The 133,281-nt window shown below is 35.4% G+C and overlaps 3 protein-coding genes across 4 annotated transcripts; 1 reads left to right on the top strand and 2 right to left on the bottom strand.

Annotated features, from left to right (window-relative positions):
• Nucleotides 1-16,817: 16,817 nt before the first annotated feature.
• Nucleotides 16,818-95,804, top strand: LOC123865688 (protein wingless-like). Of its 2 annotated transcripts, none has more exons than XM_045906891.1 (8): nt 16,818-17,237; nt 86,613-86,760; nt 88,042-88,162; nt 90,061-90,218; nt 90,739-90,846; nt 91,864-92,010; nt 92,547-92,674; nt 93,323-95,804. In XM_045906891.1, exons 1-8 carry the CDS (start codon nt 17,170-17,172, stop codon nt 93,522-93,524), a joined length of 1,080 nt encoding a protein of 359 aa, XP_045762847.1. In that variant the 5' UTR covers nt 16,818-17,169; the 3' UTR covers nt 93,525-95,804. The 2 variants fall into 2 exon arrangements, with proteins under 2 accessions (XP_045762847.1, XP_045762848.1); XM_045906892.1 differs by lacking the exon at nt 16,818-17,237 and adding an exon at nt 86,088-86,371.
• Nucleotides 95,805-96,228: 424 nt separating this feature from the next.
• On the bottom strand, nt 96,229-101,629 carry LOC123865319 (chitin deacetylase 8-like). Its single transcript, XM_045906276.1, has 6 exons — nt 101,350-101,629; nt 100,139-100,451; nt 99,275-99,542; nt 98,411-98,591; nt 97,540-97,677; nt 96,229-96,863 (listed from the first exon to the last, which is right to left on the bottom strand). Exons 1-6 carry the CDS (start codon nt 101,518-101,520, stop codon nt 96,789-96,791), a joined length of 1,146 nt encoding a protein of 381 aa, XP_045762232.1. The 5' UTR covers nt 101,521-101,629; the 3' UTR covers nt 96,229-96,788.
• Nucleotides 101,630-104,152: 2,523 nt separating this feature from the next.
• Nucleotides 104,153-107,799, bottom strand: LOC123865318 (chitin deacetylase 8-like). The gene is made up of 6 exons (XM_045906274.1): nt 107,579-107,799; nt 106,589-106,901; nt 105,811-106,078; nt 105,135-105,321; nt 104,545-104,682; nt 104,153-104,261 (listed from the first exon to the last, which is right to left on the bottom strand). The coding sequence occupies exons 1-6, from the start codon at nt 107,744-107,746 to the stop codon at nt 104,187-104,189; spliced, it is 1,149 nt and encodes a 382-aa protein (XP_045762230.1). The 5' UTR covers nt 107,747-107,799; the 3' UTR covers nt 104,153-104,186.
• Between the last annotated feature and the right edge of the window lie 25,482 nt (nt 107,800-133,281).

Consider the following 133,281-nt stretch of genomic DNA (forward strand, 5'->3'; position numbering starts at 1 on the left):
AAGAGCTAATAACTTTCAAACGGCTGAACCGATTTTCTTGGATTATAGCTAAGAACACTCTCGATCAAGCCACTTTTCAAATAAAAAAATCTAAATTAAAATCAGTTCATTAGTTTAGGAGCTACGATGCCACAGACTGATACACAGATACACACGTCAAACTTATTATTACCCCCTTTTTGGGTTAAAAAGGTGTGTGAAGTCTGCTAACCCGCACTTGGCCAGCGTGGTAGACTATGGCCATAAACCTTCTCATCCTGAAGATTGACCCGGGGTCAGTATGGGCCGGTGATGAGTTGATAATAGTGGTGTAGAAGCAATTTGGCTGCGACAGTTGTTTAGGTAGGTAGGTACAAATAAATAGAACTTAAACAGTTTTAGACAATCTTTAAACTTTATTCATAATCATAGTAGCATCGACTCTGACAGACATACTAAACTCTGCTCTGTATTAGGATCACTGGACGCTATCTGATTTTACTGTATTATCCATTGTCTACACGTGCTCTTATTGGATCTTCTTACAAACTATGTAATGTTAAAAATTTCACATCCATTGCTCGTTCGCTTCGAAAGGTTGTAGGCAGTTTGTAACAATAGCACGTAATGTATTTCGTTCATTTAAATATTGTTGTAGAAGACGGTTATCCTGTGTGTGGTGGTAGTGAAACTTGTTGTGATGCGGCGGCCACGATCGCGCGGTTACCGGTAATAAGAAGTCAATATTAGTGCTGGGCGGGCGGGGTTGACTGCGATGCTTTACCATAGAGAGGGATTATTTTTTGTATCACGTGTAGGTACCTATCTACATAGGTCATCATCAACGCATCTCTGGCCAACTACTGAGCACGGTTTTCCTCTCAGAATGACAAAGGCATAAGTCGTACTCCATCGCCCTGGCTAAATGCGGATTGACAGACTTCATACACCTTTGAGATCATTATAGAGAACTTCAGGCATGCAGGTTTCCTCACGATGCTTTCCTACGCTGTTAACGGGGCAGTCTCCATCTTGAAAAATTTGAAATTAAGATAGGTACCTAAGTATAATATTTTGCATTATATTTCCTAGAGAAGGATCCGATGAAAACATGTTTGGACAAACTTTTGTCGATAGAAAAAAACTCAGAAATTGGTCTAAAACCTTGGACTTTTGAATTTTTCTCTTAAATGACAAATGCCTGGGATCGAATCCCTGATCCCCCGAATAGGAGACCGGTGTTTTTATAGCACCGAAAATAGGTACGGTATGGGTAAAGGTCGTAGCTCACTTACACGATACACCTTCCGCACGGTAAAAGAATGAACATTCAAATATCGACTTAAAGTCATATTCTGTACATGCGTTTTACAGTGACAACATTCAATTGTAAAGAACGCGCAGCAAGCTCGCTTGCTGCAATCTAGCCACTCGGTGGTTGACGTCTCGCTCACCACGCGCTTTAAGCGAGCGGTCCACGGACTCCATGCGTCTAAGCGTGCGGGCCATTCGAGCCAGATGTAATGTGCGCAGTAGGGAGACGGTCTGGATGGAGACGGACCATACTGCTGGCTATCATCACATGGACAGCGAGCTTTCTGCTATAGCTGTCGGCTCGTTTTCAACTAGCGGTCACTTCGATTTGAGGCGGTGCCGTGATTGTGTGGGAAGTTGGGAACGGTGTCGTGTATATGAGCTATGACCTTATCTCGTAATTAGCTACGGGATGGACCGGAAGATCTCGTTCATGTAATTTCCCCATGCAAGCCCTCTCTACGTTTCGCAGCCCAGCGCTCGGGGCGTCCCGATAACAGGGTGAGTTTACACAGCGCCAATTAGACGACGCCCGCGGCAGCGGCGGCGGGACAGCGCAGTGTTTTCACATGCTAATTGTATCAAAACCAACGCTGTAACGCTGCGGAGCTGATATTTGGAATCCAGGCTTTGGTGTTGCTCGGTATTGTAAACATTTTTTTCAACTCGTTAGCTCGGAAAAGCTTTCTTTATTCTTCAAAATTCTCAAAAGTCTGTTTTACCCCCTAGCGGCTAGAGTGAACATTAAATACAGTGTAACTACTAACTTAGCAATACTTATTATGGCTATTAATATTATTAATATTAAGCAGGGAGATAAGGTATACTTGTGTGAGCATCTTAGTTCTACCTGAGCTTTATGTTGGGTAACGAAAATATATAAATTCCTATTATTATGTGCGTGTATTGTAAATTGTAATATATGTAATTGTGTTTATATTTACACAAATACTTAGGTATTTTAAATTTTACGTGGTTATCGTACCTAATTATATTATAAATCGTTACAAAAATCGTTATTATCATTGACCTGTCAATACTTAATAATGATATAGATGTAGACAAGTAATTTGAGGCACATCGTAGGCATCGAACAGCAAATTAGCATACTGTACCCGATATCCATTTCCCCGCCATTCAATCCAATGGCTCCTTTGTTCTCTCGATGGGTTTCAGAACGCAACCCGACGCAAAATGGCGTCTTATAAACGTCACAGAAGCAACATGGCGGGCGACGGTTATTGTTTGAAACACGGGTTTGAAACGACCCGCAGGGCGAATAGTTTGAATGGCTTTCTACAGAAAATATCAGCTATCTACGTAAATGCACATAATATACCTCGATATTATCTGCTAGCTGTATGTAATTATTTTAGAAAGGCGCATTACTAGCCTTTATTATTATAAATAATGTTGGTAAGTACAGTAATCTACGTATTTTTTAACATAATTAAATCCACGAAAACTTCGTATTAATATTAAGATAAGTAGGTACATACTGGTTATTTATAAATACTTATATAGTAGGTAGGTATTATATTATGTGGAACTACCTACTCTACAAACTCCAATGAACAGTTCTAAATAAAGCGCTTTATGTACTTACCTATTGCTAAATTAGAAGTGTCTGTCAAGCTTACTATCTGTTGACCTTTAGATACATTAGGTAGTCTATTCAAAAATTATGAATTAATAAGGAAGCACTGTTAAGGGTGTTAGTCGGTCTTTAAGGGCTTCCGAGACGGTCAAGCGGCTTGATGGCAAGCACGTAGTCAAGCAGCTTGAGCCAGCAAAAAGAACTTTTCTAATTTCTCGAACACTATCTAACGTCGCGTCAAGCAGTCAAGCAAAAATTTAAAATCGCATCAATCATCGTCAAGCACGTAAATGCTTGACTCTCAAGCAAACATTGAAAACGTTCAACATGCTTGGTTCAAGCAAAAATTGCTTGCCATCAAGCCGCTTGACCGTCTCGGAAGCCCTATAGTCTGATCAAAAAAAAATTACCTACTGATCTAGAAAAAGTTTGTATCGAATTAAAAACTCCAGTTCAAACTTCTAATACTTACACCAGAATTTTTCCTCCACCGCTTTATTACAGCCGTAAATTATCCGGCTAATAGAGCCGAACAGATTAATATGCAGTTAAAATGTACAATTTAGACGGACAAGTTTATGCTGGCTTTTATAAAGACGGATGGTTCTGGTTTTTTGCTGATGAGTGATTTGAAAATACACCGATGATTGAACGCTGATACAAGCCAGTATTTCGATAAATAAACAAATGTTTAGGGTTGGGATGCCTTGCTTAATATGAGCCAATGTCGATATTAAGTGCACACAGTTTTAGAATTCTTTGAAAACAAAAAAAATCTTAATGACAATCGATAAAAATAAACAACTTTTTCGAAAACTATATTATGCAACTAACTTATTTCCTCAAAAACATAAAAGCTAAAAAGCAGCGTATGTAACATATTTTTTTGTAATTTTATAATTTTATTGTAATAATAAGTAGTTGTTATAATATTGACAAGGGTATTTTTGGTCTTTTGGACCTCATCAGATTGAAGACTTTCGGCTTACCTAATGCGCCATGCTTTTTATAAACGTCACTCAGAAAAATTAACGAATTGTTGGAATGTCCTACGAAAAGAACACAGGTTCAACGCACAGAGGTTAACCGAGAGTTTTAATCTAAAAAAACGAATGGCAAAATGAATTAATTATTCAATCAGAGCTCGATTGCTACTGCAGTATCTAATTACCTATCCTGCTCCATGATCTAAACACCGCAAGTATTCAATGATCGACCCGAAGTTCGGAAGGGGACAACTTCGTACTTCGTAACACCTGTATTTGTACAAATTCACTCGAGGTAGCCTTCTAGCAACATAGATTGTATGACATCGAATGAGCCAAAATCAATTTTATTAAACTAAGCCCCTTCATTACAAAGCGATACAAATCTGTAACTTCTTTGCCCGTAGACAAATAAGCTAGCCACTAAATCAACGACTCACTTAGAATAGGCATACTCGGTGGAGTGTCGATATTATAGCTTCACTTCACTAAAATCAGAACGTGTAAACGGTGCACGTTTACCCGAACGCAATGTTTTTATTCGGCCAGGCTCGACGGGCGATGACGTTCGCGCCAGGCCACCGAACAATTTAAAAAGTATAAAACTTTTGATGGCGGCGTTTCCGCCGACCGCGTTCCTTTTTCAAAAGTTTGACGTCTATGACATTTATTGATAGTATATTAGTTAAGCTCTATATTTAAAATTTTATATTATAAACCGTGGTTCACAGGTGTTTATAAAAGTAGCCACTTGCATTTTGTTCTTCGAAACCTAATCAAAGAATTCTACGTAAAATTTTGTCTTGCGTAACTGATAACTATTTAGAAGTTATTTTGTTTGATACTCACATATTATAAGCTAACGCCACGCACACACTTACTCACTCATTCACTAACTCACACACACACACACACACACACACCACACACAACACATACACACACACGTCATGATAATACTGATATTGTGATGGAAGAGCGTTGTCTTCTGACACAGGTAGTTCTCCTACGAAAAACATAGATTTTTTTATACTTACTTTAAAAAAAAAAGTTAATATTCCGATTAGATTAAAATGGAAAGATCAAAATTTACCGCATCACCAATGGGTATTACAGTATATTTCATCTTTCATCATGTTAACGTCCAAGACGTTATGTATGAGCAACAATACAACAATAAATTTCGTATGAGCTAATTTATGTTCATGTAATGCGCTGATATTGCCCGCGAAAGTAATTCCCATACAAAATATTGTATCGATATTTATTGCCCACGTTTTAGTTGTTTATTGTACTATTGTTATTGTTTAATGCATGAGAAATAATTAAAATCAATACCTACTTAATGTAATAACATAACATTATATTATGGTAATTTGCATGTTTTTGAAAGATCCCTAAAATTTTCACCAATCGGTGCACGGCGCAATACTATTAGCATCGACAGGCTTGTAGAGCCCCATTAGGAAAATTAAGTAATAAGAATATATTTTTTACCTCCGATCTAAAAAGAGGGGTGTTATAAGTTAGATGTGTGTAATTGTGTATATGTGTGTCTGCTGCATCCTACCTTCAAACGAATGAACCGACTTTGATTTAACTTTTTTGTTTGAAAGGTGACTAGATCGAGAATGTTCTTAGCCACGATGTGGGAAAATGAAATATACTTTTTAGAGGGTTTTTGGGTCGGGGGGTTTTAAATTTTTTATGTTATTTTGTAGTAAACTATTGTAAAATCCATACTAATCCTTACTAATATTATAAATGCGAAAGTGTGTCTGTCTGTCTGCTACCTTTTCACGGCCCAATAGTTTAACCGATTCTGACCAAATTTGGTACAGGATTAGCTTATATCCTGGGGACGGACATATGCTACTTTTTATCCCGGAAAACCAAAGAGTTCCCATGGGATTCCTAAAAACCCATCCGCTGAAATGAAACGAAATTTGATACCGAGGTAGCTTGCGTCCCTGTAATTGACATGGGCAACTTTTTATCCCGGAAAATCAAACAATTCCCACGGGATCTTTAAAAACCTAAATCCACGCGGACGGAGTCGCGGGCATCCTCTTGTACCTATAGTTGTATGCACTAGTTCTATAGACCGTACTTGTATTGTTTTACCTACCACAGCTGCTGGACTAAAATAAATGTCAATAAATCTTTATATAAGCACTTTGAAATCTGTATATTATGCAATTTATATCGATTTTGCACAGCCTTAACCTTACACTGTGCCTAAGAAGCCATCCAACCTACTTTGTCATCGATTGTAGAAAAATATATAAAGGTTCCGTACGCGGAAATTGATGCAAATAGCATAAGGATACAAAAAACATACAACTTTATCAACTTTATTCTCAACCAGGACATCATATTACCTTTCTCGGATATAATTTCTAGTTTTAGGCATAATTATAGCCTGTTGCTATTTTGTGGATTCATCTTTTACTCACAACTATTTCTCCTGAAAATCCAGTTCAGTTTTCATTTCTGATGTACGTAACTATAACACATGACGTATTATATTTTTGAGTAGAACAATTCGTTGCTCTGACTATGCTTCAATTGTTCTGTATTCTGGTTTCTGAGGCGGCAATTAAGCTTATCTAGCTAATAAAATATGTAATACCTAATTGAGGGTTTTTTTTCTTTATTTTTTTGGCGGGGGTTTAGTCCAAGATGACTACGTCACCCCCGTAGGTTCAACAATTACAATACAATTCAACGATTACAATAAAAACAGAAGACGCCAATCAATGACTTTCTAAGCAAGGACATCGCACTGGCGCGCATAACACGGGACCAAGTAAGTGTGCTTATACTCGGTGTAAGCACACTTTCTTCATTAGTCGCATGTTGACTGCAAAGCTGTCAAGACGCCTAAATGCGCGATCAAAAAGTGCCAAAATAATACGTTAACGACGCAGAAAAGAGATGGTGTGACTTACCACCGGTAAGTTAATTTTATTTACGTAAGATAACATGCGAAAAAGTGTAAAATACTTAGTAAAACCATTGAAAACACTAGAAATATCTAAAATTATTTGCAATGTTCCCATTCCTTTCTCTCACGCACATCGGAAAGAGACAGATGGAAGGGCGCGTCACGAATGTCGGAAAAACAAAACTGTGGAGTAGCTTTTTTTTGTTCAATGTAAAATCTATTGGCCATTATTGTATCACATTTATTTTATTACTAGGTGTGCCCGCGACTTCGTTCGCGTGGAATAGCTCTCAGCGCGCTTTATATAGCCACGGACGCTCAGGCGCGAGGCGTGTATCTGTACGTTAAAAATGTTCGCCGTGATTCTTTAAATTGACATAACTTTTTTATTTATGAACCGATTGACATGAAATAAACACTAAATGTTAAGTGAAGCTTACTACAATATATTAGTGACAACCGTATCTAAATCGAATAAGCCGTTTCTGATATTAGCGTGCACAAACACACAGACAAACAGACAAAAAAAAATTAATTACAATTTCGGGTTCGGCATTGATAAAAAAAAAGTAGCAGGGGTTGTTATTATTAACAACCCCTGCAACTTTTTTTATATATTTCCATTGTACAGACACCACTTTTCTACAATTTTATTATATGTATAGATAGATCTTTTGACGACCTCCAGTGCGCAGTGGTAACGCGGTGGATTTGTATGACGAGGGTCCCGGGTTCGATTCCCGGCTGGGCCGATTGAGATTTTCTTAATTGGTTTAGGTCGGCTGGTGGGAGGCCTTTGGCCATCTTGATTCAAGGCCCATCTTGAATCCGCCATTTTGGTTTTATTTTTCAGCTCCCTGTCAATTGGATGAAGTTCTGAGTGACATTTGTTCGAGCACCCCCCACCTATCTTCAATACCCTGGCCGTGCTCCTCACCGAAATCCTCAATCATCAGCTCTATCCATATTTTTCCTCCGAATCATTTTTTGTCCTCTATACGAAACCATCGGTAAAAAAAAACATACAAAATTTTACAGAAGAGGTGATCAAACGAGTCAGTCAGTCAGTCAGTCAGTCAGTCAGTCAGTCAGTGAATCAGCACGAGCAATAGTATAATAGTTATATAGTATAGATATAGTATAATAGTTTCATATTTACAAAAACGAAAAATCTCTCAAAGAAATAACAAAAATTAATAGTGCTACACTACTCCATTCCATTTTTTGTTCAAGTTTGCTTCTAAAATCACCTTATTCAGCTTCGAGTGCTTATTATGATTTACATTGCGGCTTAATCACTGAGGTTAGTTTACAGGACTTGAATGTTAGCGGGAATGTATAAATGGAGCAGTTGAAGCTACATAAGGTGAATTTAGAAACGTGTGCCATGTTTGGGCTCTTGTGTTGTATGCCGTGATGTGTCCATGCTTAGAAAGTCATTGACGCCAATTAATTAAAAAAATAATTGACGGTTTCACAAATTATCTACGGAATTCTAAAAGGTTCAATCTAGAGGCGACCTCTCGCCGGTGTTCCCAGTAAACAAAAGAATAAAGATGGCTATGAATAAAATAAAAATAGCATGAGATGATATCGACGGAATGAGCCGAGTATGCAATATGCCGACTTATTATACCTACTCTAATAACATGACCGTATTAGCTCCGGGCATAGAGCTTACGACGGACAGACATGGCTCAATGTTTATATTATTACTAGCGACCCGCCCCGGCTTTGCACGGGTGGACATTTCTATTTTCCGGGATAAAATATAGCCTATACGGATTCGGAAGAATCCCTCTAAGTAATGGTAAAAGAAATTTTGAAATCGGTCCAGTAGTTTTTGAGCCTATTCAATACAAACATACAAAAATACAAAAGTACAAAGGTTTCCTCTTTATAATATTAGTATAGATGACCACCACTACTCTGGTTCGGAATGTCTTTCCTACCGAGTAGTACCAGGAAGAAACTTGCCGCAATTACGATGTTGTTTTGGGCAAAATGTACTTTCCTAGATATTCTCAAAATCGAAGACTACTTAGTAATTATTTTATACTAGAGGATGCCCGCGGCTTCGCCGGCGTGGATTTCGGTTTCCGAAAAATCCCATAGGAACTCTTTGATGTTCCGGGATAAAAAGTAGCCTACGTCCTTCCCTGGGATGTATCCCATGTCTGTACCAAATATTATTAAAATCGGTTCAGCGGTTGGTCCGTGAAAAAGTAGCAGACAGACAGACACACTTTCGCATTTATAATATTAATAGGGATGGTACCAACAATTTTTTTTAATAATAAAAAGGCGTTATGAATCTAGAGCAAGGTAATTACTGTTTTGTAAATAGCTGGGCTATATAAGTAGCTGTTGTCAGCATGATTTACTAATTGATGCAATATTTATAGCTCGTGTAGGACACCACTGCTGCAGTATGAACGATTTGAGTGAATATTTATTTTATTAGGTACTATAGGTGAATATAAAGTACAAATTATTCTAATTAAACTAAGTCATCGTAATGTTAATGCAATTAAGGCATAATCAGAAACGGATATTGCATAGTTTAAAATGTTCATATGCATAAAATTATTGAAATATGGAACAGGTTATCGCTCGATCTTTTCAAGTTGTAGATAAGTTAGATTATTTATTTAATTATTATCGAGATATTCGATCTCTATAATTAAATAAACAGTATTCCTAATTTATTACCTACTAGCTGATGCCCGCGACTTCGTTCGCGTGGATGTAGTTTTCTAGAAATCCTGTGGGAACTCTTTGATTTTCCGGGATAAAAAGTAGCCTATGTGTTAATCCAGGATATAATCTATCTCCATTCTAAATTTCAGCCCAATCCGTACAGTAGTTTTTGCGTGAAGGAGTAACAAACATACACGCACACACACACACACACATACAAACTTTCGCCTTTATAATATTAGTGTGATTTATAGTCTTCAAATAAAAAGCTTTCAAAATTGGAAAGAAATGTTCAAATGGGCCCTTAATTTACAGTGGTAGAAATATGTGGTAGATATAACTGGTAAATAAATATAATGTGGCGAGTAGGTTCTATAGGGAAGGCCTATGTCCAACAGTGGAAGTCCACAAGCTAATAATGATGATGATGATGATAAGAGTATATTTTATTATATTGCAATGGAATGGTACCAATTTCAGCTTCAGTTTGCCACCTCTACTCTCTTCCAACGCACCTACTACTATGACCGTCTTTAAGGCATTCATAGATTATTCATTTGTATCTCGCAGTATCGATTCTTTTATGTTATTGTTTGGCTGTCGTCGTGTCTGCTCCTCGGATATGAAACGTAATTGCACGCCAAATGTTACCAACTATCCTATTCACTTTCATTTATCCTTATTTGTTCGCGTCCTCGGTTGATTTTTGTTCGTTCCCTCTGAAAATCATTTTATGTGCATTAAAAGTTTTTATCGGACTTCATTTCACTTACCTATTTTTTATGGTTTTATACCTAATTCAACTAAACCTCTACTTAGTAAGGACCTACTATGCACGCATCATTACTGAACAATATTTTTGCGGGTTGCAGCACTTGTTTTTGCTTATAACTCGATGTCCAGTGAACAGCTTCATACTATAACCACCTAATAATACTCATTATAGCACGATTTTATCAGAATACTGCCATGGTCTATGATGACTGATTGGTTTATTAAACATGTCTTCGCTCCGCTCCAGTTCAGTGGAAACGAGCCATTATTGTGAGGTTGATATAGGTACGAGGAAGATACCTACCGGCTATGTATTCAAAATTTTCTGTCCATGTAACTTTTTATCCTCGCATTATGATTTATGATGCAATATGCGCTTCCATTTTAATGATAAGAATTGCATTGAAAATAATAGTTCAATTATTTCGACTCCAGCAATTAACAAGCTTTCAACTTGGGGAGCCTGGTAAATCACATTTATGTATGTATAAAAGATACTGTGGGCTGCCACAGTATAAAGAAAGATACAGTAGTCCAACGCCTTTGGTCTCCTTGTAAATGACAATCCCGACGAACGACCCTTCAAACGACCCTTCAACATTGGGCCCTAACTACTACTCTCTATCATCATCGTCATCAGCCTGTGAACATCCACTGTTGGACATAGGCTTTCCCTAAAGAGCGCCACCACACCCGGTCCTCAACCTTCCTCATCCAACCACTTCCCGCCAGCCGCTTTATATCCCACACTACGCTTGCTTGTACACGGTCTCCACTTAAGGGTTTTCCGGCTCCAACAGTCATCGCCTCTACGTCAGGCATGGCCTGCCCCTGCTACTTCAGCTTGCTAATAGTTTACGCTATGTCAGTGACCTCAGTTCTCCTCCTCATTTCGGATCTTATCCCTCAGGGACACTCCTAAAATAGCCCTCTCCATAGCTCGTTGAACAACTTTGAATTTGTGAACAAGGCCGTTTGTCAGTGTCCATGCTGAAAACACCATAGATGAGGACGGGAAGGATCCACTGGTTAAAAACTTCTCTCTATAGCAGACTACTAATTTTCAAAATTCCACCTTTGCTAAAATAATATAGCTAGGTCTAGGGGCTCTGGGATGTCCACATAATTTGAATTGAGTTCCTTTCAAGAGATTCTTTCGACACGGAATGACGCAATATTTAATTCTTGTAGCCTACGCAAATCCTTCACTAGGTAACCTTAATGAAATAATGTGCAAAACAATTTAAAATTTTCATCTCAGCGCACTCTTGAATTGGAGACAATCGCTGCAATTGAGCAAACTATTCGATGTAGTACGCAATACCACATCATATAATATTATGTTATTTTATATTTCATAAAATATCTACCCACGTTGTTTGAAATTTTTGTTTTTGAAAAATTTGCAATGTTGTTTGAAACTTTTTTAATACTTAGGTAAAATGCAGATAAATCATTAATAGTGAGATTAACAGACCTTCTTAAAGAAGCTTTAAAAAATTTAATTTTTCTTTGAGAACATCCGTTCATTTAAGTAATTAAAAAAAGATTAAAATACCAACCTAACATTGAAAAATCGTTCGAAAGTAAAAAGCGAAAATTCACCATCGTATCATTTCTTGCGCCTACCTACTTCAAATAACCAAATAGCGGTACACCGCGACTTTGTAAACTAGACTCTATTGCATTTATTTTAAAATTCAAACTCCGATAGCGAGCTTAAAGGATGCGCAAAAAGTGCATTAGGCCGGTACAGTTAACAGTTTAGGTTGCGGGCCCACTAAGCTTAACCAGCTCAATAATATTTATGCATCAATAAAATAATTGTGTCCAATTGTATTGTTAAAATCCATAAACTAAGTCGAAATACCACGACAGGGTAGAAATAAAATACTTGACATTGATTTTTAATTTAATTTCAAAATAAATTAAGTTTTTTTTAAAAATATAATTTACGCGTACAAGCTAAATACACATCGCTATTATAATAAATAAATGCTATTACATAAGTTACTATTGCAATGGAAATTGCTGGAGAGTTTCATACTGATGACGAGGTTCTTTGAATATAGTTAGGTTGTTTTAGGTAGGTATACGGTTTTATGAATATTCATGACTTATTGCTTACCTACTACAATTTTTTTTACAAGACTACGAATATTTGTTTTTATTTTATTTTGATTAAAACTTGAAAGTATTATTGTGTCTCTTCATCCAAGTTATGTCTCTATTATTTCTAATAGAGACAATAATATTTTCAACAAATGCAAACTATTCTATTCCCCGAATTTGCATAAATTAATGCAAACGAGCGACCTATGCAAACAACTTTCAATTGCATATGTATTACATATATTCAATTGAACTTTTGAAATAAAAATGTTACACTCCAAAATCCTGTGTTTTATTATACGGATAACGATTTAGTTTAGGCAATACCTGAATAAATTGCCAATTAAACCAATAATCTTAGTAAATTACAACATTTGGTTATTTATTAAAAATAATTAAGTAAATTCATTTAATGTCTTTCTTGGTACGTAAGAGACCTAGAATTAATGAATGTGAATAGATGCCAAAAAGGGGTATAAAAGGGGTAATATAATCAGCCACAATCCATAAATTGGAATCAAGTTTTACAAAGATGTAAGTACGTATGGACAAAAAAGCAGATCTATTTCAAACCTATTAAAAATTAATATAGTCTACAAGTAAGGTTTGATGGCCTGATATTGTAAGCTAGTCGCTTAACGGGCGGGGCTATACTTACATATTGGGCCCAATGGTAATTAGCTGTACAAATACGTAAAGAGTTATTATTTATTAATTATTATCCCGCACATTAAGAGATCTTTCATATCAAGTCAGCCAGACCACCTGCTATTTAATAGTTGGCAAGACGACATTGTTGCAATGTCGAGTATGCTGACGCGAAGTGTGAAATACCTGTGAAAATGGCGTGGGAAAGACTCCTATAACCAACATCGAGTAAAAGAAGACAAATAGTTATGGATATTATGATTCTAAAAACTGTCATTTTTATCAAATAAAAGAATTTACGAGTTTAAAAAGTGTAGTATATACTTACAACAACAATTCCTGAAAGGCCGGCAACGCATTGGCGGTTCCTCTGGTACCGCAAATATTCATGGGTGGCGGTAATCACTTAACATCAGGTGACCCGCCTGCTCGTTTACACGCTATTTTTGTTAAAAAAATACAAATGCAAAATGGAATATACATACATATAATATATGGTACCTATACTTACTCGTAGTTAATTAGTTGAACTTGATTTCAACGGTTGTTGCTGTTGGGCGTATTTTTTAATTACTTTAGCAATTTTAATTACTTAAGCATGAGTAAACATTAAAATAATATTTTCCTGAAGCACTATAAAAAGTAGAATTTGCAAAAATAAATATGTACTTATAAAAAACATTAACATAACAATTTTTTTATGATCATTTCGAAATCTCAGTGTGCAACGATCTCAATAATCGGTCGGTCCGTTTGATCTGTTGCAATTACAGTTTTACAGCGACCATAAACACGGGAACAGAATGCCAGGTAAGCCCTATTGTTGCCTTTTATCCCGCGCCCTTTGCTAAATCCCTGACTCTTATTTACATCAGCTAAATGCTGAATTTTCAACTAATCTACCTACCAACACGATATTGTAGAGCCAAAGTATCTACTTATATGAAACTTTAACAGGGCTCTCTCCGTCACTCGTTTCATACAATCGTAGTTCCAATTTCATTTGAATATTAAGCAACCAAGTCCATGAAATTTTGCAAACATATTCTAGAAACTAATATCTGTGTCTGTGGTGTTTTAGATTTTTCTAAAAATATGTAGTTTTAAAATTACAGGGGTTCAAAGATTTGTATGAAAATTTTTTAAGACCGCGTAACTTTGAAACCGAATATTTTAACAGAAATCTGGAAAACCAGACATAGATATTAGTTTCTAGAATATGCCTGCAAAATTTCATGGACTTTGGTTGCTTAATATTCAAATGAAATTGGAACTACGATTGTATGAAACGAGTGACGGAGAGAGCCGTCTTAAGCATTCAGCGTTTTAGCGACTTTACTAAAGATCGATTGTGGTACATCGATCGATGTTTATTAATGCTGCTTCGCGTTTGATTTGAACGTGGTATCGAAATGAATGATGCCAGAGTAGCAAAGCTGGTGGTTAATGTTAGGTAAGGGTTAAATAACAATTACTTACTTTGATCACAAGATGCGACTGCCGTATGCCGGTAAAGGTCGATTCAAACCAATTGCGTATGCAGCACGTACACGTGACACGTGCGTAGTGACGCGCATGAATCCATAGACGTAACTGCACACATTACGTCTACGTGAACGTCCACGCCACGCAAGCGGTGTGCTATGTTTCATACAGTTCCATACATTACAACGCAATGGTACGCGCTACGTCTACGCTTACGCAGCCTGTGTGAACGAGCTCTAAGGACTGGTCTCTACCGGAGACAATCCTTAACCGAAAATAATATGCGGGGCCGAGTCAAAAGCTTCCCAAAAGCGATGATACTGAAAATATAATATATCGTGTACGATGAGCTTTAGTACTACTGCAAAATGCAATTATACTTTTTATTTCAATAAAAGATAATATAAGATTCACAATTGTTCGTTGTGATAGGATACGATTTGAAATTAGTTTTTTCTCCATTTTGTATCGGAATTAAAGCGAGACGCGTAAAGAATTTTGTAATTTTACCTGTAAACCGTCGTTGTTGGGAACTTGGGCTTTCGCTTGCGCATGGGGAGGTAAAAAGCACAATGTTTTGCCTATCAGTACAAAATTATAAATAGCAGACTGGTACTGCACACAAGTAAATAAGCCGGATCTTTGACGCATCTAGCTTGTCGATTTCACCAACTTTGCTTATAGAAAGACTGATAAAATATTTCATGCTAACTTTAACAGCTTCATAGAATACAATTTTTGTTCGCAATGACCCTACTGTCAACTTAGTACATATTATGATAAGTCGTTGTACCTATTAGCTAAATTCGCGTTAGAAAGGTTACACTGGTGCCTCAGGTAGTTAACGTTAACGTATTTGTGTGACTGTAATGACTAACGACTCTTAAAATAGGTTATCAATGTGCTTTTATTGCGATTCTCAATGGACATCGCAGACAGGTCCGGTTAAACAAGTAAATATATCAACGTTTACCATATCTTCAACTTAATGCAAATCTATAGTTACCACTTTAACAAAAGTAACACACAAAACGCTTGCAATCTCGTCTCTACCACTTTGTAATACGGACTATCTAGTCCAGAGATATGTTAACTAAGATTAAATTATTATTTATGAGATCGCTTGACCACTTAAGTATCGTATTTTGCTGATTTCCTTAATAAATAAAATTATTTAAACTCCACGCTCACTGTTCCCTTTAATCTTCTTTCGATCAAGTAATCGACTTCAATGTGATAGTCATATTTTCGCATAAACCCTCTTTTTGTAGGCTTAAGCTTACAATTGATAGCCTGTGGATATATTCATACTACTTTAAAAGTAAGTAAGTTAGTGCCATATGAGAAGAAAAAAAAAAGAAAAAAAAGTACTTAAGTTAAATTAGGTAGGTTCTTATTCTTTTTTTTATTATTATCTGTTTTTCTATACTTCGTTGCTAAGACTACGAGTGTAGTAAGTAATTTAGGAAAATTATTTACAAAAGGCTTTAAACGGCCAGCATCCACAGCCGTAAATAAATTTAAAAAAAAAACATAAGTAGGTTTGCAGCTATAGTGCGTTTCATCGAATAGTACCTATGGCGTTATGTTGGCTCCCCTGTCAGTCCAAGTCATTGGCACAAAATATATCGTGCCAATATCAAAGACACAGATTTTGTTTATTTTCATTTGATTTTCCTGAATGAATGAAATGAAAATAAACAAAATCTGCGTCTTCTCATGCCAATATGGTGCCAACGACCACCCAACAGACAGGGGAGCCAACACAACGCCATAGGTACTATCCGATGAAACGCACTATACGTTACGTTTGATATTGCATATTTCATATATCCAGATGCGTAAAATAATTAAAAAAAAATGATATTGCATCTGGTTGAGCTCGAAAGAGCTAGAGCCCTAGAGAGTTGAAAAAAAAATGCATCTTGTTCCTTCGGTCAATCTTTCATACAGTGTGGAAATAATAATAATTATTGAATAGGTAACTAGGTAGGCAATTAAATTGTGCTGAAATTTTGAATTTGGCTGAACAAATGAAAATAGCCGTGGTATTCAGTTTGAGTAAAGCTGTTTGCATAACGTCAACTTTTGTTTAGGCTGTTCAACGGACATGTCCTTTTTCAAAAAAAGCTTAGCTCGAGGTAAGGGCATTGAAGGATGAACTAGTGCAGTGTATTGCATTTACACGCCCTCCAGTTCGACCCTTCCCCTTACGGCAAATCCTATGGAATACTTACAAACGACTTAGAACAAGCCAGTCTGGTTTTGTATTTCAAACCGCGCGGGCCGCAGGCGCGTTGATAATACACGTTAGGCTAAAAGTCTTTCGAATTTCAAAAAAAGAATAGGTACCCTTCTTTAAAAAAAATCCCGCTTTTCAATTACGTCACGCATCTTTAATTTTTTTTAACCCGAAAAACTTTTGGAAAAGTTTGTTTTGAAGTTTGATTTTTATTTTTCAAAGAATTATTATTTGTGTTTTGTTTTTGTTCAGTTATGTGGTAACTTGATTCTTTTTTCAAAATGGTTTTCATATTTTGGTTGTTGTTTTACTCGGTGTTGTGAAGTGTTTCTTTTGGGGTGAATTTGGAGTTTTTTTAATGCTTTTTTGGACCTTTTAAAGCAAAATGAAGCTTTTTTGGAAAGTTTTGTGCACTCTACTGGTCCTGGTGGACGCCGTCATGGGTAACTGGTGGTAAGTAAACAACTTATACTCGAAGGTACCTACTTAAATATGTATTAGTATGTATTGAAGTAAGTATTTACTTTATTTCCAAAGCGAACATCTTTAAATAACTATCCTCCGTTATAATTTACAGTTAGGTAATATACCTATTTCCAATAGTTAGGTAAGATTTTATTACTAATTATCTAGATGTTATCTAGCTACTTAGATACAATAATTAAACCAAATGAAACTTTAAGATAAAAAAATTTTATAAAATATATGCCTACCTACTTTTGGACGAAAATATGGTCTTTTTATTATCTGCTTACCTAGGTAGGTAGCTTCATACGTAAAAACTTCCGCTCTACATTTTATAAAAGTTCAACGCATGAAGTGAGAGCTTCTTGAAGTAAAAAACTACAAGAGATCTCTAGACAAAAATAGCTACAAACTTTTTGGGTTACCTATAAATATCTTAGTTGCTTTAATGTAAATAGTAAATTGTTTACATTGACCATGTTTGGTTTGCATTTGGTGAAAAACAAAAATATACAATTTATCGCACTTGCACAATTAGGTAGGTACTTAATGCAACTTTTAAGAAAATCAAATTATTATAATCTCACCATATGTTAGGGTTCCGTTCCTGAAGGGTACCAACGTGACCCTATATACAGCCTCCGCTGTCCGTCCGTCCGTCCGACTGTCTGTCAGCGAGTTGTATCTCGTTAACCGTAATAGGTACAGAGTTGAAATTTTCAAAGAATGTGTGGGTATTTGCCGCTACCTATATTTTATACAATATATGTATAGTACAACAGTTAAAAAAAATGTTTTTATTCATTTTTATTTATTATTTATTAATAAATGGCCGTATTTTTTTATTGCATTGCTTAGAAGTTTGATTTTTTTACAGCTCCAAGGGACCATAGACTTAAATACATATTTAATACTAGCTGTGCCCGCGACTTCGTTCGCGTGGAATAGTGACTTTTCGCGCTTTATATAGCCACGGACGCTCAGGCGCGAGGCGCCGTGATTCTTTAAATTGACATAACTTTTTTATTTATGAACCGATTGACATGAAATAAACACTAAATCCTAAGTGAAGCTTACTACAATATATTAGTGAAAACCGTATCTAAATCGAATAAGCCGTTTCTGAGATTAGCGTGCACAAACACACAGACAAACAGACAAACAGACAAACAGACAAACAGACAAACAGACAAACAGACAAAAAAAAATTAATTACAATTTCGGGTTCGGCATCGATATAATAACAACCCCTGCTACTTTTTTTTTAGATATTTCCATTGTACAGACACCACTTTTCTACAATTTTATTATTATTTAATATTAATATCAGTTAATTTCAACTTGATATATTGATACGCGTTTATGAGAAAGAAGGGTCTTGAAAAACGGACGGACAAAGAAGGAATCCTTTAGGGCTTTCTTTCTAACCAACTTCCACTAAATGTGGAGGTTCTCAATTCGGTACGTTTTTAACAATTTTGAGGTACGGATCCCTAAAAATATAAACGGTAGCTGTCATGTCGGCTATGATGACATAGATTTGTTTAATCTAGCATCAGCTAATCTCAGCGATGTAATGCTTATGAAAGCGAAAGCAGATAAGACATAAAGTAGGTACGAGTAGGTAAGTGCACAGTGCACACCTAGTTTGCGTAAACTGAACACGACAAGTAAACTAAGACACAAGTGTAAATTAAAAATTTATAACACCCCCGACAAGTGAAGGTTACAGTAACTAGAAAATAGCTGATAACTTTCAAACGGCTGAACCGATTTTCTTGGATTATAGCTAAGAACACTCACGATCAAGCCACCTTTTAAACAAAAAAAAAACTAAATTAAAATCGGTTCATTCGTTTAGGCGCTACGATGCCACAGACAGATACACAGATACACACGTCAAACTTATAACACCCCTCTTTTTGGGTCGGGGGTTAAAAATATGAAAAGTGTTGATAATTTCAAATTACTTCAACAACCAAACAGATCAAGTTCGGGCATCAGTTAGAGGACAGAGTAAAATTCCGTCTAGGAAGTTATGTAGGTACCTACCTACTTATAAGTTTGAGATTCACCACTGGTCTATACCTAGATTATAGTCGTAACCACTTCGAGAATAATTAAGTACACCTAGTTTAATAAGGCTAAGAATAGGCATCCAATTGAAATTGTTTTTAGGGTTCCGTACCTCAAAAGGAAAAACGGAACCCTTAAAGGATCACTTTGTTGTCTATCTGTCTGTCTGACTGTCTGTCAAGAAACTTCCCATTGACCTAGAATCATGAAATTTGTTAGGTAGGTCTTATAGCACAAGTACAGGAATGAATCTGAAAACCGCGAATTTCTGGTTACATACATCATTTAAAAAAAAAAAAATTAAAATTTCTTAATTTTCAAAATAAGATAACTATAGCAAGTGGGGTATCATATTATGAAAGGGCTTTACCTGTACATCTTAAAACAGATTTTTATTTATATTTTTGTATAATAGTTTTTGATTTATCGAGCAAAATGTTGGAAAAATTACCCGAGTACGGAACCCTCAGTGCGCGAGTCTGACTCGCACTTGGTCGGTTTATTTTTTATTTTTTGTAAATGCATTAAAACAAATCTGATTTGGCTGCATAGCTTATATCACATGAGCAAAATCTGTCTGTACAATGCACATGTCCCAGAAAGAGCCTCGATAGCTCTACCGTTGAGGAGTGGATTGAATTCCCAAAGGTCGGGGCTCAAACCCCACCCCTTGCACTATTGTCGTACCCACTCCTGGCACAAGCTTTACGCTTAATTGGCGGGGAAAGGGAAAAGTATTAGTCATGTTTACCATGGCTAATATTCTTTAAAAAAAAAAACAATGATTTCGATTTCACATTTCTACGGACAGTTTCGGGTCGCCTAAGCTAGTGGAGTTAGGTACATTCTCCGTAGCATGTCCGAGGCGCACGCTCAAAGGGATGTCATTCCTGTTCGGTTTACACAAGCTTGCATTGTTTAAAACAATTCTTGTCTAAACACTAAGGTTAACTTTCAACTTCTCCAAATGGTCACGTCCTGTTGATTTACACTAACACATATTTTCATAATGCGCAGTTTCTCTTGATTTTCTTGGCGTAGCCTCAGGAGAAATACTCTATCATACAACGAGCTTTTTTGAATAAAATTTGTAGTTAGTGATACTAGTATCTACACTAGGTCCTTACAAAATAGGTATATCATAATATCTAATACGTACTTATTTAATGTAAAAAATCGGTCAAGTGCAAGTCGGAATCGATTTTTTTTTTTTTTAATTTTAATGGCGACCATTTTGAAATTATAGCTAGAATAGCGGCAACAAACACATCCTATGAATGAAACTTAGTCGCTTTTTAAAGATTCTGTTGGATTTTCTGAAAATCCTTTCTTAGCCTCACCTACGCTCTAGAGGGAAACTAGGTACTATATGGAAAATCTCAAGTTTATAGAGCCTGTTATTTGAGCTTTACGTTGTCTGTCAGTCAGTAGATTAAAATATGTAGAGGTAATAGAATCAATAGATTAAAATTGTTGTACATCGAGAGCAAGGTTCAAGGTTCACCAACCCTCTTAAAATATTTTAACGCAATTTTCGGTATTCACTCATAGATGTACTACTATGTCAACCTTTGATGTCCAACGATTTCCGCGCGCTGTAAAATTATTTATACACGCCAGCACAGCACTAGCACAAAATAGCTTTCCCCTTTTGTTACTATTTTGTAAACAACGCAACTTGAAAGTAAGTTTAAATATAAGGCGCAACATGTGGGCGGTGAAACGATTAAAATCGCAGGTGGTTTCTTGTTAGGTTTAACTTTCTGCCATCTTTTAACTAAAAAGATGTTAAGTGAAAAAAGTATATTTTGGAGTTATCGCCAGAAAATGTGAGATTTTTCAAAAAACTACTTAGTGTTTCTAAATTCAAATTTAATTTTTTTTTAAAGAATATCAGCCATGTTAAATGACTAATATTCCCCTTTCCTCTCCAACTAAGCGTCAGGCTTGTGCTAGGAGTAGGTACGACAATAGTGCAACGGGCGGGATTTGAACCGTCGACCTTTCGCTTTTCAGTCCACTCCTTTACCGGTTGAGCTATTGAGGCTCTAAATTCAAATTCAAAATCAAAATATTATTATTCAATTAGACTTTTACAAGTACCTACTTTTGAATCGTCAAAAGCATCTACCACTGGTTCGGAATAAGAATGCTATGCTACGTGGTAACTAAAAACCTTCATCCTACATACACTCTGTTTTAGACACATTTAGTTTTGAAACCCCTAAATTTTTTTTTGCACTTAAAGGATTTTTTAATTAGAGGGCGGCAGCTTTACGCATAGGACCTTGTAATTAGATTGTTCAAACAATGATATTTTAATGAGTTAAAGTAGTCATGATGAAAAACTCATGTCTTCTCAACTGAAACTTCTCATGATGGTCGAGGTTTGTTGACTGGTCGCAACCGTAGCCTGCCAAAAGTAACAACGAAATTAGCTCCAACTGGATCTTGTACCTTGCTCAGCGTATATATCAATTTACGTTGACTGACGTTTTGCGCATTTCCGTCTAATTAGATTAATTTAAGTATATTTTTAGATGTAAATAATTTCGGTAAACCGCACGTTAGAAGCGTACCTAATATGAGCTAGGTCTAGATAAAAGTGAATCGTCTCTATGAGCTAGGTCTTTATAAGAGTGAGACATATTTGCAGAAGCCCTTGGAGCTTTAGTTTTAGTTGGCACCCTTTGCTAACACCTGACCATGCCGTTCTAGCAGTCATAGCTTTTAAAATAAGCTTACGCCTGTACGACATGCAGTTAGTTATAAAATGCTCAATCGATTCCATTCGGTCGCCCGAGCCAATCTCTGAGGATGGAATTGTAACTTGTTAAAGTTACAATCTAAAAAGTCTGTTGTCTGCTAAAAAAACAATTGCTGGGCTGATAGGAGAAATGGATGTCCAGCCTGATGTGATCGTATAAAATAAATTAAGTGTCAAATAAAGCGCGTCGTGTCATGCACACTTTGATCTCGGTTTAGCTACTCTTGAGTGGTTTTTAAATTATGTCGTTGTGTCCTAAAATATGGTCTAATTAGTGTGCAAGGTGCGCGAAACGACGTTGTCATGTCCTGAATGTGTACTTAGGGGCATCGCACACATAACCAAAATGCAGCAGCAATGCGAGGCGCGCGCGGTTTTTCACGAGGAACACCTATTTTCCACTCTACCGGTTGTTTTTGTTTTTGACTTGGTTTGCCGTATGATAGGCCAGAAAGCTGAAGTCTGGTAGCAGCTAAGTCTAGCCGGCTAAAACTACTTAGATACCCGTAAAAAAAGAGACTGCACCTAAGTTTAACCAACTGATACCGGCCGTAACTAGTCGTAGCTAGTTAAAACTAGGCGTAACCTTGTAGCAGCCATGCAGCGTATGATAACTGATAAATGAAATGCCGCTACAATTATTACGTTGTATTACATGAACAATTATTATTTACTAGCCGATGCCCGCGACTTCGCCCGCGTGGATTTAGGTTTTTTGAAATCCCGTAGGAACTCTTTGATTTTCCGGGATAAAAAGTAGCGTATGTGCTAATCCAGGATATTATCTATCTCCATTATAAATTTCAGCCAAATCCGTCCAGTAGTTTTTGCGTGAAGGAGTAACAAACATACACACACACACACACACACACACATACAAACTTTCGCCTTTATAATATTAGTGTGACAATATATGCCTTGGTTATAATTAAAACTGTGGTAGGAAAACGAGGGCCGGAGCTTGATGCTAGACCGAGGTGTTGCGGTCTTGATGATCTGAAGTGAAATGGTTGAATGCGCTGCCCGGGGTTATTTTGAATCGTTCCGAATTCAAATTGTGTTCTCTAAGTGACAGCTGCAAAGTGTGTTGCTTTCTTCGCAGCTGCCGGTCTTAAAAGAGGCTGCATGCCTCTACAACCTCACTTCGGGTTTTAGTCGTAAATATTATGTGGAATGAGTGTGACAAAGCTATAACATTCTCCTTCGCTTTAGCTTAGACTTTTGATAAGACTAAGCTGGCTTGCATCACGAGCGTGCCTCGACCAGCCTTGGAGCAGCCTTGACTTTATAGTGAGCGATGCACTTTACAAATGTTACGGAGGTATTAATTTTTTTTTCTAAAGTGATTTCAAATCTGTTTTTAACCGACTTCCAAAAAAGGAGGAGGTTCTCAATTCGTCGGAAATGATTGATGAATTTTTTTAAAATGATAAAATGACTTATTTGTTTTATTCAGTTACACAATAATATGATTGATATACCTAAATGTGTACTTACTGAATTAAACAGTATTGAAATATTCCTGCATAGGCAATAATACCTCTTCAGTTGTATCTGTTGCATTCCATAATGTAATTTTGATTGTAAATTAAGCTACTTGTCAGGGCTGGCATGTCCATGTGGGACAAAAGTCCCATAAAATTAAGATTTAAAAAAATGATTCATAAAACAAGTCTCTTTATGGAAAGATAATCACATTATTTATAATAATCTGAATTAATCTGAGAACAAATTTGAGCTAAAATATATTAAAGGATAATGAATGATGTGTCAAGTGGAGTGCGATATGCGTCCGCGCAGCGCCCTTTGATCTCCACGGAGCTACTTATTCTTCGAGCAGTGTATTCTAATTACGGGAAATTGTGTCGTTGTTTCCTAAAATATTGTTCTAATTAACGCACAAGTTGTGCGAAACGCCGCTGTTTGAGGATTGAATGACTGGTTTCACGAAATTGTTACGAAAATATTAGCTGTTTTCCATTGATGTTGGAAGAGCCGTGGTATTTTCTTATCATAAAATTCAATACCAGAACTATCATTTTGGGTATAAATGTTACTATTTCAGGGAAACAAGATTTGGTGAGCATTAATCCATTTTGGGAGGCAAAAAGAATATAAATACAACACGTACAATTATTCTGATGAGTGTATACCTAATTATTTTGGAACTTAAAACGTTGTTCTTTAGGCACCCGGTACAGAGTGGGTTTATTTTATTTGAACATACTTATATCATATTTTACTTGGTGCTTAGTCTTAGGGTCTAAAAGTTATTTTGGTGAGCATTTAAATTGTACCCTTTTCTAATCTGCAAACCGAAGGAGTTAAATACGAATTAGATTTTGAAATTAACCAATTCCTGTATATAGTTAATTAGGTATTTAATATGTAATAATATTATGTCGTTAGATATTATACAAAATGTGCTAGTAAATAATAAAAAATTACATTTCATTTAATATGCTATGACTGTAGTAATGTGGTAATAGGTAGGTAGGTAATATACTCGTAGTAATAACGTAAAGGTAATTTTTTGTAATTTCGCACCTGTTTGAGAGAGGTGTGTGCTTTGGTACCAACATATCAATAAACAAAAAAGAATATTACGCACTATGTTTTTCATATTAAAGTTAACGCCCACTGTGCCGCCTCTTGGCCAAAATTCGATTTTAATTAACCGGTTGCAATGCCCTTTGCGAATAATGAACAAGAGCTTAACGACGGGTTTATAAATTGAGGTTTTGCAATGATCTCGTAAAATTCAAAACGTATAGCAACGGTTTTATTGTGTTGTTGCGTATTTAGTCGAAAAGAAGGCTACATTATTTTAGCTGGGTTCAAATTAAAAGCGGCAAATAAGGAACAGTCAGAACAGTCTTTTTGCGTGGTAGCGCAGTCGTTGTAAACGCGCCTCAACCGAGGCAAATGCGCAAAGATCATCCATCGATCAAGGCAGCGCCACCGCCGTGGGGTTTTCAGACACCACACTGACTGCACCTGAGCTCCGGCCTAAGAAAAGCTTCACGAGGCTGCTGTGTTACGCGACAGGTCGAGATGGCAATCGGGGTATGAGGCAGGGGGGACGCCCCGCACGTCACCCGCGCTATCCCGCACCATATTATCGCAAGGGCTGTGCGGGGGTGCGGGGCGTCCCTACCCTGATTGCCTTCTCGACCTGTCGCGTACTATAGATAGTTAGATACCCAAGTCAGGACCCACATATCCACAATAATATTTTTTTTTGCGAAAGTAATAGTTCTTAGGTAGGTAGGTACATACAATACCTATTTATTTTAAAACTGCGAAAGTGTGTCTGTCTGTCTGCTAGCTTTTCATGGCCCATCCGTTTAACCTATTTTGACCTTTGGAACGGGGATAGCTTGCATCCCAGGGATGGACATAGGCAATTTCTGTCCCGGAAAACCAAATCTAAATCCTAACGAAGTCGCAGGCATCATCTAGTTTTAGAAATAAAAGAATTATGTAGGTATGTACCTACCTACAAAAATGCAGTCTATCTCATAATTATCTGCTTTTTTACACAAAAAGTAATTAATATTTCAGAGATTTTTCTATTAGGTACCTACTTTAAACTATTTAAAAAGTTTCTAGGTCAACGTTAATTTAAAAAAAAAATATCAGTGTTCTAAAATTAAAAAAAAATATATATATATCGGTGCTCTACCTAAAACATAAACTTGTTAGTTGTTACTACATAACTCGCAGGGTGTACAAGACTTTGGTTGGACTACATGGTTGAACTTATAAAAACATGGCCGGCTTAGGAAATAACATTGACACGGTGTTGAAGTTCTAAGTAAAATGATTCGCTATTCGACACACTCCGTTTGGAGCAAACGGAGCGTTTGCCCACATCTGTTCCCCCTAGTCTCTAGCTGAATACAAAGAAATCGTATCAAAACTCCTCAATAGCTCAAAAGTTAAGCCGGTGGACTTAAATCTAAAAGATGGTGGTTCCAATCCCATCCATTGCCATACGGCACAAGTTTTACGCTAAGAGGAGAAAAAACCGGTCTCCGGTTCCTTACCATCTATCGTACAAGGATTTTAATTTTTAAAATTTTCATGGTGACCATTTTGAAATTTTTATTATATTTTTTTGTTATAGCGGCAATAGATTTACATATTCTGTGAAAATTTCAACTCTCTACCTATTACAGTTCACGAGAAACAGCCCGGTGACAGACAGATAGACTGCCGTGGTTAAGTAATATTGCCCTTTGGCACCGTTCGGGAACGGAACCCTAAAAAATAAATATAAGATTTTCCTTAGTACGTACAATTAAAAGATGCTTAGAAATAACTATGAGCTTACAAAAAAGTTGATTCAATACTTTAAAAAGTTGAATAGGAAACACCCACAATGAAGCGAATGATTTTAATTTATTGCGGTAGAGTACGCCTATCTTGATTGTTATCACATCGAACGCTATTCAATTAGTCTTGATGCTTTTAATTTGTCTAATTTGTGAAGAGCGGTGAAGTTAGGTTAATTATGTGCCTCAGGAAGATAGTTCCTTTTAAAACGTTTAACGGGGCGGTCTCCGTTTTCGTCGATACTAAAATGGAAATAAGTTCGGAACGCGTGAATCGAAAAATTTGAAATTGATACATAATATTTTTCATTATATCCCCTACGATTGGGTCAGATGAAAACATGATTGGACAAACTTTTCTCGATAGAAAAAAATTCAGAAGTTTGGTCTAAAACCTTAGACTTTTGGAATTTTCTCTTAAATGACAAAGCTCTCAAACGTTTCATCTCAACTAGAACAACTTTACTAATGCTAACACCCCGTACCTCTCGTAAAAACTTTTAAACGTATTTTTTCAATACAATAACTGACTGCTGTTGCTGAATTAGTAAAAATCTGTTTTATATGTACAGGTTAAGCCCTTTCATACGATACCCCACTTGGTATAGTTATCTAGTTTTGAAAAATGAAAATACTAATTATTTGTTCATGAACACATTTTTTTTTGTGATGTAACTACAAATTCACGGTTTTCGATTTTTTTTGTTAACTTACCTACCTACACGTAGGTAGGTAGGTCTAGGTACCTATCTGCAAAATTTCATAAGTCTAGGTTAACGAGAAGTACCCTATAGGTTTTCTACAGACAGACAACGAAGTAATCCTATAAGTGTTCATTTTTTCCTTTTATTAAGTAGATCATTGGTAAGTAGGTAGTTAGTTTATCTGGGTTAGAGTAATAAATAATCATACTCTATTGAAATATCTACTTAGATACCTACCTACTACGTCGAAGGAAGTTACGTATTCACTAAACCAGTCCTAACCAGTCATCACTTAATATGAATTACTCAGGGGAATATTCATCAGTTTTCTGGTTGAGTTTGTTTGAATACAAATCAAGCTTCCCATTTAATTTCCCATGTCACGGTGATGCGATGTCATAACACAAAAACTGATCCGTGATCCATCAGAATTGCGACGGACGAATAAAGCTGATTGCATACTGCGAGATGATCCGCAGCAAGAGAAAGAAACGCAAGAGCTACATGCAACGCGTTTTTCAGCACTGAAAATCCTAATGACTTCAGCAAAGGTCTGCACTTCGGTAAGCGAGTTGCGTGCGACTTTTGCGGCCGTGAGCAATCACCTTAAGATCACGTTCGGAAATGAAAATTTTCTTGAATAGTGCGGGAAATCCCTTATCGATGATTTTTGTCTAAAGCTCAATCTAAATTATAATTTATGGGGAATTATCATAGGTTATTTTTTTCTGTTTTATCATCATTTCAGAACAGTAGTAATTCAGATTTTGAATTAATAATCATGAGCGAGATCTAGTTATTCTAGTTATTATAAGACTAAAAATTTTACTTTTATAAAATTCCACACAATAGATATAAAAAAGGTAATCAAAAATATCGGTCATAGCGATAAAAATAGTACGCGAGTACAAAATACAGAATGTTTTAAAAATAGCATTATACCTACTTAACACACCACTTATTATTAATAGGGATCGCCAAAATAAACCACTCGTTCTCAACCATAACAATCCTAGAACAAAAATCCCTTGTGCAGTATAAATGGAGCTTGGATATTAAACAGGTGCACTGTTACAATTATTAGGCAACTTTGTAAAAAAATACAGAAACTTATACATGAGACTGTCAAACATGATAAATAGTTTCCTACATTATTGAAATGATTGAAACAAATAGGCACACTGTATGTCATATTACCAGACTGAAAATTACCTAAAACTTATAATATTATGTATCATTTTGGTGGATCGAATCTACTAAGCATTTCTAACCGATAGTATCACGATCGTTTTAGTTTTAGGACGCATACGACTTAATCAATCATGGATATCGATTTAATATGATAATCATACACTGTACACATCGAGGGTTTGCAACAGAGGCACGATACACCAAAATTTGGAGCCAGCCTAAAGTGTTTAATATCATCAGATCACGTCAATTTTACCGCAAGATCCATTTTAAGGTCAATTTGGTCTAGATATATGAAGTAAAAATAAACTTACTTTAGTGGCATTACAGCTAGGTGGTTGCAAGCAAGGGATACTGGCCAAGTTTTTTTTAATAAAAACAACAATATGTCTCTCATTTATGTGTAGGTGAAAAAAGTCATAAAGTTTATAACTACGCGCACAGATTTAAGAGGGCTCACTCCGTCACTCGTTTCATACAATCGTAGTTCCAATTTCATTTGAATATTAAGCAACCAAAGTCCATGAAATTTTGCAGACATATTCTAGAAACTAATATCTATGTCTGTAGTTTTCTAGATTTCTGTTAAAATATTCGGTTTCAAAGTTACGCGGTCTTAAAAAATTTCATACAAATCTTTGAGCCCCTGTAATTTTAAAACTACATATTTATAAAAAAATCTAAAAGACCACAGACACAGATATTAGTTTCTAGAATATGTCTGCAAAATTTCATGGACTTTGGTTGCTTAATATTCAAATGAAACTGGAACTACGATTGTATGAAACGAGTGACGGAGAGAGCCCTGTTAAGCAATTAAATTTTAAACTAACAAATAAGTACTATTACTATTTTATGTCTTAGAACTATAACATTTATTAAAATGCATTAAAGACTACATTAGTACGCTAGGAATCCGAAATACAATCGCGTTGCTTAACAACTACCCTATTCCTCATTATTAGAATAATAACCATATTAGGTTGGGGAGTTTAAAAGCACATGTGTCCTCAGGACATCTTGGCCAGATTGCGTCGAATTCAATTTTGCGAAGTAATATTTCACACAAAGCACGACGGATAAAATCATTTATAAAGGCGTCACAAAACATTTACATTATAGCTGCCAGGTTAGGGTTGACTCCTTGTATCTTCATTACAGTATTGGAAGCGTTGTAAAATCAATTTTAATATTTATAGATGTGTATTGTTAAAGTAAATATGCCAAAGGAATTGGGAACTCACCGCATTATTTATTGATGAAAGAAAACAATTTTGTGATTAATGGAGGGGATTACCACTGCGACCTAAAGACAGTATTATAATGTACGCATTAATACATAATGCAATTTTAATAAAATAATTTCTAAACTCTAAAGAATTGAAGATGTTATTTTATGAAAGTTACGACCTACTAAAATAAAACTACACTTGTAATTATTTATTACAGCCTAACCATTAATTCTCTACCTGTACAGTTAACAACATTCTCTATTAAGCATAGAAAAACTAAAAAATCAAGGGTAAGGTAAAAAAAGTATTAATATTACATAGGTAAATATTTTTAGCTAGATGAAATGTTAAGTATAATAATCTCATTGTGTGACAACCCTGAATACACCCGGGGGCTAGTGCACACGGTTGGCTAATTTGGTGATGTTGTACAAGTCTCACTCTTTACCCTGTCTATTACGATATTGGACTTTCGTAGTGATGGCTGTGTTAAAATATGTCATGACGTTTTATCGATTTCATCCATACATCCATCAGCCTGTAAGCGTCTACTGCTGGACATAGGCCTTTCCAAGAGCGCGCCACCAAACACGGTCTTCCGCCTTCCTCATCCACCCGCTCCCCGCCACCTTCTATGTTTTCTGTGTTTTCATTTTCTATGTTTAGCCCTTAAAGTGATTTTAAGTTTTATTAAAGAAAAGTAGATCCTTTATCGAATGATGCATTAAATAGGTAATATAATTGATGAAGGTACAATTCGATGCGCTTATCATATAGGTGCAAGATATGCCTAGTACAGCAGGTAGGCTCTGTACTAGGCATATCTTGCACGTATCTACTGATTATAGTTATAGCCGTGTGTGTCTTGGATATTATTAACATCTGATCATAAATTTGATGTTAAAATTAAGTGGTTAACATTACCGTACCCTGAAAGGAATCTGGTTAGCCTTTCACGAGTGCGGAGGGCAAATGGCAATTACCTACTCGGTTTTAATAAAACGGTAACTTGATTTGAGATTTTTATGAAATTATTGCAATTTAAAAAGAACGCTAAATATTTGACTTTATATACATATATCGCTTTTGGTTACCGCTCTCGCTACCGATCGTACATAATATTTAACATATTTGGTACAGGTATTATATTTAAATATGTACTTAATAGGAAGTAATGAGTGTGATAATATTATGTATTTAAAAAATAAAATAAAAATGCTTTGTATGTACCGATGCATCCAATAATGTAATCTTACGCATCCTAAAAATGTGTTTTGGACATTATTATTAATTCGTAAACGTTATTTATTTAATTATATGAGGTAGATTTGAATGGATTTCACTGAAAGTATTTTGTGTACCTACTATGTAATAAATTTATTTTTATGTAGCTACTGAAGTACCTATTTGATTTTCATGTAAACATACAAGCTTTGCTGTATGTAATATAAGTATTCTCTAAAGTACCGGCTTCTGATTGTTACATCTTATTTAAACTGAAATCGAACTAACTTTTAAAGTTGGTTTAAAATAAAACTATATCGTAGGCACTACGCACGGAACAGCCACACACATCACTAGCCCTATGAATATTTAACTCACCCCTTTCGGCGTGTTTATTTATTGGCCGTATATTTCATAGCCCCGGGTGAAATGCAGGCGATACAGCTGGGGTAAATATGCAACAGTAAGGGCGAACTCATATTAGACAATAATAAAATTATAATTCTTTGTTTTCAAGTTTGCTTGTTTAAAAATTTATCTATGCGAGTAAAATTCGATGGTAAAAAATAGTCTCTTAAGAGGCATGACACGGGTCTGCCCGCGAAATTCAAATTTTACTTGGTTTTTCGCAATTTGTAAACTAATACGACAAAGTAGGCTTATGGTATTTTAATTCCGCAGTATCATCTTCACTGGTTTACATAAAAATCTTTACTTGAAAGTGTTCAGTTTAAGATCAAGTTCAAGATCATTTTAAGATACTTAGTGCTTACATGTACCTATAATAATAATAATTAAAAAAAAATTATAGCGTCATAGGTAAGTATGTTACAGCAATGCACATATAGTCATATATTTTTTTTTTGTCTGTCTGTTATGCGTTCGCGCATCGTCCAACCTTTTGAGTTGAAACTTTGTACAGTTGTTGATAAAGGTTTTTACACGCCAGTTTATATATACGATACCAAACTGTCTATCTACGTAGGTATAATAAATAAGCGTCTAACCTAGAAGTTGCATTGCAAGTACAACGCAAGCCGAATAGTTTAAATCAGTAAAAGTAATCAGTCTTTAGTTTAAATAGGTAAGTTCTAATATTTACACGGTTTCTTAATACATATTTATTTTTACCTAATTGTGTGTTGACTGTTGAGTGTTGACCACTGCAGTGCTGGTAATTCTAAGAAAATGTAAACTTACCTATTATAATTCACAAGAATGCCATCGAAAGTAATGCAGTACACGGTAAAGGTACGGGTTATGTGAATTTATTTTCCATCTTTTTGTAATTGGACACTGCATTATCTCTTCGTCGCCATTCTCACGTGACTTTCCTAGAAGTTGAGGAATTTCGTTCAAAGTAATGTAATGTTTGAATGTTGCATTTATTGTAACTTTTATAGGTTGATCAATTAATAGATTTTCTGAATTGGTATCTCATAAAGTCATGATAGTATAACCATTAACCATAATACCAACCTATACCTTTTAACATTCTTTCACTTGTGCAAATTCGTATTGTACCTACCTAAGAAAAGTGCAATAGGAATTTGCTCAATAAATATTTACCAATTTCTTTACTATTACCTGCGACCAATCGTTGATTTAAAATATTAGATAAATATTTTTTCTAGACAAGAGAAAAACCATGAAACGGGTTACGGGTTAAAATGTTATATTATTTGAGGATTCAAAATAATAGGCATATAATACCTACTCGTCGCGTCGTACATAATAAATTGTGCCGATCATAGCATGATAAAACCACAGACAAAAAATGATTTTTGAACCAAAATAAAATATACTGTTGAAAATCTTGAAGAAGAGTAATTTGATAATGTATCTAATGCTAACTGTTTTAGATCGGTAGGTACTTACTTGGTATCTGATACAATAATATCAAATTTATCTTTACTAAAAACAGTTATGGATTTTTTATTATGTACGCTCTATTAATTCTATGCCTTTAGATTTTATTTTTTTGGTTTGCTTTGCCAACAGATTGGTAAAATTACGAAATTAAAGCAAAAATTGCAATTCACAGAAATAAAATATTTGAGTGCAAGGCATAATATTACGTTCGCGATACATGACTGAAATTGATAAATACATAATTAATTATTAAAGAATGTGTCTTTAATTTGTCGATAAGTTACTTGTACTAAGCAACGTTGTTATATTTTGTGAAATGGTGACTAAGTATTGTAGTTACCTATGGTCATTTTTATCCGACTGCGGCAAAGCCAAAAGGAAGGGTTATGATTTTAGTTGACAATTTTTTTTTTTTTTTGTCCCTGTCTACCATACTACATTATACCTACTTGTTATACTATGTACTTAGTGCCCTATGATAGAACCTGTTACACTTATTAAATACGAGTTAAACTAGTGGCCTATCTTAAGTTGATAAATCCAAGTATATTGGATAGAATCAGGCGTTACTTTGCGGAAGTTCATGTTTAGCAAGAAACAGTTAAAATTATTTTGCTATAATCCGCCAACAGAAAAAATCTGTACTTCTGTAAAAAATCTGTAAAAAATCTGTGGGAACTTGGCTTTATTGCTTGGTTGGGGAGGTAAGCGGTGCTTAGCTTGTAACTGCATGTTTGACCATACAGATTTTTTCTGTTGGCGGATTATAGCAAAATAATTTTAACTGTTTCTTGCTAAATCCAAGTATCTAAATTACTTGTTGAAAATGCAACCACAACAACTGCATCATTTTACTTGCTATGGTACTACCAGTCCGTTACATAGCCTATACCAGTACCTATTATGACTTATGACAATTTGGTAAGAAATTAATTTACCTGTCATGAATATTATGATCATAGTAGGTATTCCTATTAATAGAAATTAAATATCACACGCTTTAATGGTGAAAACATCGTGAGGAAACCTGCATGCCTGAGAGTTTACATAACGTTCTCAAAGGCGTGTAAAGTTTGAACTTTGAAGGCCATTACGCAATTGGCCAGCGTCCACCATGCTGGCCAATTGCGTATTGCCAGCGTGGTGGACTACGCCCAAAATCTTCTCATACTGATAGGAGACCCGTGCTCTGTAGTGAGCTGGCAAACTATGTTCTCGATACACATTATTTATTTAATATTTTGATAGATCAAAAAAATAGTAAAACCGCGACTAAACGCTGCATAATTAACAATACACCTTTTCATATGGCATTCCATATAAGAAAACCATAGAAAAGTGCGTCGCTTTGTTCAAAGCAAAAATACTGTATATGTACCCTAACCGTATCATTTGACATTTTTGTTAATTAAACAAAATGACTTCCATTAATATTCAAATATCGCCTTATTTTCTCTGTCAGTGAAACCGACGAATGCAAGTAGGTATGTTGCATCGGTTAAACGTTGAATTGTATTAAATTATTAACATATTTACCTATATAAAATATTGTGCATACTTAATTAGGACTTTTTGTAAATTGCGACGAAAAAGGTAAGTCTCCTGTAGAGCGGTAATTCTACAACTCCCCACTCTTGTTAACAAGTGATAAAATTAACTGGTTTCGCTTTATTTAGCCTAGACGTACTATGGGCATATTTAAGTAGATAAAAACCATTTCTTCGTCTCTATAGCACTTGCATACTATCGTTTAACGATACCACCTGCCATAGAGTAAGCACGTTTCGGCATAAAATATCAGTTTTATGTTTAAGTAGCTTGCAATGCAGATGCTCATTACGTAAACAGTAGAAAGCCACTTGCTAGTCAATTTTTTCCGGCTTCTTTTGAGATAAAAAAAAATCAGTTTCTTATTCTGCAGATAAACAGTAAGTTTAGATTTATAACCCTTTTTAGATAGAATACTAGATAGAACACTTTATTGCACACAAAAACACAACACAGAGAAGAAAACAGAAAAAACAATTGTGTGCAAAGGCGGCCTTATTGCTTGGAGCAATCTCTACCAGGCAACCTAGTGCTGAAAGGAGAAGCCAGTGTTGGATAGTACCAAGTCGCAAGGAATTTTTAAAACCTTTTTAGTTTAAAATCCAAACATTTAACACCTACAGCAGCTTTTAAAATGCACAAAAAAGAAGTAAACAATTTGAAATCATATATAGGTACACTTTACCCGAAGAAATTCCAACATGAAACACGAAATTGTTAAAAGGACTAAAGCGATCCCATTATAAAGGTATCAAATATAATGGGGCTCCCGCCGTAGATAAATTCCCACTTTTAATTACTTGCATATTTCACACGATAAAATATTCTAAGGACGTATCACGACCACATTAGTGTTTTTTTGTTATTTTGTTACCGAAAACGCGTAAAGGTGGACCACCTCTGACTCTGGTAGCACAATAAGCCACGACCGCCATTAATTTTAAACCGCGGCAGGTGTTGTCAACAGTTCTCGTTGAATATCTTTTTCTGATAATAATATTTTTGATAATTTATGTATTTTGATTATTGATATGGGTATAATAAGATGTCAGATGGATTCGATAAAGCTTATTTTATTTTCTGTGACAAATCTTTTTTGAATGAGTTATTGATTCAATTAACTTTTTTAAATACTTAATGTTAAAATAATGTAATTTATTTATCATCAACCTTATGATTATGCAAACATTATTATAATGCTGCTTAACAAAATGCTTCTAATGTAACTTTTGACTCCATGGAAGTTTTGAATTAATTTATACCTACGTTTGTTCTGTATTCTGAGTTTACGTGAATACTAGAACTAGATGGATATATTATACATGTTTGAAAAATCCCACGGGAACCATGAATTTTTCCGTAATGAAAAGCAGTCCTTGTGTTAATCTAAGATATTATAATCTTTCTCCATTCCAAACACCAAAATCTATCCAGTAGTTTCTGCGTGAAAGAGTAACAAACATACACACACCACACAAAACTACACACACCACACACACCAAACCACACTCACATAAACAAACCATAAAATTAAAATTTCAATATTAATAAATCGGTAAGCAGGCAAAATAACTAGGTACTTACTATCATCAAATCTACCTGTCTTCCAATTTTTTACTGCCATTAAAGTTTTTATATAATTTTTCATTAAAACGAGACTACCCAAAGAAGTTATTAACTTGATACGATCGGCCCGCTCATCGTACTTTTATAAAAGACTACTTAATTTTGCCTTTATCGAAAGAAAATATTGCTTTAAAATTGTTAAGAGTGCTGGATTGACGAACCTGGAAAAAGGTGGATATGAGTTTTCAATAAAACCGAAAAAATCTCGCATCTTTTGCAATTTTCTGAGGTTGAATGGTTGTGTTTTTCTTTTGTACCTACCTAAACTTAATAACGTAGTAAAATTAATTTGAAAATGATCAACGATATTTAATCGGCTAAGTTGATCTTCGAAAAATTTGGAACTCTCCCATGTTTCGAAGATTTGTTCCAACAGAACATATTGACAGTATCTTCTGATCGTTCACATACATACTTAGGGTTTTTAGAATCCTACACTCTTCAGTTCCTACGTTCGTAAAAAGGATGTATTTAATAAAATTTATGCCAGCCCTACACTGAGACTCGATAAGTAGATATGAGATAGTAATCAAGGTTTTCAACGATCTTTGGGATGAAGTAAAAAAGCCATCAACCTGTGGTGTGTGGTCTTCTAAAGTCATTAACTGGCGATATTGCTTTTAAAGATAGCTGAAACATTACAGCATTGGCAGATATTACTATAGCGCTAATTTTATAATCATATCTTCATGCTGATCGTAGATTTTTAAGAGAAGTGACCCAAGTGCGCTCTCCAGGGTTTCCACACAAACGTAGTTTGGTTCTCATTTGAATATTAACTAATCAAGATCAATAAAGTTTTGTGGAAACGTGCTAGACACATATATATATTATCTATATCTGTACTTTTCAGATTTTAGTAAAATACATGTTTTTAAATATAAAAGATATAGATACATACAAATCAAAAATTCGATGGAAGTCGCGAGAAAAAACCTAGTGTAAAATATTTTTAGAAAAAAAATCTTAGATACTTACTAATTTATTTATTTTAGTTTTGATAGTAAACTTTAAAATGAAAGAACTATCATGTCTTGCCTTATATGAGCATTCTAGCAAATATTCTTGAGACTCAAGTGATATTCTACTCTCCACTACTAAATACTAAAAACAAATGCTAAATACTAAAATGCAAATAAACACTTCTTATTCTTATTCTTATTCCAAACTCACGCTGCGCTACGCGACGCGACGCGGCAGCGTCTTGCTTCCATACAAAGTACAAACCGCGCCGCGTCGCGTAACGTCGCTCAAGTGCGCTTTGCTCCATACAAACTCATATTTTAACTATATTTAACGTGCCGCGTCGCGTTGTACAGCGCAGCGTAGTGCGCTTGGACCATTATGAATCCACAAAATTATGCACTTAACGTTTACGATACACTGGCTAATACACTTATCATTATATTTTTATGAGCTTGATGGCTTTATACTGTTAATACTTAACGTACCTACACGTTACTTACCTATACGTTAGTGTTGATCCTATTTCTAGTATAATAAAAAATTTAGTCATAGTCATTGAAGATCAATAAAATGTTTGTGGCCCCGGAATCGAACCTTATAAAAACAACGTTTTTTGAAAAGTATAGCTCTGATTATCATATTTGGGAACTAAACGTTCCACAAAAGGTTATCCTTATCTACCTAAAGGCAAGTATAAAATGCATTAAATTGCAATTAAAATAACAACGTTGATTGGATTTTTTCTCTGGAACATCCAAAATTCCTCTTTTAAGAGTAATAAAATATTTTAACTTTACACATATAGATATTCAGATAAAGGAAAAAGCATTAAGGCAGTTTGTGAGCATAAAGGTGCAAAATAAAATTTATTTCCCGGTTTTTTAAAGAGAAAATCTGGTTTTTCGGCGCCTTTTTCATTTTTCGGATGCCGATGTGCCGAGCGCCGCTGTTTGTAAAGTTCGTGGCATTCTACTCTTACTTTACTGCCACGGTATGGCTTGATGATAATTAGCTGTCATTTTAAGAGAAGTTCTTGGGTACTAAGTGTGCAGTTTTTGAATGGTATGGAATTTGAACGATGATGATGGCTTAAATCGTAGAATCAAGAAAAAGAGTTTTAACCCCCGACCCAAAAAGAGGGGTGTTATAAGTTTGACGTGTATATCTGTGTATCTGTCTGTGGCATCGTAGCTCCTAAACTAATGAACCGATTTTAATTTAGTTTTTTGTTTGTTTGATCGAGAGTGTTCTTAGCTATAATCCAAGAAAATCGGTTCAGCCGTTTGAAAGTTATCGGCTCTTTTCTAGTTACTGTAACCTTCACTTGTCGGGAGTGTTATAAACTTTTAATTTACACTTGTTAATAATGTAGATGAACGAAGAGATCCTTGATGATTTGATGTTGTTCTTAAATTATTTTATTTATTTACCTTTGAATTAATGAATATTGTGTAAATACCAGTAGTTCACGAATATAGTAGAAACTTTTTTAATTCAAATAAATTGTTATAAGTTCTTTTAACAAGAAATACGGCGGTTACACTTTTAAATAAATGTTCAGTCATATTTCTACTAGAAATATTGGTATGTTGTTTAATATATTAAGTTTATTTAATGTACAAAGAAAAACAGGTTATTTTTGTACATTTTATAATAATTGAGGTATTCGCATATGTTATTGTTTTGTCTAAATTTACATTATCGTTGTGCTCAACGATAATATAAGTTAAATACTCTAATTAAGTGAAGAAAGCAAAAAGCACAAAAGCTCTGAAATTGAATCGAGGCAGTCGGCAAAGTTAAATTGAGGTTAATAATTTAAGCTGCTCGCGACAGATAAAATAATAATTGCGTTCTTAATAAATTCATTACCAAAACAATAATATTGTGTATTATAAAATAGGTACGTAATATTCTTAGATAGTGTAAATTTATGTACCTACTTCAAAGCTTTTATGAAGCTTTTCCTTAGACGTGCTGTTAATTAGTTGAAATCTTCTCTTGACATCCATTCGCTAAAATAATATATTCTCAATTATTGAAATTAATTCTCTACATATTTTGTTATTTGAAAAAAACAACAATAAAAAATTCCATCACCACTTCCACACCACCAGGTGAGATTACAGTCAAGGGCTAACTTGTATCGAAATTTAAAAAAATTGCACCCCAAACTATGATGAATAACAATTTTTTATTTTATAATCATCATGGTTTAGGGCCGAAAATAACTTCTGAACGAAGGTTTTCTGTCTAAGCACTAGTAATAGCCTACCCTAGCAACAGCCAACGCAAAAAATGGGTTTCAAATATTTAATTATTAAAAAAACTGCTTTAAATTTTAAAAAAAATATTTCAAGTTGGCATTATTGTAGGTAGGTACATAGAAATCAGTCACTGAGCCACCCGGTTCGGAAAGCAGACTTACTTTTTGAAACTTTTCATACTAATTACTTTGTAGTTTTTAAATATTTAATATTAATTATTACTTATAACATTTCAGATGTTACAGTAAAAACTGAAGACATTGTAACTTTATAGTAAGTAAGTGTTTGTTTCAGGAGATTTTCACGACAAAAATATTACACAAACATTTTCTCCGAAGAAAGTTAGCTTCAGTATGTAGTAAAGTGTGCGTTTTATTTTTCTTGGAACACTTTCAATTTGCGACAATAGAGTATAAATTCTATGCACAAAGCACCCGCTACGAAGACGCGTGCACGTTCAGTTTCGTATGAAAATATTGTAGGGTTGTCCAATGTCCTTCATAATGTTTTGTGATGTTACAAAAATGCAAAGTCATATCGGAAACCCCAACACTGTGGTGCGACATCGTATTGCAAAAACGATGCCGCATTCAATGCGATGCCGGTTTGAAAGCCTCAATAGTCTGATGTTCAAAACGGACATATTCAAAAAGCCTAAAATATTTAATATGCTGAAAAGTGGACTCCGTTTTGGTGGCAAAAGACATGTTAAATGTTTGGGTATACAAGTGTAAATTAAAAATTTATAACACCCCCGACAAGTGAAGGTTACAGTAACTAGAAAAGAGCTGATAACTTTCAAACGGCTGAACCGTTTTTCTTGGATTATAGCTAAGAACACTTTCGATTAAGCCACCTTTCAAACCAAAAACACTAAATTAAAATCAGTTATTTAGTTTAGGAGCTACGATGCCACAGCAGATACACAGATACACACGTCAAACTTATAACACCCCTCTTTTTAAGGGTCGGGGGTTAAAAATTATAGCTCATAAAATCGACATAGATTACAGACATGGAGATACACAGATATGGAGATACAGACAGTAGTGTCATGGGGTAGCATGGAAGCAAGTAGATTAATACTTATGGGTAGTTTACTATAACTGCAAGTCAGTCTAGACGTACATATCAAACCATATTGCTATCGCCCAACTTGCATCCTTGTTAAGACCATTTAATATTACTATTATGTAAGGTAGTCAGCCCTAATGAGGAGAATAGTGCACTCCGGCGTTATCGCTCGTCGTCAGCCGCGACTCGAGGCAACTTGAACTCTACTGTACCTACTGTATTGCTAAACTCGTGCTTAATTAAAGGCACATTGTAAGTTACTTTATTAAAAATTCATATTTTATACTAATTAAAAATTATTTTTTTTTGAATTAAAATTAACTTAGTTTAGTACTTTTTAGGGTTCCGTACCTCAGAAGGAAAAACGGAACCCGAATAGGAAGGATCACTTTGTTCTCTGTCTGTCTGTCTGTCTGTGCGTCCTTCCGTCCGTCGTGTCTGTCAAGAAAACCTATAGGGTACTTCCCGTTGACCTAGAATCATGAAAGGTAGCTAGGTAGGTATTATGGCACACGTAAAGGAATAAATCCGAAAACCGTAAATTAGTGATTACATTACATTAAAATGTGTTTCAATTTTCAAAGTAAGATAACTATACCAAGTGGGGTATCATATGAAAGTTCATTTACGGAAACACTTGTATCTAAAGTAACTAAATAAGTAGGTACGTATCTTGCTATTTTTGTCTGTCATAATATTAGGTACATAACAGGTTAGGGTAAAAATTAAAATATGTAGGTATGTACGTCCATGGTCATATTATTACATATCCATATTGATATTATTATAAAACGAATGATCATTAAAAAAATCTATTATTATTAGTAAAAAAAAAATGCGAATTTTGTGATTTTGTGTGTCTGTGGAAAGTAATCTCCGGAACCATGGCACTTATTTGAAAAATTCTTTCACCATTTGAAAGGTACATAATTCCAGATGGACAATTATACCTATAGGAATTAGAATGTATGTTATGTGTATATGTAACCCGGGCGTTAGTATATTTAAAGTGTAGGTACTTATATTGCTTTTCAAATGGAAAACTATTCCATATTGTATAAGTAGAAACATTTTTCTATGTATTTATTTATTTAGGTAGGTATTAATATTTTACTAACCCCCGACCCAAAAAGAGGGGTGTTATAAGTTTGACGTGTGTATCTGTGTATTTGTGTATTTGTGTATCTGTCTGTGGTATCGTAGCGCCTAAACGAATGAGCCGATTTTAATTTAGTTTTTTATAGTTACTTTTACTCCGGATAGGATGCCGGAGATGAACCCCCTGTATGATATTATAGTGTAGATATGTAACTGTCGGGGAGTTTTGGTGGGTGAACATTTTAAAAGACGAAGAAGAGTTTTATTTACTTAATTTTCAATTAAAATTTTATGATTACAAAATGACGTTTTCTGCGAAAATACATAATATACCTACCTACATAATTATTTTCTCAGAAAACGTCATTTTTTCACGCTGAACTTCCATTCTTATTTATATTCCAGACTAGTCGTCCAATCGGGTTATATTTTAACAGTATTTAGGCACTTAATTAATAATGTATACTGTGCACCATCGAAGGAAAACATCGTGACGATCCTGCATGTCTGAAATAAGACTTCGCGACGGCGCGCGGCGTGGCATTCGTCTGTGGCCAAGCGACCTACGCCAAAGCGAGCCATTCGGTATCCGGCGAAAAAGTGCGATACGCTTTCGTACTTGCGAATATAAATTGTATAGATTATCTAACATTAATAATTATAATGTATGTTTATTGCTTTATTGTACTACCATTTATTGATCCTACTTATAAACGTCATCATTATCATCATCATTAGCCTATGGGTGTCCACTGTTGGATATAGGTCTTCTCTAAAGAGCGCTACAACACCCGGTCCTCAGCCTTCCTCATCCAGCCACTTCTCGCCAGCCGCTTTATATCGTCAGTCCATCGTGCTAGAGGGCGTCCCATAAACCTTACCCTTGCTTATACGCGGGACCTCCGCTCAAGGACTTTCCGACTCCAACGGCCATCGTCTCTACGACAGGCTTGGCCTGCCCTCTGCCACTTCAGATTGCTAATAGTTTGGGCTATATCAGTGACCTTGGTTCTCCTGCGGATCTCCTCATTTCGGATCTTATCCCTCAGGGAAACTCCTAACATAGCCCTTTCCATAGCTCGCTGAGCAACTTTGAATTTGTGGACAAGGCCGTTTGTCAATGTGTAGCAGCCATGCAGCGTATGATAGATAACTTGATAAATAAAAATACCACTACATATTATTACTTGTATTACTTGGGCTGTATTTACAATATGTGCTTTGGTTACAATTAAAACTGTGGTAGAAAAACGAGGTCCGGAGCTTGATGCTAGACCGAGGTGTTTCGGTCTTGATGATCTGAAGTGAATTGGTTGAATGCCCTGCCCGGGGTTCGTCCAGGCCAGCAAGATATTTTGAATCGCTCCGAATTCAAATTGTGTTCTCTAAGTGACAGCTGCAAAGTGTGTTGCTTTCTTCACAGCTGCCGGTCTTAAAAGAGGCTGCAGGCCTCTACAAATGTACACGTCACCAAGCCAAAACAAAGAATCTTAGGGGTTGAAATTTTGACTTACTCTATTGGACTAAGTATATAAAAATAATGTAATAATTATTATTATTGTTAAGTTATCACTTTTTAGAGTTCCGTACCCAAAGAGTGCCTACGGGACTCTATTACTGTTCGTCCGTCTGTCTGCGGGCTGTATGTCATGAACCGTTAGGTAGAGTTGAAATTTTCCGAGACACAGAGTATGTATTTCTATTGCTGCTACAAAAACAAATAATAAAAAACCACGATGGCGAATTTCAAATGGCCACCATGCAAATTAAAAAAAAATTACCTACTACCTCATTTTGAAAAACTATGAAAGTGGAACCAGTAACATAGCAACCCTGTATGTAAGTGCTGGCTCTCGAAAACTGTGCCTGCGTGGTCTGTAATTAATATAATCAGTATGATTAAATGCAAAAAGCCACGCCCATGCGTGTGAGCGAGAGGTACGAGCTATTGAAATGTTTATACTTAAATTGAATAGAACCTATATCGGTATAATCGTATCCAATGCTCTCTTTAAAGCTATGCTTTAAAGTCACCTTTTTATTGACAACTACCTACTTATTTCATTAATCGTTAAGTAGGTATACTTACCTACTTTAACTAGCTTTGTCTTTATGGCTTTTATCTTCTGCATATGAGTTGAGAGGAGAAACCATTTTTTGACTATTATTGTGCAAAAAGGTGTCGGATTTGATATCCCGAAGGGAATGACCTATTTAGTCAACAACAACAAGTACAGATCGTTTTGTCTAATTGAAAACGGATTACAGTGATAGGTTATCTGGGTTTATAGGGTATGACCCAGCCATATTAGATATAACTTGACGCAGTAAAAAGCTTACATTATAGGTAAGTACCTACGTCATAAACTTTTAGTAGAGCAAGTGAAATCGAGGGGAATCAGTGTAAATTACAGGTAATAGACACGGAGTAGAAATTTCTATTTAGAAATTGCTATTTATGAGTAAACTTGATAAATTAGCTGGTGTCGATTTTTCTTCGAATAGATAGATATTCTCGTAAAATGATTTTTATATTGCTGACATCAAAACTTTAATGAGTATACTCATCATTACGGAGCTGTGCCTTTAATATTATTGGTTGAAATTGTGCTAATTTGACACTGATATTGGTATTTAAACAAGCCAAAAAAAATACGACGGAGCTGGCTGGCGTTTGGAAAATTAAGTCAGATCTCCTTTTCGTCAATACTCATTACTTCTTCAAAGTCCTTAATCAGTGTGTTTTCTCCATTCTCACTTATGGCTCTGAAACATGGTCACTGAGTTCACTGACAAAGGACAAATTCCACCACCACAATCCGCCCAATTCTAATTCGCTCAGCAAGCTATGGAGAGAGCTATGTTAGAGGAGGCTCTCTGAAAGATAAGATTCAAAATGAAAGGATCCGTGGAAGAACCAAGCTCAGTGACATAATCCTAACCATTAAAAGGTTGAAGTGGCAGTGGGCAGGCCATGCTTGCTCTAGGAGCGATAGCCGGTGGAGCTGGAAAGTTCTAGAATCTAGATTGTACACCACGAACCAGAAAGCGTAGTGTAGGGCAACCTCCAACAAGATAGACATAGGACGATGATGGCAAGGGGCTGGATGAGGAAAGCTGAGGACCGGGTGTTGTGGTTCTTTGGGAAAGGTCTATATTCAGCGGTGGACCTCTGTAGGCTTAAATTATAAGATGATGATATGTGTAAGTAAAATGCAATCTTTGACATGTTTCTAGTAGATATTCTTAATATGGTACCTACGCGATCCTAATATACTACACAGATAAGAAGGAATCAAACACAAGTGAAAAAAATAACTAAGATATTGGCACATTGAACAAAAGTTTACACAAAAACAATCGCTTAGAATCAAAACATAAGGGTTATACCCTTCTGTTTTCAATGCTATAAATAGGCAAGGCGATTCGCTGCATTGTTGAATATGCCTCTATAGATATTTGTCCACAACAGGCTTTAAATTTTCTGTTAAGACTTTCGAAACTTATTTTATTAACCCCCGACCCAAAAAGAGGGGTGTTATAAGTTTGACGTGTGTATCTGTGTATCTGTGTGTCTGTGTATCTGTGTATCTGTGTATCTGTGTATCTGTGTATCTGTGTATCTGTCTGTGGCATCGTAGCGCCTAAACGAATGAACCGATTTTAATTTAGTTTTTTTTGTTTGAAAGGTGGCTTGATCGAGAGTGTTCTTAGCTATAATCTAAAAAAATTGGTTCAGCCGTTTAAGAGTTATCAGCTCTTTTCTAGTTTTCTTGTAGAAAAGAAGGTTATGTAACCGTTAGGTTCTTAATATTATGTCAATAGACAAATGTCAAGCTGTCAAGATGGACGTTGCCTAAATACATTATTATTTATTTGAAAATGATGTTTTGGAAAACTCAAATACTTTGGATCGTCGGGGGTGCTATAAATTTTTAATTTACACTTGTTTGCTTTTAGTGGTCAATTGTCTTTGTATGTTGTATTTTGTGAATCATTTCATTCTTGTTGCTTATTTTTCATTTCAAATTCATTCATGAGATACTTTTAATTTAGGTAGACAGATAAATGAAATAGTAAGCAAATATTAATTGACATTAGCCGATGCCTGGCATGTGTTGCACAATGCAGATAACCAGAAATATTCCCGAAAGTCCCAACAATAACTTCAGTAGGTACCTACAAAGGTAGATCTCGAGAGCACGTTACTTAGTAAGCCTAGCTATACTTAGGTATGTGAAGAGCAAGAGTGGTCAGTTAAAAGGGTTCAAGCTTCAAGTGCTTAAAGTAGGCAAAATTGCGTGCGAATTTTGCCCTGCAAATCTCTAATTTGCATTTTTAACCGACTTCGAAAAAGGAGGAGATTCTCAATTCGTCATAATCATTGTTTTTTAAATGTATGTTCCCCGATTACTCAAAGACGCCTGGACCGATTTGGATTTTTTTTTGTTTGAAAAGAGATACTTTGCAGATGGTCCCATATAAATTTGATGAAGATCTGTTGAATATCTTCGGAGATGGAGAACAGAACTTCTCAATGGATAAGAGCAAATTGCTCGCGATCAATGTGATAGCTTAGTAAACAGTGGGGTTTTATTTGAGTAGGTATTTTGTTTTGAATGGAGCCTTGATAACAAAGTATTATTATGATTATGTACTATTACTGTATGCAACATTACTGAATGTAATATTATGTACTACTACTGTATGTAATATTATGATTGTGTGTATTAACTGTTCAACTCATCGCAGGCCTACTACTGAGCTCACCATCCTGACCAAGTATGGATGGACTTCACATACAGCCTTTTGAGAACATTATCATGAACTCTCAGGCATTCAAGTTTCCTCACGATATTATCCTTCATCGATAAAGGAAGTGATATTTACTTGCTTAAAACATACTAACTCTGCAAAATGAGAGGTGCGTGCTTGGGATCTCTTCACCACTTTAGGCCACCACCACTTCTTATCCTGTACTGTTAATGGTCTTTTTTCCCTGGTAAAAATGCAGTCACGCATCACGCACTATAGCGGGTATGTGGGACTCACTGGCTATGCTACAGCATACTACAGCATATCCATTATTAAAACTTAGCGATACCGTCCGCGTCAGGTATGAGACGTCTCAGGATCCCGGGTATCGTATGCGACTGAGACGTCCCGACGTTGAACCGGCACAGGTTTAAACCAAATTCCTAGTGCGGCAGAAGTTAAGCATAATGTCTTCTTCTTCTCCCCTGTCTTCTTCTGCGGAGCGGGTGGGCGTCAACGACTGTTAATGATCTTTTTTTTTCTTCCGTTACTTGAGTTTTCAGTTGTTTCTGTTATTTTATTTCTCTTTTGTTTCTGTTATTTATTTATTTTGTTCTTTCTGTTATTTAATTTTTTGTTGTTTCTGTAATTTTTTCTGTTGTTTTTATTATTTTATTGTTTGTTGTTTCTGTTATTTTAGTTTTGTGAACATTTTTTAAAAATAGGGTAAAATGAAAAATAAATAAATGACAGTTTAAACGATCTTTGTTATCACTTCGTTAGCTTGGTGAAATTCAATACTCTAGTGTTTTCATAGAAACCGTTCCACGTGAAAACAGTTAGCCATTATATTTTGTAAACGGGTTCACACACCATTACACGCACATTCACGCATCTAATGAATTCGTTAGATGTTGGTGTGACTTTTAACACACATACCTAACACGTTTCCTCAATTAGACGCTAGAACTTATAAAGCTTTGGGATCGTTCATAATCACTAAAGAGGTTTATATAAGCGCAATGTTATGGGCCGTCGGAAGATCAATTAAAACGGTACACACTTTCTTGTGCTGAGTGGAGAGAGATTTACGCTGAAGACGGGTCATCGGTTAAAGCTTGAATTATAGCTGGAGTGACCATGGAGTGACATGTAGATGAGACAATTTTAGTAATCAATAGATATACATAATATTTTAAAACAGTACCGCGATTGACTGACAGATAGGGTAAGATTAAACTGGTGGATCTAGTAACTTGAAATGTAATATGTATTTTTAGTTTCTCTCTATATAAGAAAGCATTTTGAGAAATTTCCATCCTTAAAATACATATACACGAGAACGAAGTCGCGAGAATCACTATTTTTAACCCCCGACCCAAAAAGAGGGGTGTTATAAGTTTGACGTGTGTATCTGTGTATCTGTCTGTGGCATCGTAGCGCCTAAACGAATGAACCGATTTTAATTTAGTTTTTTTGTTGTTTGAAAGGTGGCTTGATCGAGAGTGTTCTTAGCTGTCATCCAAGAAAATCGGTTCAGCCGTTTGAAAGTTATCAGCGTTTTTCTAGTTACTGTAACCTTCACTTGTCGGGGGTGTTATAAATTTTTAATTTACACTTGTTACTCTTTTTTTCCAATTTTTATTGTATGTTATTTGAAAAGTAAATAATCAGTAATTTTTTAATTGGTCTATTAACTAATTAACGGACTTCAAGGCCAGTATTGGTTTAATAAGAAATATTATGTTGATCAATCTATAAATCAACAAAAACTAAAATATTTTAATAATTTTTATGTACAAGTAACTATGTAGTTGTAGTACTTGTAGTATCTAGACTACTAAATTACCTATATTTATAGACGTACAAAACTCAACTAAGTCTCTATAAGATGTTTGTTTGTCAACCGGTAAAAATTAGGATCGTACCACTGATCGTACTGAAAATTGTGGTTTCATGGTCACTGCTAAAATTCTGACCACTCGCTAATCTCTGTCAGCGAAGACTGAAGGATTAACGCCTTTGTTTAAAGTGTGTATTTGTGTTAATCTTATAATATACATAATATAAATGCCACCGGATATACTTACTTTCTACAGTATATTTCCACTGTGAAGGAAATAACTTTAAATAAAATAAATAAAAAAAAAGAGTTTCTAAGCAAAGTGCAGCTGCTGAGCTTACGTCTTGTGTAAATAAAATTTTTACAAAATGTTTGATGAAAACTGAACAGCTTCAAGGACGGTAACCGGTGAATTCTCCATTTTTAGCTTTTTAGAAAGATTAAAGAACAACTATATTAAAAAAATGCTAACAATAAAAGTTATTGTTAACAATTAAACTCTCAGATAGTAAAATCAACCCGTATAATGCAATGTAAATCGGTCGGAGCGCAAACAGCAACTGAAGCTTGTCGTTCCACGCCACGTCCTCGCCCTAGCGCCATCTTTTTCGTCTCGATGGAGGGGGCTCTGACGTCACGACCACAGCATAACCACCAACATCAAGCAACACCGAACGTGAGAACGAGGTGTTGCCAACACGGCCATGCTGCATGGTGCCCGCCCCGGGCACCCCACGAGTCGGGATAAAATTACTGCAAAATAAACAACCGTTAACACCTGATTCACATTACCTACTTGTAAGGATCCCTCCTAACTTCCTAAGGAATATTGCCCATTCATTGTCACTTATCACTTCACAATCATACGACAGCTCGCAACTTAACAAGACACCTCCACTATGTACTCGTAAGATCCAGGAATATTGTCCATTCGTTATCACTCATCACAACAACAGCTTTCAATTTAAAGAACAAAACAACCGCATCTAAAGGGACTTTGCCACACTTAGGGGACCAGATTTGTCGTAGTTGAAAACCAACTGCACTTAAAGAGCGTTTCGCTCACTTAAATGCAGCAAGTTGGTCAAGACCACTTGCACTTAAAGAACATTTCGCTCACTTAAGCGTACCAAGTTGGTGAAGACCACTTGAAGATCACTTGCACTTAAAGAACATTTCGCTCACTTTAGGCCACCACCACTTCTTATCCTGTACTGTTAATGGTCTTTTTTCCCTGGTAAAAATGCAGTCACGCATCACGCACTATAGCGGGTATGTGGGACTCACTGGCTATGCTACAGCATACTACAGCATATCCATTATTAAAACTTAGCGATACCGTCCGCGTCAGGTATGAGACGTCTCAGGATCCCGGGTATCGTATGCGACTGAGACGTCCCGACGTTGAACCGGCACAGGTTTAAACCAAATTCCTAGTGCGGCAGAAGTTAAGCATAATGTCTTCTTCTTCTCCCCTGTCTTCTTCTGCGGAGCGGGTGGGCGTCAACGACTGTTAATGATCTTTTTTTTTCTTCCGTTACTTGAGTTTTCAGTTGTTTCTGTTATTTTATTTCTCTTTTGTTTCTGTTATTTATTTATTTTGTTCTTTCTGTTATTTAATTTTTTGTTGTTTCTGTAATTTTTTCTGTTGTTTTTATTATTTTATTGTTTGTTGTTTCTGTTATTTTAGTTTTGTGAACATTTTTTAAAAATAGGGTAAAATGAAAAATAAATAAATGACAGTTTAAACGATCTTTGTTATCACTTCGTTAGCTTGGTGAAATTCAATACTCTAGTGTTTTCATAGAAACCGTTCCACGTGAAAACAGTTAGCCATTATATTTTGTAAACGGGTTCACACACCATTACACGCACATTCACGCATCTAATGAATTCGTTAGATGTTGGTGTGACTTTTAACACACATACCTAACACGTTTCCTCAATTAGACGCTAGAACTTATAAAGCTTTGGGATCGTTCATAATCACTAAAGAGGTTTATATAAGCGCAATGTTATGGGCCGTCGGAAGATCAATTAAAACGGTACACACTTTCTTGTGCTGAGTGGAGAGAGATTTACGCTGAAGACGGGTCATCGGTTAAAGCTTGAATTATAGCTGGAGTGACCATGGAGTGACATGTAGATGAGACAATTTTAGTAATCAATAGATATACATAATATTTTAAAACAGTACCGCGATTGACTGACAGATAGGGTAAGATTAAACTGGTGGATCTAGTAACTTGAAATGTAATATGTATTTTTAGTTTCTCTCTATATAAGAAAGCATTTTGAGAAATTTCCATCCTTAAAATACATATACACGAGAACGAAGTCGCGAGAATCACTATTTTTAACCCCCGACCCAAAAAGAGGGGTGTTATAAGTTTGACGTGTGTATCTGTGTATCTGTCTGTGGCATCGTAGCGCCTAAACGAATGAACCGATTTTAATTTAGTTTTTTTGTTGTTTGAAAGGTGGCTTGATCGAGAGTGTTCTTAGCTGTCATCCAAGAAAATCGGTTCAGCCGTTTGAAAGTTATCAGCGTTTTTCTAGTTACTGTAACCTTCACTTGTCGGGGGTGTTATAAATTTTTAATTTACACTTGTTACTCTTTTTTTCCAATTTTTATTGTATGTTATTTGAAAAGTAAATAATCAGTAATTTTTTAATTGGTCTATTAACTAATTAACGGACTTCAAGGCCAGTATTGGTTTAATAAGAAATATTATGTTGATCAATCTATAAATCAACAAAAACTAAAATATTTTAATAATTTTTATGTACAAGTAACTATGTAGTTGTAGTACTTGTAGTATCTAGACTACTAAATTACCTATATTTATAGACGTACAAAACTCAACTAAGTCTCTATAAGATGTTTGTTTGTCAACCGGTAAAAATTAGGATCGTACCACTGATCGTACTGAAAATTGTGGTTTCATGGTCACTGCTAAAATTCTGACCACTCGCTAATCTCTGTCAGCGAAGACTGAAGGATTAACGCCTTTGTTTAAAGTGTGTATTTGTGTTAATCTTATAATATACATAATATAAATGCCACCGGATATACTTACTTTCTACAGTATATTTCCACTGTGAAGGAAATAACTTTAAATAAAATAAATAAAAAAAAAGAGTTTCTAAGCAAAGTGCAGCTGCTGAGCTTACGTCTTGTGTAAATAAAATTTTTACAAAATGTTTGATGAAAACTGAACAGCTTCAAGGACGGTAACCGGTGAATTCTCCATTTTTAGCTTTTTAGAAAGATTAAAGAACAACTATATTAAAAAAATGCTAACAATAAAAGTTATTGTTAACAATTAAACTCTCAGATAGTAAAATCAACCCGTATAATGCAATGTAAATCGGTCGGAGCGCAAACAGCAACTGAAGCTTGTCGTTCCACGCCACGTCCTCGCCCTAGCGCCATCTTTTTCGTCTCGATGGAGGGGGCTCTGACGTCACGACCACAGCATAACCACCAACATCAAGCAACACCGAACGTGAGAACGAGGTGTTGCCAACACGGCCATGCTGCATGGTGCCCGCCCCGGGCACCCCACGAGTCGGGATAAAATTACTGCAAAATAAACAACCGTTAACACCTGATTCACATTACCTACTTGTAAGGATCCCTCCTAACTTCCTAAGGAATATTGCCCATTCATTGTCACTTATCACTTCACAATCATACGACAGCTCGCAACTTAACAAGACACCTCCACTATGTACTCGTAAGATCCAGGAATATTGTCCATTCGTTATCACTCATCACAACAACAGCTTTCAATTTAAAGAACAAAACAACCGCATCTAAAGGGACTTTGCCACACTTAGGGGACCAGATTTGTCGTAGTTGAAAACCAACTGCACTTAAAGAGCGTTTCGCTCACTTAAATGCAGCAAGTTGGTCAAGACCACTTGCACTTAAAGAACATTTCGCTCACTTAAGCGTACCAAGTTGGTGAAGACCACTTGAAGATCACTTGCACTTAAAGAACATTTCGCTCACTTAAGTGTACCAAGTTCACCTTCAAGTTCCAAGCATCATAGAAGACCAATTGAAGACCACTTGCACTTAAAGAGCATTTCGCTCACTTAAGCGTACCAAGTTTGCCATCAAGTTCTAAGCATTATAGAAGACCACTTGAAGACTACTTGCACTTAAAGAGCATTTCACTCACTTAAGCGTACCAAGTTCGCCATCAAGGTCAAGCATCGTAGAAGATCACTTGAAGACCACTTGCACTTAAAGAGCGTTTCACTCACTTAAGCGTACCAAGTTCGCCTTCAAGTTTAAGCATCGTATTCCAATGTGATATTTTATATTCATGGTACAATATTCCCAATTATCTTTCGAATATTTTATCAAAGTTCAAGCTTCGTATCCCAGTGTGATATCTTATATCCATGGTGCAATATTCCAACTAATTAATCTTCCAAAATTTTATCACGGCTCGCTGTATCAATTATGTTGCTATACATACTTAATTTTAAATAGATTACTCAACATAATACACAAGGTAGCCTTGCCAACACGGTTTTTAATACTCCATGAATATTCTTTAAAGAAGCAATGCATTAGCACTCACGATTAAAATCAGATCATACCTCTTTACTAAATCTCAAAATTCTTTACTAAATTCTGAACACATACTCAATGCCATAGCATCGTGCACCCACACAGTGCTCCGACACTATTCATCCACGTATGCAATCACCACACTATCTTTATCTACCGCGCATCCACGCAAGGGATCACCGGTGCCTAGTTCACCATAATACAAGGTATTTGATCTCATAAGAATCATATTTGATCTCATCCATTTTATTTTAACTATCAATGCTTTATTATTATAAACGGATCATTTGATTGTAAAGCTGGTGCTATCAAAGTTAACTTTAAATAATTATTATCATACTAAAACTATCACTTTTTAAACTAATCAATATCTTAACTGCAGTTATATTAATGATTTCACTAGTTCACTGCATTATTAATTACGAGGGTTGGTCACCAAATATAATCTTATAACCCACAAACTATTTTAATTCATGAATTACTCTAGTATCAAACAATAATAATAATTGGTATTTCATATTCCATATATGCAAATATTAATTACGCTATCTCAAATAATTATTAGGCTAATTAAAAATGATAAACAGAGAGTCATGGATTATGAGCGACACCGATGCATGCCACTGCCAAAACCAAGACTTTCTTTTTATCATTCATCATCATATCATTCATCTGTCCATTCACGCAGGGAATTCATCTACTGCCACTGTATGCTATCTAATATTTCTATTCGCACAATATACTCTTACTGTCACTCTTTATTATTTTCGGCCTGTCCTGATTATAGCACAGAATTGCAGCTGAGAGCATAAAAATGTTGCATTTGTCTACCCTCTTATTGTAATCTTTTAAATGAGAATTTCTCAAGTTAATAATACCCACTTAGCTATCCGGACAAGAATATTTCTTTGTTCAACGCAAATGTGAAGCTTTTACCCAAATTTGTAATATTAGGTATTAACTACCAACATAAATCATAGTTTTTTTTTTTTTTAAATATTATTCTAATTTGCATTATTAATGATATACTATGACTTTACAAACTAAATAAAGCTTCATTATCATATTATACACACCACAATCCGTAATTATTATTTGTTTTTGAAGCAGGTACCCAACAAATGCAACAAAACTTTTGAATTGAACAGACTACAGGCAATAGTTCTAACTCTGAAGAGAAATATTACTTTTATCGTTACTAGTCTGTCTGTGTCTATTTTATTAAAATATAATGTACAATCCTTTTACCTTCGTTCTAGTTCAATCTAATCGACTTGTACATGTATACAAAACGGTTCTCTGTTTGGATGGACAAAAAATAGCTAAAATGCTTTCAGAGGTCAATGTGTATACGAGTCTACTACTATTACATTACTTTTCTCGGGGATAAACCAAATCGGATCACTCTGTTACATTCCGTCCAAGCAAGTTATTACTCCCTAGTACCCAATAGGTACATACCTATAACGTAAAAATAAATTCGCTTAACGCAATTGAATCAAAAGGAATGTTAACACATTTTGTTTTTTTTTTTTTTATTACCTTTTTGTAATTCTGCTAAAAACCATTGTATCAACAAAAAATTCAGCTTTATCTTTAAATAGAAACCTTACGTAAAATTATTCATCTTGTATGCCAAAAGTACGCCCTAATATTATAACGATCTAGTCAAACATATTGTAATGCATGGTAAATTATTTTGACGATTCAAAAGCATTTGTAAAAGTTTACTTGAATTATTATATCATATTCTATTCTAGTCTAGTCTATTCTATTCTATTGTATATTGAATAGTATATCGAAAAGGGGATGCCTATGTCGATGAGCACGCAGAATATAAAAAAAATAAAACTAAAACTTCATATGTAAATAATCTTTACTGTAATAATTTAAAGTTATTATCTATCTAATTAATTATTTACTTAGGTAGCACTAAGGTAAACCTGTACAGTACTTATTTAAAACTGCAATAAAGGCTCTTTTTTAAATATTTACTGATTTAAATAACCTGTATAGCAATAATAATAGATGAAACAAAAGAAACAATATTTAAACAAAACTAAAAAAAATGGCTAATCCAAAAATGTTACTACAGTGTGCATGAACTATTGAATGAATATACCTCAATAATATGATAATACGATATAAGAAGATTGTAATAACTTTGTTAACCACTTTTTATTTGTAAGTACTTTTTTTTTTTAAAGTCTGATTAGTTATAATAGGACATAATTTGAAAACTCCCATAATCTTTATTTATATGTGACCTTTTTATTTTATTTTTAACCCCCGACCCAAAAAGAGGGGTGTTATAAGTTTGACGTGTGTATCTGTGTAACTGTGTATCTGTGTATCTGTGTATCTGTGTATCTGTGTATCTGTGTATCTGTGTATCTGTGTATCTGTGTATCTGTGTATCTGTCTGTGGCCTCGTAGCGCCTAAACGAATGAACCGATTTTAATTAAGTTTTTTTTGTTTGAAAGGTGGCTTGATCGAGAGTGTTCTTAGCTATAATCCAAGAAAATCGGTTCAGCCGTTTGGAAGTTATCAGCTCTTTTCTGGTTTTCTTATTACTTTTATGCCAGGACCACCAGAGGTTACGTATTTTCTGACACAGGAAATATGTACGATTGAGTAGTGTTAGTAAGTACTAAGAAAGCATGCCTAGCCTACGTGCTAGCTTGCTTAGACGGCCAATTTTCAGGTATCTGATAATCAAGGTACATAAAACCAATACTTACCTCACGTAAATTCTCCAAACTGATTTTTACGTATATTTTAGGCAATATCCTTAAAAATATGTCGCCAATACTCCCAGACACTTACCGCGTCGGCCGTATTGCTTTGCAGACGCTTTAAAGCTCCCAAAATAAGTAATTACTTAACTGCACGTAAATTCTGATGCTCCATTTTTATATATGTCCACCAGACAACTATTTTAAAACCTTTTACAAGAAGACAGACCGATCCAGAGGGCCAATCATCCCCTAAATTCAATTTTAATGCCTCTGTGGGTTTGAGCGCGAGAGCATCATTATCTACGCGCATGAGACTGAGTATAAGACATGTATTAGGATATATTGACTTCTCTCTCACTCTCTTATAGTTTACTTATGTCAATTAATTATTAATATTAAAAAAAAACAGCTAAAAATTTAAAAAAATTGGAGAATTTACGTGAGGTAAGTAATGTATTTATGTACCTTGATTACCTGATACCTGAAAATTGGCCGTCTAAGCAAGCTAGCAGGTTTGTAGGCATGAGTTCTTAGTACATACTAACACTACTCAATCGTCCACATTTCGTTCGTCAGAAAATACGTGACGGCTGGTGGCCCTGGGATCTTTCACTATTGTAACAGAGGTTCATAATATTATTTCAATTGGCAAATGTCAAGCTGTCAAGATGGACGTTGCTTAGATACATAATTATTTATTTGAAAATAATGTTTTGGAAAACTCCGATACTTTGGATCGTAGGCGCGGAGTTTCTAATTTATAAAATATTATAATCACAGTTAAACGAGAAAACATCAATTCAATAAAATTATAATATCCAACAGTCAACCAAAGGCCACGAACAATCAACCCAAACCCAAACCATAGTCAAACTATTTTTAGGGTTCAGTAGGTATCTGTAGAAAAAAAAAGATGTAGCCTCGACTGTTGTTGTCGCGTAGGTGTGCATGGCACCATTAAATATCGTAAATATAGGCGATGACCCTCCGCGCAGCTGAGGTTCCCGCATCGTAGTCGCTTTGTCGCGCAGGTTTGGATGATGCATTAGGCGCACTTTCTTTATATTTTATCTGCTTGAACTCAGCTTATTTACTTTGACAAAATACGTTTAAAATTCATCATTATCAGGATCAACCCATCGCCGGCTCACTACTGAGCACAAGTTTCCTCTCAGAATGAGAAGCTACCACACTGGCCAAGCACGTATTGGCACACCTCACGCACCTTTGGCCATTGGAGCATTATGGCCAACTCTTAAGCATGCAGGTTTCCTGACGGTGTTTTCCTTCACCACTTCGTTGTCTGTCTGTGTGTCATCTTTCAAGAGAATCAAAACTTATAAATTGGGTACTTCCCGTTTACGTAGAATCATGAAAGGCAGGTAGCAATATCTTATAGCCCAAGTACTCTACTCCTGTGGCCCAAGTATACAGAAAAATCCGACAACTGAATTGTCATTACATAAAAAAAAACTTGTACGGAACTCTTCATGTGTGAGGCAGACTCGCACTTGACCGGTTTTTGAAAGTTATGTCAAATAAAAATTTTACATGCAATAACAAACAAAATGAAATACAAGCTAATTTATTCCTTATTTCATCGGGTGAAAGTCGATTTCAATTTAATCGTAGGTATATCTTGAAAAGCGAACTATTATACGACTACATAAAATGGGTACATTTTTAAAGCAACGACATGTTAGAAACAGATATTTCGTTTTGGTCATGTTAAACTATGTGAGTCATTCAGATAATTCTTGATTTAGTGATGTTCGGTCAAAAATATTTCATGGAACGTATAATTAACATAACATTGATGTTACTTTTGAAGAGATATTAGCTGCCTTATTGGATTTATATTATTATAGAAATTGGGTTTTAGAATGGCACAAATAAACGGTACCTAATTTATGAATAAAAGTTTAAAAAGCGTGAAATAAAAATTAAATTAAAAATTTAAAAAACCCCCGACACATAAACCTCTAAAAAGTAAAAAAATAATAGGTAAGTATGTATGGGCCCTTTAAGAATAGTATAAATAGTAAAGTTTTTATCCAAGCATTCGTTGCGTCGGGGGACCGCTAAAGACTATTCTTTCTAAAACAGATGACTTTCATAGTTTATGATAGGTAGCGGTCCCCTGGCGCAACGAGCGCTTGGATAAAAACTTTACTATTTATACTATTCTTAAAGGGCCCATACATACTTACCTATTATTTTTTTACTTTTTAGAGGTTTATGTGTCGGGGGTTTTTTAAATTTTTAATTTAATTTTTATTATTTAATGACCATATAATTACTTCATAATTTTTGCTATTCATATTTCATATTTCATAAGAGTTGTAATATTACCTTTGATTATTTACATATGTTTTACTTTGCAACGCCCCAACGGGGCTTCATGTTGTAATATTATGATATTTTTTTATTTATGATGTAAGACATGAATGCAAATAAAGAAAGAATAAAGAATTACCTCTATAAAGATACGAAAATTCTAAATATAAGTCACTCGTACGCGCTTCAAACTTGTATTCCTATCAGGAAAATAATAACAGGATATATTATACACTCCCAATTATGCTTTAAAAGAAGAACAATTACGAAAGCTTCCCTAAAAACTAGTATTATAAACGTATGGATGTTATTACTTACCCACACAATTATTCAATGTAGATAATATGAAGTACTAAAATGGATACTTGATATCATGTGCGTAAGTACCTACCATTGTAAATGTAAATAGCTGTAATTCCTGATATCTAAAGGACTGTTATGCTCTTTATTGATAAATAAATGTTTTTAAACTGAAATCCCTTTACTAACGATTTTGATATGCGCGGACAACTACTTACGGTATCTATAAACGCCTAGTGACATGTATCAAAAATATACACTTTTTAACCCCATATATTATGTAACATTTACTTACAATTAATATAATAACTTATTATTATAATATTAATATTGACATTTAATTAAGAGACATGTTACCATAGAAATTAATTCACTTTTTGGTCTCATCAGGATTATTTGTACGGATTATTCCTGATGAGTATTAAATATTTGCATGCTTATGAAGTAGAATATGAAGGTCGCTACTTAGTTATAACTTTGAACTCAACAACTGATATTCAGCAAATAAATAAATTTCATTTCATTTCAGTATACGAGTTCGGGATTGGTTATCATGATTTATATCTGAGCTAACATTTCACTTGTGAAGTTTGACTAACCTAAGACATTCTTCGATTACTTTTACCACTACCACTATAACATTTTAACTTGTTCGTCACGTATACTACCCACATGTTTAATATTTTTATTATAAAAACTTCTATGTAAATAACTAGCTCAATCGTCACACGTTTTTAAATTATTATCTTCTAAGGACGTATATTACTGATACTACTATAATAATTGACCCACTATAATTTAAATAATATTTTGTTCGAAAAAAAGTTGAGACAAACGTGAATTTAACATTTAGTTCCAAAATAAAATTCGAACAAACTAAAAATTAACCATTTTAAAACATATTCCTTTGAATTTGGAACTAAAAGACAATTTCGTTTACCGATCACTATTCCCACGAGGACCACTTATAGACTGTACGCAATATTAAATCGTGCCAGACTTTTAGCTGATACCTTCAACTTAGTTTAGTAACGAATTATCTCACCTGACTATACAAAAGTTTGAGAATACGATTTAGTAATTTAAACCATATTCACTTAATCTTTAATAATTATTCAAAGTACTCACAGTTTCGGTATCTTTACGAGATACCTTATTACGTTTCCATCGCGGCCGACGGTGTCCTGGCACTTGAAGACCTCTAGGTGGGAAAGTACGTTTGCGTTTCGACCGATTTTTCCTCAAAGCGTAAGTTACTACACACTTCTGATGTTAACAATTAAACTCTCAGATAGTAAAATCAACCCGTATAATGCAATGTAAATCGGTCGGAGCGCAAACAGCAACTGAAGCTTGTCGTTCCACGCCACGTCCTCGCCCTAGCGCCATCTTTTTCGTCTCGATGGAGGGGGCTCTGACGTCACGACCACAGCATAACCACCAACATCAAGCAACACCGAACGTGAGAACGAGGTGTTGCCAACATTATTGAAAATAGACTTAGTACTTACCTATATTAAAAATTCCTTTTGAATGAATAGTTTACTGAAGTGAAATCATAGATCACAAAGTTCGAATTTTGAACTCTCAAAGTCTGATGCTCCACTAATCAGTGGACAGAATCTGGTTCTCCCACCCTACCATGCAGATGTAGGTATCGGATTTGAGTGGTTACAGCAACATTCCTATTTCTATGTATCGTGGACTTTCGCAAAGTAACACCCGTTCCAATCCAATATATTTAAAAACATAAATAAAATCTATTGTATGTATCTAAATGTACCTTTGTAAATGTTTATAAAGAAAAAAAGTTCAAGTCTTTACTAAATTATTATGTGTGAATTTTTTGTAAATACCAGTTTGAGGTGTAAGTACATAAAGTTGTCATGAATTGACGATCGTCAACATTCATTCAGAACAATTGAATTACCCCACCACTCTCTTATAAACAAACAGATTTTATTTTTAAAGCCCGCCACAAACGATACATCAGCCGCCGCGATGAGTATGTCATTTAAGTTTATGTTTATCTGTGCGTCCATTGACAAGTGACGTTGCAATGCGCGGCCAAATGTTTTGGCGGGACGCGGTGGAATGCGTGTTGCGCTTATTGTCCTTTGCATTTATGCTTCTATATACTTTACCGTGGATTTACATATTCTTCATCGCGGCTCGGCTCGCTATTCGCCATAAATGTCATCGAAATATCGTTCATAATTTCGCCAAGTTGCGCGATTGGCAGACGAATGTGTGTTCGACTCGCATCCTGGCGCGCCATTCGTCGTACCCTCTCGTGCGAATGTGTAAATGCGCTTTAAGGTGCCCACGCACTTGAACTGAACTGCCAGCCGCGCCGCGCGGCAGTGACGTACGCGCGTCGCGGCTGGAGAGAATATCGTGCGGGGCGCTGACGCGTCGCGCAGTTCCGCTGCAGTTCATTTCAAGTGCGTGGGCACCTTTAAAATAAAATTATCCTAAGGCAAATATTATGCATTAGGTACTTAGTAATGTAGAATCTTATACGACCTCAACGACAGAGCAATGGGAATAATAAGTTGGTCAACACTTAACATCTAAATGGCGCTATAGCACTGACTGTAAGGCTGACTTCAAATAAAAAACGTGATAGAAAGTAATTTTGCCACAATTGTATGAATAAGTCAAATAACGCCGTTTACCCTTTAATGGACCTACTTAGGTCCAGACTCCAGTTGCACGACAAGTGGTTAAAATTATGTTACGGATATGATCAAATTTTGACCGCTAATAAAAAGCAATAAGACTAAAGTTCAAAGTTACATTAGAGCCTCAGCAAACTTTATAAATTGAAATTGAAATTAATAAGTAGACAATATTCAAATTCGATTGTGAGGTAGAAAATTTATCGCCCATCACAAAAGACAAGATTACCTAAACAATACCGGTTATGTAAGATACCCCGATACCCCTTTGATAAATCCTTTATTTACACCCTTACACGACCAATTTCCAACTCCCCTACAAGGATAACAAATCTACCACTCTCAAAGAAAAAGTATCCATTAGAACATCATTGTAAGGAAGTTTTTAAATCCCTTATGATTTACTTTCACTTAAAAATGGCCCTTTATCTGTTTACACATTAGTCGTTCAAATGACAAAACATACAATGCAACTTATATCCAGAATAATAAAACCTGGCTTGTCATTTATCGAGTACGTAAATCAAATTCTTTAAATAGTGGACGTTGGCGTTGTCGGGACGTCTACACCTTTTCCAAACAAATCAAACGCCTGGAATTATTTGACATGCTGGACAAATATTGGGCCAATATTCTTGACTCACTACTCTAAAAAAATGAACTCTATTTTAACTCAATATAAGATGGATTTTGGTTCGAGATTTTGACTGGTGCGTACTTATTTTAGTCGAAGATAAGCGTTATTTCAAAGCACGAAAGGTGACAAAAGTATTACGGCCTACTTTAAATGCATTTTTTTTTGGTTTTTATCTGGGAGTAATTTTTAATGGGAGGCTTTGAAACGAAGTATGTAATTAATTATGTTTTTGTTTACTTTTTGTTAGATGTATCGCGCGTCATAATTATCTCACAGAGGCGGAAAGGAGAAATATGGTTTCCTATTGCATTTTACTCTAATTACAAAAACGTTACCTAAATCTAACTCAAGAGTAGGCAATTGATTTCTCGACTGACATTGATTGCTCTCTGTCTTTATGAGTATTACTCATTATTTTAACTAATACTAGGAATACTAGCCTGTAGTTGCGCCCGCGCAATAACTCAGCACAAATTCGTATGAATATGGTGGTGTGATGCATTTACGTTTAGGTATTGATTAAAATTATATTACCAGTAAGTACCATTAGGAGTTATTTGGTGAAGATCTATTCTTCTATGAGCTATCAGTATTAAATAAAAAAATAGTTTAAATATCTTGGTACTCCATCTAGTGTACTTAATTTTTGTTAAAACCTTTTTTTATATCATGTGTTTGCAACCTACCTATATCAATTTACTAAGGAGTTGCATCTTTATGTTACAATTACAGTGACCATGTTAAACCATACTAACAATTCATACATAATTACGATACAATAGATTGTCACTTATTATGAATATCTAGGTGTTGCATTTTTTTTAGCAATAGAACACTGGTGTTGATTTTTGTAATATCTAGACAAAAACGACAGCGAAAAGATTTTTAATGCTTTAATTTTCTTATTTTTAAAATTTTGTACAAAAACAGACATGGCTCGCAAGTTGATTATATCGACTCATTATATCTTGCCCTATAAAGGCTATAACTCGCTTTGACGTGGTCTAATGATACTTGTAAGCAATAAATAACAAGTGCATGCTCTGTCAAGTTTGAGTGATAGTTACAAACAATCACGTATTACTTACAGCCTCAAGCCATAGGCCCATAGTTAACCCATTTTAGTTGTGAATGAATAATTTTATGGCTGAGAAAGACGTGGGCAAACTTTTACGGGCAAACTGGCGACTACTCCCATCTTTGCCCGATTTTCTTACTTTACTTTACTTTACTATGATTTCAACATTTTCTTAAATCGTGGTGGTTAAAAAGGTTCATTTGATTACTTGATTTTTATGTCATGAGTTGTCTACACTAATATTATAATATATATTATAGGTAAAGTTTGTAAGTTTGAATATTTGGGATAATCTTCGAGAGTAATGATTTGATTCTTTCATTGATAGGTCGATAGCTGCATTATCTTTAGTGCTTTATAGGCTACAAATTATTTTGCTACGCTGACAAAGTCGTGAGAAAAGTTAGTTTTTACATGCTTTAGTTCGTAATATTGAATAGAAATAATTTGAATTTGAATTTAATAAAATACACAAGGTTCATTGAATTCGTATGATGCAATTCTTGTAAAATCCCCTTTTGTAATCTGTTGATATTGTGAGTGTAAATAGAATTTGTCTAGAGTGTCGTTATATATGTTAACATATAGGCTATTTAAAATATACACCAGCCAGAGATAGTGTCGGGTCGTGACTGTGCATATCAATATGTGTGGCCCAAGTGTAAGGCGGATTTATAAATTTGGGTCTTAATGATACAAATGCTCGCTTTATTGTAATTTTAACATATGATGAGCCACATAAACTATTACTGTATGTTATTTTTATCAAACAATATTATTACTACCCATATTATCACAAGCCAATAGCCATATTATTATGGTTTAGAAAATTCTTCGGGCAAAGTTTTTATATAAAACTGACAGACTTTTAAAATGTTATCTTTTCACACACACACACTCTGCACACACTTTCACAGTCATGACGAATTTGCTGGTTTTATAAAATTACTTTGATTTGTACTTAAGTCAGTAATATAGGTAAGTGCATAGATAATAATTGTTTTTCGTTAGAATTATGTACATAATTATACAAAAATAAAGTTAAATGCTGTAAAACGTGTATGGAAATAATACCCCAAAGAAATCGAACACTTCTTATAACTTATACCAAATATTAGTGGCCCCTGAAATTGTGCATTACCATCATCGTGCTATGACCTCTCGCGTATTAAGGGGACTGTGACCCTCCCCAGGTGAATATTAGGGGTCTTTGTATGCATAACATCAATTATTTCACGATTAGCAAGTTGGCGTTCTCTTGTATTTTTGCCGCAGTATGAGTTCAAAACATGTAGTATTTACCTACCTACTTAATATTATAGCGGTTGTAAAATTTTCTGATGATTGAGGCTTTATTTATCAATATTATGCCCTTAAGTCTTTCTTGGGATAGTAATGTATATCTTATATTTAATATTTTTTCAATTCTTATGTAAAATAATATACGGTTTCCTTATCAGAATCAGATATATCCATAAAAAGGTTTGCGGGCTATTTAGCCATTAGGTAAGTCTACATACTACGAGTACATAACAATGTTTTCTCATTACTATACTGCTATCTAAATTGAAATCTATGACATGTTTAACAATAAACTTGTATCAACAAAATTTAACATCTTGCACATTGAAAATAAAAGTAACTCTTTCCAAAATCTCGATTTTTCAATATGGCTATTTAAAGCTTTGCGTTTAGTAATAATAATTGAGCACAGCACGACAATTTATTAAAAGAATTGAAAGCTTATTTATTAAGTGACCCTAGTGAAGTTATCAAGACGAGGATTTTTTTTCTCGCAGAATTATGGCTGTACATCAGTACTTACTACCAATTTCTGGATACTACCATTTTTGTTTTCAATGTGCGATCTGAACATGAGCTTTAAGTTCATTTACAATACTCCATTGAATTCTGATTCAGGTTTGTATTTTAAAACTGATGAGCTAAAAACCAAAACGTTTCGAAACTCAAAAAATCCTTTTAGAATTTTAAATGTTTACACGTTAATCGTTGGGGAAATACAACAAAAAGCTTCATTGTGATATAGTTATTGTACTACACGTAAATTGAAAATATATTTCGGTGTTAAGTGGACCTCTGTTGGCGTTGTCCATTTGCACCTTTTTTATTAGGTGATCTTTCGGTTTTTGTACATGTCGGTAACTTTTATGGTGGTACGGGATTAGGATTTCTGTTTGGTAGCTGCAAATGGACTTTTTTTGATACCTATTTATTACGATTTACACTAAGTTTAATACATAATCATCATCGTCGGCCCATTACTGAGCAGGGGTCTCCTCTCAGTATGAAAATACTTGTTTTGTAAAAGCAGTTTAATATAAAATACTTAACTTTAATAAGTTTTCAATCAATACTAAAAATAATCTATTAAGACTTCGACGGACAAGTAAATAAAAAATCGTCCAACAAAAATTTAAGTACCTACTAACTAATCACACGAAAAAATGTATCACTTTGGTCCAGGTAGTGAAACACGGCGACCTACATACACCACAGGTCTATCGATGAACAAATTGCATTACAGGATGAGTTTGCGGACGTCAAAAAAAAAATAACCTCAATCATAATTGCAAGATAATATGTATATTTGTAATTTAGAAGATTTTTAACATTACATATATTATTATGAATAAGGCATTTTTTACAATTTAATGTGTGATCACTAATCACATAAGTATAAGTAATTATGCTTTATTTTCTTTTTGTTCAGCTGTAAAAAATTAAGTACAAGAGATCATTTCAAAATTTTAAAGGCATAAACGGATTTATCCAAACTCTGTACCATCAGAGATGGGTTTTATTCACTAACTTTGTTTCATTATCACAAAGAATACAATATTGTAATCAAACAGATTTATTCACCGCTTTAGGCAAGTCAATAACAATAAACATGTGTTAGCGGCGAGCAAATTTAATTCTGAGCAAAAAGTATTTTTTAGTGTCCCACCCATCTTCTTAATTGTCTGAATATGTATTTGCTGTTGAATAAATATTGAACAGCTTTCCAGAATCGAATATATTTGTAAAAATAAAGCAAGCCAGAAAGAACTTAATTTATTCATGTTCGAATAAAGAAATGAGATTTGCCGCAAAGGTATCACTGAATTTAAGGTGGCATACTTAATACCTTTAAATCTTTTATTGTATCTTCCTATGTGGGTACTTCAATCTTTATAGCAGCAAAATTAATTTGTAAAAGTAAAAATTAATATACCTACCCATTTTCGTTGATTTTACATAATTTATTCTCATCTAACTTTATCATGATTTGATTTTATGAAATAGGTAGGCACTACCTGATACCCGGCATGCGTTACAATGTCTCCATTATTTAAACGTCTCGCGCGCCACCTATTTCAAACTGATATTATATGTAAGAAACCTTTACGCAAGTACCAAAAACAACTGTACAAAGTTTCAACTCTTACGGATGAACGATGCGTAAATGCATAGGTAACGAATACACAAACGTCAAGTGATATAAGTATGTTTTTTTTTAATTACTTCTTACACTTTTATACTAACGTGTAGCTAATTCATGTAATTGTTCGTACTAAGTCTTAACTAATCAAATGTAATGTCATCAGATACGTATCATAACAGCGGCTAACGTAATGTGTGATTAGAAAAAAAAAGAACTAACAGGACGCACCGATACCGGTACCTTAACTCCCAAAGAACCTTAGTGGGTCCCGGAGAAACCATTAACAGGTAATAATGCGGTTTTGTAAACGTAATAGACGGAATTTATGTGACAGAATTATTAGCGTTTTTGTCCACGATTCTCGCTTTTACACCCCACTGAGCGATTGGCCCTGTCTCTTCTTATTAGATGGACGCTTTCGTTACTTGAGGTGCTGTGTTGAGGACTGAGGTGGCAATGTTTTGCGGGAAATCGAATCAACAGTAGGTAGTAGGTACCTATCCATTTTTGGAATCTCATTTCAAATTAACATTCAATCATTTATAACAATCTATCTATCATCAGCTCAAATCTGAGTATATAATATTGAGTAGGTAGGTAGGTACTAGGTAGGTACCTCATATTTAAGGTGCGTGTCCACAGAAGCAGAGCCGTGGTCAATAGACCAGTTATTAGGTTATTGTAGGATGACGTAATAATCTTATGACGCGATAATTTTATCACGTCATTTATCAATTTTATTATAGGTAGGTACTTAGTCTTGTTGGTCAAAAACACGCGTTTCCACTCCACTCACTTTAGTGGAAACGCATTCTTATAATGCTATATCTAGTGCTTAGCGTTAGGCTAATAGCCTTTGTTAGCCACACGACTGATGGCTATTATTATTCCGATCAAAGATTTTATTATAAAGTTAATGGTCATAGCACACATGTCAACTCGGAAAGTTATCGTCACCATATCGTCTTTCGCCTCGCCGTCAACCAGGCGTCAACTAATATGTAAAAGCGGATCAGCAGCTCCGGTACGTTCGACTTGGGTACGGCTAGGTGACTTTCAAAGACTACAATATTATACTGGTGACTTTGTAGCTCGCCGCAGCACACACAGCAAATAATACTGGATGACTCGAGTTGATACGGTGACGATCCCTTTCCGAGTTGATATGTGTGCTATGACCTTAAATAATAACGTATGTTATTTCTGACAAGTCGTAATCGATCGTAAAATTTATAATAACCACAGCATAATTATTTATGAAGTCAATCCTCTAATTGGGTACAGAACTGGTTCGCTCTGCATTAATATTCTGTTAATACTGATTAATAATTATATTATTGCAATATTAATATATGTGTAGCAATATTAAAATTAGTCACCGGTGAACACAAACAAACTTATTTTGCTGTTGAAAGCATCAGATTTTAGATTTTATAACTCTAATCGGTTTTTAGGCGTCCCTAGTTATAGCGAAACTGAAGTAGGTACCTACCTACTTATTGCCTGATATAAGAAATATAAAAAAAAAAATTGTTCCTGGGGCGCCATTTTTGGATTTTTTCATTCAATAGGTACTAAGTTTAGAGCCTTAGGTAGGTAAATTACTTCCACTAGTTTTTCGCAATATAGCGAAGTTTTTTTTTGGCCAGGCTGTAACTACAATTATTATTTAATCTGTGCCTTTAACTTAGAAAAGCATGTCTCAAACCCAAGCAAAACAAAACTAGCTCAGAAAAGACCAATTTTTATGTATAAAACTCTAAGGTTGGGTAAACATTGGCTTTTATTGCTTAAAGTTGATTTCAAACTATGGAATATAATATAATATATAAATATCGCTCACCCTACTTTTATATGTCACTGTTCACACTGTTAGATGTAATAATATTACATCTAAGTGTGAACAGTGAGATCAACATCTCTAGCAACGATTGCAAATAAAAAAGACAGGTGATGTGTGTCCTGCCTAAAACTGGAATGAATTTTCTTCAGAACAGTAACTTTTAGCAAGAGGCTGGCAAGAGGTCGCTAATCTCTTCTAAGAGGTCCTTTTAAAAATATTTCCCGTTGAAAGCTGACCCTTTAATAAAAGACAATCTTCTATACATATTTTAATGGAAGTTTATGCGCATTTTGCTAAAAGGTTTCACCGTCCGTCTGTCCGATTGTCTTCCGACCAGTTGGAAGGGGACTTAGCTGGATCTCTGTGAATTTTGAAATACCTAAACTAAAGTAAAAGCTCAGGAGCGCAAGAGATGTTGAGTTTAATATACATTGGTTGTTAAATATTAATACAATAAAATATAAAAAACCCTTTCCGTATAGTAGTTTAGGCAACAGATTTTTTTTGTAAATTTTGTTTTGAATCAATTTTAATATTGCTGGTTTAAAACGACAGAGTATATTAGTATATTAGATAGAGTATATTGTTGGAAGAAAAATATTTCTGTGCAAATAAGTTTGTGCGGTTGATAAGTTAAGTATTATTGTCATACTTGCATTTACTGTCAAATCGAACCATAATTTTTATTTAACGAACCTTATTAATTAAAAGCTTTAAATACGAAATAACGAAGCACATATACAGTAATAATTATGTTGTATGCAGCATACGGTCACGTGTGCAATCTGAATGACTGTGTGTATTCGTTTTTGTATTGGATTTTCGTTACTATTTAACAGCATTGTACCTGGTAGGTACATTGTATATGGGGGACCACCTCATAAGAAGCAAAAATTAATTTGACTTATTATTGTGATAAAATTGTATCACGAATTCATGATACACTTTGTTGCATGCGTACCGCAGTATCTTTGCTTATCTAACTAAGGCTTCTTCTCATGCAATTATAATTGCTACTGTTTTCGATATAAAAATTATTTAATAATTATTAATCTTAGAGTTTTACCTGCAGGAACTATGGATGTCCTATTTTCAACTTACTTACGTCCGCTTGGGTTTAATAACAGTATACCTACAAATTTCGTGATAATTCTTTAATTTTCCAGGACAAAAGTAGCCTAAATCATGTTCTAGATGTACTATACCCCTGCAAAAAAATGATGTTCATCCGTAGCTCCGTTGCAGCGTGATTAGGACAAGCGTGGGACAAGCCCATAAACAAAATATTATTATACTAATTATACTCGCATTTATATTTGTAGTTACTAGTTTCACTGTTAACTTAGACTAAAGAGTACGATTTAGATGTAGAGTACTATATGAAGAGTTAGCACCGTCATTTTCTGCATTGCATTCTATTTTATCAAAAGTTCACAAAACTAAATAAAAAAGTTCACAATAGATAAAATCCAATTTGAGTTATATCTAAAAATACTATCTCTACATCTATCTATACATTATTTTTGCAAAGTAAATAACTATTTGCGTCTCGCGGTATTTAGTACAAAATACAAAAATTATTTTGATTTAATTACCTACTAGGTACTTAAGTACTTAGACATTTTGTGAAATGAATAAATAAATAAATAAACTTTTATTTCAGGCCTTAAACCCATAATTGTGTTAGTATGATAAACATCACGTCTCAACCTATGTTAGTAGATACCTATTTCTAGCTTACCTCACCACAACCACACACTACTTAGTGGTGACGTAGTCTGTAATAAACCTAAAGACTTCCAACTTTTTGTTCCTGCCAAAAAACAATCTCCTGAAAAATAACACGAGATAAATACACGGCGCCCGCCTTGTAATTATTTACACAGTTTATAGAACCTCAAATGAATTTTACAAGTTACAATCAACCTTGAAGGTACGCTTATATACTTTAATATGGGGAATTAGTGACCATTAAACATAATTAAGGCAAAAAAGTACCGAAACTGTTTTGTCTGACAGCGTACCGCGAGGGGCAAAATGTTCCCGTCGAAACGAGATTTAATTCTGGTTTAATTACCCTGTACTTGTAAAATAATATTCACTTGGAACGGCTTTACAATCAAGAGCTTTGGGACTCTTGATTTTGGACGGAAAGTTACTATTTTTAAACCAGAGATTTTTAATTTTTTGAACGGTTTTTCGCCAAACTTTGCAACAGTAAAGTATTTAATATTCATAAACGACGTTACTCATTAAAATAACAAGAAGAGCTCTGTTTTTAAACAAGCTGAAGCCCGCGACTTCTTCCGCGTGGATTGAGTTTTTTGAATGCCGTGGGAACTTTGATTTTCCGGAACAAAAAATGCCCTATTTCCGTTTCCAGGACGCTAACTGTACCAAATAGGTAGATGATGCTTACGGCGTGTCGTCCACGTGGATTAGGTTTATTAAGAACTAGCTGATGCCCGCAGCTTCGCCCGCGTGGATTGGTCAGATCCCCTGCAGCATCAGGATTGAGGAGTTGGAATCCAAATTTTTTATGAAACAGTGTCGCAAAGTTCCTCTATCGATTAAAAAAGAAATGACGCAAATCGGTTCAGAAATCTCGGAGATTTCAAAAACACAACTCCCTTCTTGAAAGTCGGTTAAAAAAGTAGCCTATGTTACTTCCTGGTCAATTCTCTACTTGTCTGTGAAAATCCCGTCAAAATCGGTACCAGCCGTTCCCAAGATTAGCCTTTTCAAACAGACAGACAGACAGACAGACAGACAAAAATTTTAAAAACGTGTGATTCAGTTATGGTATCGTTCAAATAACCATATGACCTTAATATGTGGTAGTTATTTCGAAATTACAGACAGACACTCCAATTTTATTTATTAGTATAGATCCCGTGGGAACTCTTTGTTTAGAAAAGCAGCCTAGCTGCCCTTTTCTGATATATCTTTATCAAATTCTGTCAAAAAGGGTTAAACAGATGGGCCGTGAAAATCTAGTAGACGGACAGACTTACTTTCGCATTTATAATATTAGTAAGGATTACGTTTTCGATGACTTTTTAGTTACTGTAATTCAAACTTTTTGCTAAGTTATTTGACTAAGTACCTATACTTTTTTAAAGCCACCTTCGAGAAATTGCCGCTTAAATCCTTCCTTTTGTTAATTTTACGTAGGTCTAACTGGTCTACCTTCAGGAGAGATGACTACCTCGAAGGCTTATTCTCGCAGATATAATATAGGCGTATAGCTCGTATCGCTCGTCTTTGTTTATTTTTCACATCTGAAAGTAGCATAATATCTTGTAACCACAGACTCCCCACTAATAAAGCATTGATGGCCACACCATGGCATGGGGCAGAGTTATTTGCTGGGGTTGTTTTATGAGTTTGTTTTACCACTCGAGGGGTGAGCGTGGTTAAGATACGTATCATACAAATCCAATGTCTTTCATAAACATGACGGACTGAATGACATACCTAATTTATGGTTTATACAGAAACTTGGTGATGCTCGCGACTTTATTCTTGTAGATTTAAGTTTTCAAACATCCCGTGGGATCTCTTCATTTAGACTTTTAATTATATCCATGCGAAAAATAACGTGTTTATTGATTTTTTTGATTTCTCAATTGATCTGGTTGCTGGGTGATTGAAGGACAAAGGCATCAAAATGGCATGCCATCCTGCAGCAAGCAAGCTTTTATTTTTCTGGATTAAAAGTAATCTATGTTACTTCCAGGTCTTTAACTATAATATATTATATGCAAAAATTACGTCGATCTATTTATTGGTCCGTTGCAGTGTGATTGAAGGACAAACTAACAAACACACACCTTCGAATTTTAAATATTAGTAAAGATAGCGAGTTGCGCAGACTTGGCGAGAGCATACCTCTCCTCAACAGGCTTATAAAATGAATTAAGTTGTTTTAATTTTTAACCATAGAGATAGAAATCAGTAATATTACTTTCTATCTCTATGCTTTTAACATACACCACGTCTGTATACCTAAATGTAAGCCATGCCTAGCCAGTCTCTTTTTATCGTAAACCGCAAGCTACTAGACCTTACTACTACTAGATCCTTATACGCTATGATATGATACTTTTCAAAACGTAAACCCAACGTAAATGTGCGAAACATACTCTTGAATATATTGTTATATTTTCTTATCAAAAGGGTTCAATATCTTTTAGAAACTTATAGAACCCGCTATATCAAAAAACATAATAATTAGCAGGGGTTTATGATTTTTTAAAGAAAAAATATAGTTTTGATTTTCGAGTAGAAACGTTCAACAGCCACCAAAAATTTTCCACTTACCAAATGATGAGAAATAGAATAGATAGTTTTCCTTACTTCTATTTGTCACAGTTTTACTTTTTGCCCCATATCTCAATCCTTACCCTGTTATAGTATTTTTTTATTCCATTGTCTCGAAACCCCGTACTCTGCCATCATTATTTCTAAATCATTACGCTCTATTCCTCACGGTTCTAAACACACTAACTCATCAACTCCATATATTTTATACCGGCGAAGGTATAATTTGTGCGGAACCCCTCATTCAAATAGAAATGCAACAAAAAACACCACTACCACCGTATCCGATTGGAGCTGGTGAAAAATGAACCTCCATTATCCTTACTAAATTATTGTAGGACTGCCCCTACTACGGTCCGGTTAAGTTAGAGAAATCGAGGTATTTTATATAACACCATAAAAATTGTCTAGCGTTATTAAAATATTTAGAAATAGAAGAAATCCTTTATTTGCATATTGAAGGATAAGTTGACAGGAGTACCTAATAACTTAAAATTTAAAAAATCCCCGACCCAAAAACCTCTATAAGAAAACTAGAAAAGAGCTGATAACTTTCAAACGGCTGAACCGATACTCTTCAATTATAGCTAAGAACACACTCGATCAAGCCACCTTTCAAACAAAAAAAACTAAATTAAAATCAGTCTATTCGTTTAGGAGCTACGATGCCACAGACAGATACACAGATACACACGTCAAACGTATAACACCCCTCTTTTTGGGTCGGGGGTTATAAATGAAGTCATCTTAAGCAGTTAAAAATTATTTTTATAGATTTATGTTGCTAAAAGAAAACAAGGATAGGCAAAAGAAAGAAATTATGTAAATGTTAATTATTATTATTGACGTATAGAATTGCCTCACTATATTGCTTCTACGTTTCTTCCTTAACATAAAAGCCTCCTAAAATGAATAGTTTTATCTCTAACTAGGGTCCAGCCTTGACTTTGCCCGGATTCATATAATTTAATATGTCCGTCGAAATCATAACTTCAATATAGAAATTATGATAATAACTGCATTGTCAAGTCATTAAAAATTTATGTTTTTTGCTTCTTCTCAAAAATGTCAAATTTGAGTTGTTCTTTTTTACTCGAGGTATTGATATATCCCATGTTTATCTGAAATAATATATGTAACTTTCAAACGGTATTACAATTTTTTAAATAAGTACAGTCGTTCCGATTGCCTTCCAAATAAATACACACAAACTTACAAAATCTGTATTCTTTATTTTAAAAGCAAACGTAAAAATAGAGCTGTAGTAGTAGTAAAGTGGAATCCATCGATGTACAAGATCGACGGAGATAACATATTATGTATTTTTATTCTCGTAGTAGGGGTCTGGGCCAGACGCTGTAACTTTACGATTTCAACTTTACTGCAACGCCCTGCAACGATGGGGAAAAAATAAATTGGAATCCTCGCCCTCCAATGCCGCATTTTATGATGCGTGCGTATCTTGTGCACTATCCTTAATTATATAGGTATGCATACCCAGCTTTCACCTGTGGCTTTGCCTGTGTAGTTACAGTGCTGCGGATATTTGCATCCGCATCTTCGAATGCGGAATATTCGCATTAATTCTGACATCTTCATCCGCATCCGCATCTGCATCAATAATGATTATATTATTGCGGAGCTTTTACGGACCTGTAACGAGTAACGACTTGTTTCAATTCAATTAAAAAAAAGCAATAATTCACCAATTTTTAAATCTGATTATTGAATAAAGTTTTTCTTTCTATAGGCTATAAGTACGACTGAAAGTTGTTTTAGTTTGTTCTCAAAATTTAATTAAGTAAAATTTATTAAAGTTAAATCAATTTTCATTTACTCCTGTAGTTAAAATTGAAATATCTTAAAAAATCTTGAAATCTACATCCGTGCAAACACTAATATTGCCGTCTTTTTCTAATAGGTAAGCTTATAACTGCAAAAATACTTCCTGAGTATTTAGCTTGGATTAACGCCAAAAAACGGAAATTTTCGAAAAAATAGCGTTTCAGAAAAATTAGCTAAGGTTTAAGCTAAGTTCTGAAACTTTTTTAGAAATGTCAGTTTTTCTAAAAAGGAAAACATGGAGTTTTTTGGCGATAACTCTTCAGCAATTTTTTGCTGTTAACCGCTTCTTAGATATAAGTATAGATATAGATATTATATAGTAAGACCACAGGAGTAACGACGGCAGATGAATCTTATCATTCATAGTGGTTTCATAAACCCACCTATTTTAACTTCTAGGAGTAGCTTTGGAGACGCTACCATTACGCGTTTTGTGGGACCAGAGCTTAAAAATTCGGAAAGTAAAATCTTTTAATTATATTACATAACACTCTATTATATTATTGCTCTAATTTTTTAAACAATGATCTATATTGTACGTACGTGAAGGTAAAATCGTAAAGTAATCGTAGTCAGTATTATAATTACCTACCTTTGAGTAAATAATGATCCACCCTTCCTTTCCCCATCCAAGCTTATTTCCCATCGACTTTGTATACTTTAATAAGCCGCCATAGCATTTATGGTGCCTCTAAAGGGCCGTGCTTTAATTTGGCTGTAAAACGAAGCCACATTTATAGGTGAGCGGTTTACCTTCGTAATCGCTTACTACAATCTAAGATATTGCTAGTTTATTCTTGCGGTTTTGCCCGCATTCACTGTCATTTCTTTGTGGTGCTTTAAAAGCTTTAAAAATTTCTCTGCGTCGTATTTTCTCATTGCTATCACCATTACCTAATCACGTGTAGGGGGTTTGCTATAATATTATTGCGGTGGGCTTTCAGATCTCTCATCATACAATTCGTTAACCGTAATAGTGCGATTTTCGCCTCTTAGTTTATCGATTACTAGCCGATGCCCGCGACTTCGCCCGCGTGGATTTAGGTTTTTCGAAATCCCGTGGGAACTCTTTGATTTTCCGGGATAAAAAGTAGCCTATGTGCTAATCCAGGATATTATCTATCTTCATTCCAAATTTCAGCCAAATCCGTCCAGTAGTTTTTGCGTGAAGGAGTAACAAACATACACACACACACACACACACACACACACATACAAACTTTCGCCTTTATAATATTAGTGTGACTAGCAGATCCGCCCGGATTCGGTCGGGGGAAATTCGATATACCTATAGGTAGGTATACCGTATATAGACATGTAATAAATATTATATAACCTATGTTACCTCTGGATGAAGTAGCTTTCTATATACATATATTACATCTTGTCTTAGTAGGTATATAATAAAAACTAAACAAATATGTATTTATTTTCATCTTGTAAGCCAGATTCTAATATTTGTGTACAAAAAACGAATAAAAAGAAGTCGAACTATTTAATCGAGGACTACAATCGAAATACAGAACGGACGCTAAAATTTTTGAAATCCGATCCTTATAAAGGGCGATCCATCAAACTTATGACAGATGGGAAAGTTCTATACCTTTGTGTACAGGCTTCGAGAATAAGATGCAATGAATGCTATAATTAAAAAATTCCTTTTGTAAATATACGCCCTATTAAATTATAATATTTGCTACGAGATTTTAATACTCAACCTATTTGTTCTGACTTCTGACAGCTGAATAAAACTTCAACACAAGTGTAAATTAAAAATTTATAACACCCCCGACAAGTGAAGGTTACCGTAATAACTAGAAAAGAGCTGATAACTTTCAAATAGCTGAACCGATTTTTTTGGATTATAGCTAAGAACACTCTCGATCAAGCCATCTTTCAAACAAAAACTAAATTAAAATTGGTGCATTAGTTTAGGAGCTACGATGCCACAGACAGATACACAAATACACAGATACACACGTCAAACTTATAACACCCCTGTTTTTGGGTCGGGGGTTAAAAATTGTAGGTACATAAATGCTAGTATTTTTTTAAAGAATCAGACAGAATTACGGAAAAGTCGAATAGTCAGACACGTGGCTAGTGACTACCTATTACTGTATTTTCAAACGTGATATTTTTTTGATATAATAAATTGATTGATGATTTCCAGAGACTGGATCATTAAAAATGCTACCACTTACTACTCTTTATTTAAACCATCTTACAGTAATCATATGCATATTTCATAAATTGAATGTGAAAGTGTGTCTGTCTGTCTGCTAATATTTTCACAGCTTAACCGATACTTAGATCTTGACAATACAGCTCATATCCTGAAAACAGATAAAGGTAGAGTATATTATATAGATTTATTCCAGAAAGTTAGTTCCCTCAAAAAACTAAAACCACCCGAACGAAGACGCGGGCATCGGTTAGTATGTACCTATAATATTATGAAGGTTATATAACTAGCGATAATTGCATGTGTTATTTCCAATTTACGGAAAAAACACAGTAATAATTTTCGCATAGACGTAATAAATACCTACCAATTTGAGAGAAGGCCTATCTATTAATTAATTATAGGTTTGAGTTAAGGCTGATATAAGGCTGTGTGTACATGATTGTCCATCCATTATATTGTGAAATTAACATTTAAACGGATGATTCTTTAAAAATCCCGAGGGATCACCAGGATTTAGGAATGCAATTTCTTACAGCATCAGGGTTGAGGAGTTGGGTCCTCGAGGTCAACGACAAAGTCTTTACTTGGTACAGATACCTTCAATATCAATCAATTTATAACCGACAGATTCTAAATCCCATCAGTTTTGGTGGTGAGGTCTCGTGCAGCATCAGGATTGAGGAGTTGGAATCCAAATTTTTTATGAAACAATGTCGCAAAGTTCCTCCATCGATTAAAAAACATTTACACAAATCGATTCAGAAATCTTGAAAATTTCGGTGTAGGTATATAGGTAGAAAAACACAACTCCCTTTTTGAAAGTCGGTTAAAAAAGTAGCCTATGTAAAATCGGTTCAGCCGTTCCGAAGATTAGACCTTTCAAACAGACAGACAGACAGACAAAAATTTAAAAAACGTGTGATTCAGTTATGGTACCGTTCAAATAACCATATGAGCATAATATGAGGTAGTTATTTCGGAATTACAGACAGACACTTCAATTTTATTTATTAGTTATAGATACGACGAACACGATTTAGATATTCGTACCCTATATTCGACCGTATTATTTTAGCACGCTATTATGATGTATCGATGCTTGACTCATAATTATCTCGTGTGAAATACCACACCACCGTGAAATTTATCGCGATGGTATTTTAGATATTTTAGACGATAAATTATGTTTAATATGAATGTTTGACTAGGCAGATATAATTAATTAACTCGCGTAGTTTTTCAATAGTTTTTATTTTACATTTTTATATTTTTTAAAGTTAATTTAAAAAGATTTTATTTGTATTTTTAGAGTTCCGTACCCGAAGAACAAGACCCTATTACTAAGCCTCCGCTGTCCGTATGTCTGTCAGCAGGCATCTCATGAACCGTAATACATATTAGAGAGTAGAAATGATTGCAGTAGGACATAATATTTCTATTGATGCTATAACAGTGAATAATAAAAAGCCAAGATGTTACGGAACCATCGTGTCCGACACGAACTTGATAGGTTTTTAAATTATTTTTCATTTGGCTTTTAGATACCTAAATATACAAGCATAAATTAAAAATTTATAACACCCCCGACAAGTGAAGGTTACAGTAACTAGAAAACAGCCGATAACTTTCAAACGGCTGAACCGATTTTCTTGGATTATAGCCTAAGAACACTCTCGATCAAGCCACCTTTCAAACGAAAAAAACTAAATTAAAATCGGTTCATTAGTTTAGGAGCTACGATGCCACGACAGATACACAGACACACAGATACACAGACACACAGATACACAGATACACACGTGAAACTTATAACAACAAACATTTGCAAAAATTATTTTACTATACTCAGGACTAGTCATCGCAATTATAGCATTAACAAATAAACAATCCGACATTAAGATATTCATAATTCAGTTACGCTGTAATCTCTACCCTGTGACTTATCTCGTACAAAGGTCAAGCTTGAGCTTGAGAAACCGAGAGCCAACCATAAATTGATAGATTGTGACATTTGCTAGTGCTTGTGCCTTTTATAATGTACGACAAACGTTTGTTCGTAATGGAATACCATAGGAAATAAACTACACGATCTGTTGGTCTTAATTTTTAGACGTCCCTTATGAGTTGGTGACAAAGACGTGTAAAATCTTACGTCAAAGTATAAATTTTAATTTTTGTATATTATCTTCGGAATAGTGTTAGAGATCACGTCATGTTAGACACTAAGTGTCGTGGCAATTTCCTGCCAGATATGGTATCTGTACCTAAACTTTAATAAATTGTTAAACTTAAAGGGTGTTGTCTGGCCCGCGGGCTCTCTCTCTCTCTAAATAACATAATTATGTAACGCTCTGTCGCAAAAAAGTAACTATCGTTACGTTATTGCAAATTGTGCTTGGGCTGCAAGATGTTAATTAAGATTTATCTACTTCGTTGGTGTAGCTTGATCGTTTGGCTTAACTATACAACCTGCCAAGTAAAAAAATATATTCCGCCAAAGTCGTATCGTATCGTATCGGTGTCTTGTAGTTGAAAGAGACTAGTTTCTTTAAATTATATACCATAATAAGTACCTAAGTACTGTTAATGGTAATAAATCACGACCTGTACAACTTTTGTCATAAAATCTATTTGCATTCGCTTTGTTTTGACATTAGGAAATAATTTCTTGATAGCTAGATGCAGGTAGAGTTCCATGAGTCAAACAATATTGTTGAGGTAATATTGATAGTTTATTTTCAGTTATATTTTTTAATTACATTCACATGATATTATGCAAATAATATATGTATATTATTGTAAATATTAAAATGTCAATAATTAAAATAATAATTATTATAAGTTGCTATAAGCATCCCCTGTTGATCTTAAGACTAACAAAGTCTTATGTAAACTTACCAAATTTAATTAAATACAGGATCATACAAGAGATTTTATCCATGTTTATTAAAATAAAGACATCTCAGTAAAAGTTACGATTATATTGCCACATAGCGCCATCTATCTAATTACAACGATACTAAATCGCTTTTCTCAATATGGCCACTTTTTATTAACCGTAAAGCTCATTTTCATGAGCTTTTTATTTTTTTCAATAAAGTGTTTACTGGTTTTTCACTTTATTGCGCAGATAACGCATTTTATAGACATTCAGCTGTATATCAAACTTAGGTTTTATGTAATTCATTTATATCAAGTTATTTTTAGTGTTCGTTGCTAATTAATACAGATAGAGGGTTTTTTATAATGTACTGATGTTTTGATATCCATAAGACTGCTCATTATGATTTTTTATTCTTTTAAAAAACCATCACGTCAGTCTACTCTTCTCACTTTTTATATGTAGGTACAGTACATACCTACGTTCCTTAATTATTAACTTTTTTTGCCAATTAAAAAGTGACAACTGGGTCGCGACCACTGTAACCTGAATTAGATTTTCACGCTAAACCTAAAAAAAATGTACAATTTTAAGATTTTTCCGCTATTCACTAGTTTCTAAAATCAGAACATGACCGTAGTAACCTGCTTAAAATAATTTTACTCTTACAAATTTCTAGGTTCCTTATTCATACATGAAATATTTCTAACGCAATTTGGCTTAGAAAGCACCTGCACCAGTATACCCATTTAGCTATGCTGTGGCTTAGTAATGAAGCAGGTAGAGTGTCATTATACTTGACTTGCACTTTATTAAGCAGGACGATCGCCTTTTGTTTCATTTGTCTGTAGCAGGAAGGAGCTCAACACTTGCCATTTACATTATAAAAACTTTCATAAACAAGGCCGTAGCCAGGAATTGATTTCGGGGGGGTTTTACCCGGGTCTTAACCGAATCTTTCCATGGGAAAAAAACTTTTACTCGACTTGACTGGGTGAATACCTGGTTGGTTGGTGGTATTTTACCTTTCAATTTGACAATAAGATAGGAATACAATAGGAAATTCGCACTTTTTAAATTTAATACTTACAGATAAAATAAGCGAAAGATAAACGAGCTGAGCCATAACAAAATTTTATATTTTATAGCACCTGACACCATTTTTGTCATGTTTTTATCCCGGAAAAACAAAAAGTTCCCAGGGGATTTCAATAACGTAAATCCATGCGGATGAAGTTCCAGGTATCAAGCAATATGCAATTGAAGCGCGAGCGAAGCATGATCATAAAAGCTGCATTTTTGGCACTGACGCTACAAGAAATCACAAAGCTCGAATGTTCTAAAATTGAAATTAAGCATCTTTTAATATAAATCAATTTTTTTTTTTTTTTAAATATTATAAAACAAAAATCAGTTGAAAAACTTTTTTTAGAGAAAACATATTATCTGACCCTCCTTTTAATATTATTAGCAGTCACCTGTGACCTTGTTTATATGCAAAAACAGTTATCCCATGGAACTCACGTTCCTGGATATAAAAATCTGTAAACATCCTTTCAAAATGGGCTCAGCTCTTCCAAGATTAGCCTACATTATAAAGAGACAGAGAGGCATGTCCTTTCTATTTCCGTTTCTCCCGCTAGCTATAACATGAGTACCTTCAAAAGAAAAATGGAATAGGCTATAAGGCACCTTCTGGGCAGGCGCGCTCCACCTTAGGCTGCATCATCTCCTGCCCGGTTTGATTGCAGTCAAGCGCAAGCTTAAATAGTTACAAAAAAGACAGAGACAATTTGAGAAATAGGTGATAATAAGGTTACGTTATGAGCTCAAGAATTTAGAAATCACTGACAGACACTTTTACTTTTTATTTGTTTGAAAATTTTATTTATCTGTATACTTACATATATTCGTGTCTATGATTTTGGTAGCAATTACCAGAGTATATAATTGCAACAAATGAATGTAGGAAGGTAAAAACATGGTTTAAACCTAGACATACTCGTAAAAGTTTATGACTGAGAACTTATTAAATAGCATGTCAATATTCATTGCATAAAAACGATATAAACAGGGCAATCGAAGGGTGAACTCAACACACCTGTGACTCAGCCCTGTGTAGTAGGGTAGCCAGGTTTTTGAAAACTAATTTGTAATATATTGTGGTCTAGGCAATGATAATACATTATGTAAAAAAGAATTACAACGTTTTATGTCACATACAGTTAGACATGTACGTACAGTTCTTTTAAAAAGGAGACTTAAAACTAGGACACTGGGTTCAATTCATAGAGCGATAGTACTCTTTAAATTTAACCAAGTGTCCTAGTTTGAAATCCTGGTTTTTTAACGTCATAATATGCGTTTATTCTTAAAACTAGGACACTTGGTTCAATAGATAGAGTGCTATCGCTTCTACACTGATGCGTTTTTATCTTCTGTCTTACTCATCACTGAGCACGAATTACATACGCCATGTAATATGAACGTAACATAATATCAATAGTATAAATGTGTTATTGGGTTATGCTCAACATATTGTCTACGACAAAAATAGATAATGGTTACTTATTGGTAAGTGGGTTGATCTGGGTACATCTTGACTGTACTCATTGCAATGAGACTGTAGCCATTTTCCTTCTACAGGATAAAAATTTAAAATTAATTATTTTGATTTTGACTAATTTTAAATACACATTTAAGCACCAAATAAATTATATCTTACTTGAATTTAAAATATGTATTGGGTATAATATTTTGTAATTGTGCAGTGTGTATATTTTTTTTTTACTTATATTGGGTATGTAAAGACAATTTTATGAAATTTAAGTTAATCAGGCTCAATCAAACAATATTTACAATGAATGTTTCATATCGGAAAAAATCCGTGAAAATCAAAGTTTATGGAAAGCCTAGCTATGACGAATACTAAAAACCGTGTGTATTTTACGCGAGTGTCGTTAAATTGACTAATGCGTAGAGAATGGAAAGAATTTTTAGTATGAATTTTCTTTTGCTTACATGAACGGTTTGTTATCCTCCAGATTTAAAGCTATTCAAGAAAACTGTTATGCCTTCTAGAGACGGTCCATCGGTCTGTCTGTGGGTCAGACAGACCTATTGAAAAGAGTAAATTGTAAAATTTATAGAAGAATTAACGATCCGGTTAGTTCAACTTATTAATTATGTGAAAATTTTATCTTAGTAAATTAAAATCATCATTGATAAGATTATCTTAAAATTAAACTGATGGATACCGATCTTAATAATTTTAAAAGATAAAGTCAGGACAAATAAATACCTACTTAAATATTTCTCTACTATATTTTTATTTTTAAGATGAAAGAAACGAAATACAAAGTTTGTCGTTTTTAAAAAGATCAGTGTTAAAATTCTATAATATCTACCTACTTTTTCATAGGTATAAGGTACCAATGTAGTTTCAATTATTTTAAAAACTTTGTAACAGAAAGGTACCTAGTTAAAAAGTGAGAGAATCGCCTACTTAACATCTTTTTGAGCTGACAATATCGAAATATGTATCAGTGAAAACTAGGCTCGTTCTGAAAGTGGCAATCTCTCTAAAACCGCGATGTATGGTGAAACTTACACCTTACACGTACCCATCACTTAGTCAACAATATGCAACGGTGTTTCCTGAAACGATAACAATAATTAGGCTAATTACTCGACAATCAAGTTCTTTCTTTTGGTACGAATATCTCCGTAGATTTTTCACTGTAGTTTTTTTGGTAAATGAAGATTCTTTTCAACCCCTGACCCAAAAAGAGGGGTGTTATAAGTTTGACGTGTACATCTGTGTATCTGTCTGTGGCATCGTAGCTACTATACTAATGAACCGATTTTAATTTAGTTTTTTTTTTTTGTTTGAAAGGTGGCTTGATTGAGAGTGTTCTTAGCTATAATCCAAGAAAATCGGCTCAGCCGTTTGAAAGTTATCAGTACTGTAACCTTCACTTGTCGGGGGTGTTATAAATTTTTAATTTACACTTGTACAAAATATGTATTAAAAAATATTGTATATTGTAGATTAAAAAATCAAAATACGCAGAGCAATTTATACGTCACTCGGGGAATCTGGTGTTTATTCGAGCTCACCTCTACCTTTTTAGAGTTATGTGCAGAGTTTTGTGTGTTTTAAGCAATTAAATATCCCTTGTCTTAACGGTTAAGTAGCACATCGGAATTTTTCTGTAATGTTCTCTAAGTTTTGTGAACTTTGATAATCCGCACTTAGTCTGCGTGTGGACTTTGACTTTAAACAGGAGTTTAAACCAAGTACGGTAAGTAATACGGTAATATAGGAATATTACCGTATTACTTACCGTACTTGGTTTTAGATTATGAGATGATTACGATGATGAGAGCAATTTAAAAATAGCTAGTAAGTAGGTAGACCGTACTCTAGACAGCAATAGTTTGCATGAGAAGTAGATACTGATTCATTCTCTTATAGAATATAGGTACATATAAAGCAAGCGTCAGAATATACTCTGACTGGGCTATGACGAAGAAGAAAATAGACTACTTATTATTAAATAAGTAGTATTTAATTGAATTAAATACTGTAAAACAAATTATTTTGCTGTTCAAATACCTAATAAGGAAGTCCAGCGAGGCAGTGAACCTAGGGCAACAATCAATGCAGGTAACATTTTAAACGCTATTTCACGCGTTGCGGCGTCATAAAAGACCGTGCTCGGCCATAGACGATTTCGTCACGCGGCGGCAGGAGGTTCAGCTGTCAACTAAGTATTCTCGATTCAAAATTATTCGTTAAATAAAATTATAAGCACGAATAACGGATTACGTAGAACGAGAGTCCGACGTACCTACCTCAGCAGGTTGCGAAGCTGAAGTGGCAATGGGCAAGGCACATAGTCCGAAAAACCGCTGGACGTTGGGATCCCAAGGTGCTGGAATGGCGACCTCAGCGCAGCCTCCCACTAGTAGACAGGCGATACTTACCAAATGGATTACTTGCGCCTGTGGCGTGTGGAAATCCCTATAAGAGACCTATGTTCCAGCACATGGGCGTCTATCGGTTGACGATGATGAATTATCATCATCATTAGATGGCATTTACAAACATTAAACATTCACCATCTTTACATTACCTATTTAATTCTACGACCACACAGTTCGCAATGAAGTGAATATTCGCGACATTGTGATTCACGACGAAGAATCAACGCATTTTTGCTTCAAAAACGTAATACACTTCGCCTAATGTGCCCACTTTATAGCACTAAGTATAGGCTGTAGCCGTGATTAGCCAATTACTAGGTCAAGTAAAATTTTTTACTAGGCATTAAAAAAAAATTATAATAAAATGTAAGGACCTTGTGATATCAGCTATTTTATTTTCCCCGAGGGGTTCCTCGGGGAAAAAACTAGGCAAGCAATAATGATTGTATAAAAATCTTAAAGGTACAAAATAGGAAACAGAAATATTCACAGCATTTTGGGCAATTGTTAATAGAAATAAATTAAAATAATTATTACTAGTAGAGCAACTGGCACGAAGTTACGTTTAGATGTTTTCAAAGTAAGAGCACGTGGGAGGTCGTCATTTTATAAACAGGATCGTACCCAAAAATTACAACTTAGTTACGCTTCGATTTTCAATAGTAGTGATTCTTCTAAGTAAATGTAAGGAAACAGTTTCTATAGTGAAAGGAACTGGTACAAACAAATTAGAGGCATGAGTAGGGTTTTAAGTATGGGTAAAATAATTATTATTATTCAGACGTTTCATACAAATCTTTGAGCCCCTGTAATTTTAAAACTACATATTTTTAGAAAAATCTAAAACACCACAGACCCAGATATTAGTTTCTAGAATATGTCAGCAAAATTTCATGAACTTTGGTTGGACTATGAAATTGGAACTACGATTGTTTGCTGAAATGTCGAACCTTCACTAGGCACCTATTGAAAATACAACAAGCTTAAATATAAATCATTAAATGACGATTTAAATGAAATATAATATTTTCTTTCGTAATCTGGCTAAGCTAAAGGGCCCTCAGCAACATTTTTTGAATTGAAGCATTGCTAAGTGTTCTAGGGTTTTAGCGTACTTTTTTTTTGCTGAAAATGGCAATGGTGTGGCTGAAACTAGCAGTGACTTTTTCAGTACCCATTTCTTTTTATATATTGTGCGCATTATTATATGTTTCTGAGCCGGGCGTGATCCTTAATTTAATCACGTATTATATGAGAATTTACTATTCTTCGATCTCTGATAGTAATTTATGTGCAATCGCTACTAAGTCATACCACCCCTAAGATATTATTTACATGATAGGGATGATCAAAACCAAATAATTCCATATTGATCAATTAAAAAAATATAGGTCACTGTATTAGGCTACTTTATGTCGACTTCTTCATCGTTTATCTACCGTAGTATCTAAGTAAATCAAGAAAAAAAAAAGTACGGCTATTTTGCTAATTCATAAAGAAATAAACGGCAGGCGTAAAGTGGGTAACACACTTTGTCAGTGTAGCAAGTTTTATTGCCATAAAGCATGCGACTATTTAGTTTTTATTTCAAGTAACACAACACCTGATTGATTATAGAAATTAGTGAATATATATACCTTTAAGTACCTACTAATGGCAATATCGCTTCGTCTATCTACGCTCTATGCGGAACGTCGTTAAAACTAATTATATTTTATACTACAATTAACGAATTATGTCATTTTTTTACCCCATATAATCCAATTGTTACGGATGTTTTATATAATGGTCATGTTGACGCTTTATTGTACCTACTTGTCCTCTTCAACCATATTATATAAATATGTGAAGCATTCTGAGCTGAAGGAAACTACCTGAAAGCTCTTAAGCACTGTAACTGCAAAAGTACACTCAATTTTAATTGACCCATATAATGAATCTTGGTAGTGGCAAGACAACTCGTCATACAGGAATATTACGCTGTAACCCCCATCTGACAACATGGATGACATAAACAAGATCCCTTCCCCCCATAAACAAGTTGAATGCGCTTCCCCGATGCCGCAGTCTCTGCACGTGCGGCACTCAAGGTCTTACAACCCTTTACACATCCTCTCATGTTTGCAATTAAAACGAAAAACCGAGCGGAATACACATACACGTCCTGCCAAAGACAAAAAGAGACAGCGAGCCTCATTTACCCGAGCACTTTTTATTTCCACTTGCACTCAAGGGAGGTCGTCGGCCAATCAACGTACTGTGGCGCACCCGTTCCCATTGGCCGGTTTGAATAGAGAATTTTTTAAAGAACAAAAGCGGAGGGTAGGTAATAGCGAGTTTTGTTTTCTTCGAGTGGCATTTCTCACTCGAGTGCTAGAGTTCGTACGGAGCGGACGTCTCGAGACTAATTACCTTAGCTTACTTGCATTGTTTACGAGGGTTCTCTCACTAAGCTCACTTCATTTGAATTGTCAGACGATGATGTTTAACATTGTTATTTATAGTACGGAACTCGTTCTCGGTTCTTGAGTTGGGTGGCATTGCAGAGCAAGCAAATTAGCTATGTTTATTTCACTAACAATTATTATCCTGTCTCCAATGTTTGCCAAGAGCCGGGATGGGTGTTTGCTTTCGTTCAAGTATAACAAGATACATTCCACTTATGAAGGTATCTCATCATTTAGTATGCAAATTGTGTTTATTTTAATTTTCTCTTTATGGCAATAATTTCATCCTTCGTTTACTTAAATAATGTTGATTCCTATTAATTATATCTACTCTTGGAATCAAGTTTTAAATGAAATTCAGATTAAAAACTTATCTAAAACATAAATGTTCCTTTTTATTATTAAATACTAATGCTTGATTTTAAATAACATAGGTATTTATGACTGTTTTAATTGTTACAGGAATTTAGCAGCACCGAGTAGACCCATCCAGTCTTCTAACACTTCTTTAGAAATCTTTACAACACTACACAAAGAAAGCTGTCATAGATTAGAATACTTGGTCGAGCGACAAAAGCAATTATGTATGCTATCTGATAAAATGGTGCAGGTGAGAAATTAATTTAGGACTTAACTTTATAATATTTTGGATACTAATTATAACTAAACAATTATCTAAAATTTTGTTAATAGACGAACATCATTATTCATCCAATAAAAGCAAAATGTATATGTAAATGTATATGTATATGTAGGTATATATATATTTTAGACAGTTCATCCATAAAATATCATAAATGAGAAAACAAAGTCGATTGAAAACAGTAAAAATCGAAGCAGCTCATCAAATAGCAATTAACTGAAATGACGCTCATGAAATAAAATCTTTATGTACAAGATTTTTATTCAAGATGGCAAACGAGATAAAATTCCGACGTGCATTATGTTCTTAATGGAATATTCGCTTCGACTTTACATTAATTGAGTAATCGAATACAGATTAACAGTAATTTCTATTCTAGACTACTTTTAGTTGAGCATCTTTACATTGTAATATTTATAAAAACGAAGACTTCATAACTATTAACAGGGCTCTCTCCGTCACTCGTTTCATACAATCGTAGTTCCAATTTCATTTGAATATTAAGCAACCAAAGTCCATGAAATTTTGCAGACATATTCTAGAAACTAATATCTGGTGTTTTAGATTTTTCTAAAAATATGTAGTTTTAAAATTACAGGGGCTCAAATATTTGTATGAAATTTTTTAAGACCGCGTAACTTTGAAACCGAATATTTAAACAGAAATCTGGAAAACCACAGACATAGATATTAGTTTCTAAAATATGTCTGCAAAATTTCATGGATTTTGGTTGCTTAATATTCAAATGAAATTGGAACTACGATTGTATGAAACGAGTGACGGAGAGAGCCTTCTTAAGTATGTATTTAAATCAACAAGCTATGAAAATTCAATGCATTTTAATGATTGTTACTGAAATTAATCAATAAAATTAACTTCAGGTACCTTTTCTTAAAGTTATTGTCACAATCTGTGATGATTATGGTGTCAAAAAAAAATTGGCAGTCATACAAGCTCATATTTTTGATTGACCTTTTTTCCATTAGGTACTAAATAGATAATAATCGGAAATTGAATGAGAGACCTCTTGATCGCATTGCGGGCACCCGCATCTCTTCGCCAAATATTATTATCGTTCGGTCATTGATCTCTATTATTATCATAATAATACACACGTTTGGTCCCGCGACTGTGTCTACGTGGATTTAGATATCTAAAAATCCCATTAGAATTTCTTATTGTTTGTTCTATTTGCTCAATACTGTATTTGTTTTCAATGCTTTTCAATTTATTATATTCTGATTTCAGGTAATACAAACAGGAGCACAGCAGGCAATTGAAGAGTGTCAGCATCAGTTTCGAAACAGCCGTTGGAACTGCAGCACCGTTGACAATTCTACTGATATTTTTGGCGGGGTGCTAAAATTTAGTAAGTACTCGTAGAATTCGCTGTTTGTTACCTAGTCAATCGGTTGTAAAGTAGCCTCTCTTGAATATCGAAAAAAATTTTCTTCGGTCCGGCTTTAATTTCATGAAATATAATAAAAGTCGTAAAATGAGTCTAAGAAATTAAGCAGTTAGGTCTCGTTTAACTCGCTTATTAGCATCTGCAATTGAAGTCATAAAATTGAAAATTTCCGTTACCCATCATACCAATTCAAAGCAAGCCGTAAATACTTAAACAATTATCGCTTGCAATCCTCACCTCAACGGTGATCCCAGTTCAAAGGACGGTGTTAAGTGAACACCACATGCCCTTTGATGTTCCCGGATTCTCTTTGAACAGTCTCGTTCGTCAAAACTGTTTATATTCTTACTGAATGCAAGTAAGCCTAATTCTGGATTTGAGTAACAATTTAACGAATGCACTAATGCTATTAGAAGGATTATTACTTATCCACTTTGGTTATTTTCGATGAATAGTATTTTTTGCGTGGTCGTAAACAAATATGCCGTATGCGTATAAAAATTCAGATTCAGATCAATGCAACTGTGCTACGTTTGTAAACGATTAAAACCACCCACCTGTCTAAGCCAAGTTTTTAAATAAATTAATCTAAACACTATGACGTGTAAACAATGTGCAATCCATTATTATCACGCCAAATTTTGATGTGACCTGTAAACACGTCCTACAAGGTGTATTTGTTATTAAATGTTTCTAGGCTTATGAGTACCTACTACCTAGTAACAATATAATTATGTAGTACAATATATTTTTTTTTAAATTGAAAATATTTTACAATCAGACTTTTACTAGCCTTAGGTATCTGATTACTGTTTAAATCATACCCACGTGGAATGGTGTCAAGATACAATAATTCGAATCGATAATTAATAGTTAGGTATCTTTTAACTGTATTTCAGTTTTTTATTCTATAATTTAGCCAAACTTTCTTCAAAAGGGAACTGAAAATTTTTGAAACAGCATTGTATACGTCACCAAGATAAACTGTTTATATTTAAGGCGCCTTATGAACTATGGTTCATGTCAGACGTATTGTAGAGTCCACTTCAAGATTGTGTTCAAGGAATTTCTTCTCTTCATGTATCTTGTTTATTTTCAAATGTCGATTACTGGGATCACGTGTGTACTTGTTGATGGAGTGGCTCAGTTTGTTTAACGTATCCTACTAGTTTCACGACCAGTGTTATTTGGCCCATAGACCTTTATATATAAAATCTCGGATGTAAGCTTATTTGCCCTCTTATTTCGACAGTGCAAAGATCTTTGCTTTTTGGTATCCCAAATCAAGTCGGTCAGTGAACCATTTTATATCTGGGAACTAGTGTTTTCAGATTTAATACTTAGATAGTGGATTTTCAAAAATCAAAATCAAACCAAAATAAGAATTTAATTATTTCTTGTAGATCAATTAGCGTCATTTTATACTACTCCTCCATCTCCTGATGATTCCAGGATGAAGATTCTACTGAGAAGAGTCGGCAAGAGACTCAGCAGTTGCTCTTTTCAAATCAGAAAGAGTTATAATATGTGACAATACAAGTTCTTGTGGGAAACTGAAAGCTCAGCCGTTTGCTTCTACTCGACTTTGTGAGTTTGTGACTCAGGAATCAAGCCTCAAATTACCTAAGTGTATTTTTACACAATGTTAATTTTTGTAATGGCAAATTTAAATATTATTTTGGAACCATATTATAAAAGGAAATACTCAGCCCCAGAAAGCATTTCTGTACTTTACGCAGACGACATAGTGTTAGAAGTCTAGGCAGGCTTCTAGGAAGTCGATTTGGTGGATCCCCGTTAGTTTATCGTGACTTTTTCCATGGAAAATATTAAAATTTGATCTATCTTTTCTATTATAGAATCTCGCGAATCTGCTTTCGTCCACGCCCTGTCTGCAGCAGCATTAGCACATACAGTTGCACGAGCTTGCAGTCGAGGCGAACTAAATGAGTGTTCTTGCGATGCTCGTGTGAGAAAACGCACGCCGCGGCATTGGCAGTGGGGAGGCTGTTCAGAGGTATTTAGATGAAGCATGTTTTTGGAAATCCTACCTAGGAACTTTTGAGCACAGAGTAAGAATGTTATGATATTTATATAGAGGTTCAACGAAGGCGTCTAGACTGAGCAATCGTGCGGTAAGTGCCGGACGAAGGTACGACCCGAACTGGCCTAGGAGTTCAGGCCATAATATTTATTATGTTGACGGGTCGTCGCATAGTCATTTACCACGAAATCAAAGTCCAAAAAGAAAACTGTTATTTTATAGTTTTCAGTTTTCACTTTGTCGGAAGTCCCCGCTGACTTTTTTTTACTTTAGTTTCTTATTTTTTTTTGAATTGTTGGTCTCCCGTAGGACTAAAAACTTCTGCCAGAATAATTAGTGTAGGTAAGGCATTTAGATTACCTATACATTGGCACTGTTCCAAAGAAATTCTGTAAAGATCAGCTCATTGGTCTTATAGCCGTAAAAGTTATAACAGATAGATACACAAGTTCCTATCTTTTTACATTTTTATAATACAAAACTTTTATTACAGGACATAAGATACGGGGAGAAGTATAGCCGGGACTTTGTAGACGCTAAAGAGGACAGGGAAACTGATGAAGGTCTGATGAATCTACACAATAACGAAGCTGGTCGTAGAGTAAGTATTGAATATTTTAAAATATCTAACTATAGAGAGAATGTAAAAAAAGTCCTGCCGGATTAATGTATGTGAATGTCTACATGTGCAATTAAAATCAACCATAATTTTTTTGACTATAGGTACCCACTTACTTATTTTAGGATCTTGGCCCCTGACTGCCAACTCAACTGCCACTGCCCTCTTCCGACAGTTTACAGGCTCCTACATAAAATCGTCCATCCATACATAGCTGGGTCGTCCAACAACGCGTCTTGCTATTGCACGACCCAGGTACTTGTCTGTAACTGTCCTTTACCTACCCTCAGTATAAGATTTTACGTCCACCAATTTATTTTGTTAGTATTCGAGAGCCGAAACAAAATAATTTCAAAGTAAAATGGACCTACAATTTCTTGATTTAAAGTCAAGAATTCAGTACCATTGGTTTGAATTTCGCAACGTTTCCGCTTGGAACGCTGTCCGTAAATACATGTACAAACTTGAGCATTAACACAAGGCAGTTAAGGGCCATTTTACTTTTAACGCTAAAGTGTTTTGATTCTTAAATACTATAGTGTCCGGCAAACAACTTGGACCTGAAGCAGCGTAGTGGGAGAAAGTTGGCGAATCTGGTAAGTTAAAGTCGACGTATCAACCAATCAAGCACTCGCGCCGACTGATTAACCAATCGCTTGCACCCGCCATTCATCAGCCAATCGCGTTAATGCCCAAGTTATTTGCCAGGCACTATATCAGCATTGGTGAGAAGTAAAATCTTATTCTCTTACCCGGCGCGGTCAGGGCCAAATTAATGGAGGAGCGCTCCAATCGCACCCGCTCTTCCTCGGAACCAGCCAATAACTCCACCAGCAAACAACGCAAACACCGAAGGTCACACACAGAAGGTCTTCATGAGGGGGAAGACCTTCTGCAGTGGGGCAAAACTGCCCCGACCAGAATTCCCCATCGGCCAGCCGGTCGATGCGGGAAGACCTCTAGAGCAATGTTATACTGAGGGTGCTGTAACTGTTGCAGGCTGTGCGTGGTCGCATGCAGCGCGTGTGCAAGTGCCACGGCATGTCGGGCTCGTGTTCCGTGCGCGTGTGCTGGCGCCGCCTGCCGCAGCTGCGGCTGGTGGGCGACGTGCTGAGCACCAGGTACGAGGGCGCTTCACATGTTAAGGTGAGTAGGTATTTATATTTTTTTAAAGAATAGGTGAGTAAGTATTTATATTTTTTTAAAGAATAACTAAATTCCTCTTTCCCTCAACTAAGCTTGTGCTAGGAGTAGGTATGTACGACAATATTGTGACGGGTGGGGTTTGAAACGCCGACCTTTCGGAATTCAGTCCGTTCCTTTGAGCTATTCATTATCATCATCATCATCAATGGATAGACGTCTTCTGCTGGACATACCTAAGTCTCTTGTCGAGACTTCCACATGCCACGGTCCACGGATTATTTTGGGTACCAGCTAGGTATTCCGTTTAGTCATAGATAAACAGACATAAGAAAAAGAAAAGCGTAACATAACTTTGTTTGTAAGTTTTGTTCAGCACTGATCAGGCTGGCAGATTACTGAAAAATCGAATAAGGTGCAAAGCCGGATATTGTCTTTATTAAACGTTTTTTTTTCTCTTATCTTGGATTTTGAAAATCGTAAGTTATCTTTTTAAATTGCTCTTTATACTTACAGTTCGGAATTTCACCTTTTTTCAGGTCGTAGAAAGAAAAAGAGGTAAAAATATAAGAAAACTGCGACCGCTCCATCCAGATATGAAAAAACCGAATAAAACTGATCTAGTCTATTTGGAAGATTCTCCTGACTACTGTGAGCCGAATGATGAGTAAGTAAATACACTATTCGAATTTTATTTAGTGACTAGAGGTCATCAGAATCAGCAAAGATGTGGCTGGTGGATTTTTAATGGTGCACAATCTGATTATCTTTAGATGTTAAGGTGTTGTTTGCTATGGTTGATTTTCCTTAGTTTGTTTAAAAGACGAACAAATCGCAGAAACCTTCTCGGAGAAACGCGTAAGCGACGCGATTTGCCCAACACTTTAGACCTTTTGGAGTTCATAGTTTTTCCTCGTATTTGAGTTCATTGTCAGTTTGCTGTAACAAGGTCGTATGGACAACAAGTGCGTCTCTTACTGTGTGTCCACACACTGCCCTACTCGCGTAATTAATCGCGACACCACCGCACTAGGTCGCTTGCCTTTGCAACGCGATGGACGTCGAAACTGGCAGCGTGCGCGCTATTGCATACTTACCGACAAAATAGGGAGCGATGGGTATGAACGAGGAACATGCGAGTAACCACACTACGTCTCTGCCTTCGTCCCTCGCTCCTTCCCATGCCACACGGGCAGTGTGTGGACGGGGGGTAACGCATTTCAGCGAGACATAAATTGTTACCTTTTCTTCAAGATAATGAAAAACGGACCCTATGAAATGTTTCAATGTTTTAGTTTTTATGTAATTTTTACAGGTTAGGGATATTGGGCACTCGGGGAAGGACTTGCAACAGGACCTCGGCCGGGTTGGACGGGTGTCGATTGCTTTGTTGCGGTCGCGGATACCAAACCAGAGTGAGAGACCACGAAGAGAAATGCAGATGCCGGTTTGTTTGGTGCTGTCGAGTGCATTGTGAAATTTGTCGATCCAAACGGGATCACCATGTTTGTAATTGAATAAAGACACTCATTTGTTATGTTGACCAGTTATTTTAAAAGTTGCTCTGGACAAGGATGATTAATCCTGTTTGAAGAAAGAGAAGATTGATTTAGCAAAGATTTTTTAAAATGATTTTAAAAAAGAAATACATTTTTATTTTGAGTTTCATTACTTTAACCCCATTAATAATAATTATTATTAATTATTATTATTAGAATGTCCTTTAACAAAGAAGATAAATTGTTGATTAAAATAACTCAATTTTTAAACGTTTTTAAAATCATTTGACACTATTGTAACTTTATTTTAGTTACGAAAGAAAATGTTATAAGTACAGTTCATAAGTTCAAGCACTGTGTACTTAATTGTAATATGAAAACAAGATTTGAATTTACTGCAAGATTAGCAAGAGTATTATAATTAATATAAACAATAAGTTTTTATAATAAGATCTTCAAAGTTATTTTAATATTCATTGTTATAAGTATCTATTCAATGATAATAATATTGATTAATTTTTGAAGTAATAAATAATATGAAATGGTTCAAGTGCGACTTACCAATTGCAAAATACGGACTGATATGTTTAGTTACTTGTTTTCTGATTATAAGCTTTAAAAATTCTACAGTATTACCAACTAATTTATTTTATTTTACGTATTTAATGTAAATATTACTCGCAAAGTTGTAAATAGAATTTTCGTTGCTAGGTTATTTTAGTTATCAGTACAAAACTACAAAATGAACGACGAAATACTTCCAAATGGTTGTAAAAAGTAATATTTTGCCAATTCTTTTCAACAAAACTTATATACAAAGTATTTTCTGACCACATTAGTCTAAAATGGTTGGTGGCCCATGAGTTTTGGATTTAACTTTTCATGATAAAATTTGAAAGTCAGAACTTTGTACTTTTTTGTCAAGCAAGTTAAATCTATGTTTTTTAGTGTTTAAGTGCTAACTTAAAATATTTTCGTGGCAATTTATTACTTTATTTTGTAGTGGATTGTATCTACGTCGATTGTAAATAGTCACTATGTACTTAATGTACCTACTGATTAGAGTTAAATTATTTTACGTTCTACCTCAGAAACGAAATCTTTTTAACCAGCTTCAATGATTTTAGTTGTTTAAGGGAGACGTAAGCTCGAATAGTCTTTGAATCATTAATTGTTGATTGTAAATAAACATTATCGTACTAAGTTAGTAATTTATTGAATTAGATTGTGATAGCTTTATAGTTTATATAATTATACTCTAAGAACTTAACCAGTGGAAGCATTAGTATGTCGTAATTTCAAAGTTTTTCACTTTCTATAGTTTTGTAGATTTAACCGTTGTAAATACTCCATAGTGAATATAGTAATTGTTGTACATCGTTTGTATTATCTTTATTATAAGGTTCATAACTTGCATTTGTTCTAATCTAAACAATTGTCTGTGGAGTTATGATACCTATTGTCAAAAATCACTAAATGACCCCCAAGAAACTATCATTGAGCCTAAAATATAATTGTTTTATTGTAGGTATTTTGAATTTACTGAGTAATTATTTACAATAATATGATACTTCAATTCAATTCTGTCTGTCTCCTAAAGTAAAAAATTAAATAAAATTGACTAAGGCCCGGTTTTACCTAAAATGTGTACAATCAACCAATCATAACATTAAAAATTATCATATTGTCATCTTTTAAAAATCGATTGAAACATTTCCTCTCCGCCCCATTTAGGTGGAAACGGGGTCTAAATATTAAATATATATGTCGCAGAAAAATGGTATTAACCGGGATTTCACCATATCCCTTAGGGAAATGGTCAAACCTCGCGAGATGTTTAAAACGACAACTCAGACTATTTCACTAAAATATAGTATGTTTAAGTCAATTGTTAAATGTTTGAAACAAAACAAGAAAGCAAACGTATTTATTCCGCAGATCAATTACAGCTAATTCGTATTATTAAGATTAAATAAAGTCAAAATATTGTCCATTTAAAATTATTAATATTGTAACATTAGATCTTAACTGACTTGACTCTTAAGAAGTCTATACCAAATGTTAATGTTATTTAGATAATAATATTATATGTGTGCAATCGGCAAGATGAGAAGTCGATCAATTTTCGATATTTTTCGAATCGATGTTCGAGGAAACGATAAAGAATTACTGAAATATTTCAAAACGATGTTGCGGATTGTGCACATGTCCAATGCGATATTGTCAAGACCTCTAGCTTAATCATTTTTGGATATGGAATAGTTACTATTTGGCGTAAATAAATGTATCATAAACGATTCCCTTTTTTTACTTTTTACATATTATCCATACTTCCATACTAATATTATAAATGCGAAAGTCTCTCTGTTTGTCTGCAAGCTTTTCACGTCTCAACAGTTAAACCAATTTTGAGGAAAGATATAGAGTTAGCTTACATCCCGGGGACGGACATAGGTTACTTTTTATCCCGGAAAATTAAAGGGATTTCCTAAAGATCCATCCGTTTAACCGATTTATATGAAATTCAGTACACATATTACGTCCTGGAAATTGGACATAGGCAACTTTTATCCCGAATAAGCAGAGTTCTCACGGGATTTTAAAAATACCTAAATCCAAGCGGACGATGTCGCGGGTATCATCTAGTTATATATGTCGCAGGTATATTGTAAAAGGTTTTTTTGTAGGTAGGTACCTACCGAAAAGATATCGACTTTGATAACGAATCGATAACGACTTCGTAACATAATAAGATTTATTTTAATTATCGGTTTATAAAATCTTTAAAAAGTTCTTTTCCATGTTTTTTAATGAAAACGGATTACTTAATGTGATAATGATATTGTAGAGCTTGTGGGTATGTACTTAGATATCCACAATTCTACATAGGTTGGTACACACTTCATTTTCAGACCCTCTTTTTTAACTGTTACAGTCAAACTTAAAGCTAGCCTTATCTAATAACTGCACAAATCACGCCCGCGTAGGATGGCGAACTGGCTGCATTTCCGCGCTGGACAGCCAGGCTGATCCTTTGCGCAAAAACTGAGTCAGCTCTTCTGTCACCAGATGAGACTAATTATAATCGCGGTGAAATGTATCGTAACGTTTTTAGCACAAGACTTCAACGCCCCAAGTTCTTGTGAGGAAAGAAATTTTGCTTTTCCACCAGCTGTTTTGCTAAACTACTTTCAGTATTTGAGAATTGATATAAGTAATTAATAATATGTATTTTAATAAAGCTAGGTATTACAATTGTATTTCATTGTCTTTTGTATTAACTTAAAGTCCGAGTGGATTGTCCACCCACGGATGATTTCTTGGACAGCTCTCGCAGACTCGCATGTAGTAAGTTTTCTGAAAAAAGTAAATAAGTAATATTGATTGATCAAAAACAAAATCTTACATTTATGACGAGCAAGTTCTTAGGTACAAGAAAATATATTTCTTAGGTACATACAAATCAAATCAAAAATGAGCAGATCCGTAGGAGAACCAAAGTATCTGAACCAAAGTTTCCAATCCGAACCGCTAGGATATGGAACGCCCTTCCGGCATCAGTTTTCCCTTCCACTTTTAATATGAGTACCTTCAAGTCAAGAGTGAATAGGCAACTTCTAGGCAAGCGCGCGGCATCTTAGGCTTCATCATCACTTGCTAGCAGGTCTGATTGCAGCCAAGCGCTAGACTATACCTAAATTTAAAAATAAATAAAAATCTAACCAACACAATAGGTATCACAAGTCACAACGGGTTGCGAAGCGGAAGTGGCAATGGCCAGGGCACATAGGAACTTCGCAAAGCCAATAGACGTTGGGTCCCCAAGGTGCTAGAATGGCGATCTCGCACTGACTCACTAGGTGGACAGATGACATCAAACGAGTCAGAGGGAGCCGCTGTATTCAGGCAGTGCAAGACCGTGATGTATGGAAATCGCTACGAGAGACCTAGGTCCAGCTGTGGACAGCTATCGGTTGATCATGATGATGATGATGATGATGATGATGATGATGATGGATAGTAAGAATCATACCTCATTAGCCGGATTGAAGAGCGGCGGACAAGATCGACCGGTACAAGCTGATGGCACTGTGCGCCTGCACTCCTTCTTCGCATATTCATTGATTGGAACGGGATCCCGAACCCAATCGATTACTTCTTTCGCGTTCACCTGAAAGCAAAATTACATTATTTTTAGGGTTCCTTACCTCAAAAGGAAAAACGGAACCCTTATAGTATCACTTTGTTGTCTGTCTACCTGTCTGTCTGACTGTCTGACTGTCTGTCTGTCTGTCTGTCTGTCTATCCGTCCGGTCGTCCGTCCGTCCGCCGTGTCTGTCAAGAAAACCTATCTAGGGTACTTCCCGTTGACCTAGAATCATGAAATTTGGCAGGTAGGTAGGTCTTAGAGGACAAGGAATAAATCTGAAAACTAAGTCGAAGCCCTAATTCGCACGAGTGTTAAAAAAATGTTGCGTTAAAACCCGGCGTTGCGCTGACAATACAAAGTGCGCTATAAAAAAGCGTTGACGTGTGAACAGATACCTACTTGGGAATACATTTGCTCTATTTGAACGCTTTTTAAATAATTAATAAAGCTCTCGTGCGAATTAGCCCTAAGTGGGAACGATGTATTCACATTCTTTTAGAGGTAAGGGATAAAGAAAATTAAGATATTTAATTTCCTTTGTTGAATCCTATCATTTTAATAAATATTAATTTGGTTGTTGAGCAGGTTGTTTTTCAAGTATATCTACGTAATATAAAATTAATAGTCCTGAAACACAGTTTTCACTTCATCAGGAGGCAGGGCCTCACACCAAAGTCTGTAAATAATGTTCTGCTAAGATAATAAAGATTTATTTATTATTTATTTATAATAGTAGGTATAAAAACTAACTAACCATGAATATATCGTTAATGTTGTTGATTGTGTCGAGGAACCGCTCCATGGCTCTCCAGACGTGTGGTCTGGGTCTAATGAATGCCTCATGAATGTAAAACCCGAATGGCGCCCGATTTCCGAGGTAGTGTCTCTCAAAGTTCTGAATTATGAACTGGTACCATCCCTCTTCAGTATCTGGCCTAGATTAAAAAAAGTTGGCCTAAAAATCGGAATTATTGGAATTCTGTCTCTATATTCACGAGATGTCTTGCAATGTTAACATAGAGAGGAACTAAAAGAACATCATATTCGAATTTAGCGTTATTAATTGGTTTTTAAACTACAGTGAAAACCACTTGGTGGTCTTGAGCATTAGTTTATTGAGTCTAAATAAAAGGGTTAAAATTGTTTAAAAAATGTTTAATACTGGTTTTAGGGTTTCGTACCTCAAAAAGAAAAAGGAACCCTTATAGGATCTCTTCGTTGTCTGTCCGTCTGTCAAGAAAATCTATAGAGTACTTTCCGTTAATCTAGAATCATGATTTTGGCAGGTAGCACAAGTAAAAAAAAATCCGAACACCGTGAATTTGTGCTTAGGTACATCACAAAAAAATAATACATAAGTGTTCATGAACAAATAAAGAATTTTACAATTTTTAAAGTAAGATAACAGATACCAAATGGGGAAAGAAAGATAGATGTATATGAAAGGTCTTTACCTGTACATTCCAAAATTAGATTTTTATTTATTTTTATGCATAATAGTTTTTGATTTATCGTGCGAAAAAAATACCCGAGTATGGAACCCTCGGTGCGCGAGTCTGACTCGCACTTGGCCAGTTTAAAAAAATAATATACATGTTTAGAATCCTTCCATACTTACTGGAAGAAACAGGCATCGGCCATAGAGCATGGGAACCCTCCTAAATCTGTCCAAGCTATCATTGGGATGACCCAGGAGCCAGGAAAGCTTGCGGTGGGGCAAGGACTTACGACACAATCTTGTGTAGATCTGTAGTCTAGGGTATATGGCCATAAACCAGGGTTGGTGAATCTGGTGGTAGGCCAGGACAAGTCGTATGTTAAGCCAGCGCTCTTCATCATTTTAAAAGTATTATTGCCACTCATTTGTAGAAATGGACTGCGGACTCCTAGAATAAAGACAGCGTTAGCGTAGGCACGATTACATACTTATGGGTAGGTAAGTACCATACAAAACATATTTTTAGGGTTCCGTACCTCAATAGGAAAAACGGGACCTTTATAGGATCACTTTGTTGTCTGTCTGTCTGTTTGTCCGTCCGTCCGTCGTGTCTGTCAAGAAAAACTAAAGGTACTTCCCGTTGACCTAGAGTTATGAAATTTGGCAGGTAGGTAGAACCGTGAATTTGTGCTTCCATCACAGATTTTTTTTTTTAAATCTGTTTAAATTTTCAAAGTAAGATAACTATACCAAGTGGGGTATCATAAGAAAGGGCTTTACTTGTACATTCTAAAACAGATTTTTATTTATTTTTATGCATAATAGTTTTTGATTTATCGTGCAAAATGTTGGAAAAAATACCGGAGTACGGAACCCTCAGTGCGCGAGTCTGACTCGCACTTGGCCGGTTTTTTTGTCTGTCTCTGAAACTACATTATACGATTTGAATGCAAATTGCTAATTCTTCGGGTTTGATCGATGTTGCATCTAAAATATTTTATAGTTTTCTTAATAAATAACAAATTAATATTGAAAGTAGCTAACCGGTTATAGTGCTAGCCGGTATATTGGCAAACATAGCTATTTGTTGTTTTTGATCTCCGATTTCACGCATCAGTTGGTCGTATGTAGCGTTTCTCCAGAAGTCTTGAGGCGTTCTATGCGAAATGGAGTGTAGCGCGATTTCGTAGCCTTGGTTGTAAAGCTCATTAACCATAGTATAGTCAGTGTATTCATGTTGCATGTAGAAAGTGACTCCAATTGGGCACTGATTTTTATTGACACGTCCATATAGCATAGATCGGTAAGTCTGTGTGTTCAGCTCTGAGATAGCATCGTCGAAAGTTAGGAGGACAAACTGAAATTAAATAGAAATTAACCAAAGTTAAGGCCGACGCATACAGACATAGTAGAATGGATTTAAGTCTTGATAATAAGCGCTCGTCGCTTCTGGGAACTGCTTAAGGTAACAGCTTTGAAAATCATCTGTTTTAGATAGAATAGTTTCTGTTATCTTTAGCGTCCCCCGACGCAAAGAGGCTTGGATAAAAACTTTACTAATTAGATTAAACCTAAACGGCCAAATACATACTACTTATTATTTTTTAACTTTTTAGAGGTTTTTGTGTAGAGGGTTTTTAAAATTTTTAATTTAATTTTTTATCCCGTATTATTAAAAAGTTCCCACGGGATTTTTAAAGACCCATCCGTTTAACCGATTTATATGAAAATTGGTACAGAGGTAGCTGGCTTCCCATAAATTGGCATGGGCAACTTTTTATCCCAGAAAAGCAAAACCCTACATCCACGCGGACGAAGTCGCGGACATCATCTATACATATAATTAAATTGTAGAAAAGTGGTGTCTGTACAATGGAAATATATAAAAAAAAAGTAGCAGGGGTTGTTATTATATCGATGCCGAACCCGAAATTGTAATTAATTTTTTTTTGTCTGTTTGTCTGTTTATCTGTGTGTTTGTGCACGCTTATATCAGAAACGGCTTATTCGATTTAGATACAGTTTTCACTAATATATTGTAGTAAGCTTCACTTAACATTTAGTGTTGATTTCATGTCAATCGGTTCATAAATAAAAAAGTTATGTCAATTTAAAGAATCACGGCGAACATTTTTAACGTACAATGCTGCCCGAAAAGTCACTATTCCACGCGAACGAAGTCGCGGGCACAGCTAGTCTAGTAATAAATTACAGCAAAGTTACATGATAGCCTGTACAAAATAATTTGATGTTACCTGAGGCGTATGTCTAGGTTGAAGTCCCCCTGGTATGTCTGTATCTGAGCACCTACAGTCGGGAAGTTGGCATGCTGTTGCATTGCAAGGCTTTGCCAAAGGAAGTTCTTCAGATTCACCATGAACGCAGGCAAGTATCGCAAATAACAACACTATAGACACCGACTTCATGTTGTCCTAATACCTCTTTTGACAAATACGAGAAACAAGAGGAAATATCTGATATTTATTAATTACTCTAATCTCCTATATTCTAATCTAATCGACGTCCTGCTATTAAAACGTTAATTATTTTGTTGTAGTGATTTTCTATCTAATCAGGTAAATACAATTTTCAATTGAAAACTCGAGATAAGGTATTCGTTTCCGGGAATATTTTTTACAAAACAACATAAGTATTTCAATTGAACGCTAATCTCGTTTTGCAGTATTAAGAATTAATTTTCTTATGGACACAGAATAAGCTCTAGTTCGCACGAGCGTTAAAAATCGTTGCGTTAAAACCCGGCGTTGCGCTGACAATACAAAGTGCGCGATAAAAAAGCGCTGACGTGTGAACAGATACGTTAAAAAAGCGTCCAAATAGAACAAATGCATTCCCAAGTATCTGTTTACACGTCAACGCTTTTTTTATCGCGCACTTTATTGTCAGCGCAACGCCGGGTTTTAACGCAACGCTTTTTTAACGCTCGTGCGAACTAGGGCTAAGTGCAAAAACTGCTCAAGTGCGAGTCCGCCTCACACACCTAGGGTTCCGTACCATCGTGCAAGCATTCGCAAACCAATATAATAATAATAATTAATGTGTTTACTCCTTTTTGACAGACACGACAGACTGACAGACAACGAAGTGATCCTATAAGGATTCCTTTTTTATTTTGAGGTACGGAACCCTAAAAATCAATGTAGGTACATACTAGTAAATAAGAAAAAAGTAAACACCGAATTATGAACCTCTTTTTTTTGGGAAGTTGGTTAAAAAGCAGAGATTACAAATACACATTATTTATTTATTGTATTATCGACTAGCTGATGCCCGCGACCCGTTCCCGAGGATATAGGTTTATGAAAATCCCGTGAGAACTCATTGATTTACCGAGATAAAAACCGGCCATGTTTTCCTTTACTCGTGCTATAAGCTACCTACCTGCCAAATTTTATGATTCACTAGCTGATGCCCGCAGCTTCGCCCGCGTGGATTGGTCAGATCCCCTGCAGCATCAGGATTGAGGAGTTGGACTCCAAATTTTTTATGAAACAATGTCGCAAAGTTCCTCTATCGATTAAAAAAGAAATGACGCAAATCGGTTCAGAAATCTCGGAGATTTCGGTGTACATAGGTAGAAAAACACAACTCCCTTTTTGAAAGTCGGTTAAAAAGTAGTCTATGTTACTCCCTGGTCAATTCTCTACCTGTCTGTGAAAATCCCGTCAAAATCGGTTCAGCCGTTCCCAAGATTAGCCTTTTCAAACAGACAGACAGACAGACAGACAGACAGACAGACAAAAATTTTAAAAACGTGTGATTCAGTGTTGGTATCGTTCAAATAACCATATGACCTTAATATGAGGTAGTTATTTCGAAATTACAGACAGACACTCCAATTTTATTTATTAGTATAGAGTATAGATTCATGAGGTTAACGGGAAGTACCCTATACGTTTTCCAGACAGACAGACAGACGGACGGACGGACGGACGGACGGACAGGCAGACAACAAAGTGATCCTCTATGGGCTCCGTTTCTCCTTTTAAGGTTCGGAATCCTAAAAAGTATCCTGTGATAATCCAGGGTACAATCTATCTCCATATTATTATATCCATCCGATACAATCTTACTAGCTAATGCCCGCGACTTCGTTCGCGTGGATAGGTATAGGTTTTTAAAAATCCCATGGGAAATCTTTGATTTTCCGGGATAAAATGTAGACTATGTGTTTATCTATGGTATAATCTAATCTCCATTCTAAATTTCAAACAAAGAGTAACAAACATTCATACATCCATCCATATATTATATCCATTTATATACAAACTCTCGCGTTTAGAATAGTAGTAGAATTATACTGATAGGATGACCCCTAATTACCCACGCTACCAATATAATTATGTAATCGCTGTGGTATTACAAGTGGGAGGTTCCGGCTTTAATTCCCAGCAGGGGCAATTTAATCTAAAAATATGAAAGCTGACTGATTGTTCCATCAACGCACAGCTTACTACTGGACGGATCGAGCTGAAAGGCATGCAGATAGCTATTATGACGTAGATAATCTCTAAGAAAGGATTTTTGAAAATTTAACCCCCAAGGGGGTAAAATAATGTGTTGAAATTTGTGTGGTCCACGTGGACGAAGTAATAGGTTATATACTTACTATATGATTGGTCATTAGGTATCATGCGTCATACTTAATATATTTTCTAAATTGTCTCCGGTCTGGTCTGGTGGGAGGCTTCGGCCAAGACTAACTACCTCCCTACCGGTTAGCGATTTAGCGTTCTGGTACGATACCGTGTAAAAACCGATCAGAGGTATGGGTTTATAGAAACTACCATCATACCTCTTCCAAGCTAGCCCACTCTCGTATTAGAGTGCAATCATCAATTACCACCCAGGTGAGATTGAAGTCAAGGGCTAACATGTATCTGAATGAATAAAAAAAGAACAAAAAACTGGCAAATATTAATAGGAACATAAAATAAAAAAACACCAAATATAGTTTTCAGGCATCTTTAATAATTATCATAGTTTAGAATTTATTTATAATAATTATTACAAATTGACGAAAACAAAACATTTTCTTTCCCGTATAGGTAAAGTATATATACATTTTAATTTAAAGTCCTAGGGGGTTGCCAACCCATGGATATCTGCTTGGACATCTGCTGCATACTTGCATGTAGTAGTTTTTCTGTAAAATAAAATGTAATTATTTAGATTAAGAATATCAAGATTTACGAAAGAATCTTTCCAAATATTCGAAACAATTATCCAGACAGTATTAAAACGAGACAGCGCTATATTGCTGACATAAAACCGTCTCGTTTTAACTGAAGCTTAAGTCTGAGCAAAGTAAAAGTACGCTCTATAGATTTCAGCCTTAGCTTTCTTACCTACTTACTTACGTACCCGTATATTTTGGTGTGATTTTAAATGCTTAAAAATGTGCCGAAAGAGCTAAAACTACAACATACCTCGCCTTCAGGAGCGGGGAGAGGCCCACAGATGTTCGGCAAGCACTGAGTCCTCAAGAGGTTCTTACATGGGCGCTGGCGGTATACGTTGTTTGGGACCGGGTTCTGTACCCAGTCTATTACTTCTTTAGCGTTGACCTGAAATAAATTAATTTATAGAATTTTTTGTCACAGGCTTCGATCACATAGATTCAACCGCTTGAATATTATTTATTCATTCATAACAAGAAATAATAAAATGCAGCCCTCTGTATTTCCCGGTATAGGTAGGCCTACCCAGCAAATATTCATATGCAATTTTCAAATAAGGACTAAATCGTACTTTTGACAGGGACAAATAAACTTAAAATGGCGAGTGAGTTCTCGTTCACGTGACATTGTCGAAGTGCGTTGTGCTGGTGTGGCACTTACAAAAACCATGGAGCAAACTAAGAAGAAGACGAAGTTCCAAGCGGAGTTCTTATTTTTTACGCATTATAATATTACTTTTTGTGATTCTTGATAATAAATGACATTTAAAAATCAATCAAATAAACCAAACCATACAAACCGACAAACAGTAAATTGACCACACATTGACAAAGATTTACCATATAGACGTCATTCATGTTGTTAATGACACCTGCGAAGCGCTGCAATGCCTTCCACAGTCCAGGGTTGACGCGGACGAACCACTCGTGGACGTAGATGCCGAAAGGCGAGCGGTTACCGAGGTAGTGCCTTTCAAAGTTCTTCAGGATGAAATTGTACCAAGCAGCGTCATCAGAACCATGTGGGCTGTAGAAAATTTAGGCAACATGGGGTTATTCAAGGGGCGGACCAACAAATTCCTAATAAAAGGCCGGCGACGCATTGGCGGTTCCTCTGGTGCTGAAAATGTTCATGGGTGGCGGTCATCATCCATACTTAATATTATTATAAATGCGAAAGTATGTCTGTCTGTATGTCTGTCTGTCTTTCTGTCTGTCTGTCTGCCTGTCTGCTACGTTTTCACGGCCCAACCGCTGAACCGATTTGAATAAAATTTGGTACAGACATGGGATACATCCCGGGGAAGGACATAGGCTACTTAAAATCAAAGAGTTCCCGCGGGATTTTAAAAAACCGAAATGCACGCGGGCGAAGCCGCGGGCATCATCTAGTAATAAATAATTACACGCATCCTTTCAAGGTACGGAACCTTTGGTGCGCGACCTACGCTCCAACTTGGCGTGTATATTTTGTTAGTATATGAAAAACTGATACACTTTCAATTGATATACTTACTGGTCGTAACAATTGTCGACCATCGAGCAAGGAAATCCACTCAAATCAGTCCAGGCCACCATAGGAAGGACCCAAGGGCCAGGGATGGATGCAGTGGGGCACGGAGGGATTATGCAGTCTTGAACGGACCTATAGTCGAGAGTATAAGGCCAAAGACCAGGATCTTGGAATGCGATGGTGGGCCAACTAGAATCGTATGTGAGACCAGCACCTGCCTTCATTTGGAAAGATGAATTTCCAGACATTTGGAGGAAAGGCAAACGAACACCTGAAAAAAGGATTAATTATATTTTTATCATAAATATAGTTAAATGACTCGAAGAATACGAGTGTATTCTTCGAGTGTGTATGTGTTAATTATGATTCACTTATGTAAACACAATCGGCTTTGTTTTTATTGTTATTAAAGTTTTGTGTCTCTAGAGAAATAAAGATCCCTAATACGATGACTTTATTGTCTGTCTGTCATCTCTTCAATGGAAGGGTATCATGTTTGGCAGGTAGCAATATCTTATAGCACAAGTAGGAAGAAAAAATCCGAAAACCGTGAATTTGTGGTTACGTCGCAAAAAATTAAAGCGTTATTTCCCAAAAAAAAAAAAAAAAAAATTGTGATGTAACCACAAATAGGTGTTTTAGCGATTCCCATGATTGTCTTTCAGCGAAAAGGTCATTCTGATAGGCACTCACATAGAATAAAACGCTGGAACGGCATTCTACATAGAATCACCATCAACGTCATCAAGCAATTTCACGAATTCTTAATATTGTAACTCACCATGGATGGTGTTAACGGGAATATTTGCAAAATGAGCAATCTGGCTCCTTTGGTCCCCAATCTCACTCATCATTGTGCTAACGCTAGCATCCCGCCAGTATTCCATTGAATTTCTATGGCTGATTGAGTGGAGAGCGATTTCGTGTCCATCATTGTATAGTTCGTTGATCATGGTGTAGTCGGTGTATTCATGGGTAACGAAGAAGGTAGCTGCAGCAGGACAGTTGTTCGAGTTGAACCGGTTCTTCAAGAGTTGACGGTATAACACCATGTTACCAATGTTAACGCCATCATCGAAGGTGAGCAGGACAAACTGAAACAATTAATAAACAGTACCTAATGATAAAGTTACTACAGTGGACCCCCGGTAATCCGGCTCCTGTCTAATTCGGCACCCCTTTTAATCTGACCTATTATTATTGAATTTACTAAAGTTGACATACATAGTGAAGTATGATTTGTATTTCAAAGTATGTATAACATAACAGAATCTTATGATTGTATCTGTTATTTGTTGGATTACGTTTATATTTTATATCTTTTATAAAAAATCCATCTCTATAATCCGACAAATTCGACACTGCCCTGCAAAACTTTTGTCGGATTACCGGGGTAATATTGGGGTTAAAAAATTATCCACTATATAAGGAAGTCACCTATGTGAAAGAATAATATAAATCTTATTTTGAATACAAGTGATTGTATTTTCATTTACTTGTTTTGTGTGGCAATAAAGAATTTATTCTAAGCTGGCTTTATAACTATAAAATTTTGCTTCATAATTTTTTTATAAGTATTTAGAGGTACTAATGTTTATTTTGTTCTTGCGTAGTATAGTACCGACTAGTGCGTTTTCCAAAGCACGTTAGGTGTGCGTAAAAGTGCACAACTTTCTTTATAATAGTTTCGGTGTCCTGGAGGTTCAATTTATGTTTTACCTCAAACAGTATTGTTTTGTAAAACTAGTCAATATTAAAATTCTTGGCATACCTGAGGTACATTGCTGGCTGATAATGCCCCGGGGATGTTTGTAGATGAACATCTGCAGTGTGGGAGTTTACATAGTGCCTCGTCGCAAGGCTGCGCAGCCGGAAGATTGGCTTGGCCGTAGGCAAACGCCAACACGGCCGAAAATAACACGACAAAGGCAAACTTCATGTCCGCCTTATCACTTCTAACTTTGATTTTTCAAATAACGCCATAAATCATAACATCGGTATTTATATTTAATTTATCTTTATCTGTTCGTTTGGATATAATCTTATAATTGACTAACATTGTATTTTAAGTTCTTATCTATAGTAGGTACAGGTAAGCTAATATTTTTAACAAATGATCTGTAAACTTCCAGAAAATGCATTTTTCATTTTTCGATCATTGTCTAACTTCATTTTAAGAATGAGATGAAAGGTTTTTTTGCCTATATATGGGAAATTAAGAGGGATTGAAATAATTTATATAACAAGTACCTATATTATTATCAACGATACTATAGTACCTACCTATCTACTTTTATCAACGATAACCTTTGATTTTTAGTCAAACGCGCGCTCACTTCAGCAAGTTACTCGTAGATTGTAGCCAAGCGCTATCTATATCTAACTACGAGTATGTCAGTAAATTAAAAAAAACCTTGTTGTGGCTGCTAATTTTTTCCTGACAGTCAATTATTAGAATTCCGTACCCGAAGGCTCCCAACGTGACCCTATTACTTAGACTTCGCTGTCCGTTCGCCCGTCTGTTTATCTGTCAGCGGGCGTCTCGTGAACCATAACACATAGGTAGAGACCTGAAATTTTCACACGATGTGTATTACTATTGCCGCTATAACAACAAATAGCTACTAAAAATTTCAAAATTGCCGTTATAAAAAAATAAAAATATTATGTTCATGATGGTACGGAACTCTTCCTGTGCGAGTCCGACTCACATTTGACTGATTTTTTTAAATACTAATCTACTTATAACATCAGCTAGCTCTGTACTGTACTGTGTCATAGAATGATTACGAAAGACTTCCAAAGGTGAGCGAGCTTGCGTTGCCCCTCGAAGCTTGCCGTCCTAGGGCCATGGCCCTTATTGCCCCTGGGTAAATACACCCCTGTAGCTATGTAGAATAGAGTATAGACGATAACAAAGTGTATTTTATCTAGTAATTATCTCTATAGTTATAAATAGAAACTGTTTATTTAATAGTTTGTAAGCCCACTTTCCTTTAATTTAATATCAGTGGTATCCATGATGGATTTTCCTCACGATAAAAAAAAAGGTATAATTTGGTAAGTACCAAAATCTAGATAAGATTGCGCCCCCTTTCCCAGGAAGTTATACTAACCTAATATTGCACTTTTAGTAGATAAATATAAAGCATTCTGTCGAATCGGCTACTTTGCATTACGGATAGTTAGATAAAAGATAAGATTAGGTACAATAATTAGATCAGTCTGATTAAAATTAAAGGAAATCTTTAGATGATTTAACCGATATTGCAATCGAGGAAATTATCATTTAGGTTTCTTATGTATTGCTAATAGAGATTGTAATCGCTATTATCAGAATTCAGAGTTAAGTGGCAGCGCATTTTTAACCGACTTCCAAAACAGGAAGAGGTTTTTAATTCGTTTTTTAGATCGAAGTTCCTGTTCCAAATGCAAAATATAACCTCATCACCACAGATTTAAAAGATTAGTAGCCTTAGTATTTGGATTTCTGTGCTCATCACCGTACCTACGCTACTTTCGTCCGTACAACGAAGGTTGTCATGAGCAGATTTCTATATATACTACTTACTAGCGTTTTCCCGCGACTTTGTTCGCGTGATATACCAGGCTTATTTTATAGCCTATAGTAGGTACCTACTTGCAGATAATGTGCCCGTCTAGCAATTAAAGAATTTTCAGAATTGCATCAGTAGTTCCGGAGATTACCCTCTCTCTACCTACTCGTTCATCCAAAATTACAAACTTTACCTATGTTGTAGACCTGCAGAACCTGTAGGTAAAAGATACTATGTTGACTGGAATAGTACTACGTATAGCACACGACAAGTTGAGATGGCAAGCGGGGTATGAGGCATAGGTACGCCCCGCACACTCGCACTTCACCTACGCTCACCCGCAGCGGGTTAGTGCGGGGACTGTGCGGGTGTGCGGGGCATCCCCACCTCGGTTGCCATCTCAACCTGGTAGCGCACTATGCCTACGTAGAGGTACGTAGGAGGTAGTAGGTACTATTCCAGTTCATACACTTATAATAAAGTAAGCTGATAAATAAAACTAATCAGTAGGTAATCAGATTATATCTAGTCTAATTTTATTTATCAAAACTAAGCTATACACGAATGTAAATAATGTTGTGTTAGGTTAGTCATTTTAATTGATGGTAGGACCTGACCACCAGGATCACATGACGAGAGATTGATATTTTTTTTTCTGTATTCCTCCTATTGTGTATATTCCATATTGTATATATTGTATGTATTCCATATATGTGTGTATTCCATATTGTGCCGTCCTAGCTATGATTGATTCAGTATAAGTATTTTTAATTTTTCATTGAATTTCGTCCTACAAAACCCAATCAAAATTTGTCCTAAAAATAATATAATATAGAAAATAAATTATAACCAAATAATAGTAAGTAATATTGTTTTTTTTTTTTAGTTAAGGAAGAACTCATAATATTATGTAAGATAATATTTGTTTCGCCTTTATTTTGATCTTGCTCTTTAGATAACTAGAAAAAGGTAAACTTTAAATAATAATTTTAGCTCCCATTTTATTCAGCACCATCTACCTAAAACTTTTGAAATCTTCACAACCCCTACTAGGACGTTTTTTGTTTAGACCATCAGGTTCATACTGTATCAAGAGAGTCACATTTAAGTTCTGTCAAATATACACAGATGGCACTTGCAAAACTTGCAATAAGTACCTTTTAAGAAAATAATCATTTTCTCATTTTCTAATTTCTATCAATTGAATATATTTACTAGTAAACAAAATAAAAGCAAAATTATTTTATTTAAATATGGCCGGCGGTAATCACTTAACATCAGGTGACCCGCCTGCTCATTTGCTCGATATTTTATTATTTAAGAAAAATAAATGATTTAATGTTTCTAGGAGTTTTTGGGAAGAATTCTAACATTTAGAAATTCTAACGCATCGAAAGCTTTGTAGGTAGGCTTCTTACTTAGTTAATGTAGAGCAAAATGTTCGCAAAAAATGTTTTGTAATTTCCTTGAATTTCCGCAACGTTAGGTATCTTTAGTCTGCTGACAAAAACAGGGTCAGTTCTGTGTTTTGCCCAAAGCTGTACTTAATCTCTTTACATGAGAATAATACTTTCAGGTGTTCCTTAATAAAATAAATAAGTAGAAGGTAGTTTTATAAAACCAACTACGCTGCTGTAACCATGCTATAACCTTAGATGTTCATGTAAGGAGGCCGGTTAAGGTCCCATTTACTGTACTTAGTACTTGAATCTCATTCTAGTCGTATTCCTCACTACTTGAATAGGTAGGTACTTTAAATTAGGGTTATAAATTAACCCCCGATCCAAAAAGAGGGGTGTTATAAGTTTGACGTGTGTATCTGTGTATCTGTCTGTGGCTTCGTAGCTCCTAACTAATGGACCGATTTTAATTTAGTTTTTTTTTTGTTTGAAATGAAATTGATCGAGAGTGTTCCTAGCCATAATCCAAGAAAATCGGTCCAGCCGTCTTTTCTAGTTACTGTAACCTTCTCTTGTCGGGGGTGTTATAAATTTTTAATTTACACTTGTATAGAGAAGCGAATAATTGCACCCAAAAATTTTCAAAAGAAAAATAAAACCGACTTCAAAAACCAAAAACACTAAAAAGTAGAAAATAATTTTTGTTTAGCTACACATGTAATGTACCTAGGTATGAAGTCGAGCGAGCATATTAAAACAAAATTAGAAATCCAAGAGTGAAGCTCGCCCGACTTCATACCTAGGTACATTACATGTGTAGCTAAACAAAAATTATTTTCTACTTTTTAGTGTTTTTGGTTTTTGAAGTCGGTTTTATTTTTCTTTTGAAATTTTTTTATTTCACAATTTTTAGTGGCCCCACTGTACTATAATATGCTATGCCCAGTTAAAACCCTACTGTTTACTAAGCTATTACAGTGATCGCGAGCAATTTGCTCTTATCCATTGAGGAGTTCTGTTCTCCATCTCCGAAGATATTCATCAGATCTTCACCAAATTTATATGGGACCACCTGCACAGTATACCCTTTCAAACAAAAAAAAAATTTTCCAAATCGGTCCAGGGGTCTTTGAGTAATCGGGGAACATACATAAAAAAAAAAAAATAAAAAAAATAAAAAAAAAGATCCCGACGAATTGAGAACCTCCTCCTTTTTTGGAAGTCGGTTAAAAATGGAGTAAAAGTAAAGGATTCTGAATTTTGAGATTTGCCTTATATACGATTTTTGTTTGAAATATTAGCCTGGGTACGTAGAATACTAATTTCTTTCGTTCCGTATTTTTGGTCAGTATTTAGTCATAGTACATCCTACTTCATACATAATAGTACTTATGTAACATGAAAAATTCTGTTCTACTTAGATACCTACCTGCTGTAAAGGTCAAAATACAACCAGACCAGAGAGGTCTCACAAACACAAGGATTGCGTATCAAGCAAAAAGGGCATACCTTTTTGTCCCCGTGACGTGGGTCGAGCGGGCTATAAGCATCCATTTAATAATTATTCCCATTTTTTGCTACGAAATAATATTAAATACAGTACACGCAATGGATTAAAAAAAAAACGGTCAAGTGCGAATCGGACTCGCACGCGAAGGGTTCCATACCATCATACAGTAGAACTCTGCAACAATTACGGTCTGCGTCGTCTATATGTGATTTAGTGAATTAAATTTTTTGTGAACACATTTTTTTTGTGTTATATAACCACAAATTCACGGTTTTCGGATTTTTTCCTTTACTTGTGCTATTATAATACCTGTCTACCTGCCCATGATTCTAGGTCAACGGGAAGTACCCTATAGGTTTTCTTGACAGACACGACAGACAGACAGCAAAATGATCCTATTAGGGTTCCATTTTCCCTTATGAGGTACGGAACCCTAAAAATGAATCTGTGGGCTATAGTTTAACCACGTTGATTTGCAGTTTTGAAGTGCAGATTGATAGTCTTCATGCACCTTTGAAAACAATTTGAAAAACTTTCAGCCATGCGGGTTTCCTCATGATATTTTCCTTCACCGTTAAAGTACGTGATATTTAATCGCTTAAAACCCACATAGCTCTGAAAAGTTAGAGGTGCTTGTCTAACATGACTAAGATCCAACCCAGGATTCACCGGATAGGAGGCCGTCTTCAGGAGGGGAGAAGAGGAAGTCCTCATCATAATGGCTATCAGTCTCCGCTTCATTCTTTTCATTGACGTTTACTTATTTTTTTAATCCCCGACCCAAAAAGAAGGGTGTTATAATTTTGACGTGTGTATCTGTGTATCTGTCTGTGGCACCGTAGCGCCTAAACTAATGAACCGATTTTAATTTAGTTTTTTTTTGTTTGAAAGGTGGCTTGATCGAGAGTGTTCTTAGCTATAATCCAAGAAAATCTGTTCAGCCGTTTCAAAGTTATCAGCTCTTTTCTAGTTACTGTAACCTTCACTTGTCGGGGGTGTTTGAAATTTTAAATTTACACTTGTTATTGTTTTCGTGTCATCTCAAATTATTCTATCGCGTCTCACTTCCGTTTTTCTATTCTTTTATTTTCACTCGCGTCTTTCTCATGTAACTTACCATACCTGTAAACATATTCATTATTCTGTAACCATAATATCTATGTTTATATTTTTATCAATCTTACATTTAACTCCATTTTCCCTTACATTACAGGTAATTATATACGAGGGGGTTATGAATTTCATCACTCATTTTACGGTTTCATTACGGAGCTTCATCATGTAATTAAAAACAAGGAATTTATAACATTATAAGAGCCTTTTTCCCGACGGCATTTTTGCGGTATTTAATCAAGTTCTATTTGCAACTCTATCCAAGATCAAAATGCCACGAGTTTTTCCACGAAATATTTGTTATATTTACTCGAAGAGTTCACGACCTTAGTAATCAAAGCTTGATTCTACAGGGACTGTAAAGTGTAATAAACTACAGAAACTAATTATTTGAGCAGCCCCTAGCCAGCAACTGTTTGTCGAGATAATTTACTCTTGGGATAAAGATAAGTAGGTACAATCTAAAATTAATTTCAATACTTATTTATTTATTATTTGAGTTCTGGCAGATTAGAAGATTGTTTGTAAGGTTCACGTGTGGATAAATGATATTGCATTCTAAATATTCATTATGATCATGTCTGCCTGTGAACATCCACTGTTGGTCAAAGACCTTCCCTAAGAGCCTCCTCAAATTACAGGCTTGCTATCGGCCGACAGAAAGTCTGTAATTTGCGGGGGCTCTAACAAGCGCTACGGCAGGTGGTTCTCGGCTTTCCCCCTCCAGTTGTTTCGCAGCACACTCTTTATAATATTATCGTCCATCGCCCCATAGAAGTTACTGAAATATTAAAAAAAATTGCAATGACTTACTCTAATCAGTAATCAATATACCTAATGACTACCACAGAATACTTAATAGTACCTTACAGGCACAAAAGAGTCACTCCGCAAAGACGTTTTCATAGAGTCTCTTGTTACAGCGCAATAAAGTGCGAAAAAGCGCTGCGGCCTAAAAAACAAACGACTCTCTTTCTAACACACCTAATCGTAACTCTTTCTCTCTCTTTTGAGATAAAATCTGCGCTAGAGTCGTCGAAGAATGTCTCCAAGCGAACGTGACCAAGTGAGCTCAACCTGCCGCTACGTAATAATATTATATGTTTTGAAGATAAGGCTTAAAACCATACCTCTTAATGAATACCACAGATAAATACCAATGTTATTTGTTGCCAAACAAATCAATTGAAAACTTTCAGTTAGTAACATGTTGAATATCGATATTACCCGGACATAAAGAGACATTTCGAAACTACGACGAAACGTGTGGAGGTATAGTGCCACATCATTTGGTTTGGTTTAGTTCATAGATAACAAACCTAATAAAATAGGTAGGTACAACTATCAAAATATACCTACACTCACAAAAACTCGAAGCTAAATACACACACTCACACTAGATTATAATAATTAATAATATAATCAGTTAGGTACTGTAAAACCGATGCAACAAATAAAGTCATTGAAATTGTAAATTATAGGGTCAGAAAGTACTTTAACAGTATGTACTTAGGTATATAGTTCCACCCTGCGGGCACAACTTACAAACACAATGAGCAGTTTATTTGGTACACAAACATATCGTTAACGTTCACTAGTCGCCCGGGAACCTCCATCGATGTTAGAATAGGGTGTGAATAATTCGTAGGAATCCGTTTCAGGGTCCGCTCGTTTTTCACTTGGGACGAAGCGTACAAATTGCGGGCGTGCGTTACATCAGATGTTAGAGCCTTATTTTTGAGAGTTTGCTCAGGAACTTCACAATCTTATTCTTCCCTCACCGTTCTGCAAAAGAATCTGCGAAAAGAAAAGGAGAAATCGTAAACATTGGCATCCTTATGTGGTCGAGATCCAATCTACTAACACGAAACGTATTTGCTTAACGTTTCTTCTACGAACCGCTAAGGGCTGGAACGCCTTTTCGGCGTCCGTGTTTCCTGTCACGTATAACTTAAGTACCTTCAAAGCAAGAGTTTATTAGGCATCTTCTAGATAAGCACGCTCCAACTTAGACCTCATAATTGATTTTTTTAAGACGTGCTTGTCGCAGGCCTATCCTATAATAAAACAGACGGACAGACGGGCAGACAGACAGACAGACAAAAAAGTGATCCTATAAGGGTTCCGTTTTGAGGTAAGGAACCCTAAAAAGATCATACCATGAGCCGCTTGGGGCAATCATGTCTCATGAGTCATGACTGACCACTTCTACTCTGCAGTTGCAAAGCAAATCTTCCCGGTTTTGTGGCGGGATGCGTAAGTGCATTTATTCCTAGCGAAACCAAAAAAAAAGGTCGTGACCGTTCCGAGCAGTCAAGCAGTTGCAAAATTTACTGATACTAATTGCATTTGACATCTGCACTAGAGAAGAGATCTGGACTCTTCACCCCTGGGCCAAACCCGGTTACTAAAACATTGACTGTAAATTACATTTTATTAGCTAGCATCATTATTCAGTGAACCGCAATGCTATAAATTGAAGTTTGCAAAGGAATATTCTTAAAACTTTGGAATACGCTTGGAATAAGTTTTGTCTCCGACCATAAAACCATTGGTTCAATACTTGAAGGATAGTCTAGCAACCATGCAGTTGGGTGTGGACATTGCTATAAGAGTATACCTACATATATACGAGTACATTACTATTGTATATGTATATGTTTGGTTCAGGCCGTGACTGTTGTACGTTATGGATTCGAAAGATGGAATAAGTTCATTGTTGAACATGGGTAATTCACTCTGAGATAGATCTCTTGTAGGGATGTAGGGTTCTTTTGTAGGGGTTTGTGTATATTATTAGGTTCTCTACAATTCATGCCGTGGTTTCATCTGCTCATCTAGTAGGAGTCTACAACCCTGCGTCTTCTCGTGCAAAGTTGTCATTCCGGGACCTTGGGACCCGGTTTTGTTAGATATGTAAGTACCACAGCTATTGCCAGTTCTGCGTCATTTTAAGCTATGTAAGCATCTTTAATAGCTGGTAGGTACTTCTACGGATCTTTTATATTTTGTTCATGCAGAACCTTTTTCTATCGCGTCAAATAATCTCCCCAGATTTTTGTCCATTGCTCGGCACAATTTCGTTTCCTTACTGTACTATTGCTAAACTGCATTTAAAGTATTTTGGTATAGATACTGGCGCTGTATTTCTAAACCTCTCGCGATAAAGTTAGCAATAAATACACTTTGTAACGCGCTTTGCAAGCTCAGGTGTACTTCCTATATCTAGAGTTTTGTGCTATTACAAAACTGTAAGATAAGTGCTTCGGTGCATTGAAGTTTTGTTGAAAAGTAGTTTACCTAAAGTATTGCAAGCACATAGTTTTATTTACCATCCAATGTATTATAGGTAAAGCTTATTGGTAACTAGCTGATACCCGCGACTTCGTTCGCGTGGATGTAGGTTCTTTAAAATTCCTGTGGGAACTCTTTGATTTTCCAGGATAAAAAGAAGCTTATGTGCTAATCCAGGGTATAATCTATCTCCATTCTAAATTTCAGCCCAATCCGTCCAGTAGTTTTTGCGTGAAGGAGTAACAAACATACACACACACACACATACAAACTTTCTCCTTTATAATATTAGTTTGATGGTCTTCTGAAACCATGCCTACAAAAATGCGATAGGTATGAAAAGACCAATAACCATTTACCTTATGTTTTAGTGTTGTAGCACTTCTCAATCATCCATAACATTTAAAATAGAAGCTCTCCTTAATATCCGACTTAAAATTTCTTATTTAAACCTATTTTGATTATAGGGACGTAAGCTACTTCGGTACCAAATTTCATACAAATCGGTTTATTGGATGGGTCTTTAGGAATCCCGCGGGAACTCTTTGATTTTTGATTTTCCGGGATAAAAAGTAGCCTATGTCCGTCTCCGGGATATAAGCTAACCCTGTACCAAACGTCAGAATCGGTTGCACTGTTGGGTCGTGAAAAGGTAGTAAACAGACAGACAGACAGACGGATACACTTTCGCATTTATATTATTAATATGGATTAGTATGGATTAAGCTTTTACTTCCTCGTAATTCTTATTCAAGTTAGTCAAAGTTAAACAGCTTAAAATCTCTGTTGACTCACTTAATCGGTCTTTACTTTGTGGTGAATCGCTTTAGTATGAGTACGATTTCACCAGTATTTAGCCGTTTAAGTCATTTTGAATGGACGGACAGATTTGACATCTTAACCACACTGTAGCTGCGAAATTCCGATGGCCACAGCCCCTGCTGCGAAACGTCGAAATGCCTTTCATACTAAGTTTTGCTCAGATTTCCAATGCGATCAGAATAGAAACCGAGGACTTAGGAAATAGGAGGAAATTTGAATACTGCAAGTGTCTAATAGAAATAGTAACGTAAAGAATCTTTTATTCAAATAAACTTTTACAAGTAGGTAGGTACTTTTGAATCTTCATTCTATCGTTTATTACTCCGTATAATATTTGAGTCACTTGTATCTACTCTAAGAAAAAACCCAGACTTATGGAAAAAACATAAGTGGCTAGTATAAGTTGAATTTCATCTTTTAAAACATTTTTTTAATTAAAAATTTGTATTAAGAAAAATTCACTTGTAAAATTAATAAATACCTATTTTAATAGAGGTGTTAAACATAATAAAGTCGTGTAATGGTGTTAATTGCTTGAAAATACCAGAACTTCATGATCGGTATTTTTCGGGAACGCTCAGTATACCACAATGCGTATATCTGTCGGAAAGTTCACTCATTCCCAAATATTTTGCGTACAAGAGAGGCCATGGAAATTGGTCATACGTTGATAAAACAATAAAAATAGCAAACTCACTAGAATTACAATAATAATTCTTTTAAAGTATAAACCAACAAAACACCAAGTAATTTTTTTTAAATCTCAGAAAAATTACTTACCATTTGTGAAGACAACTAAAAAGGATACTTTTTTAATTTTTTCTTAGGATTATTTTTCTATAGGTACAGGAAATAGTATTTAGTCGTGTTTCCATTTCTGAAAAACTATGAAAAACCCAAAAACCCCTAATCGAAATATTAAAGTTATAGTATATTTCATCGTTTTTAAATGAAAAGCTTTCAAAAGTCGTTAAATTTTGCGTATGAGCTGTTAACATTCCGAGGTTGCTTTTATTTTTCTGGCCTATATTGTAAACACGCTTTCAGGATAAATAATGTGTGCAGTCATTTGGTTAACTAAAGTATATGAAGCGGCTGGGCATATCGTAAACTTCCCAAATGTGCCGGTTGTTTGTGTGTTTGCCTAAAGTATTGCGTTGTGATGGATATTTCGTGTAACTTTACCCTCATTTTCCTTTATTATTACACCATTAACGCAAATTCGACCGTGACTTTTCATACACCAGCATTTAAAAAATAATCGATTTATAAACGTTGGAGTGTATCAAAATAAAGTTTCAATAAAATCAAAATTTAAAAACCCGCTACACAAAAACCTCTATAAGAAAACTAGAAAAGAGCTGATAACATCAAACGGCTTTCAAAAAAAGTTATCAGCTCTTTTCTAGTTTTCTTATAGAGGTTTTTGTGTCGGGGGTTTTTAAATTTTGAGTTATTGTCAATACCTATCTAATGCTAAACCATGATTAGGTTTTAATTATTTAAAATCGATTTGCTTACTTCACAAAATGTACCCAACAGCTAGGGCTCTATTTATATTTTTAATTAAAGAGTTCTCGTCTAGCAAATGGTACGTATAAATGTTTGCAAATTAGTGAAATCGTAGCTGAAGCGGTGGCTTGGTTCATTAGTGTCGATTAATCACCCCTGCCGTCCTTCAGGCGGCCTTGAGCTGGCTACAATAGTAAGGGTGCGGTCAAAATTTAAGAGATCTAATTAAAACTTTAGACTATCAAACTTTTTCTGAATACTATTGGTATTTAGTTCATTTCACTTTGATAGAATTTGGTAATTAGGAGTGAAATATTTTCTATCGTGTAATTTGCGCGATTGGAATGCGACCTCGCTCTGGAAAGCGTAGCTTGGCCCCATGAGTGGCCAGATGACATTAAACGAATAGCAGGAAGCCGCTGGATTCAGGCCACACACACCGTGACGTGTGAAAGTCCCTACAAACGATGTAGTAAGTATGTCCAGCTGTGGACGTCTATACATTGATGACGACAACGATGATGATGTCATGCCTCTTTTAGATGTGACCGCAGTCAAGCGCATGCCTATACAGACAGACACACAGACGGACGGACGGACGGGCGGGCGAACGGACGGACGGACGGACGGACGGAAGGACGGACAGACAGACAGACAGACAACAAAGTGATCCTATAAGGGTTCCGTTTTTCCTTTTGAGGTACGGAACCCTAAAAATGTAGCCCTTAATTATTTGTAAGCTCCGGTGTCGGGGCGAAACGTACATCGAGTGGTTTATTGGTTTTGGGATCTGTGTGGTGCTGCGTAGTATTGTATTAATAGATCTGTCTGGTTTAGCGGATTATAGCAAATTATGCTTTTGGTTCCGTGTATATCACGGACTTCAGCAAAATAACGTATGCTTCTATACAATATTTGCAAGACGAAATGATAGATTTACAGAATTTCTAATAAAATGTCACGCTCGTTTGTCTGGGTCAAAATATTTGTAAATTTTCACTTTTCGTTTTAGAAACATGGAACGAAAGTTTAAACACATACAAGTACTTAGCCGCGAACGAAAATCGCTGGCACTCCGACAGAACATTTTTGCTGAGTGAAATTACGTAAACTAAAAGAACGCCAGAATGGTCAGTTAAATTCTATACTGCGCTGTTTTGAAAAAGTTAGTTAGGGATAACCGGAATGGAGTGGAGTTGCTTAATTTTATCTTTTTAGTTGCTCAATTTAATCTTTTTGCTGAAACTCTTTTTGCCGGCGAAATGTTGTGGAAAATAACTGGGATGTTTTTCACTTGTTTAATGTCTGTTCAAGCGGACCACACCACAATTGCAACACAGTTGCAAAAATGTGCCATAAAATATTGTACGGAAACGCATAGTTCCATTTTAGGGTGTTACCGTAATATGCAGTCGCGGCTAATAGGTGTCATGGACTTGTGGGCAATATCTAAAGCATCACCATAAAAAAGCCATCCTCAGTAATTTTTGCCTGCCATGCCACAATTTCAGTCAACTGTAGAAATACCGTTTTCACACGACCTCTGCCTGGCAACATTGTAACTCTACGATGCGGCCCGTGTGAATAGACACTTAGAGTTGAAACTTTTCTTAAAATAGAAGGTCTGAGTTATTAACTTCGTTACATTAAATTTTATCTGCGCTCTTAAAATTTTTTTTTCGTACATTGCTAATTACCTACTGTTAGCCTAAATTATAATATTTATTTTTCTGCATTGTTTTACGGTAACTTTTCCCTAATCCCCATAAACTGATCTAATTACAGATTTTATTATAATAAAAATATCTACTGAACTGCAATATTTGGATAAGGAAAAAATTCTACCTACCTAGACTGTTAAAACTCGAATACAAAGAATAGTTACAGTCTACACTCATTATAATATATTGTCATCGCGCTTAAAAAAAAAATCCGACGAACGATAGTTATTTTCTCTATGTGTAATGTAATTATGGATTGTGTTGTAGTGTGATTTTGTAATGTTAACTAACCGGTCAAATGTCAATAGCCAAAAAAATAATCCTTCCAACTGTCATCAATCTGCCAAGTGGGCAACATTAGAAACGTCATGTCGACGCGTGCCTCTTAATATCATGATATCTCAAAAATGTTGTATAGGAGCTACATATAAAACTTATGTTTATCGAATCGTTATGAATTAATCTTTAATGTATTACTATGAGACAAGCACTTTTACCTTTATATAAATCATAAATATCATGAAAAATAAACATATGATTTTTAAAAATATAATTAAACCAATTAAATTAATTTCTTGTGACGAGAATTATGATAAATGCACTATCTACTGCCGTAAAGAAGTTGAAATCAAAAGAATAGTAAGTAATAATGCACCGCACTTATCCAAATAGATTTTAAGAAAAGTGAAGTAGAAAACTAATTTGAGCGCAACTCAAATGTTGTCAGCGACTGGCTCTATCCCAGTGTAATTTTAAATCTTGCCACCAGAGGGAGTTTGTTCTTGAGACGCTCCAGGCCACAATCCGTCAGAAGATATAACTTTATTGTATACGCGACGTTAAGGATACGGTTACGATTTTTAGCAACGTAACGACACTTAAAAGATAATCTAACTATAATATTACACATAACTTGAAACTGAACAGAGACTACACATAGTCTGTGTGCATTGTCAAAGCGATGAAAATTAATCACTTATGTCTATGCTGGTTAAATCAAGTTAAAGTCAATGTAGAAAAACATAATATTATAATATAAGGTGGGAAGTCAACAGCCCATGACCACAGCTGCACGACAACTACGAATATGAAGCACGTCACACTGCAACAGCTACGCAACTGTACGCGCTACGCAGCCTAAACGCTGTTACATTTGAGACGTTGCCATCATGGCATGCAGTTTGTTTCTTAACTGCACTGTTTACGACAGTTAGGGAACTGCTAACAAAACGTCGAGCCATCGACGTCACTTGCAGGCGTCAAATGGTGGTCAAAATCTTAGCACATTTGACGCAGACCTATTCTAGCCCTATTTTTCTATGGCTTCAAGTCACTATAGCCTAATATTTGACATATCGTTGATTCAGGATCAAACCGAGAGTTCCCTCACTCTAGTTCACTCTGATCACGATGAGAAGATAATGAATAACATAATATTACAATGCGTTATCCAATAGAACAAGGAAAATACATATAACCTCTTCATAATATCTTCGTCGGCGAAGAGGTCTTCAATTTCTGACGTCATCTGCACGTAAATTTATCCACAATCTCGGGAGAGTACGATCTAATCTAGACCGATACATTTACGATACATTCCGAAATAACACTCACGTCACTTGATTTCATATAGGGCTACCACCCAGGTAGCTTCGCATTCATCACCTTTCTCGGTGACGTGTTGGTTTATAGTGATACAATCAATTACATAGTAGTTTACACAATCCGAAAAAAAGGTCCGGTTACAAACTACCCATCTATAATAGTTAAGCAAAATATTCACATGCACGTTCTTCCATTATGTACTGCAGCTTGGTTGAAGTTGATAAAAAAATTTAACACCGAAAATCAAGTGGTACTTTCATATTTCCTGTTGTAACCAAAATGAATTTTACAATACCTACTCTGCGAAATTGAATAATTGCCAAATTATAACGTAGAATGTTTCGTAACAAATTGGCGCGGTCAGGGCGAATATAATTTCAATGTATTAAATTATATTAATGCACGTTAATGTTCACGTACATTTTATTATGTTGATTGACTGCTTGAATAAATGTTACTATTTATAATGTCCATTAAAATGAATATTCATTCGAAGTTCGAGTGAATTTTGTTTTTACATCAATACTTCTGTATATTTTTGAGTTATTTTATTCCCTAGTTATTTTATTTAATTAAATAAGTGTTTATCTACCGTCTACAGATAATTTTAAATTATATCCTTACTCATAGTTATACGATACTTTTATTAATGGTAATACAATAAATCGAACAAAAAGCTAGATGTAGCTAGTTGGGCTATGCTGGCTTTGTGTTAACTTCCTATGTTATTTTCTTTTACCTCAAAGAGCCTACTCAGCATACACAATCCGATAAAACCAGGATTTTCAATAAGAATCCAGATTTTGTCAGATTTAAACTTGCCAATAGATATCGCATCGTAATCGTGGCGTAGCGTTTAAAGTGTTCCTCAACTAACAAGCTATGGGTCTTACTTCTCATTGATACCAAAGAATATAGTCGTCCTTAGTTGGAATTTTTAAAAATACTGGAATAGAAATTCTTTTGCTCTGCCATTTCTTTAGAAAGACGGAAGACGTTGAGTAAATTACAGCTTAAATTGTAACTTCTTTATGACGGTCGGTGTTGCTATCTTCTTGATAGGGTTTTGAATTGAATTTTCCGGATACACCTAATTAACTCTTATTTTCATCAAATTAGCTATTTGTATGTTGTATGTTAAAAATTATAACTCAAAATTTAAAAAACCCCAGAACAATAATCTCTATAAGAAAACTAGAAAAGAGCTGATAGCTTTCAAACGGCTGAACCGATTTTCTTCTTCTTCGAAAATTTTGTTTTTCGAACAAAAAAACTAAATTAAAATCGGTTCATTCGTTTAGGAGCTACGATGACACAGACAGATAGGTACACAGATACACACGTCAAACTTATAACACCCCTTTTTGGGTTGGGGGTTAAAAACTAGGTTTATGTATGACTTAAGTATACAATCAACTGTTTGGCCATAGTCTACCACGCTGACCAAGTGCGGGTTGGCAGACGCAACCCTTTATTCTGAGAGGAGGAACTATGATGATGGTGGTTTATGGGTTTATGCTATAATGTAGATAATCAACTGTGCAAGATAATTTTTTTAATTAACATAATATAAACAAAGCTGCCAGACTAAAATGGAACTGGGCAGGACATGTTATGCGCATGTCCGATGAACTGTGGGCAAAGACCACAACACAGTGGATGCCACAAAATTTTAAAAGACGTCGAGGCAGGCCGAGGCGTCGCTGGCGAGACGAACTCGATGCCTACATGTCGGCCTGGCCTCAAATTTCTATAGACAGAGACAGGTGGAAGAAAGAAGGGGAGGCCTTTGCCCAACATTGGGACAGTTCGGGCTAATAATAATAATAATAATAATAACATAATATAAAATAAACATAATGAAAATACGTTTCCAGCAGTAAAACACAGAAAATGTTTTAATTCTCAACGATCGTCTAACACTCTCTACGTCTGTATTAGGAAACTGTAGTGTAATCAATTATTTAATTTATTTTTATCATCCTACTATTATAACGATCCGCTCAAAACGTCTTGAGGTCTGGCGATTCACGTAACAACGAAAGTTGTTGTGTTTGGTTTTAAGGCATTTTTGTTGCAACTATGTTTTTTAGCCGACATTGTGAGAGAGTTCCAGAAGAAATAGCCAATCAAGCTTGGATTTGTCTCAATTTAATTTTTTCTTGTTTAATTTTGTTTGTAATTTTAAAGTGAGCTTGTTTTAACAGTGAAGAGAAACATCGTGAGGAAACCTGCCTGCCTGAGAATTTTGGCTGAATAATGCCCTTATAATGGTTTCAAAGGTGTGTGAAGTCTGCCAATCCACATTTGGCCAGCGCGGCAGGCTATGGCTTAACCCTTCTGATTATGAGAGGAGACCTGCTGAATAGTATGATAAAGATACTTCCGTATTCAGTTAGTAATAACAAACATTGCGACTATCACAATGCATCAATTATGTGTGTTACGTAATACGAACCCCATACAGTCAGACGGAAATCTCTATTCCGTTAGTTACGATCCAATTGGGCATCGAATTTACACTTAATGCTTATAAGTTTCACTTAGAGTGAATTTATTTTATCTGCCCTCGGTTACGCTAAATTAAAATAAACTGCAACTTTGTAGATAAATTCACGATGCTGAAAGTTTTTAATCATATTTTATTACGCTTACGGAACTTATCTGGAACTAGTGTTTTCTGAGTTTTGCTTAATCAGTAAATAGTTCTATTAGCATCACTTTCATGGTTTATTCCTTGGGTTTATTCATAGTTGTCAGCAACCGATAGACGTCAACCGCTGGACATAGATTTCTTGTAGAAACCTTCATTAGAACCACAGAAGATTTCTTGACTTGCATGTCGTCTGCATCGAGCGTGGCGGCTCCCCGCGACTCGTCTGTCTACCTAGAGTACCTAGTGGGAAGGTCTGCCAACGCTGCGCTTTCCGATGCACAATGCGAGGTCGCCATTCTATCACTCTGGGACCCCAACATCTATCGGTTTTTCGTACTCGGTTGCCCTGACCATTAATTACTACTTCAGCTTCGCAACCCGTTGAGTTATGTCGGTTACTACGGCAATATTTCAGATTTGAACATAATATAGAGAAACTCCAAGCATAGCTTTTTCCATCGCCCGCTGAATGACTCATTTTGGGCTTCCTTATGAGGCCCATAGTTAGCGACCATATCTCGGATCCATATGGTATATATCACTGGCAACACGTATTGTTCTAAGACTTTGGTCTGTAAGCACTGAGTTATTTTATACTAGCTGATAGCTGACGCCCGCGACTTCGTCCGCGTGGATTTAGGTTTTTCGAAATCGCGTGGGAATTCTTTGGTTTTCCGGGATAAAAAATAGCCTATGGCTATAGCTAATCCAGGATATTATCTATCTCCGTTTCGAATTTCAGCCAAATTCGTCCAGTGGATTTTGCGTGAAGGAGTAACAAACATACACACGCACACACACACACACACATACAAACTTTCGCCTTTATAATATTAGTGAGATTAGTGTGAAGTGTGACAAGAAGATAACTCGAACGCTGTCCTGATGAGTGGGATTCGGCGGCTAAACTGTTTTTTAATTAACCTAGCTGGATTGAAAATGTGAAAATTTGGAAAACTTTTATAGGAAATCTTTAGTAACAGTTCATGTTAGTATTCGGTATCTCCATCCATCTATTCGTAACTTATTTGTCAGCACTGCAAAGCTTAAAAAATGAAACTCTGTGATGAAAAACTAGTTTGGATGAATACTAACACCGTCGGTGCATACCCGGTCCCTTATGACGGGGGATAAAGTTAAAAAATTGATTGGATTGTTACCAAACTGAAATGAAAAATGTACAGTGTTATATGCAGACTAGGTTTAGTTACATTGAATATTTAAAGCTTAAAATTGAAATAAATTGTTTTTTTTTTTTTACATTTTATGTTCGCTAGTTACTTTCAGAAATATAAACTAGGAAGGAACCCTAGATTTACTTGCAATCGCTCTCTGCGACGTATTTCTTAGTGTCGGAATAATAACGGCGAGTGTTATTTTCGAATTATGATGCGGTGGAATTTCGTTACTATCCTTATGCATTGAGACTTGTATAAGTACGAGATTTTAGTTCCTAGCTTCAATTTTGATTCTGACACGCGGAGAAAATCCACGTCTAGTTTAGTTAAAAAACTAAATATTGAAAACTTTTCTTCATACAAAATTCTGTTTATGGTCGATGATCACAGATGAAACAAACTTACTCATCTGTGTCGATGATGGGAGGTAAATAATTCTATTATGTTAATAATAATACGAGCGTGTTGCTCAATAGGCTGGCCCACACAGGACGATCCATTTTGGAACGGCTATACAGGATCGCGGAACATGAAACGTGGATCGTACTTCTCTGATCCTGCTTTAGAAACTTGCGATCTTGCCCCACCACCGCTACAAATAGCTCCAGCCAATCCATTGAGCCGATCCAAGCTGGATCAAGTCAGCCTCAGATCCGTCGCGGCAAGGAGACGGCATGAGGAAGGCTGAGGACCGGGTGTGGTGGCGCTCTATAGGGAAGGCCTATGTCCAACAGTGGATGACCACACCCTGATGATGATGATGATGAAACTTTTGATTTCCGAAATGCTTAAGGTTATTTCATTGGCATCAAAAATGTTTGTGCATTGAAAGTAAAACCTATTCACGAGTGAATTTATTAACGAGCATAAATTTCTACGAACGTAATGAAAGAACAACTATAAAGTGTTATTTATAGGAGTTGCAAGTTCCTTTGGAAAGTTTATTTTGAACTGGAATTTTCGTTCTTCAGACAGTGAACGACCCCGAGTTTAGACTTGACAGCATGGAATTGTTCTTTGAGTCCACCATTCGGAAGCTAGTCAAGCTATTGCGACAAACTTCGTACCTTTTATTGCCTGAATAAGTGCAATAAAGGGACGAAAGAGGCGTCTAGTCGACTAGAGACCTACTCTGTATGGCAGAAGCTATAAATTTTGAGACCTAAGACACAACGATTATTTAATTTAATTATTATTTATTTATTTTTATACAACCGTTTTATTTATTTTTAATAATTAATACCTACAAACTCAACAAAAACATTTTATACCATCAGATTGGTTTCTTGGTGGGTACTTGTCTGAGCACATATTCCTCAATGAGTGAACTTAAAAACTTACAAAATAAATAATTACTATCCATAGATACCTACTTAATAATAATATTATAAATGGGAAAGTCGGTCTGTAACCTTTTTAGCTCAACCGCTGAACCGATCATGACGAAAATTAGCACAGAAAACATCCCTAAATAAGTAGTTGCTTCACCCCTCAAAAATTACTGCATGGGTTTATTCAAGTTTACACCAATCTTGAAATGGGAGTGGCTCTCCAAGAAGGTTTTTATACAGAAGGCAGGTACACAAAGTACCTACTGGTGCGAAACTAGTTTGATTTAGCCAGTATTGAAGCTGGACAAGCAATATTACTATTTTGGGAGACGTAGATAAGTACCAACAAAAATAAAATAAAAAATAGTAATATTTTTATCCCAGAGCAGTGTCATTTGTTTTCACCCCTGAACCGACAAAAGAAACGTAAGCACCCTTTTGTAAAGTCTTGTCAGACGTTAAAATACCAAAACCATTGTTCACGTCTCGTTTTTATCATCCTTGTCAACTTTGCCATTTATCACCTGAGAAATTTTGCCTCCTTTTTACATTATAACCAGGTTTTATGGTCATTTCGTGAACGGCAGCGATTTGTTTAAAAAGTTCTTACCGAGACAATGGGACACGAAAAATGGCCGGTAGCTGAGCATTAATTTCGGTCCAATGACATTAATTTACTTACTTTGTTAATAAATTCACGCTCCTATCATATAGCTTAGCAGAAAGCGAAATTTACATTACGAAATTAGTGGCATGAAATAAGTTTCACGACAATTTCACTATCAATTGCACGTGTAAACGTCTAATTTCATAACGCATGCATTACGAAATAAAACGTTTACACGTGCAAATTATAGTGAAATGAATGTCGTGAAACTAATTTCGTGTCACTAATTTCGTAATGCATATCCCGCTTAAAGGTCCAAATGCATTTTTGCTGCGCTGATCGTCGTCTGCGATGATGGTGAAAACAATTATTAATTAACACAAGCCGCCTACTACGTCTATGGTAACTTGGAAGTCTCCTATCACGGCCAACTGGGGTCGAACCGATTAGGTATAATGAGCCGACTGTTGGCACGTCTGTAGATAGCCTAATAACAATACCGATTGGTGCGTCGAAACCATTTCGTGGGTGTTACAAGCTAATTACATTCATTGTCTCACACGATTATTCAAACAGAAGGCTGGCGCTTTGCCATTTTGCGGCGGCATTAAGGCTTACATAATGGTTTTTATGAGAATTGTTTCGAATGAACTGAAGGCGCAAATAACTACACTCAAATATTAGGGTACCACTGAATTTTATTTTTATTTTTATTAATAAGGTTCGCTAGCGATTTTTACAAAAATGATCTTAAATTAAATAAAGTTAAATTACATGACGTTGTATGTAAAATCATTTTAAAGCAAACACTACATGCACATTCACACAATTAACATGGAACAGTTATATTAATTACATTATTAAAATGATACAAAAAGTAGCTAAAAACTTTCCGAAATAGTGAAAACATAAAAAAAAATATTCAAGGTGTAATGGTAATTGAATAAATCTAAAACTATAATAAAGTAAAGTTAACTTAGGAGTAAGAATAGTAAAAAAAAAATGTTGAAAAAATTGAAATTTCTGCTATTAATTAGTAGGTACACAGAGAACGTTTCTTAACACTATTGGTTTGATTGGTTGATTAAGTTACTGATAACTATTTTTCGAAACGTACCAGGTGGATTTATGTTGATATCGAGTGACTGACTGAATTTGTTACATAATTTACATAACCGAGGGATGATGGAGTTGGCGCCGAAGACAGTTCGGGTGCGTGGAGGTACAAAAGGAGTAATAGCGTGGCGGGGATATCTTTTAGGTGCTCTGAAATTGATTTTATTTAGTAAGCTAGGGCAGTCTAAGTTATTTCTCAGTAATTTATAGAAAAACATTAAATCTAGCAAATCTCTTCTTTGTTCTAGTGTCATCATTTTAAAATAAGTTAGTCTTTTTTTATAAGAAATTACTGTTTTGTCGATCTTCGCTGAGTATGATAGATGCCACATAAATCTTTTCTGGATACGCTCTAGCCTTAAATAGTGGGTTGCATAATGTGGACGCCAAACAATACTACAATATTCTAGTTGACTGCGAACAAGGCTATTGTAAAGTGTGATTTTCGTCTTAGGTTCTTTAAAAGTTCGACCTTGTCGCATAATAAATCCCAACAATTTTGAAGCTTTGTTTATTACATTTTCTATGTGGTTAAGATAGGTTAGTTTTCTATCTAATGTAACACCCAAGTCTCGTATTAGCTCAACTTCCTTGAGACTATTGCCATTCGAATTATATTGTGTTGGTATAATATTGATCTTTCGAGTGAATTTAATATGAAGACATTTATTAATATTAAGTTGCATACCATTAGATTCACACCAGGTTGTTAATCTATTTAGATCATTCTGTAGTAGAGTTGAATCATCCGGTGAATCAATTATTCTCATAAATTTTAGATCATCAGCATATAAGTACGGTGTGGAATTTTCAAAGCAAAATATAATGTCGTTAATATATATATTGAACAGAATTGGCCCAAGATGCGACCCCTGAGGAATACCTGACGTAATCATACTTATTGAAGAGCTAAAACCATTTACTACTACATAAAAAGAACGGTCATGCAGATACGATGTAAGCCACTGCAACACTGGACCTGAAAACCCATAGAACGATAATTTTTCGACCAGAATACCGTGAGGCACTTTATCGAATGCCTTCTTGAAGTCAGTATAGATGGTATCAACCTGTTTCTGCGAGTCAATGGCATCGGATAAGAAGGTAGTGAAACTGACCAGGTTAGTGGCAGTGGACCTACCTGGAAGAAATCCATGTTGATGTTCAGTAACGAAGTGCTTGAAGTGAATTTGAATCAGTGGACATACTAACGATTCAAAGACCTTGGCGAAAACAGAGAGGATCGATATGGGCCTATAATTGCGAATATCCTTCTCATCTTCGCTCTTGTATATCGGAACAACTTTTGCTCGTTTCCAAAGAGATGGAAAGTTGCCAGAGCATAAGGAAGCTTTAAAAATTAGATACAAAGGCAAGGCTAAACAATTAGCGCATCGTTTTATGAATGCCGGTGGTAAGTTGTCTGGTCCCGCACCTTTTGCAACATTTAGGCCTTTAAGCTTTTTAAGAATATCTTTCTGACTTATTTCTATAGTAGCAAAGTACTCACTATTACCTAAATTGAGGATCTTTCGTAAATGAGAGGAAGAATCTAAGTTACAGTAGTTCTGAGCGCCATCGTAAACCGAAGCAAAATGTTTTGCGAACATATTACAGATCTCAGCTCCACTAGTAGATGACAAAACTCCATTATTCATAGCAGCTGGGTAAGAGTTAGTATTTTTCCGTTTGCTCTTCAAGAACGTCCAAAAGGCTTTCGGATTTTTCTGAATTTGCTTCTCCAGGTCATCGTTATACTTGTTGTAAGCGTCGCGTGTAATTTTATCACATCGATCACTTAATATTCTTAATTCTATTTCGTCCATTGGGTTATTATATTTTTTAAATCGTCTTAACATTTTTTGTTTTTCTTTTATTCTTTTTAAGACTTTTTGGTTTATCCATGTAGGGAACCTATTACTCTTAAATTTTTTCAGGGGAACATAATTTTCAATTACAGTCTGCAACACCGTGTACAATACATTGACCATTTCATTTACATCATTTAAGTCTAACAATTTGTTCCAATCAATTTCATTTAAATACACACAAATAGAGTCATAATCAGCCTTATTAAAATTGAATTGCTCGTTTGAAGTATTAATTGGTAGTCTGTGCCGTCTCACGTTAGGAATGTTAATTTCAAGGGGCGGATGCAGTGGGTCAATATTACTGACAGGATTATAGGAGTAATTAACGGAGCATGCAGGTAAGTCTACAAGGACTAGGTCAAGTATTTTTTGCCTATTGTTAAGAACACTGTTACATTGTCGCAGTCCATTTTCAGTTATAAAATCTAGTAAAAGTTGCGCTGCTGGGACAATGTTACAGCCAGCTGGGTTTACAGCTGCATTCCAGGTAATATTGCTTAAATTAAAGTCGCCAACAATACATGTCATCATATTATTCTGTAGTTCGGAAACTCTATTACAGTTTTTCAAAAAGCTATTTAAAAAATCTTTATTTACAGGAGGTGGAAGATATACTACGCATAAAGCTATGTGACGAAAACCGCTAAAGTGGGGTACATCAACAACCACCCACAAATCCTCACAATCGCTCTCCCAATTACTGACTCTATTTGAAGTGATACTTTTCTTCACAGCAATTAATACACCTCCACCTTCCGTCTTTGTACTAAGTCTAGAGGTATACCTGTCTCTTCTGTATATATTATAACGACTATCAAACAGTTCATTACTTGAAATTGTACTATTTAACCATGTTTCGGTAAGAACGATGATGTCATAATCATTGACCACTACGTTACGGTAAACATCATGCGTTTTGGTTCTTAAACCGCGAACATTCTGGTACAAGATATTAATCGACGCGTATTTTAAACCAATTATGACACCAGTACATACCCATGACCTTACATTCTAACTTAACCTACTTAAAAAGTCCATGTTCTTAACTATTTTGTAGTCAGAACTATCATCTTTTCGCATCAGTATACGACCGTTTCGTACCCAAACATATTTGTATCCTATTTCTTTAGCTTTTAGCCTCGCCGCAGCGTGTAAAGCCTTGTTGTCCGGTGATAGATGTTCCATAACAAATATGGGCTTTTTTTCTCCACCAGCCCCCACTCCAATGTGTGACGTATTTAATTTCTCCCTTGGGTTGCTTTTGTTGTACTTTATCACCGCGGCCAACACACTGTCCCTTGTTAATGGAGAGTTGAATTGAACTATAATAGATCTTGGTCGAGTACTATTACGGTTAACTTTGGCAACTCTTGTAATATTCATAATCTTGTCACCATTTATATCTACACCGACAACGCTACCCAACTGCTCCACAACTTTGACAAGGTTCTCATTTTTTCTTTCGGGTACGCATTGCAATTCCAGATTGTTGGATCTTGAACGTTGTTCAAGGTCGTTTACACGCGAATTTAAGAGCTCTATAGTTGATTCCAATTTAGCGTTATGCACTTTAAGATCCTTCAAAGCTGATTCATTTTCACGTTTGTCCTTCATAAAATCGTCATACTGATTGTTAATAAAATCTATTGAATTTTTCATGTCAGATATTTCATTCTTTAAAACTGTTAACTCACTATTCAGTACACTTCTGATGGATGCAGTTATCTGCGTGAGCATTTCCTTCATTTCTGTCCTAACAATTTCACCGACAATGTCCCGTAAATCGTCACGCTGACTGGAGCTTGCTAGTTCGGGTGACGAAACGGCAAGTCTTTTGCTTGATCTTTTCATTACATTATGCTCGCCGCCTAATAGCACGTCCTTACTCCGAATAGGTGTGTTCTCGTTATTGCCTTTTTGCCTTCTTGGCGCGCATGAGGGGCACACCCATTCATCAGGGGATACTGAGTCTATATTTATGCCGGGTTGCCCGGTAGACAGTAAGCATGCTCGGTGATAACCATATTTACATTTTGCGCAACTCAAATAGTCTTTGTCCTCTTCCGATTTACAACAGTTCATCTGTACCTCTGACATTTTTCTATTTTCTATTTTGTACTCTAATAAAATTTGCTTTTTTAAATAATTCTAGTTTTATTTATATCTATGGTGCTCATTCGA

Source organism: Maniola jurtina, chromosome 5 (assembly GCF_905333055.1).
Source record: "Maniola jurtina chromosome 5, ilManJurt1.1, whole genome shotgun sequence".
NCBI classification, from domain to species: domain Eukaryota; kingdom Metazoa; phylum Arthropoda; class Insecta; order Lepidoptera; family Nymphalidae; genus Maniola; species Maniola jurtina.

Bases quoted from the DNA above. Each gene is read 5' to 3' on its own strand.
- LOC123865319 (XM_045906276.1), bottom strand. From the start codon at position 101,520: ATGAAGTCGGTGTCTATAGTGTTGTTATTTGCGATACTTGCCTGCGTT. The intron at 97,678-98,410 runs GTTAGTTAGTTT...TTTTGCTTTCAG, and splicing joins ACATTAACGATATATTCATG to GTGAACGCGAAAGAAGTAAT. The intron at 96,864-97,539 runs GTATGATTCTTA...TACTTTTTTCAG, and splicing joins TCTTCAATCCGGCTAATGAG to AAAACTTACTACATGCGAGT.
- LOC123865688 (XM_045906891.1), top strand. From the start codon at position 17,170: ATGAAGCTTTTTTGGAAAGTTTTGTGCACTCTACTGGTCCTGGTGGAC. The intron at 90,847-91,863 runs GTAAGTATTGAA...TAACTGTTGCAG, and splicing joins ATAACGAAGCTGGTCGTAGA to GCTGTGCGTGGTCGCATGCA. The intron at 92,011-92,546 runs GTGAGTAGGTAT...ACCTTTTTTCAG, and splicing joins AGGGCGCTTCACATGTTAAG to GTCGTAGAAAGAAAAAGAGG.
- LOC123865318 (XM_045906274.1), bottom strand. From the start codon at position 107,746: ATGAAGTTTGCCTTTGTCGTGTTATTTTCGGCCGTGTTGGCGTTTGCC. The intron at 106,902-107,578 runs GTATGCCAAGAA...TAATTGTTTCAG, and splicing joins CAGCCAGCAATGTACCTCAG to TTTGTCCTGCTCACCTTCGA. The intron at 106,079-106,588 runs GTGAGTTACAAT...TCCTTTTTTCAG, and splicing joins TCCCGTTAACACCATCCATG to GTGTTCGTTTGCCTTTCCTC.